Raw genomic sequence first — 138,444 nt, 5'->3', positions numbered from 1 at the left:
ACCTGTCAAGCAAAGGGGCAAAAATACAAAACAAAACAAAAGCAAAAGGCAAGCTTGAGAGTGATTTCTAGTGCAGTAATTTTGTTTGGAATTGCTGGTTGCACAAGCAAAGAAAGGAGGAAGGAGGGCGAAGAAGTGGTTGACAGACTTATTATGGACCCCATGGCTGAGATGATAGACATAAGACAATGATGTTTAAATTGGCAGAAGAAAATCACACATCAAAAGCACAAACATGCATTGCCCTTTTTTGGGGCAAAGTCAAGCTAGGCACTATCCCTCCCGCTCCCTTTGATTTGAGTCTCTTCTGTCCTTTTACCAAAAGGGAAAACTGTGGGGAAGATCATTTTCTGATAAGAATGATGATGAACAAGAAAAAGGGTGGAGGTGGGGGGAAAGAAAGGAAGAAAATGGGTGCTTTCCCTTTGTATCAATTTGTATACAGATTTCTGTTGATGCCAGAGATGAAACCGCGTAATGATAAATATGAGAAAATAAAGAAAAAATTACGTATTTGTATACCTCAAGATAAGAAGTGTTCGTTTATATTAAAAAAAAATCTATTATTATATTTTTATGAAGTATATTTATCTTGTCTCGTCACATATTTTTATGACTGATTAAACGTATAGCTAAAGCGGCTTTTTATTTTTATTTTTTTTTGTGGGGCCTATGAGTACTAAATTACATCTCTTAGACCCTACAGCTGCAAAATGTCAACTCCATCAATTTATCAACCATCATTAAGCATGCTATATTAATCTTTGGGTACTACCTTCTTTTTGTGTTCCTTCATGAAGAATTTAGCTTGTTATTGAAGTTGTTTGGTCTAGTAAAAACATGTTCTGTTGTATGCAAATGTGCTCCAAAAGTATGTAAACCTCATACACTTCCGTCAGACATGGTGGAAATGATGTAGATTCTGCCATAATATGCCTCCCTGGATGTGATTTTTGTCTCGAAAATCCCATTGAAAATTCATAAATTCCTTTAAAATTCACACACTACGTATACTTCTCTCTTCATTCTTTTACATTCGTTATTTCAACAAAGTTTTTTAAGGAAATAATGTATTTATAAAATTATATTAAAAAAATAAAAGATCAGTATTCCTTCTTATGGGGGACAGAAGTAGGAAGTTGGTATAAATTTAGAGAAAAGGTGGAAGCTTCGTTTGTTATCTTCTACCTTTTTTCCTCTTCAACTAAGAAAGTGGTCAAGATTCGATGCATGAAGGTCTCGATGGTCAAGGATTTTTTGGGATTTTTTTAATTCAGCTTTCTTTCAAGAGCCTAAAGAATACTTGGTATCCACTATAATTACTATTTTAATGTTTTGTTGGAGCCTCCAACCCTTTTCTTTATTTCTCTTTCTTTAGTGATGAAATTATCTTATTTTGACCATAAAAAGACTTAAAATCAAACAACTTATCATTTAATTTCATGATATTAATATCAAAATAATCCCAAGTACACATGAAAAATTAATTTGGTGTATATGTTATCTGTATCTATAGATTCATTCTGCACTTTAAATTATTGGATGGTTTAACTTGAGAGAAAGAGGTCAATAACTTAATGGCCTGATGGCATATGATCCGATTTTTCAAATAGATAACTTGAATTCGAAACCGTTCACTCTTTGTAAAAAAAAATAATAATTAAAAAAGAAAACCTTGAGAGATAGAAAGCAAAGTGTGACCATAGTTATGATGACATCTTTTTATGGTCTAAGATTAAAAAAATAAAAAATTCCCTCAAATGATTTCAGACAAACTCAACTCAGAGCTGTAATGCTAGTTAGTGCCTTTTCTTTTAGAGCATCCAAAAGCATACAACTAAGGACCATATCAAAATTAAAAATGTGAAAATATTATAAAACAAAAAGGTTTGGAATAAATTATAACATCATATAGAATATGATTCTATCTTTCTTTCTTATTTTTTCTACTTAAAATGCAAGCTCCAATAGCAACTGTTCACGTGTCAAATGTCACCCACAGGTGTTGCCTAGAAAGGGTGGGATTAGAGACAGAAATAAAACCCAACTTAAAGAACAGAAAGTAGATCAGGAGACTGAGTAAAGGGAAATGGAGATGACACTCAACTTTTGCACAACACCTCAGCTAGTTTGGAGCCTAAAGGGTGACTTTTAGCTCATAAATATTAGGTCCGGTTGTTATGGCAGGCATAGATATATTTTATTATTTATAATTTGGAATTAGATTAAATTATATTAATTTAGAAAATTAAATTTTTTATAATTTTTTTTATAAATAAGATATTTCTCTTGAAAAAATACGGTCTTCTCGCCAAATAAAGATAGAGAGCAGTATAAGTGAACAATGTTTATCTAAAATATTATTTGCTTTAAGAAAAATATTATTTATATTTATAATTTTACGTACATAACCATATATACTGACACGTTAGATTTTGAAATGATAGAAATTTTGAAATTCCTAATTCGAATAAAAATAAATTAAAAAACACTGTTAAAATATAACTACCACTCAATAGGCATAATATTTTAGGTAAAATTTTATGTACCACTATTTCTTCAAAATGCCTAACATTAGTACCTGTCTCCGCTACCATATGAATGGAAGGTATATACTATATAGCGGCTTCAGTTGAAGTCCAAAAGGCTGCAAATTTGTCGAGATTAGGCAAAGGTTGTGACTAGGTGAGGAATAGGCCATGACATTACTTTTTGTAGGGGGTGTGCAACCGATATCATAGCCGGATCCGAATACTAAAAATTGGGCAGTTATTTATCCGGATTGAATTTGGGCAGATAAGTGGATTCAGTTCAGATATTTAGATTATAGTTAGATATCTAGATTTTTGGCTTAAAATCTGGATATTTGAATTGTAACCCAGATTAAATTTAGATTTAATCTAGATTTTTAATATATATATATATATATATATATATTTTTAAAGACTTTAAAACTTTAAAAAAAATTATACCACTTTTTTTATATAAAAAAAATTCTGATATCATGTTTAAATTGTCCAGATTTAAAAAAAAAAAAATTAAACACTTTTAAAAATTTTTTTTAAAAGAATAAATTAAAGAACAAAATAAATCAAAATGCAAAATAAATAATATTGTTGTTTACATCATAACGTGAAACATAAATTTACAAAGAAGAAAATAAATTTATAGAAATAGTAGCTGTCCATGTTACATTCATCTTATAATGTATAGGTAACAATAAAAATCCATCTTGAATTTGGATAGGCAGAGAAAGGTTGTTACATTTTACTGCATAAATTTATAGTTGGAACAGTTACTTTCCCAGCACCCCACTAACAGCTAATATTGCTACCCACTCGTGTCCGGCGATATGCTGATTCATAAAGATCACAAAATCAAGTTCAGATCATAATGTGACAGAGACAAATGGATGAAAGAGCTTTTTCAAACATATGAATAAGGCTAGATTTATTACCTTGAGAACGAAAGAAGTTCCTGCTAGAAAGCAGCCTAGAAATGTCCCTGTTGCATGCAGAAATCTAAATGTGCAAAGCATTAGGCATGAAAATAATGTTTACTGTTTTAAATAGTAAATAAAAATTGCAAGAATTACAAGCTTAGACTTCTATACTTTTCGATGAACTAATATTCCGGATTTTGAATACTCCAAATACGATGAAAAGAAATTTTAAGTGAGATCATTCCATAAAGGTCGAAATGGCCTATCATTTCCATTGAAGATGATTGATTATGAATGGCAGTATCCTTTCTAAGTGAAAAGTAATGGGTGAAGCTGATTAACATGAGGATTATTCATATGAAAAGTCATGCATGTCTAAATGCTCTAAATGGATGATTATAATGAATGAAGAATGATTAGTGAATCTCATAAAAATAATCACGAACTCCCAGAGACAAGAAGTCCACCTAATAAGCAACTTCTTGGTGTCCAAGTGGGGACTCGACAATGGCCAAATCACCCATTACTGAGATATTTATTAGGTGGGGGTCATGAGCTTGTGAGTTTCACACTCTGTCTCAAGTAGATGACAAAGCCCTGATCAAATACGTTAATGGTGATTTAAAAGTAGAGATTGGGAAACCAGACTTTCAAGGAGTAGATGCTTTCCAAATCGTAAGCACTGAGCACGACTGCTTTGCCTAGGGCGTGGTTGTATATGAACAAATCGGTACTGTTATGAGCACTTGTATGAAGAAGAGAGGAAGACGTGAAGTCCGAAAGGAAGAGGCCATCGAGCGTAGGGGTCTTGATTCTTGAATGTGGTTGGGCAGGTGATGGCACGTGTTCATTAAAGTAGTGTGTAGTTACATTAGTAGCCTTAATTAGTTCTGTGAATGTACAAGATTACCCCTTCCCTTTATAACAGAACTAACGTCTGGATTGTGTATAAAAAGGAAATGAGCTCTTGATGTAAAGCATGCAAAAAGTGAATAAAGTCCTATTCTTGGAGGAACTGATCCCTCGAAGATTAGAGTTTTCAGTCAATTCTTGAGTTAGTTGTTACATAAACCCAAAAAATCAAACACAAATCCAAATAGACTCAAGCAAAAATCAAACATAAACCTAGAAAAAATGAATCCAACTAAATCGAGACAGAGACAGAGAGAGATTAACATACCATAGGTTTCGCAGTCGCAATCGCACAGCTAGGATTTTGGATTCGAGAAACTTGAGAGTTGAGAGATGAGAGTTGAGAGAAGACTGGAGAAGATTCGAGAAACTTGAAAGGAAATTAACTGTAAGAAAGAAACGGCATCATTTTCAAAAAAAAAAAAAATTAAAAGAGGACCCGGTTATAAATAACCGGGTTATAAAACCGGATCCAGGGTTTCCTCGATCACTCGAATACACCCGGATTCCCAGATCGAAAAAAAATGGGGTTCGATTGCACACCCTTAACTTTTTGTGCATTATTTAAGAAAATATTACAAAAAAATTAATAGTTTTTGGGTTCAAATCCTTTTAAAATTGAAATGCTACTTTTTATTCACGTACTATATTAATATATAGTTTGTCATTTTTATTCTTTTATTTAAAAATACATATTTACACATTAATATATATTTAAATAGAAGAATAAAAATAACAAATCACATAATTAATATATGGTGTAAGCCGAAATGATAAGTATAAGTATAATCCCTCTTTCTAAAATTAGTCACCAATCCCTAGAGTCTGATGTCGGGTACCAGCTAAAATCCCTAAACCGAGAAATTTATCCTCAAGACTCTGTGCCACATATACAAATGGACACATCACATGCCACATGTTAAAAAATTAGATAAAATATCATAATATGAGAAAAAAATGAAGTATAAGAACACACAAAATAAAAAAAAAAACAAAACAAATAAAAGAACAACAAAATTATCAAAAAAATGTATAAAAAAAAAACCAATATAAGAAAAATAATAATTGTATTTAAAAAAACTTATAAAAAATTTACTTCTTCACATTTTTATTATTAATATGCTGAAAATGATAAAATTCAAAATTCAAAATGTAAATTTTAAAAGAAAACTGATAAAATGAGTTTTATACGTGAGTGACCACAAAGAAGCAACCTCTCAACCTCATACAGAAGTAAAAACCAACAAGCCAAACCTATAGAGAAGCTCCAAAGCCTCAAGTCCCTCAAGTCTCTCATTCTCAAAGAAACCTTTAAGTGCATACAATAAATCAAGTCCTTAAAAAAAGACAATGAGTCCTTGGAGTCGTGAGAGAGAAGGGCAAGATTAATGAGTTGGTGAGAGAGAAGGGCTAGATTGTGTGGTATGTATTTTTTGGGAGACCCGAATGGGTGAAATGGGTGTTGGGGATGATGGGTTGGTGAGAGAGAGAGAGAATCTGAGATTGGGTTTTTGAAGAAAGTGGGCTTTTGGCAATGGGACTGGGAGACGGGGAATTGGCTAAGTCTCTGTCTGGAGGGCTTTGGGAAGGGGAGGGAAAGAGGGATGAGAACGAAAAAGAGAAAATAAAATTAACTGACATGGCATAATATAAATGTGCCACACGTTAATTTGTAGAATCTCTTTATGTTTTTAATGTTTTGCTTTTGTGTAGCATGCACGGAGTTTGACAACAATCTTAAAAAAGGTAAGCTGACATCATATGGCAAAATGCACCCAATATTTGTAAATAAATAATGATAATGATTGGTAATATATATTTATATATAAAAATAATAGTAGTACTATTAACAAATAAATTTTATCTATAATATTATGTGTATCAAAGTTTCAGCAAGATCTTTTGAACCAAAATTTTTTTATAAGAGTAGATTGTAAAAGTACAAAATTTGTCTTCAAAAAAGATATAAAAAATATAGCATCAAAACAAGTTTATGCAAGATGGCAATCTATTTTAAGTATTTTTTATTTTGATATAGAATATATAAATGGAGATTAGAACTCAATTCCTAACTTCCTAACTCATGACTTTTTATAGGCAAATGAGTGACAAAAAATCCTTATTCCTCCCAAAATAAGAGATAAACCAAAATTCCCAAGAAAGAAAAGTTTAAAAAACTAGTAGTCATCCCTAGACATGGTATCAAATACAGTCAAGTCTCACCAAGTTACCATTCAGCCAAAACAAAGAACATGTCCTTGGACCAATTGCAAGACCAACCCATGGACCTATTGCCAGACTCACCTATGTGTTTGTCTTGGCTTCCTCACAAAACATAAGTTTAAGAGCATCCACCTAGAAAGACCTGGTAGTGGATTTCGAAAGTCAACCAAATATTCAGAGGATGTTGTGTGTCCCAAAGAACTAGTCAGTATGCATTCTTAAATAGCATACAAGAAATCTATTCAAAATAGGACTTGATCAAAGTCATATAAAAGATCCAAGAGACTTAGCCAAAGATTCATCTAGCCAAGTCTATAAAGTATTACAAGTCAATCATTGAACAAACTAAGTTAGCTATTTTCAACCTCATCATGGATAAGTTTGACCCCACTAGTCGAAAAATAGCATTCCATAAGTTCTACATTTTGAGTATAATTTCCAAAAAAGAATGGGGAACTCACTCATCCATCCTCAAGAAACTAGAAGATCACAAACACCATTTAGATATTATGACTATATGTAAGCATGGTTCAAAGTCCTTCTCTACAAAAATAAGACCTAAAAGCATTCTTGGTTTATAAATTTTGACAACTCCTTCAAAAGTGAAATTCCAAGTTGGTTTTTAAGACGGTAGACTACCTATGGTCCCGTCATGTAAATATACCCAGACGAATTACTAGAAGTCATCAGACAATTTTCTATTGTTATCCAAGTTGATAAACATGATTCTCAGTTTCCTCTTTCCCTCACTTTCACAAGTAAATATAAAATCCCATGGATACTAAAACGGGATCATTTTAAGTTTCACAGAGTTATCCTACAAGTCCAGAAAGATTTCCATCACCAACAAACCAATCCAAGTTCCTTGCAAAAAAAGCAGGACTCCAAACAGTCATGGCTTTAGCAATGACCCAGGCCAAGACAAAAGAAGATCTTGCAAATCTCCTAAAAGAAGCCCTGCTACAAATTGATGGCGCGCAGAATGAGACATTGTAACATATAGGTCTTAAATTAGGATTTAGAATTAAAATTAAAATTATTATTATTATTATTATTATAACTAAATTAGCAATTTTAGTATTTATAGTATTTTAATAAAATATGTTTTTTTTCTCTGGTGGCGATTTTGATTGGGATTTTCCTTTATACACACCTATATATCCCTCCCCTTTGATTTCCCAGTTTGAATAGTTTCCTAATTGGAAACCAACTCTCACGTAAAAAGCCCTTCCATGAAATCCTATATTTTTCTTTTCATCAAACCCACGAAATCATGCAGCCAAAACCCCCAGCAACATCAAATTTCCCTACATAGAGAGTCATGGCATTGTTCTCATAAACCAAACACCCACTCGCCAGAAACAGCCACAGAAACTGCTGACCCAGCCACTCAAGGCAGACACACAACTTTTTCTCTCTCGATAAGCCCCTAAACCCCTCTCTACCACTCTCTCTATCAAACTAAGTGACTTCATTGAGCATTTACACAAATAGTAGGCATGCATTACGGGTGTCATAGCTGTAACATAGAAGCACAACAGAGTAGAGTCACACATTATACAACAATTCACATGTTTCTAGAATAGAACAACAGAGAATTTTGTTAATGTATTCTCTCAAGTTATTTGTAACAACCAGAATAATCTTTTCATTATTCTTTGCATATAAATATCACCAAAAGGGACTCAATGAGATTATGAAAGTTTTTCACAATTCCATTTCCATTCTCTTAACACGATATCAGAGCCTTGCGACAAACGTCACTCTTAAATCCATGGCTGCCTCATCTTCCTCCTCTACACTTTCTTCCTTCTCGCACATTGTCACAACCAAATTAACAAATGACAATTACCTTTTTTGAAAGGTACAAATCTCAGACTATCTTCTAGGGCAGGGTCTCTATGCTCACATTGATGGCTCCCTTCCTTCTCCCCCTGAGTTACTTCTTGTTTCTTCAGATAACATACCCGAAACCAACCCAGATTTTTCCTCTTGCCAGCTTACGAATCAGCTAGTTTTAAGTATTCTTTTCTCCTCTCTCTCTCTGACTCTATACTTGGCCATGTTCTTTCTTCAATAACCCTCGCTCTCTTTGGGCCTCACTTGCCTCAATGTTCGCATCTCACTCCCAAGTCAAGGAGTTTCAGATCCAATTTTAGCTCACCAGTCTGTCGAAAGGTAACCAATCAATTTTAGATTACTTTGGGAAGGTACATTCTCTTGTGGATTCTTTGGCTACTACTGGTCAATCACTTCCTAACAAGGAAGTTGTCACCTACCTTCTCAATGGGTTAGGTCCTTCTTATGCAGCGTTTATAACCTCTGTCACCACATGGGCTAATCCTTTTTCCTTTCATGAATTATTCCAACTATTGCTTATCCATGAAAGACGGGTTTCTCACCAAACAAGGAGTACCATCTCCTTTCTTGAGCCCTCTGTGAATTTCAATGTATTTGGAAATTGAGATCAACGTGGTCGTGGAAACTCTCATGGTGGAAGACAAGGACATGGCTGTGGACACTCCAACAACAATCTTGGGGGTTGCTCATTTTCTCCAAATAATTCACCTCAGCAAGCATACAACACCAAGCGTCCCACTTGTCAAGTTTGCAACAAGTCTGGTCATATTGCCTTACAATGTCATTATCGGTTTGATCATGCTTATAAGTTTGAAGCTCCTAGATCCTTCTCAGCTCACTATATGGCTCCAAATTCCTTATCTGATGCTACATGGTATCTTGATTCTACTACCACACACCATATCACTAATGAGCTCAGTAACTTGAATATTTCCTCATAACAATATAATGGTAGTGACTTGATACGAGTTGGAGATGGCCTGGGCATACCCATCCAAAACTTTGGAGACTTTTATGTGTCTGTTCTGAAATTTTTCAAAGATGACTCATGTTATTTTGAATTTCATTCAAATCACTTTTCTGTGAACAACAACCAGACAAGGAAAGTGCTCTTCACAATGCCCACGCATAATGGACTTATGTCTTTCTGACACTGTCTCTCTCAGCTTCAACTATGGCTTTAAGTCCCTCTACACATCTTGGTGAAAGAACAAATGAAGCCCAATGGCATAGAAGGCTTGGACACTCGTCTCTAAGCCTTGTTTCTCGCATTTGAAGTCAGCATAGTTTACCAACTTTCTCTCATGACTCTGCTTTTTATTGTACCAAGTGTCCAGTTGCAAAAGTTCATCAATTACCTTTTTGTAATAATTGGGTTACTTATACCAAGCCTCTTGAACTATATGTGCTAATGTTTGGGGCCCGGTTCCCCATATCTCTAGACTTGGTTTTAAATATTATGTTTTTTTTGTAGATCAATTTACTTGTTATATATGGTTATTCCCTCTCAAATTGAAGTCTGATGTTGCTCATATTTTTACTACCCTTTTACCTTATCTTGAACGCTTATTTAATACCAAACTTTTAAGTCTTCAAACCGATGGTGGTGAAGAGTTCAAATCTCTCACCCAATTTGGCATAAGTTTGGTATCATACATCGGTTTTCATGCCCTCATGCACATCAACAAAACAAGTTCGTTGAACGCAAACATCGACATATAGTCGACACTGGGCTAGCACTTTTAGCCCATTCCTCATTGCCTTTTTCTTACTGGCTGCTGCTTTTGAAATGGCTGTTTACTTAATTAATCTACTTCTGTCTGTTATTATTAACAATAAATCTCCTCATTTTCTTGTTTATCACAATGAGCATTATAATACATTTTTAAAGGTTTTTGGATGTGAATGTTAGCCCAATCTTAGACCCTATCTTTCACATAAATTAAATTTTAGATCTATCTCATGTTTGCTATTAGGTTACAGCTCATCTCATAAAGGCTACAAATGTTTGGACCTATATAAAAATAGACTTTACATTTCCAAGGAAGTAGTCTTTAAAGAGTCCTCTTTTCCCTTCTCAAAACCATGGCCCAATCTCTCTTGCATTCCATCCACTTCTAAAACAATTTCTTTACCTTTACCTTCTTCTTCCATTCTTGGGCCCGGCCCAAGTCCAGTGACTTCTATCCCAACTCAGATGTCTTCTTCAACCTCTGCAAAGAACTCCTCTATGATTAACCCATCTCCTTCCTCTGCACTCAACTCACCTATTTCATCCAACCCACCTCTATTACTTCTCTTATACCACATTGCTCCCTCATTATCACACGTGCCCACATAAATTCATCTCGGCCCCGAGTTTTCACGGATGGCACTATCCGTACACCTCTTGATATTGTTTAACTACCTCTATAAATATTCCTAATGAACCTTCTATTTTTTCTACAAATTCATAATTTCCAAAATGGTGTGAAGTAATGCAACGAGAATTTACAACTCTTCAGAAAAATACTACGAGGAGCTTCGTTCCCCCTCCTCCCATGGCAAATATTCTGGGTTGCTGATGGGTCTTCCGTACTAAAACCAGAGCTAATGGCTCATTTGAGAGGAGGAAAGCACGTCTGGTAGTTAAAGGCTACCACCAACTGCATGGTCTGGACTACAATGAGACATTTAGTCCAGTGGTGAAGCCCTCCATGATTCATTAAGTACTCTTCATTGCAGTAACCCGTGCATGGCCCTAAGGCAACTTGACATTCAAAATGCATTCTTGCATGGATCATTAACTAATGATGTGTATATGTAGTAACCTCAAGGCTTTGTTGATGCAGTCCCCCCGAATTACATCTACAAACTACACAAAGCTATTTAGGGTCTCAAGTAGGCCCTGAGAGCATGGTTTGTCCAACTTAGCTCATGGCTACCTGATTTTGATTTTACTTCATCCAAAGCTGACCCTTCCCTGTTTATTTTAAATCACTCTGATGTGCAAATTTATTTTTTAGTTTATATTAATGACATTGTCATCACATCTTTACATCAATCTGCTATTGATAGCCTTATCACAACCTTGGGTCGTGCATTTCCCGTAAAGGATCTTGGTGCTCTTTGTTTCTTTCTTGCTGTAGAAGTTGATCACACAAAGATTGGTTTGATTCTTTCTCAATGCAAATACATCAAGTAGCTGCTCACCAGAAGCAAAATGCTTCTTGCCAAGCCAATATCTTCTCCTATGGCTACAAATCTTAAACTGTCAAAATTTGATTCACCAGAATTTGAAGATGCCACTCTCTACCGAAGTATTTTCTGGGGTCTCCAATATTTATCTCTAACTCGATCGGACATCTCATTTGCAGTTAACAAGGTGTGTCAATTCATGCATTCACCAAAAAATCCTCTTCGGAGTGCAGTCAAGCGCATCCTACGGTACCTCAAATCAATCATAAACTATGGCTTGCTTTACAAACCTTGGACTGTTTTGAATCTTCAAGCATACTTTAATGCTGATTGGGGAGGTTGTCTGGATGATCAAAAATCGATTGGAAGGTTCTACATTTATATAGGAAATCACTTAATCTCATGGAGTTCAAGGAAATAAACATTGTAGCCCACTCCTCAATAGAAGCTAAATATAAGTCTCTCGCATCACCAGCAACAGAAATAATTTGACTCCTAAATGTGCTTCAAGAATTGGATATTTTCCTCTCTTCTGCCCCTATCTTATGGTGCGACAATATTAGGGCCATGTATGTTTCAGTGAATCTCGTCTATCATTCTAAAACAAAGCACATGGACATATATTTTCATTTTGTTAGGGATAGAGTTGCGGCTAACACATTGTAAGTAAAATTCTGCAGTTCACAAGATTAGCTAGCTGATCTTCTTACCAAACCGATTGTTGCTAATAGATTCCATCGCTTCAGGTCGAGCCTCAATGTGGTTGATACCCCATTGGACTTGAGGGGGTGTATCAAGCTAAGTGACTCCACTGAGCATTTACACAAACAACATGCATGCATTATGGGTACCACAGCTATAACATAGAAGCACAGTAGAGCAGAGTCACGCATTATACAACAATTCACAAATGTTTCTATAATCAAAAAGTAGAGAATTTTGTTAATGTATTCTCTCAAGTTATTTGTAACAACCAGAATATTCTTTTCATTATTCTTTGTATATAAATATCATCGAAAGGGACTCAATGAGATTACAGAAGTTTTTCGCAATTCCATTTCCATTCTCTTAACACTCTCCATTGTCAATCACCAAACATCCCATGTGAGCTTTTACTTAGTCCTCTGTGTGTGTGTGTGTGTGTGTGTGTGTGTGTGTGTGTGTGTGTGTGTGTGTGTGTGTGTGTTTTGGGGGGAGGGGGGTTTAAGTGGTAACAAACTCTCATCTTCATGGTCATTCGTAATCTCATCACTAGCATTTCTCATCGAGGGTGAGTAACCTCGTGTTTCTCGACGCTCCTCGTTTGGAACTTCTCAGTTTCATTTTTTTGTTATCATCGAGAATCTCTTCCCATTTTGTCTTTTTAGTTTTTAGCTTTAGTCTGTTGAGTTGGTGCAACAATGATGGGGATGAACAGAGAGGTACACATAGACCAGAAGGTTTTTATGTTTAAGAAGGAAGATGGATGGTGGTGGAGGATAACAGAAAGCAGCCGTCGTATGATGAACGACATCTCTGTGGATCATGAAGCTCTGGGGTGGTTGGGTTATACGTTGAAGGATTGCGTGGCTTCACAGCGATCGCCGAAGTTCCTAAGAACGCATAGAAAAGGACAACAAATGTTAGTAGTGCAGAGGGGTCGTAACCTCAAAGGGAGCTTCTTCTCCATTTCGGTGCTTGGCAATGAGAAGAGGAAAGATCTATTAATGGTGTGGGAAGGAAGAAAGGGGAGGGATGGAGAAACTTCAGGGATACTCCAAAGGAGCTCACTCCTTCTTCCCCTTTGCCTAACGAGAGAAACAGAGTGGTGTTGGGTGGTGGAGATGGTGGCTCATCTCAGGCTTTCCCTTCACGTCTTATGGTTGACGGCTCATGGACCTACGGTGAGGTGACCCAAGCTCAAAGGTTTCAGCCTTGAGCAGTGAAGCATGCCAGGGTGCCAAGCTCCATTTCGGAGGATGTTCAGAAAGAGGATGAAGATGGTAGAGCGTGGTTTGGTGCAAATGGGAAATCAACGCTTAACATGTTGGATTTTATGAAGGAAAGGGTAGGGGCATTATTGGAAGAAATAGAAGGCCTTAAACGCTGCGTTAAGGGGAAAGGAGTTATGCAAGTGGGCTGGGGCCATGATTTGGGCCTTCAAGGAAAACAGACTAGGCTTGACTTTCTTGGTTTGAGCTTAAGCAATAAAATCGATGGGCCTAAAGTGAAGGCCATGGGCCCAAAAGAAATACAAGCCTAGGTAAGCCATGCTCTGTCTGGAAGCAGCGTAGCCAGACAAAGGCTGGCCCATCGGGGATTGGCTAGGCCCCGACGGAGCTACCTGGGCTGCCGGCAGTGGCGATGACCAAGGAGGCTCCAACGTTGGGGAAAGACCTAACGCTGGTGGTGGTGGTCCCATTTTCAACCACCGTAGGAAAGGATAAAGAAGAAATAGGCCTAAAGTCTTTCAGCTTTGGCTTGACGAGGGTGCAAACTCCACAGATAGAGACGGCGATGCGCCAGAAGGCTCTGACGGCGAAGGAAAAGGTGGCACCAGTAGTGCAAGTGCAAAAACCATTTACCGTAGAGAAGGAATATGAAGATTTATGCCTCAACACTGTCAGCGTTGGCCTTACAGGGGTGCAACCTCCATAGACAACGACGGTGGTTGCTGGTGATGCTCCTCCAGAGGTGGCTGTAGTAGTTTTTGATAAGGAGATCCCAGGCCTTGCAGTGGCAGTAGCTCTGCCCCAGAGCGATGGAGAAATGGCTTCTGAAACAGTGTTGGCAAATTTATAGGAAGGGGAGATGGGTTAGATGGTGCCAAGGGTTGAGTTTAAGGAGGAGCAGAATGTGGAGGTACAAGTGGAAGCTTATGATGAAGCTAGTGTGCAGGAGAAAGGGGAGGAAAATGGGGAGTTCGATGGAGAAGAAGCTCTGTTCTTATGTGAGTCCCCCAGAGCAATAGAAGAAGGAGAGGAGTGTCCAGAAGATGATTCCACTCCTTTAAGGTGTATACTTCCTTGTACTCCACTGGATTGGATTCTAAAAAAAGTGGAGGAGTTTCAACATTGGATAGGGATATCTTGTAAAAGGTAAGAAGAACAGTTCAAGGCACTCCTTATTACCATTAAGACAGGACATCAAAATGAAGGAATAAGGATAAAGAAAACTAGGGAGTTAAAGAGGCTAACTTAGTCTCTTAATTATGAAGGTACAAAGGGGAGCGTGAGTTGGGGACGTCATAAAGGAAGGGCTGGAATAGTTGATTAATGTTGCCTAAAATCCTGACATGAAGCATAAGGGGGTTGAATGGCATCAATAAATGCCTTCGAATAAGATAGTTACTTAGGCATTAGAAGGTAGACATCATATGTTTGCATGAAACTAAATTGAAACAAATCACAAGAAGAACTATTCGGAGTATTTGGGGCTGCCAATATGTAGGTTGGGCATATTTACCTTCGGATGGGGCGTCGGGGAGAATACTGGTTATGTGGGACAAAAGGGTGGTAGAGAACACTGATGAGTTTGTGGGAGAATATTCTGTGGGTTGCTCGTTTAAAAATTCTGAAGATGGCTTTGAGTGGGCTTTTGCTAGGGAATATGATCCTAATATGGAGAGTGAACGGCGATTACTTTGGGATGAGCTTGCCGTTTTATGTTCATGGTGGCAAATTTCATGGTGTATAGGGGAGCTTTAATGTAACAAGATTTCCAAACGAAAGGTCAAGAGAGGGTTGGCAAAACCATACCATGGGGGAATTCTCAGATTTCATTTCAGAGTTGGGACTTATGGACATACCTCTCTTGGGAGGTGGTTATACTTGGTCTAACAATCACGCCTGGTCAAGACTAGACAAATTCCTCATATATTCTACATGGGAGATACAATATCCAAACTCTTGTTAGAAAAGGCTCTCTCGGTTGTGCTCGGACCATTTTCCTATTATGTTAGATTGTGGGGGAATACCGGGGGGCAGACGGCCTTTTAAGTTAGAGAATATGTGGTTAAAATCTGAGGGATTCATGGAGCTGGTCAGGCAATGGCCGGTGGAGTTATTATCAAATACAGGGCACTCCGAGCAAGGTATTAGCGAGAAAGTTGAAGGCCTTAAAGAGAGATTTGAAGATTTGGAATGAATAGGTATTTGGTAATGTAGAAACACAGAAGAATTTCTTGTTTCAAGAGCTACAAAGTTTGGAGGGGAAAAGGGCAAGTAGTTTCAGAATTAGAAAGGTTGATCTTAATAGAGGAAATTTCATGGAAGCAAAAGTCAAGGACCTTGTGGCTTAGGAAGGGAGACAGATCTACAAAGTTTTTTCACTGAGTGGCAAATTCCCATGGGAGGTTTAACACAATCGAGTCCATGAACATCGATGGCAATTTAGTTTTAGATCAAGCAGAAATTAAAGACTATGTAGCTAGATAGTTTGAACATTTGTTGGAAGAACCGTATGCATAGAGGCCTATAATAGATGGGTTAGCTTTTGAGGCCATTGATCGAAATAGTATGGCTTGGTTGGAGAGACCATTTGAAGAAGTAGAGGCACACCAAGTCATCAGAAAAATGAACAAAGACAAAGCTCCAGGGTCGGATGGTTTTACTATGACATTTTTTCATACTTGTTGGGAGGTGGTAAGAGAGGATATTATGCTGGTTTTCCAGGAGTTCTTTACTTTTGGTAAATTTGAGAAGAGTCTGAATATTACCTTCATTGCACTCATTCCCAAAAAGCTGGGTGCAAGAAAGACTCAAGATTTCAAGCCTATTAGTCTTGTGGGCAGTGTGCATAAGATCCTCACAAAAGTTGTGACCAACAGGATGAGCATGGTCTTGGATAAGATTATTTCGAAGTCCCAAAATGCATTTGAACAAGGTAGGCAAATACTGGATTCGGTTCTTGTAGCCAATGAATGTTTAGACAGTCGGTTTAAGTCAAAGATCCCAGGTATTTTATGTAAATTGAATATGGAGAAGGCCTATGATCATGTCAATTGGAACTTTTTACTCTATTTACTGGGTCAGTGTGGTTTTAGGAAAAAATGGAGGGGATGGATGAGTCATTGTATATTTATAGCTCGGTTTTCAGTCTTGGTAAATGGTGAACCTGTGGGTTTCTTTAATAGCTCGTAGGGGCTACGACAAGGTGATCCACTATCCCCTCTACTATTTGTAATTGTGATGGAGGCTCTAAGTCGGATGGTGTCGGCTGCTATAACAGGTGGTTTCTTTTCAGGATTCTCAATGGGGAATCTTCATAAGCCCATTATTATTTTCCATCTATTATTTGCAGACGATACACTGCTATTTTGTGATGATAATGCAGGGCATATTCAATCTTTGAAGGCCATTTTACGATGTTTTGAAGTGGCTTCCTATTTAAAGATAAATCTCGCGAAGACAGAAATGGTGGCAGTGGGGGATGTAAGTAACATTTGGGGGTTGGCCAACGTTTTGGGGTGTGGGGTTTCCTCGTTGCCAATGAAGTATCTTGGCCTCCCTTAGGGTGCATCTTTTAAAGCTAAGACAATATGGGTGGAGGTGCTAGAAAAATTAGAGCATAGGTTGGCTGGACGGAAAAGGTTATATTTATCCAAGTGGGGGAGGCTCACACTTATTAAAAGCACGTTATCTAACCTTCTCACTTATTTCTTGTCTCTATTCCCCCTTCCAGCTAGCATTGCCTCTAAAATTAAAAAATTACAACGTGACTTTTTGTGGAGTGGTCCAGGAGATGAATTTAAATTTCATTTAGTTGGATGGGATAAGGTGTGCACACCTTTGCGTGCAGGTGGTTTGGGGGTTCACAATGTGAGGCTTTTTAATCAGACCCTACTAGGGAAATGGTATTGGTGTTATAATTACAAGAAGGAGGCCCTACGGAAAGGATGTGAAGTATGGGAGTACAAGGGGAGGTTGGTACTCTAATGAGGGAACGGGGCATATGGTGTGGGGTTATGGAAGCATATAAGAAAAGGTTGGGGGCATTTTCTAGAAACACCAAGCTATATATGGGGAATGCCCAGAGAATTAGTTTTTGGCATGATGTGTGGGTGGGTGATACAGTTCTTAAGGTGGCTTGCCCTGCTATATTCAGCATTACAAGGGAAAAAGATGCGAAGGTGGCTGACTTGTGGGGTACTATACATGATGCCCAATCTTGGAAATTAAATCTCACTAGGGAGGCTCATGACTTGGAAGTGAGTATGCTGGTGGAGTTTTTTAACCTACTCCATAACATCTCCCCTGATGCTTCAATGGAAGATAAGTTGGTTTGGCGTCCATCTCGAAAAGGGAAATTCTCGGTTGGTTCTTATTATGAGATGGTTCTTATTATGAGACTATTACAGCCCAACCTTTGCCTTACTTTCCGTGGAAGAGCATATGGAGGAGTAAAGCACCTCTTAAGGCGGCATTCTTTGGCTGGACAACAGCCCTCAGGAAGATCCTAACCATTGATAATTTAAGAAGACGTGGTCTTATAATGATAAATTGGTGCTGTATGTGTAAAAAGAGTGGGGAAACAATGGATTATTTACTCCTATATTGTAATTTTGCCAGGGATACTTAGAATCATTTTTATGCCATGAAGGGTAGTTGAGTCATTGGCAAGTTAGAGAGGGATCTCAGGGATAGCACAGATTGTAGCATTGTGGAAAATGGCCCCTTCTGTATCTTATGGTGTATCTGGAGTGAAAGAAATAATAGACATTTTGAGGATCAGGAAAGATCTGTAGAAGAATTTAGGGGTTTTTTATGGAAGACTTTGTTTTTGTGGGCCATGGCTTTAAAGTTTAATAGTCTCAGCTTCCATGATTTTCTTGTAACAATTTCTAGCTTTTAAAATGGTGTATTCACATGTATACTTCTAGTGTACAAGGCTTACGCCTTCTTTACATCAATAAAATTTAATATTATTTATAAAAAAAAAAATTTAGTCCTCCATCGACCACTAGAAAAGTCGAGTCACCTCTCAGGCAACTCAAAAACTGTCGGCTAGTTGCTTCCAGTCAAACCCACACCGTCCCAATAAGCCTATGCCGAAATCTTCCTCCTCTCCTCATTACTTTCTCTATTTGACAGTCTCTCTCTCTCTCTCTCTCTCTCTCTCTCTCTCTCTCTCTCTCTCTCTCTCTCTCTCTCTCTCTCTCTCCACCATGTTTAGAGGGAGCCTCCAGTTTCTCCACCGTGAACCTTGACTAGCCACCCAAATATACTGTGTGTGTGTGTGTGTGTGTGTGTGTGTGTGTGTGGAGCATCGCACAACCCTCCTCTCCCATAAGCATGTTTTTCCTCTTTTATTTCTTTTGTTTCAACCTTTCCCAAAAAGCCCATCCATTAATAATGTAATTACATTTATAACCTTTATACCCTAGTTGTGTAACCTTCCGTATACACCTTGAAGAATATTTGGTTAAATTACATCTCTGCCCTTAAGTGTCTATGTCAGATTTGTGTCTTAACTTGTTCTGTACGTGGGCTGACTTCTCACATGGGCCTTGGGGCTTCCTATTTTCTTAGGGGGTTGATTTCATAAATTAGTATATTGTTTTAAATGGGCTGACTTCATATGGAGCTTAATGTTTAAATTCGCTTCTTGTATTTTACAAAATATATTCTAGGGATTTAAGGATATTTTAAAGTATACTATTGAGACTATTATTTTAGTTAATATTCCAAACGATTTTTAATAAAATTATTATGTTATCTTTTAAATAGAAAATCAAGAAATATGTTATGAGTTTTAAATAATATTACTATCTATTAATCTTAGTATAACTTAATATTTATTTAATTATCTCTATGGTATGGTTTTTAAGTAATTAGAATGCTACGATGCATTTTTTTAGAAAATTTTAGTAACGTCTAATACCTTGTATAGGTCACAAACTACAACGTGAGATTGTGAAAGTAGCGCTAAGAGGTAAGGAGTATGATCATAATTATATCTATATTGTAATTATTCTTATTGTGCATGAAAGATATGATGTTTACCTATGCTACGCTACAAGCCAAGTGAAGGTTAGACCCTTTTTCATGAATCTGGATGAATTATGATTATATGCTTGTGATGCAATGCTGGTATGGATTGTTAGATAGATGAGATGTTATAAAAATCACATGTATGCCATGTAATGTTCATGTAATATTTAGATCATGTATGTTATGTACTTTTCATGTAATGTTTAGATCATGTTATGCCATGCCTATGTTATGCTATGTGGTGTAAGACTCATATTAATATGCCATATATAATGTTATGTCATGCACAAGAGTATACCCTGCCATGTAAATTCATGAAGTCAAGCATGTTCTCATGCATTAGGAAAATTAGTGAGAAAACACATGAATGACGAGTAATTTTAAAATTAGTCTTATATTATGGGTGGATGTACAAGCCACAAACTCAAGTGTAGTCCACCACATGAAAGATATGATATTTTCAGATGACATGAACCCAAGCGTGCTTCACCACAGGACATGATATGCGATGCCACGGACTCAATCGTGGTTTACCATATGCTATATGATAGCACGAACTCAAGTGTGTTTCACTACATGTTATGATACGTTAGATGGTGTCATGGACTCAATCGTAGTTCAACATATGTTAAGTGATATCACATAACTAGGCGTATATCACTACATGATATGCTACGTTACACGGTACCGCAAACCCAATCGCAGTTCACCTCATGTCATGATGAGTATATGCGGTCAACAACAATTGTACCCATTCACACATGTAATGATGACCACTAATAAGTGAAAGATAAGATGAACACGTCATGTATGATTGATAGGAAATGCATGGAGTCAGTCCCTTATACATCATGTTACTTGAAATTCCATGATTTTTTTAATTCCACATGTTGCGATATTTTACAGTTTTATTAATCAAGCCTAATGTTAAGCCAAGTTTAGTTTAAATTATGATGTGCTATTACTGAGTCTTCTATTCATTTGTTTTCTGTTTTTATGTTTTAATGTCCAAGATGTTGATTGCAAGGATGCAAAGTTGGAGAGTCAAGAGTATATTAGTTCAGAACACTGGAATAAGTGTTATTTCTACAAGGATTTAGTTTATGATTAAAATATTTGAATTAGTGATCACCACATAGAACTAATTTATGCATTTTTTTTGTATGTTTTCAACTTTATGTTATCAAAGACTTTTATGTTAAGTTAGTTTGAACATTCAATAAATAAGCTATTTTCATGATTTCGAATCTCTTTACTAGACATTATGTTATGAATGCACGTAATATTTTTGACCTATGGGAAGGGGTGTTACAAGCATCCCCAACATTCTCAGCAAGTCCATATCAAGAAAATGAGTCAACAATTAAGCTTAGCCAAAGTCACACTCCTAAGACTAAGCTAAATTCACGACTAAGTGAAGTCTTCCAAGAAGCAAAACATCTATATTCTTAACTCAGTGAAGATTTTTTACCCCTAAAGAAGACAAAGTAAAAGAGAAAATGCAAAAGAAAATATAGTCACTCAGACTAGTCATGGAATAATGAAATTCGACAAAATACTATTCATGATCAGTGCGTCATCCCGTGATCAAATCCGCTCCCAATTTGTAGAAGATTTCAGTACCAGAGATTATTGCTACAATACAATAAACTCTCAACACTACAAGTCAAAATTGGTGAAATAACAAAGTGACTACTAGCACTACCATGTTGTTAAAATCAAACGCATAATAAGTTGAGAAGAAGAATGGCCAAAGGGCACTAGCATGTTAAAGTCAACAACAAAATAATTTGGCACAAGAATGGTAAAAGGCACTACAAGGGAAGGAATCCAACGAAACATTCCAAAAAAACCTCCAAGCCCTATAAAAGGGAGCATCAGTAAGTGAAGAAGATGGCAAGAAATATTAGTAATAAGAGAGCGAACTGTAAAGAGAGAAAATCAAAGAGAAACTACTCCCTTATTTTCTTGATGCATCCCTGTTCGTCAAAATCTAAGTTGATTTTTGAAGTAATGTGTTCAAGTAAAGCTTAGGTTGTAAGTAATCTTGCTATTTTAAATAAAAGTACAATTTCAAAGTATATTTATTTGTTTATTGTTTACCTGCTTTATGTATTATGTTGTTATTTATTACTTGCTTTGATTATTATGTTTACTGTTTTTAAAGTCATTAAATTGCTGAGAGCATGCATGCCTTACCTCCATTATAAACTAAAGTCTACTCCCACCAATTTCAGATTATCTTCCCTAACGTCCAAGTTACTCAATGTCATATGTGGAAAGTTATCCTCCCCTATGATAGAAAATGAACTCCAACACTTCCACCTCAATTATATAGTCTCCAAATATGGTATCTAATCCGCCCCCAGTCCGCAGAAGATTTCAGTACCTGAGATTATTCCTACAATACAATAAACTCTCAATACTACAAGTCAAGATTGGCGAAATAATAAAGCGACTACTAGCACTACCATGTTGTTAAAGTCAAAAGCATAATGAGTTAAGAAGAATAATAGCAAAAGAGAACTAGGATGTTAAAGTCAACAATAAAATAATTTGGCACATAAAATAGCAAAAGGTAGTACAAGTGAAGGAATCCAACTAAGCATTCCTAAAAAAACCTCCAAGCCCTATAAAAGGGACCATCAATAAGTGAAGAAGTCTAGTGAAAATATTAGTATTTGGAGACTATATAATTAAAATGGAATTGTTGGAGTTCGTCTTCTATCATAAGGGCAGATAATTGTATGTTTGCAAATGACATTGAGTAACTCGGAGGTTAGGAAAGATATTATGAAATTGGTAGAACTAGAATTTAGTTTATGATGGAGACGAGGCATGGATGCTCTTGGTAATTTAATGACTATGTAAATAGTAAACATAATAATTAAAGCAAGTAATAAATAGAAACTTAATATATAAAGCATGTGAACAATAATCAAATAAATATACTTTGAGTTGTACTCTTTTTAAAAATAACAATATTACTTACAAGTTACAACCTTAGGCTTTACTTGAATATATTACTTCGAAGATCAACTTTGGTTTTGATGAACAAGGATACATCAAGAAAATAAGGGAGTGGTTTCTTTATGAATTTCTCTATTTATAATTCGCTCTCTTAATATTTTTTGTTGTGCTTCTTCACAAACTGACGCTCCCTTTTATAGGTCTTGGAGGTTTTTTTGGAATGCTTGGTTGGAATCCTTCACTTGTAGTGCCTTTTGCTATTCTTGTGCCAAATTATTTTGTTGTTGACTTTAACATGCTAGTGCCCTTTTGCTATTCTTCTTCTTAACTCATTATGCTTTTCATTTTAACAACATGGTAGTGCTAGTAGCCGCTTTGTTATTTTGCCAATTTGGACTTGTAGTACTGAGAGTTTATTGTATTGTAGCAACAATTTCTGGTATTGAAATCTTCTATAGACTGGGGGCGAATTTGATTACAGGACGACGCACTGATTCATGAATAGTGATTTGTCAAATTTTACTATTCTATGAGTAGTGTCAGTGACATCGTTTTCTTCTACATTTTATTTTTTACTTCGTCATCCTTCGGGGTCAAAAAATTTTACCGAGGTAAGAATAGGGATCTTATGCTTCTTGGGAGACTTCACTAAGTCGTGAATCTAGCTTAGTCTTAGGAGTGTGACTTTGGCTAAGCTTAATTGTTGACATATTTTTTCATAATATTTAGTTGGTACCATTCCTTCATGGATTAAGCAATTACTTCAAATTCAAATTCCTTATTAATATAACTATTTTTACTTTAGCATGTCATTTTTGGTAATTCATTCTTGGGACTTTTCCTAGAAAGTTTTCTTCCTCCTCAGTGCGAGGCCGAAGAATAGATTCTGTTTATGGGATGTCATTTTTATCTTGGTGAAAGACTTCTTGTGATTTTTTATAAAATTCTTGGTTAATTTTTAAGATTGTTACTTCTTGTTGTAAACTTTTATTTTCATTTTTTAATTCTATTATTTCCTTTTTAATATAGGCTTATTTCTTGTTGAAGGTCCTAAAGGGTTAATGGTTTTTATGTTTTTTTGAATTTATCTAATATTTTATTCATATTTACTTGTGGTTAGTGGTGGTCTTTTTTGCTAAGTAGGTCCTTCAATGGTTTAAGGTATTGAGCTTTTAATTCGTTGTCATCTGTATTTTCTATTAAATCTATTAGTAATTATCATTGTTTTGATTTATTTTTGCAACAGGTATCTAAACATCCTAATTCAATCTCTGGACTGCTAGATTCTTCTACTTCTGTTGTTGGATTCGTAGAGCTAGTGTCTTCTTCCGATATTTCACTATCAGAAGTTCCTCTTATCTCTAGGATTTTATAGAGTTTTTCTTTTTCTTCACGAAGCATTTGTAATTGGTTTATTTTATCTTTAACTTTCATTCTATTTTGTAATGACCTGTTTTTCCATATTTATAACATTTTACTTTGCTTTTTATCTTTTATGTTATTTTTGTAATATTTTTGTAACTATAGAAGGCAATCCATATTGTTCACAGAAATTTCTCATTTCATATTTAGCTTTATTTTTCTTTATTAATTAGATTATTAATTTTCTTCTTTGTTTATTGTACTTATGATGTCTCCATATGTGAGATTATCATAATCTATTGTTTATGTTAGGTTAATTAAGACTTCTCTAATGTTATGGGCAAATAAATTGGGAAGGCCATTTATAAACTTTTCTTTCCAAAAAGGTTTTTTTACAATCTTTTCTTATCATTACTCTTGACATAAAGATATCTTTCTACTATCTAAAATCATAGGTGGGGAAGTATCCTCATTGGCTTGACCAAATGCATATTTAAAATTTAGCTAATATCACACTTTTTTACATTTGTCTATTTCATTTAAATTCAATATCCATATTAGATTATCCATTCACTCTCTATATAATAATAAAATATTATTAATTTAATAATTTTTTTATTTAATTTATTTTTATCACATTTTATAGTTCTACCAATTAAATGTTAATAATAGTTATATTCTAATTAAATTAATATTAAAAAATCATATTTCCAAATGTCATTTAACACTAATAATAAAAAATATTTGATTAAACTCATCTAAATTTCTTAATTACTAACCAAATAGTATTTTTGCTTGGAATGAAAAACTAGTATTTTAATGTTTGATGAACCAACTGTAATCTTCTATCTTTGGTTAAGCATTGTAACTGTAGTCTAAATTATTTTAGATATGCCCAATCTAATGTGGAGTCTTTTTGGCACATATTATCCAGATTTTGGTCATTCTTCTCATTTAGCCAGCCAATGAGGATGCTCGTGGTTAAATGGTCGTATTAATTCCATCTTGGATTCCCATTTCTGTGTGTGTGCGCATTGGGGTTGGGGGAGGATAGAATGAAGTAGACAGCTCCACTAAAGTTAGTGTCTTTCTTCTTAATTCCATTCCATTTCTTTCGTTTGGATAAGTAATTCCATGGTACCAAAACGATCATCAAAAGTCATTATCTCTTCAGTGATCGCTTGTGAATGGTACTGTGCCAACTCACCTCCATCTGAAGTAAATCCATCCAAACGTACTTGATCAGGTAGGTTGGTAGGTTCATGCAACATCTATGCCAAATCCATATCTGAGCCTGCCCTTGATGAATGATGAATCCCTACAGCTTTTTGTTCTAAACACCTTTCATGATTCGAAAAGAGACAAACTCAATATGTTGACTCAATAGCATAAACTTTCAGTGAATGGCGTGACCCCCCCAACTGTAGATATTGTGTTGTCCATATGTTGTGTTTCTCCAAATTGTTTGAAATGTTTGGGACAGAAAATTATTAAGAACTCATCCGGGCTTGATACTCGGAACATCATTGAAACATGGGCATACGCATGATCATTAGATGACCACATTTAAATCCACCGATAGCAAAAAATCAACAATCTAAAGCAATAAGGGAAGAAATACTAAAAGCAAGTTGATGAGTTTAATGTCAAACTGAAATCATAATATAATAGGTGTACAAAAATGGCAAATGTCAGACAATAAGGTCTAGCTAATTTTTTGGGTAATCAACAACTCATCAAAGCCTTGAGAAAATTTTTTTGGGATCAGATAAATTTAAAATCAATTCGTCTCCATAGAGACTTCTTTGATATCTACCTTTCTAGGAGCATCACCATTTCACAGTGCACAGTATGCGGGAAAAGATCAACCGCCATGGCTTTTACTGGTCGGAAAGGCTCTGAAATTGGCATAGACTTGACCCTGTGCCGTGCTAGACCAGCACTACTCATACTTCTCCATCCCCGGTTGTTTTTATTTCCTTTTTCAATTTTCTGAGGAGATGGTGTGCAAAGCTCAATAGCATTTGCCACCAAACTGTCAGGATTACAGGAAATGTAACTGCACCAAACAGATAAAAATTGAATACCAGTGAAGATGAGGGATGAAACAAAGTGGAGAGAGAGAGAGAGAGAGAGAGAGAATCAGTTGGGAACTAACACAAGCCTGTGCAGACGAGGATGAGTTCTCAGCGCTTTAATCACCTGCATCCCCAATAATACAAGAACATCAGAAGCATGGTTTGAAGGCAAAAGATATATAGTCTAAAATTCAGAAAATGGCTTCCATCCAAACTTTTTTTTTTTTTGGTAAGTAATAAGTTATTTCATTGATATAAAAATAGGCATAGCCCAGGTACACTGAAAGTATACATATGAATACACCTATTTAAGAGCTAGAAACAGTTACGCTTCCATCCAAAAATTCCAAGCCAGTAATGAGTTCTTATAACTGCAGCCTCATGGTACCATTTTCATGGCATCAATCACACCGAATGATGACAGGCAGCTTCCAAATCTATTTGCCTGTGCTGGTTTTCACCACTTTAGAGCTATAATTATTAGTCATATAAGGCAAAAGGAACACCTCCATCAAGCAAGTGCTGTATTTGAGTATTAGCAAAGACTGGTAGAAAGAGAAGTACCCAAGCTAAACATGGTGTTTGACCAAGCTGACTTGGTTTTAAGGGCTTAGATTCCAGATCCCTTGAGACTTCCTTAAACATCACACAAGATGGAAACATTGGATTTTTAGTTTTTTGGATATCTTTACATGGGCAACATTGGAAATTTCATGTCATATCTTTGACCTTGAGGTCAGAACCCAACCGCCATATCAACAAAGGCCAAAATTATTAATTTCTGATCTAAGAAACCTTGTGGTCCTATTTTGTTAGTATCCGAAGAAGGCGTGGGGGAATAGAAAATTGTATGTAGCCCATAAGAGTTGAAGTTTTATGGATGATCAAAATCATGATGATGACGATGATGATCAAATCATAATAAGGAGGAAACAATGTGGGCAGATGCACTAAATAGACCCATAGAACCTATGTCCAAGTCTCCAAGTCATTCAAACATCTTTTTATAAGAAAATCAAAAGAAAATGCTCATTCAAACTTTGGATGCCAAGATGTCTAGTTCTCTTTACAATGGCAGTTTCATCTCAACTAACTCCAGCCAAAATCCTACATGTTTAAAGGTGGTATCTCTGTCAAGTCAAGTTGATAAGCAGCAGGGGACTTACAACTTGGGGTTGTCTAAAATTATCCATTTGAAATAAAGGGAGCTCTAATTTCCAAAATAAAAATTTCCCAATTATAAATCAACCTAGGTATTTGTAACAATATACTGGGGTTGAGGATCCAAGAAGCATGTAACTTACAATGGGATGAAGTCCAACACGTGGAGGATCAACAATGGCAACAACATTCTTAAACTGTGGCACAGAAGTATTCCCACTTTCAGAAGTGCCATTCCCCTGCTGTTGGATCCCAGTTTCTTGTCCTCCATTTTCTAAACAATCAGATGCACTTTTATTATTTACATGATCATGGCCTGAGTTCTCTTCAGGCTCTAGTACATTGTCAATTGAGGTATCTTTCTCTCCAGGAGTAGCAATTTCTTTGTCACTACTTTCAGAAGTATTTGAAATCTCGTCTGACTTCTGAGGCAAATTTAGGTACTCTTTCAATAATGACCCCATTACATCCTCCGCCTGTTGCCTCAGTAATGAAAAACACAGTAAACAAATTAATCATTACATGCAATGATGTCAAGCCTATCCAAATGCAGAAATTATAATATGAATATTCAAAACTAAACTAATTTAATAAACTCCTAATTAGCTTTCCAAAACTACTTGGGCAATGGATTAATTCCCTATGATTTTTTTCTAGGGTTTGCTGTAAAACCAAACAAGTTAAAAGGGGCATACTTCAAACTCACCTTTGCACAAACAAATTTACAGTTTTTAATGCCATTGATTTCAGCATTCCTATAAGCGTCTGAAACTGCAGAAGCATTCATTTCAATGCCAATCACCTGGTAGAAAGTAAAAGCCAAAACAAATCCAGTCTTTTGAGGAAAGGAAAAGAAGGAATGTCATACGTTTCATATATGGATGCAAGTGGACACTAGGGACTATTTCTCTGTATTATCAATCTCATTCAGCAACTGCAACATAAATGCTCTACTTGTATAATTTATTTTTTGCTCCAAAAAAATGGGTGTAATTTGTAACTCAAGGCATTGAAAAATCAACACCCTAATCATACATGTTGGAAGATGAGAAATGATCAACGAATTGGGTTGGTATTATTACCATACCAACACGATGTGCTAAAGTCAGGCCAATTGTACCAGTCCCACAGCATACATCAAACAGCAAGGTATCAGGGCCCAAACCAGCCCAATCCCCAGCAAGCGAGTATAGCTTCTCAGCAGCAAGAGTATTAACCTGGAGCACAGTAACTACAGTTGGAGAAATATCCAGTACTAAAAGCAAAAACTATTTTCTTGACTATGAAATGAACAAAAATCTGAGTTTTAAACCTGGAAAAAAGCTGTGGGAGATATACAGAAACGAAGATTGCCTATAGAGTCATGAATTCTCGCCTCTACAGGATCAGTGGTAGCCTCTGGTTCAGGACCAGCGGCCTTAGGAATGGGCAATTGGCACAATGGAGCATCAGTTGGTGCAACATTTGATATTCCTGGGTGATCCTGCATCATAACCAACCATACACAATGTGTTTAGAAATTAAAGTGAGCATAATGCAACAACTCTCTCAACGAAGATTGCCTATAGAGTCATGAATTCTCGCCTCTACAGGATCAGCAGTAGCCTCTGGTTCAGGACCAGCGGCCTTAGGAATGGGCAATTGGCACAAGGGAGCATCAGTTGGTGCAACATTTGATATTCCTTGGTGATCCTGCATCATAACCAACCATACACAATGTGTTTAGAAATTAAAGTGAGCATAATGCAACAACTCTCTCTCTCTCTCTGTCTCTCTCTCTCTCTCTCTCTCACACACACACACACATCATCATGTGCTATAGAAAGGGCATGCTTTGCAAAATCAAATTGACATACACACGGGGTAATCAAAGTACATTTCTTTTCCGATTATGAAAACTCATGGCAAGAAGCTAGTACCTGAACAACCAAAGCTGTTAAAGGCAAAGACACAGAATTTTCTGCAGCCCCTTCAGTGAATACTTCAGCCAGCCTCTTAAATTCACCGGTAATTACAGCATCATCAAATCCCGCAGAGCAAACCTACATAATCAAGACAAAAAATGGCTATAAAAGAAAGTTCTACCCAAACAATTACCATGAATACTGTCTGTAAGCTACGGAATCTGATTCATTCCCATTTGGAAACAAAACTTTCATCTCCCACACAAGCAGCCAAATTGCACCAGCACAAGCCTGCTTGATTTCTCTTTCTTCTTTCCCAAAACTCTTGTGGACCTCTCAGACATGAATGGCTAATAGAATTTCGCTTATTGAAAATGGAAAAAGAAGGAAAAAGAGAAGTAAAAAACTGAAGCTTTTGAGACAAGTTCGTTGATGACTAACCTGAACAACGAGCATGACCTCTGAAATGCTGGCATCAGAATTTTCAACATCAATCTTCCCTGGGGCTCTTCCTTCTCGAACCTTAGAACATAATCTTTACATTAATTTCTAGGCATGTTTGAACAGAAGAATGAAGATTTACTCTTGATAACTCAAACTTAGAGCCCCATAAACAGCAATACATACTGTTAATTGACGCCAAAATCCAGTATTCTTAAATCTGTTCCAAATTGGTAATCCTGAGTTTTGCAAAAATTCCTGAAATATTGAAGCATATTTGCAAGCAATTCTTGAAACGTTTGGGCAGTCCACAGGTTCTTCAACTGCTGTCACACCCTCCCTGCAAAGATTCTTTAGTATATACTTCAGATGCCAATAAGTACTTCAAAAACTGAGCATATGAAAAGTACCTAAAGTTACCGAGCATGAATCCCACAGTTGGTTTGCCCTGTAGAGAATATCCAGCTGAAAACTCGCACTTGTTGCGGTATCCGTTTACAAGGGGTGATTCGATTATACCCTCTAGTTCACATGGAAGACCGCCTGCAGGATTCAAAAGAAGAGTAGAAGAAAGATTATGGTCAAATGGGCCACTAAATTTCCTTATCCTGCTTTGATAGAAAGAACTGAAAATGTGACAGGGCAGCATGACATATGGAGCAATTAAGGGCACTGTGATTTCATAAGCAGCCTCATCCTCCAACAAATAACCCCAAAAGTAAAAAATTAAATTAAAAAAAAATCTGTAAAAGGAAAGCACCTATTTCTCTAGATTTTAGAATCCATTCTGGAAGTGATACACCATTTGGGCAAGCTTTACGTGCATTTCTAGTCTGTCAAAAAAAAAAATTGTAATAGTTCAGTATGCTGAATCTTCAATGTATTTGAGACAATATAATGAGACAGAAAATATGATCATGAAAAGCCAAACAGAAAAAGTGTTTCTGACAAGTCTTTTGAGAATCTGCATGAGAGAGTTCTTTTTGTGCTCCAACTGATCACCATAAGACATATGAGCAAGAGGAGTCACAACATCACGGGCACTTCTTGCCCTGGAAACAGAACCATCCACTGTCAAACAGTTTTTATCGTCATTATTGGTATCACCATCCTCAATCCCATTTGAAGAAATAGGTACCCCTACATTCTCTCCATCCAATGTAGGTTCCCTAGTTTGCTGGTCCCTTATAGGGAGAGCCGCTGCTGATCTTATTCTCTTTTCAAATGATCGAGGAATGACATCAGCAACCTTTAGATTTTTGTTGCCAATAGACTTTCCTTTAAGTTCCTGTCACAATGAAATTTTAATGTGCCAGTCAATGTATTTATAGCGAGTTCATGCAGTACCTATTTGATATACAAGAAAAAGGAGATACCTCTTGGGCAGTTTTCAATTGTACTGCACTTTCAAAACTCACAAAACCCACAGTCATGCCTTTCTTTTTCTTCACAGATTTGAAATGAACTCCCTGGAGAAAAGAAAAAGGAAATTTTTCTAATTTCCAGTATGGCAGTCGTAAGTATCTTCTATCACACAGAAAAGATGGCAAGATTGATAGATGATTTTCAATTAACTAAGCAGTCAACGAAAGAGAAACAGAATGGTATGATTAAAGGGTTCTATAACACCCTAAACAATCTCAAACAAAATCATAAGCTATAATACACATACAATATGTTGTGTTAATAAACCGTATATCGGACATGCCAACATAGATTTCGTTTTATTGGTATGGTAGACATGCAACTTGTGGATCTCGAATCCATGACCTCCTCCGCCATGTTATTCTTGTGTAAGGAGGAAAAGCTATTTCAGCTAGAGCTAATTGTTCTAAAGATTCTAGTGGAACGTACAGGGTGAGTTTGTGGAAGTTCATTAGAAAAGGATGGGGTTTTTTTCAGATCATATTAGATTGAAGATGGGATATGGGAAGAGGACTCTTTTATGGCATGACTTGTGTGGGGATTCTCCTCTAAAGCAGGAATTTCCATCTCCTTTTAGAATTGCTAGGGATCAAAATGCAGCTGTAGAAAAGTCTTTCTGTGGCATTGACAATAACATTCAGTGGAATGTCTTCTTTAGCAGGGATGTTAATGACTGGGAAGTGGCTGATGTAAAGGCTTTTCTGGAAAGAATTTATAGTTCAAAGTTGATGCTTGGTAGGGAGGACAGCATGCTGTGGATTCCTGCAGGAAATGCTAAGTTCTCAGTTTCCCATTTTTTTCAGATTATTAACCTGTCACAGGAGATGTGAATTTCCCTGGAAAAAAACATTTGGAAAGTGAAAGTTCCTTCTAAGGTTGCTTTTTCCTGTTGGGTGGTTTCCTTAGGCAAAGTGTTGACTACTGAAAATCTTAGAAGGAGAGATATGTTCATTGCTTGTTGGTGTGTTATGTGTAAGATGGATAGGGAATCTGTAAATCACCTCTTTCTTCATTGTGAAGTGGCTAGGTTCTTGTGGAATGAGGTTTTGAATCGGGCTGGTTTTCTTTGGGTAATGCCCAAGGAAGTGGTGGATTTATTGGTAGGGTGGAAAGGTTTGAAGGGTAGTAAGAATGTTGTTCATGTTTGGAAGATGATTCCTTCTTGTCTCATGTGGTGTCTATGGCTTGAAAGGAATGGGAGATGCTTCGAAGACAAAGAAAGATCATTGGGAGATCTTAGGGATTTCTTCTTTAGTACTTTGAGAATGTGGGCTAAATTTTTTGTAACGGAAGACAGTTTCCAGTTTCTGTTTTAATGTTTTCAGAGATGAGATGAGATGAGTTGAGATAAGTTAAATAAAATATTATTAGAATATATTATTTTTATATTAGAATTTGAAAAGGTTGTATTGGGATTTGGGATTTGAAAAAGTTATATTGGGATTTGAAAAAGTTGTTATGATTAAGATGAGATGAAATGAGATGAGATGAAAGTTTTGTGAAAACAAACTAGTAGTTTTCCTTTTGTTCTTGGAAAGAAGTAGGTATTTCCTTTGTATATGTCCTGTGTACTTGGGCTTATGCCTATTTCTTGGGAATAAAATCTTTTATTACTTATCAAAAAAAAATTGGCAACACACCAAACTATCATATCTATGCCAGTTTTGCTTTTACATTGATATGCATGAAATTGGTTTTTTAGGCAGGAAAATCTAACTAGCCTACTCTATTGAAGTACACACCTAGCGTAGGATAAATCCACGAAGGATAATGAAGCCTCGGATCAAATATCCTATTGTTAAAACCAATCATTATAGACACGCCATCATACCCACATGCCTGAATCTTAATATAATTTCTGCTCGGCCAACACATTAAAAAATATAATCTATATTGGTAAACAATCACACTATGGAAGCTGGAGGCTCTTTTACTTTTTCTTCTATGTTTTTTTATCTTTTTCCAATCTTTTTTAGCCCAAGATAAAACTACACATACCCAAACCAAGTTCTGCCAAAAGCACATCAACTCTTCGACTGAAAGAGCATGCTGGACGAGCAATTTCACAAAAGACATTCGGAGAAGGATACCACAAAGTTCAGGACAAGAGTGGTTAAGTCAAAATACCAAGTCAAGAAATGAATTTACAATCAACCAAGACTTATTTCAATCAATACCTCAATTTATCAATAAAATCCGAACTTTTGATTCACATCCAAGTATACATTCACTAAGCATGCTCAGTTTGTACATTTCCAGCCTTTTTTTCTTAGCAACCATACAGGCAACAAGATAGAGTTTTAAAAAGAAAAATAAAAATTGAACACAATTTAGCATGGAACAAAACCTGAAGTAACAAGCCAATCCAAAAACGCACTTGCCTGTTCACCAAGAAACTCCATCAAATCCTCAGAGTTCCACTTCATCGGCAAATGCACCAAGCACTTGCTAAGCCCAGAGTCCGAGCAACCATCATTATCCTTATCGCCATCATCCTCGTCGACAACCGCCTCAGTCATCATTACATCCTCCTCCGGGCGCTCTTGCCTCTCGCTCTCCTCGGACCTCAACGCATTCTTGGCGCGCCACGAGGTCGGGTCCCAGGTGTTATCAGGCCGCGGGCGGAGCTCCTCCTCGCTGTGAGCGTACCTGCACGAATCGCCGTGGCTGCAGGACCCGGAGTTGCGCCTGAAGTAGGAGCAGAGGCTGGTCTTCCACAGTGGGTGAAGGGACGACTGGTCCGAGGGTGGTGGGTCCTCTCGCTTTCGCTTCTCGCCAACGGAAACGGTGTCGTCCGCCGATGCTGATTGGGGATTAGAGGGACCTTGGTCGAGGTCCTGTTGGGATGGCTGAGAGGGTTGGGGGACTGAATCTTCGCCGTTCATTGAGGGGTGTTGAGGTTCCAGGGTTTGGGTAGCAGAGGTTTCGTTATTTGGAGATGCCGCCATTGGAGTTACAAAGTAACAGTAATGTGGTATGGTTTATGGAGACAGTCCATTTGGGTTCTGTCTCATCCGAACCGGATTCGAACTAAAATGTAGATGTGGTCTAGCATTCTTAAAAGAGTTATAACCTACGCATAATCCCTATTTGGAGACTGTTTACACAAGTCTATACAGTTATTCTTAAAAAAAATTAAAATTATAATAATATATTTTTTAAAATGATATTTTTTTTTCTTTTGCTTCCATATATCAATAGGTCTGCACACGCAATCTTCTATCTCTTCTCAAAATACAAATTCAAATTTTAGCTAATATCACGTGATTTTGTATTTACTTATTCCATTCAAATCTAATCCTCACGTTTGATTATTCATTTACTCTCTATAATATAATAAAATATTATTAATTTAATAATTTTTTATTTAATTTATTTTTTTCACATTTTGTAATTCTACCAATTAAATATTAATAATAATTATATTCTAATTAAATTAATAATAAATATTCTAATTGATATTAACTAATTAATTTATTTTTATCACATTTTATATTTAATAATAATAAATCAAACCAAATTTCTTAATTACAAAAAACACATACATATTTGGTGAGAGGAGTGAGAAATGAATATTAGTATTTGTCTAAGTTACTACTGTGCACCCGCATATTTGGTGAGTTATTGTAGTTAATGTCTAAATTTATATAGACATGCATAATTCAATGTGAGGTGTTTTAAGTGTCTTGTTAGTTAAATTTAGTCAAAGTTGGATTTTAGCCAAGTCAATGAGATGCTCTCAGGATAGCTTTTCTATCTCAACTCAATAGTAGTACAAAAGAAAGTGATTTAAAGAACAAAACATAAAAAATGAAAACGATAATGAATCAAGTGTCTTGAAGAGGATTTTTTAGGAATTGGCAAACCTCCAACATAATCATTCACAGTCTAGAAGATGATCAACACTGAACATTTCCCGCTTATATACATACGAGATACATTCTTACAAGAAGCATAAAACTCATCGTTTCTCACTCAAGTACAAAATGCTGCTATCAACACATTAAACGCACTACTCCTATGAACTTTATTAAAATGAAACGCATTGTTTCATTAAACCAAAACGCATCGCTTCTTCCCTTCTCTTCTTTCTTTTCTTCTAATTGTTGATACCATTATTCCTTCCAATGACAATCTCTTCCTTTGGAAGACCTTGACCCTAAGGCAGCTAACTTGTACAAGCCTCCCCATTAAAGAACATGGCCCACAAGGTGGGGGGTAGAGGCTACACAACTTCCATAGAGACTCCCAAGAACTGTCTTTCAATGGTACCCCAAGCCATTTGATTAGAACCTCAATAGATGCATGGTTGCCAACCTTTCTCATTCTCCTTTCAATGATGGCCTAGAGTTTAGTGATCTAGTGGTGGTAATGTAGACTAAGAAGAAATGTTTTCACACAATTTCCTCATTAAGTAGGAAATATGAATAACTATGTATATTTTAGAATTAGATAGTAGATTCAGTTTATATGCCAAAGTTCCTATCCTTGCAACCACTTGGAAAGGCCCATAATATCTTGGAGCTAATTTAAAGTTTTGGCGCATAGCCACTTTTTTTGTCTGTAAGTCTACAGTCTCAAGAACACTTATTCACCCACTTCAAAAGATCTCTCAGCCCTCTTTTTATCTACATACATCTTCATTCTATGTTAGGCCTTCTACAAATCTACAAATACTCCTTTAAGAGAGAAAACAACTGCTCTCTAGATTTTAACTGTTGGTCCACTACAGCATTAGTGATGGTTCCAAGAATGCAAGTCAGTAACTTGGGAGGAAGATATCCATATAAAGCCTCAAATGAGAAGACTCTGATGAAAGAATGACTAATGGAGTTATAACACCATTCTGCCAAAGGGATTCCAGTTGCTCCATTCTCTCGCTTATTGCAAATATAACACCTCAATTAGCCCTCCAAACACTTGTTTAATGCCTCACTTTGGCCATAAGATTGAGGATGATAGGTTGAGCTAAATGCCAATGAAGTTCCATTAAGGTAGAACAATTCATTGCTTGTTGTATTGGGGTGAAAGATGGGAAAGAAATTAGCAAACTTTGCCAATCTGTCCATAGTTGAGAAGATCACACTCATTCCACTTTGACAATGGAAGACCCTTAATGAAGTCCATTGAGACATCTAACCAAGGAGAATTAAGCATAGGTAGGGGCTAAAGTAGCCCTGCTGGATGGAGAGTCTCATACTTATTGGCCTGCATATATCACACTCATTCACCATTTTCTTAATGTCCTTGCACATTCCCTCCTGGTAGAAGTCCGTTTTAGCCCTTTGTAGTGCTTTATGGTACCTCAGATGCCCTGCTTGTAGGTTATGATGGATGTACTGCAATATCTTACTTTAAAAGGGCGATAAGTGTACCACTACTAACTTTCTTTTTCTGAGTAGTAACCCTTGTTGTACTAAGTAATTCTTAGGGTCTTCCTCTCCTTGCTAAAGCTGAGATAAAATGTCATGTATTTTATTGGACAATACATAATTTTGTTTAGCTCCTCTATCTAGACTAGTGTAGATAATGATATCAAAGCTAATGTGGTTGCTTCTTCCTCCATCTTCCTGGACAAGGCATTTGTAATTTGTTATCTATTCCTCTCTTAGATTCTATTCTAAAATCATAGCCCATTAACTTTGAAATTCACTTCTGCTATTTTTCAGTGCCTACCTTCTGCTTAAGCAAGTATTTAAGTGCCTACTGGCCAGTTTTCTCCTTGAAAGTTTGACCAAACAAATAGGGCCTCCACTTGTTCACTAAAGATACAATTTCCAACAACTCCTTCTCATGTGTAGACAGAAGCAATGCCTTCCCTCTTAGAGTCTTCCTAAAAAAGGCTATGAGCTGGCCCTTTTGCATAAGAATAGCCCCTAATCACACCATCTGTTCAATTATGAACCCCTTAGAGAAATTAGGTAACCTCAATACAAGAGGCTAAGTGACAACCTGCTTCAATTGGAGGAAAGCCTTAGTAGTTTCTTCAGACCACACAAGGAATTCTTCTTCAATAACATTGTCAATGAGGCTGCTATTGACCTATAATATCTTATGAATTTCCTGTAGTAACCTGTGAGGCCCAAGGAGCCTCTCAAGGAGTTTAATGTATTAGGAATGTGCCATTCCATCATTAAAGAAATATTATTAAAGAAATAATATGGCCCAAGTAATCAACCTTAGTCACCCCAAACCTATATTTGGACCTCTTAGCATATAAACTATGATGTTTTAAGATTGTTACCACTTATCTCTAGTGTTTCATATGGTCAGCAAAATTTTGGTTTTAAACCAAAATGTCATAAAAAAATAAAACAAATAAATAAACAAATTTTCTGAGAAAGGGTTTGAATACCTCATTAATCAACTCTTGAAGTATAGCAAGTGCATTTGTGAGTCCAAATGGCATCACCAAGAACTCATAATGGCCATCATGAATTCCAAATGCTATTTTGGATGTCTTCGTCCCTCACTCTGATTTGATGATAGTTTAACCTCAAGTCATGCTTAGAAAACACCTTAGCACCAAAGAGCTCATCAAATAACTCATCAATGACTCAATGACAGATATGAGAAATTTGTCCTTGATGGGTTCTCGATTTAAGGTTAAGTAGTCCACACTCATTCTCTTGCTTCCATCGGCCTTCTTAACTAATAGAACTGGTGAGGAGAATGGACTTTGACTTGGCCTTATAACCCCATTCTTCAACAAATCTTGCACGATCTTCTCAATCTCAGTTTTATGATAATAGGGGTATCTATAAGGTTTGATTGACACAGGAGAGGTCTCTTCCTTTAGTACAATTTGGTGATCAAATGATCTCGGGGGTTGCCACCCCCATTGGCTCCTAAAACTTAAAAGTCATGAAGCACCTCCACTACCTCAGTCTACACCTAATTAGCTTCTTTAATACCTTCCACTACTACTAACTGCAACAACCATTCTTGTATCCTCACAAAGGAGGACTTTAAAAGCTTCCCACCTGGTTCCACTATTGTGTTCAGAATAAAGGCCTTGCAAAACTAGATTTCTCCATTGCACAACAAACTTCATGAACATACTTCTAAAGTCCCAATTTATGGGACCTAATGTCTTAAGCCATTGTACAACAAAGACTATGTCACATCCCCCAAGAGTTAGCACATGAAAAGGAACTAAAAACTTAGTGCCTTGAATTCTAATGACTTCCTCACACCTCCCTTGACTTAAGATCTTATCCCCCTTTGCCACTTTAACTTGTAAGCTAGAATTTTTCTGAATTTTCAACTTAGCTGCCTCAACCACTAATGGATCCAAGAAGTTATGAGTACTTCCTAAATCCACTAAGATCTCTACTAAGAAAGATCCAATCTTTCCAAGCAATCTCATGGCATTTTTGCTAGGACAGGCAAAGATGGCATGAATGGGTATCTCTAGATCCTCATCTCCATGCTTCTGCCTTTCATCACATCCCTGCACTTACTTAACATCATCATCCTGTTCCCCTTCCTCTTCCAAAAAATCCTCAAGTTGTGAAAGGTAAACCGTAGGATTTTTATAGGTGTGGGCTGGATTTCATTTCTTTTCATAATGATATCAAAGACCATTTCTCCTTTTTTCACCCATTTGTGAAGAAAAAATTCTTTTAGTTAGCACATTACTTTTTTGTATTCTACTTCCCCCTTATGTTATTTCAAAAGATCTCTTCTCAACACTAGCCCCATTCTATCTCCATACCTTCCTTGATGTTAAAATACATTCTTCTTGGATTTTGGCTAATCCAAAAGTTGCACTAAGGTTGATAGGATTGAGCATTCTAATAGGAAGCCGAATCTCATCTCTTAAGGCACTCAAGAAATAACTAAATTTGTGCCTCTCAGACAATCCTTTCAACCTATTTGACAATCCTTCAAATTGTGTCTTGTAAGAAGCCACGGAAGAAATCTATTTAAGGCGAGTCACTGCCTCCATAGAGTCATGATATACTATTGGCCCGAATCTAATCTACAGAACCTTCACAAATGAATCTCACCCTATAAACTAGTCACAATCTAATACATCTTGATACCAAACCAAAGCCTCCCTTTCTATATGATAAGAAGCCATTAAAAGCTATGTTTGATGGAATTTAAAATACTAAGAGGCTTGAAAAATCCACCCAGCAAGATTGTTCCCATTGAAATGGAGAAAATCTAGGTGCACCCCTCTTGGTAAAAAACCCATCTCCTCATATCCCACTACTCTAGGTTCCCGAGACTCATCTTGAACATAATTAACTTATCTACATTCAACTAAAGATTGGATCATATCTGTTAGTTGATCTAACCTTTCAATTATACCATGGATGACCTGCTGGTAGTCTTCCAACTGCTTTTGCACAACTTCTTGTTGCCTCTGTGACCATTTTTTATGCAACGTTAGAGCGGCTGAATGTATAACTTCTGCCATGAGAAAATCGACTCTCTAATACCAATTGTTAGGGACAGCCTTCTATCTCAAGCAACTTAATAGTAGAAAAGAAAGAAACCAGCTTTAAAGAATAAAAGATAACAAGAATGAATCAAGAATCAAATGTGTATTCTTGAAAAGAATTTTCAAGGAATTTCCAAACCTCCAACATAATAATTCACAATCCAGAAAATGATCAACACTAAACATTTCCTGCTGCTTATATACATATGAGATCTGTTCTTACAAGAAGCATAAAACCCACCGTTTCTCACTCAAGTGCAAAGGGCTCAACACATTAAATGCACTACTCCTATCAACTCTCTTAACATGAAATGCATTGTTTCATTCAACCAAAACACACCGCTTCTTTCCTTCTCTTTTTCTTTCCTTCCAACTCTCAAAATCCAAGTATTTTTCGAGGTTAGTTTTTACATATTAGGAGAAAAAAATGAATTCAATCAAAACAAAATTGAAAACAAAACTCTTTGAGGATATAGAGAATTTTCACTCACCATGCCCGACGACGAGATTTTTCCTTCATGCACAGTAAAGTTTAAAACTTTAAAGGTATGTATTGGTGACCCCTCTAATGTATAAAACATCAATATTATGATCTTAAAAATTAAAAGTTCATCCATTTCCCTTTTTTAGAAGAAGCATAAGCTGAATTAGTTGAGAGATTATCTTATCTTGATTACTTTTTACTTTTGTAGTTCAACAAATCAAAGTATGAAATGAAGTATAAAAAAATTTTCTTTAAATGAATATCTTATATTTCAACATAGTTCATTTACATGAAACCCCTCTATTTATATGTTGGATAACGATATATCTACGACTCTTTTACAGCTATTCTTACACTTATTTTAAATCAACAAATAAATATGTGACACTTCATTAAAAAATAATTTCAATTTTACATAGCTAACGTTCATTTTAAGTAGAGTAGTAAAATAGTTGTAAACTAATTATAATTTTCCTTGTATATTTATATCAAAAATGCTAAAGCCACACATTGGTTTCTTAACCGAAATCCCGATAATAGTTTTTTTACTTAATGATTAAAGAAGTATTTTTTAATAATGTTGTAAATTTTTTAAAATATTTAAAAGCATTAAAAATACATTGAAAAAAGCAACCAAAAAAAAAAATTGCACTGTCGGGATCTCAGTATGGATCCCTTATGTGTGTATGTAGAGTCACTATTTATATACCCAGAAAAGCAAAGTACTACGGCTTAATCAAATATCTCATTAGCCCAATTCTAGGTCTAACTACTTCTCCTTTGGTCCTAATTTCATTAAGCCCTCTCTCTCTTAAGCCTAGGCCTGCCTTTACAATGTTGCCTAAACTCTCTTTCGCTTTCTCTCATTTTCATCATAAATCTCAGGTGATTGATTTTGATTTCTCAGTCTGCTTTCCTTTCCCTCTCAGCTTCCAGCTTTACCCTCCACTACCTCTTGTCGTTGTCGTTCAACTCTTCTTATAAATAATTGCTAATGCATCAACTACATACCATTTCATTTTTGATCAATCATTACACCCTCAGGTGGGATTTTTAGCACTTTTTCTTACTTTCCTTTTTTGTGTTTGTTATTACTACCCTTGTCTAGTAGCTTTCATCATTATGATCACATAATTGGGAGGTTATATGGTTGATTAAAGTGTTAATTACACTTTTCAACCTTAAACTCCTACATTTTTAACATTTTAAGCTCTAAAGTATCAAAATTGACCTTCACTAACTGCCATCGACAGTCAAGATTGTTTCATGACACCTCTTTTTCACTAGTATTTGAGGTACTAGATTATTCGGAGAGTACCTCATTATTTTCATTATTTTATCATTATTTTTAATCAATTTTTTATTATTATTAACTACTATTTAATATTTTATTATTACTTTTCACAACTATTTATTAAATATCTGAGATCGCCTCACTACTCAAAGATAACCTAAGTCTTCAGGGATCTAATGTGGTGGTTTTAATGGTATGTAAAGTGATTGCTTATAGGTGAAAATTACATTGGGAAAATGCACAACACTAACAATATCTTATATTATTTGAACTATGAGAAATGATATTATCACAAAAAGTTCTCACAAAATGAATTCATAGACTGATATGATTTCATATCATATATTATGTATACTTACAATAAAAATAGTTTTATAATAATAAGACACTTACAACTATTTTTACAATCTTTCATACAACCACGTTTTAAAATGAGAGTATTTATGTAAAGTGATATTACTTTGCAAGTTATTTTATAAAAATGCCCCTCATTTAAAACATAGTTGTATAAAATATTGTAAAAGAGGTTTAATTCCCCTTAGGTACTTGGGTACAAATAATCTTTAGGAGCCATCGATTAGGAGATTTTTGCCTTAAATTATCCGAGGTACACTTACAAAAATTTCCTTACCGAGGACTTGTACACTTCTAAAATTAATCGGGACGTTATTCCTTAACAATAAGTGCCAAAAAAAAAAAAAATTGCAAAAAGAAGTGTATATTTATTATTTTCTATCTAATATATCACATCAAACTACACTAATTCGTAAATTTAATTTTATAAAAAAACTTTGTGACTAAAACATTTCTCCGAAGAACTACATGTAACAAACAAAAAAGATTTTGGTGAATTATTTCGAATATAAATACATCGGGTTCAGAACCCCCACAGAAATTGAGTGGACTCCACCGATTGGATAGGTTCTTACCCATCTGTTGTACATCAGACCCATTCATAATTTATGTTGGGCTATATAACATAAATCTGCAACCACGAGCTTCATTAATTTTTCCAGAAATTTAGCTTGTTATAGAAAAGAACTTAAATAAAATATAAAATAATAAAAGAGATGCGATATCAAAGTTAGAAACCAGGAGAAAAAAGGACAAGCCCTGCAGGAACCATAGAAAGAAAAAAAGGTATTTTTCCCCATTTAGAATCGTATTTGGATAGAGGGGGGAAACACACAAAACCCGGAAAAAAAATAATAATAATAAAATAAAATACAAAGACATGTTTAAACCATACACCCTCAACCATAATGTGGCTGCTACATCATACTAATTATCCAACCCATTTAAATAGTAAAGTAAAATGGAAAAAATGATAAGCATGGAAAGAAGCAACTCATGTTAATCACATCCTACAACTTCATTGGAAAATCATCCTGCATGTCCACAATTGCAGGATGCATCAAACTAGAAAAAAACCTCAACTGAGCTAAAATCTCAAAGCAACTATACCCCAATAAGCTGGTGTTCATAAATTTGAACATTTCAGCCAAAGTGAATTTCCACTTTGCTACTGTTACATACTTTTTAGTTCACTCCATATGAGCCCGAGTCCCCAACCTTTAAAAGTTCACCAGATGTATTGACTTCTTGAATTATAGCATTAAGTATAAAGCTCTTTCTTAAGTGCTTTGCCTCAGAACTCTGTTCATGAATGATTATCCTATATTTTATACACGCTGACAACAAGACAATGAAGCTAAACCTAACTGCTGACAACTGCACCAAAATACACTCGTTAATTTCTTTTTGGTGCAGAAATCTTATTTCTAAGGAGATTCAATTTGGAACTATCATAAGTCCAAGGTCCAATATTGAAATAATTTCAGAGGTTTGCCTTGACTTTGTCCTTGTCAACAAAGATTTTGATATGCCCTGACTTTGTCCTTGTCAACAAACAATTCGAAATGCCTTGACTTTGCAGTAAAATTGGGAAAGAACGTGAAGCATTACAGAATCAAGCATATAATAACATTGAACATCAGCTAATTCTGTCAAAAGGGTTTTCAATTTATTGGTATAAATAAGTGGGCTGTGGATGAACTTTGAAAATTAAAACAGGGAACAAAGCATTACAAAGTGACTCTACTTAGTGCCTCTCAAAAGCAAATAAAAGGCAGAAACATGAAAGCAGACACATTCAAATACCGGCATGTTAAGAAATGAAAACCAAATTTTTTAGCTAGACAAAGCTATCTCAATGAAGATTAATTCTAGTCAATAAGATAAATGCCCAGAGAAGCACCCTGTAGGGCCAAGTTGAATCACATATCTTCCTTTCAGTCGAGCATATAAATCCTCAACAACCCACAACAGCACAGTTGTACACAAACACACCAACATGCTCCTTCACACCAAGAACCTTCCAGTCCAAGGTTCCATTATTGACCCCAGACTTTGGACACCAAGAGTTCAGTACAATCCCTTCACCTTCTGGGCCTCTTTGGCCACCCACAACCAGCAGTTCCTCTCCACAAGCCTTGAAAGCCAGGCCCCAGCCATTTGCCAAATCAGCCCTCACTGGAAGCCTTCCCAACACATCCCAGGTGTTCTTCACTTTGTCATATTTCTTCACCATGTTGGTCAAATGCTCGATTGCATATAACTGGTTGTTAACAACTGCCACAAGAGGAGGAGCCTGGGTGGCCCTATTGGCAAATGGATACATATCCTCTATTTTCCTCCATTTCTTTGTCTGAAGATCATACTCCTCTCCACAGGTCAATGGTACCAAGGGATTTAACATCCCACCAATCACGTAGAATTTTTCATCCATAAAAAAACCCGAGCACAATCTACGTGGTGTGTGCATGCTGGGTAACATTTCCCAAGTACCTGATGAAGAGTCATACAATTCAGCAGATTGCAAAACATTCCCAGATTTATCACTCCCTCCTGCAACAATAGCAATCGAACCAAGGCTACTCGAACTGGACAAACACCGAGGGCGGTGACCAAGGCTACTTGACCCAAACAAACACCGAGGACGGTTCATCCCCTGACACTTAACCCAACTACGATGAATCAAACTATACTTCCAAATGGCAAAATCCAACAACTCACGACCAAAAACCAACAATTCACTGCCCACAGCCAAGGACTCCTTATCAGCATGATTAAAACACTCATCACAAGGCATTCTTGGCAACGTCATCCATTTCTTTCTAATGGGGTCAAATGCTTCCCACCCCCTGGGATCACAAACTAAATACACCCAATGCTCCAATTTTTTTCTCAACCCATATAAACACCCACTTTTAATTAAACCATTAAAACTTGTATTAACACAAGATAAAGAGGCGTAGTCCGATCTACTCACCCAAGCAAGGCAATCCAAAGCGAGGTCGTTGATAAGACCCGGGAGAAGCGAATCACTTGGTCCATATCGAGGCCGACCATCATTCACTCCTCCCTCTGGATTCATTTTTGAAATAGCCGTCACCTCCTCCCCTCCACCTCCACAGAAATAATCCTAGCAAGCTTTGTTTGTTATGTTAAAAACAAATCTCTACTATACCCCAACAAAACCAAACAAATTTCTCATACAAAATTCATTGTTGACAAAGGGTTCCAAAACTCCTTCTATACCGCAAATCCTATATCTTGTCCCAATACCCGGAACAAATACCGAGCTTTGCACGCAATTGGTCTCCATGTGTTTATTCTTTCCATCAGTTTAACACGAAAACGTATATCCAGAAAAAGGAAAAGTGCACCGATGCAACTAAGAAGATGGCAAAATATTTTCACATTTGCCGAAACTGATGCAATAGCTCAAACGAATCGAGAATGGAAACACATGCATCCTCCATATAAGATTGAGACTTCTAGTGATACCACCGAGTTATAATGATTTTCCAGAAAATTTATCGGCTGATTTCCAGCAATCAAAACAGAATTACCTGAATTCCAAGAAAAATAAGAAGTTAAAAAAAGAATTGAAAAAATAACATTCGACTGAACAGTGAAATGAGCAAAATATCTCTTCGTTACTATTGGACAGGTTCGCTCGGATCTGGATTGAACGATAAAATTGTTCTTTGGATCCAAATAGGATGATTTTTCGGATCTCGCTCTATTTGGAGGAAACAGAAATGAATCATAGGTTCAGTAGCGATAAAATGAACGTTAAAAAAAGGATGTCCATACCGGAAAGTGTGGCATCCGTTTCGGATCTCAGGACTCAGTTCTCTGTATAATGCGCCGGAAACCATTACCGCCAAACACATCGCCGGAGCCCGGCGAGTTGGAGAGAAAGGAGAGAGAGAGGAGGAGGGGGGGGGGGGGGTCTGAGATAACTTGGAATAGAGAGAGAGAGAGAGAGAGAGAGAGAGAGAGAGAGAGAGGAGCGAGCGAGCTGGGTTCGTCGAAAAGTGGGGTGGGTTATAAAACTCAAAAATATTGGCGAGGTTTGCTGTAATGACCCGACTTTTGTACATATTATGTTTTTGTACCTCACTTGAGCCAATTTATCTGTTAATCACTCGTTAGTTCCTTCCCCACCTATTCTTGTAATTAAATATGGAAAATAATTTCTCCAATAAAATAATACTATTATAAATTTAATTTTTTTCCTCAATTAGAGTTGCTTTTATATCTTTTGGAACATATTTAAAATTCTTTCTGTTCACTTCCATAAGCGAAGACCGAAACATTAACAGTTAGTTCGTTAATTCTAATTTTTTATGATCCATTTTCATAGTGTATATAAATCTATGTGTTGCCGCACCTTCGCTACTCCAATAGCCACATGACCACTCACGTTTTTCTTAATGAAAAACGATTTGTACAAGTCTTAATAGATAAATTTTGCGTAAACCTTTTATAAAAAAGTGGACCCCATTATGTAAATTTTTTTCTCTTTTAGTAGGATCTATATTTTTACAAAAGATCTGTATGAGACTCGTTCTCATCTAAGAGTGGTGTGATGACACTTCAAAACCTAATCCTTTTTATATGTTTTATCCCACAACGCTAGTAGTTTTTTTATTTTATTTTAATGAAAAGGTTTCATATTCTCATGATCAAAGAAAATTTGGGATCAATGCCAATCACCTTAACAATGGTCATTTTGTTTCCACCTGATTAATTGAGAAAATTTGGGATCATTAACTTGGCTCTACTTTTTCTTAATGCATTATTATGGGATTATAATAGGAACTTTGTCAACCTTTCGTACCCTTCCCTTATAATAAGAATTTTCCTATAAAACATTATGTTTGAAAGGTCTTTAGCCTTTTCTAATTATCTAAAATATAGCTTGATCTTCATTAATTTCTTTTATTTTCTTGCTTGCAAATTAGTTACATGAAGCATAAAACAACTTGTCTTTTAATATAAAAATTAAAGTAATGTTAGATACAGTTCTAAGTTGCGTAAGCTTTGCAAACTGATTTGAAAAAAAGTATAATCTACCATTAAAAAAATTAATTTTCATGTGCATCCTAAATTTAATTATTTGTTTCAAATGAGTATGCAATGTTTGCATTTTCTTAAACTGTAAATATTATTTCTATAGAAATCAAGGGTCCGTGGCTCTTTTTTTCATAGCCAGTTATTCATAATATGAATGTTATTGATTGAAATGTATTGGCTTTAATTTACATTCACGTAAACATAAATTTATACATAATCATGAGTTTCAACTTCCATTGTTCTTCCTAATTTTGTTGGTGCCAAACCACAAATTTCTTCATTAATGTATAAGGAGAAATATTTATAATTTTAAAGTGTGTAAATTTTATATACTCATTTTTAAAATTTTGGAACACATGACAAAAATTATATATTTAATAGTAAATTTCATTTTTTTCAAATGAAATAGACGGGTCATGCATACTCTAACACTATATTTAACATTATTAAGAGAGTAGTACTAATATATAAGTAATGCTAAATATAAATTTTAGGTACGTGCACAATAAAAAATTAATTTTTTATGTATTTTGACAATGAGATCCAATTTTTAAGACCACAAGAAATTTATATATTAAGTTAGAAAATGCAACTTATTTTTTAATTAACGATTAAGTAAATATTTTATAAAAAGTTTAAAAAAAATACAAAATTAACTAGTTATAGCTTCTAGCTGTGTGGTTGTAGAAGCATCCTATTCAATTTGAAGCTTGTAAAAAAGGGTTTTGCTAGACGCAATCGGTAAATACAGTCGGCATACAATCGGCTGTATGGAATAAATAAAAAAAATTATAAAATATTTTTTTTTCATGGTTGTATAGAATGAATAAAAAAAAATTATAAAAATAATTTTTTTTTCATATAGGTCTCATATTAATTTATTTTTTTCAAAGCGACTGCACGCCGACTGCATTGTCTACTGCACAAATCATTTTTCTGTTAAAAAAAAAAAATCATTAATCTCAAAGTACAACCGTACAAGGACACTAATAAATGCACACGTTATGGCACAAAACACAAATAACTAGAAAAGTACCGCAAAACATGTTTAATGATTTAAAAAGCGACATAATATATATAGAATTTAAGGAAAAAAAATGTTTGGTCAATTAAGTTGGTAATGTATTTGTAAATGTCATAACGAGTATAAAGAAGGAAAAATGTTCTGTGAGTCAAAGCAATACATGAAAAATTATATTAAAATGTAAACTTAAAATTAATATGTTGGAAATATGCATTCATTGTTAACAAAATATAAATACAACAAATGGCACGAATTAATTATTTCTTAAAAAAAAATCTATCCATCCTCTTAATTTTCATTATTTCATAATATGGTATTGGATGATAGGCTCATAAGTGAAATATAATAAATAATCTTCAATTATTTAATGTCACATCATGGAATGATAAGAAAATGATGAGAATTAAGATGATGAATAGTATTACTCATTTTTTAATATATTGTGGTTTTTCAACTTATGCGATTTGGACAGTAAGATGAGACGATATTATTTTAGATTAAAGTTAAAAATTAAATAAAATATTATTTTTTAATATTATTATTATTTTGAGATTTAAAAAAATTAAATTATTTATTATATTTTATGTAAAAGTTTGAAAAAATTGTAACTGAACTAATAAATAAATAAATTTGTTTATATTTGTATTGGCGATTTATACTTGTCAAAATAGGGATTATTTTTTATTATTTTGAAAGGAAATATTAATAGAAAATTCTAAAACGTTAAAGAAAAACTATTTAATTTCTCAAGCGAATTGAGATATTATGGGCTCTCTATCAAGACATTATTCTAGATTCATAATGAACATAAAGGAATACCTTAATTCCAATAAAACCAAACAAAAACAACTTCAAACATCATATCCTTCTTAATAATTTTTCCAATGTTCAGTATTTAAATAGAATCTCACCCACCTAGATTTGACTTGCCCGCCCATTACTCTTATATAAACATGAAAACCCTAAATTTTCTTTGATTGGAGAAATTTTTCTTTTTATTTCCTTATCTATCTTCTTTCTTCATTTATTTTTCTTTCTTCTTCTGTACAAGTTGACCCATATCACTATGTTGCAGTTAGGTTTGGTTTGGGTGGTAGAGTATTCGAGAATAATTCGTTACTATTCATTATTTTATCATTATTTTTTATATATTTTTTATTATTTTACACTACTTTTTACTGTTATCTAATATTTTATTATTATTTTTTATTACTATCTATAGAATATATAAAATCACCTCACTATTCAAATGCAACCTAGGTCACGGTCCTGATTTGTAGAATCAAAGATGCACAAATCTTCTGTCTTTGTGTATGATGCTAATGGCCTTTGTTATGTTTGATGTGTAAGACTTCTTGCAAGAACGTGACCAAAGCTTCGACAGGTTCATATGATCCATGTCGCACCTAGCTTATGTGCCTAGGTAGCTTGTTGGTCTCACCCCCTATGTTTTAAGTTTTTAATTTTTTTTCTTTCAACCTTTCTTACAAAATACTCATTTTACATGTGTTACTCATTGGTAATTTGATATGGACAACGTTTATTTAATGTAGTATTAACGGTTGACTTACAAGATATTTAACCTTGTCAGTTAATACAAAATACTTCACCTCCTAAGCATAAAATGCTTGACATTAAACGTTACAAAAAGTCATATTTGAATACCACTTGATCATGATTAACCCAAAAAAAAAAAAAAAAGACATACAACTCATTCAAAAATTGTTGGTGGAAGCTGCTTAAAGCCATATAAACATAAAGAAAAGAGGCTAAAGTGGAAGAAAAAGAATCTATAAGATTGGCCATTAACCTAAATCAACATAGTTTGTCTATTTATTTTAAGAGCCTCGGAGGGTGTAGCACGATGACGGCTACCGACAAGTTATAATATTTTTTTATAAATATTTTTTGTTTTAAAATTTTTTATAATATTATTTAAAAATATTTTTTTAATCATTAAATTAAAAAAAAAAATCATCGGGGGCCATCTCGGGATGGATCCTCGGTGAGTTTAGAATTATTGTTATTTTAATAGATTGGAAAATGTGCATGGTCTTGCATCATGGGGTTCAAATACGATTGGATAAGTTCAAAGAAAAAATTGAGCAAAACGATAAAATTGACCTCACCACGCCGCAACAAAAGGCTTCGGCAGTTCATGCCAAACTTCTTTACCTCGCTCCACGCCATTATGCACATGAAACACGTGATTTTGAATTAATGCTAAGGGGAAGAGAATCTTAAAAGTAATTAAATATTGCTCGCAACTTGACTTGGTCCGCCCTTATAAATTCTTATGTTCTCCTATATAAAGTGAGCATTTAAGTTCGAGATAATGATTTGTATAGATTTACGATGACCAAGTCCCTTTTAACTAAACTTTCAATGTTCAAATGGTTTCTTTACGTGACACTTACGTAATTTATTAAAAAAATATAAAAAAACCATATATATATACAAACCAAAAGGATGTCAAAAAATACAAAAAAATAATAATAATAATTGAATTTTTTTTTTTGATTGACATCAAGAACAACGTTCCGACTAATCTCGAGAGATACACAAGTTTTCAATAAAGAGTTTTTCACAAATACACCTCGTGTAATTCAAAGAGAAAATCCCACAATCCAATTGTTTATAAAGATTGTTTGCATTTAATGAATTTGAACCTTAGATCTGGAGGAGCATATCTTCAAATATAAAGTATTTACCACTTGAACCAACTCTTAGTGATTATGAAAATTGAACTTTTAGATTTCTTCTACACTTCTATTTTGTGTTTGTGTTTTAAATTTTTTAATAAATCAAGTAACATCACACGGTAATGTCACGTCAAAATGATCATCTAAACTGTAAATTCTAAATAATCAAATAGCATTATTCTTAAAAGAAGGCAAAACCTGCATAAGAAAAAATTAAAAAATTTATTTATTTATAATAAAAGTGGAAAGATAAATTATTACATAGACATAAAATGATAAATTTAATTATTTGTTTAATATTCTATCATCATTTATTTTTTCCTAAAAAAAAAAAAAAGTCTCACGTAACTATGGATGGTGGGAGACTTTTAAGATACCTTTATTACAAATTAGTCATGTCAAATGTGCCATCCTAGCTACGTAGGATTTTCTTTAATACGTTGAAGGACAACATCCACACTCCTACGGAAATGAATGTTTGTCTTTTCTTAGATTATTCCACTTCAACGACAGCTTTTAGGTTGCTTCTCAAACTTTATACGCTACGGTCGTATCCTAATCGCATAGTTCAAGAAAACTTTGAACCATTTGTCAAGTTTTAGAACATATTTGAAACGTCTAGCTGAACAGAGTTCTACTTCGAATTGGGTTGGTATAACCATTAAATACGACAAATTTTGAACTTACACTTATAGAAAAACATGTGTATCATATATTTAACAAATACTTGTCATGAACTTATTATTGAAAGTGATTTACTGTTTATAATAAATGAATTGCTTGATGCAGATGAATCGAGATCTTTATGAAAAAATCTTGTTTATGAGATAAAGAATATGATGAAGATGTTCTCAAAATATTCTATTTAACGTAAATGACGGATGGTTAATGGAGCAGCTCACATTTTAGTAAAATATGACTAGCATTTAGATGGTTTGATAATTTAGTGTGATTCATTTATAGAGTATATTTCATAGATTATTTGATCGGAATCTTTGATATAATTGTGATTCTTCATGGATATAAAATTTTATCTTCTTATCAAAACAATTATTAAAGAAAAATTCAGTTTGATACTAATAATTATTATACGATCGAGTCATTTAATTTATGACAACGTGTGGTACTATAGCAATCTTCGATAAAAGACTTTCTGCTTGCAAAGAAAACCATAAAAAAGATGTAGTAATTATATATATATTCTCTCGATTGATTTTTATATTAGGTAACGTTATATGCAGTCTTAAACTATATAAATTTTGGGTATTTTATTTAAAAGTGGAAAAATAATATTTGTAATTTTTTAAGTGTATAAATACTATACAATTTATTTAAAATAAATAAATAAATATGAAATCGATATTAAAAAATTAATTTTTTAATAATAAATCTTTTTTTTTTTAAATTATTATGCGTCGATACTTACATACTTTATCACTATATGATATATCTAATATTACTCTTTAAATATTATATATATATATATATTCTCACTCTTTGTTTATATCTTTAGAATCTTATTATTGGAATATTATCATGTGTACAGTGTTTTACTGCCAAAAACAAAATCTGGACTCGGTCAAACCCTCTTTTGAGGGGTAACCATGCATTAATAAATACACGTAAAAAATATATGGTATTGTGATCTTAGTTAGTCAAATCACGTAGTTGACTCACACGTTTTGCTCGGTCAAATATTCAGCGTTCATAAAGGCGGCGTGTAATCATTAATTTTCATGACAAAAATTGAAGTCTTAAGGAAATTTCCTTCCATCTACGATCTATCTATAGAAATGGATCGTGTCCTTTTGAATTATGGCTTATGAAATTTATCATTAGCGTGGTTTTACTTTTCTTTTCATTTTATTTTTTAAATATTCTTTAAACATTTATTATTATAAGAAAAATAGTTTTTTATCATGTGTTTAAAAGACATATGACCATTTTTTAAACGTGTTAGAGGGATATTTTAACATAACCAACATTAAAAAAACTTTTTTTTTCATTAATATTTATTTTACATTGTTGATTGTAAATCATTTGTTTAAATTAAATTGAAAATTTTTGTTTTTTTAATATTAATTCCATTAAAGTTGTGAATGGATAATAACTCTATCATTTTTCTCTTTACGAGATATATTTTCTACGTGTATTTTTTAAATGATAAAAATATAATTTTTGTGCAAAAATTGATACCTATCTCATTTGTTTTCAATTGTTTAAAGTGGAGCATAAAGACATATAATACCTTTCTTATAATATCTATTACTTTTTGAATTACTTTTTATATTTGTTAAATATTATAAAATTTATTTTATATATCTATTTCTCTTACATTTTAAGATCTTACAATTTGAACAGAAATTTTAAAATATTGAAATCTATTTGTTGAGGTCATAGTTGTGCCCGACTCGAAAATGTATTATTTGAACTATTTTCTAATTGTATATTTACTTTAAAACGGGTCATGTCGGATCAAAATAAATGACTTTAGGTCACACAAACTTGACCCGGATTGGAACTTAATAGCCAATAATAGTATAAGCTCATCAAACAAAACTTCTTTAAAAAAAAAAAGAAATTATATCTATTTATATTTTAAGTCTTCCAATAATTTTTTTAAAATTGAAATAATTTACAAATAATAATGAAATTATTGAATTGATATAAGACAAAATAATTTTAAATTAAAAATTAATTTTAAAATAAAAGAATGTCGGACCCTTGGAGTTGAGAGAGGAAACCAAAGAGCTCCTTAGTCAGAGAAATTGTGGGAAGTACATGAATTAGGCAGCGGAAGGCAATGATGGGAGAAAACTCATCAAACGCCAAAGCCAATGAAGTACTAAAGTTCACTTTCTTTTTCAGTGAAAGTTCCAAATTGGGTGTCACATAAAAGTACTCAGCTATCTCCAAACAAAGTACTGCTACTTAATTAAAAGCATTTACGGTACGGCCACATGGGGGGAGAGTCTTGAAGCTCGAATTTCTTGTTTTTATTTTTGTAAATAAACAAAAAAAAAAAAAAAACAAACAAGACAAAAGTACCACTAAATTCCCCCCTTTTGTTTTTTGTTTTCTGGTCGGAAAAGTGTGACTAAAACCATCGGTACGGCCTTCACTGTCTCCTCGATTGGACCTCAAAATTTGCGCCTTACAATTGTTGGACTTGGGAGTGCCAAATTTGGTTAGATGCTTTTCTTTTTCTTTTTTCCCCTTTTTTAATCTTTCCATCCATGCATAATTGATATTTCACCTTAGCTTAGCTAAGATTAAGGTTGAACTTTGATTGCAATGATGACTAAGCTAGATAATGGTTTTATTTTAATATCTTTTATACTAGTTTATTTGTTTAGGTTTCAAAATCAATCAAGTTAGCTTGCACAAAAAGTAAGAGGTTTCAATCGTGTTAAGAATCGAAAGAGATGTGAGTTGGGTCTCGTCGGAATTTGAGTCCAATAATGATAAATGCATTACTAACGTGTCAGACAAGATAGCGATGACACCAAAATTTGGAGAGGTGTTGGATGCATTTATTATGTCTTATGTCAACATTCATGATACGTAAAAGATTTAACAAGATAGATATAGTGACTGCATTAAATATTTTGTTTAAAATTAAGGTTTGATTATGTCTATCTTGTATCCATCAACTAAATGGTTATTTCGGAACTAAGTGGAACTTGAATTCAACTACCTTGATTTTCAACCTATTATTCTATTTGAAATGGGGTCATGGTACTATGTTTGCACAAAGGTTTGCCAAGAAGGCTGAGTTTCCACCATTGTCATCACAATCTGACTCATTTGCTGACTCATAAACCATTTGAGACGGCAAAAAACCATATATATATATATATATATATTGAAAGCCATCATGAAATTATGTTTTGCTGGATTCTTCACATGCAATGGCTCATGACTCATGAGAGTAAGATATGCCACCTAGAATGAGGAGATTTTTTTGCATAGTAGTGAGTGCATCACATTATAAAGATTATTAAATATTATGTTTTCTTTTTGTTTAATCTTAAAAGAAAATTCCAAGATCAATATGGTGGGTAGGGAATTAAAAAAGAGGTGTCATAATATAATTCCTCACGTATATTTGTAAGCCTAATATTGAAAATATTCTATGAATATAAATAGACTAGTTCATTTCTCAATGCCAAGAGTTTGATAGTCTAATGACATATAATCTGGTTCTCTAAATGAAAAATTTGGATTTGAAACCTTTCACCAATTTATTTAAAAAGAAAAGGTTTATTTCCCAATGCACCACTCCAAATTAATTATATATATATATATATATATATATTATATTCTCAAGGCAAATATAATATGATCAAATCTATCTCTTCAAGTCGGTTTAAGTTTTTATTTTAAGACAAGTGATAATTTTACGTAATGTATATCAAAATAGAGGTTATGAGTTTGAACTCTGACTCTACACTATATTCTCTTTAGTTTAATTATTCCACTTGTTTAACCCATTTATTGATGGAGAGTCTAGTGAGGTAGGGTTAAGACAAATATATATGATTAAATCTATATTTTTCTATTAATTTAAACTTTTGAGACACATATTGATTTTAAACAAATAAGTTTAAGAAAAGACTTAAAAATAATTAGAAATTACAAAGAGTAATGCTAGGCTGTTGCTCAGCAAAGACCCCTGGACGTGCCGTCTAAGAAAAACTCAACTTTTTAATTTTTTTCATATTTTTTATTCATAATCTTTTTGACATTTTTGTATATTTTTTAAAAAATATAAAAAAATATCAATACACTACTAATTAAGGAATTAAGTAAAAGAAAAAATTAAAAAAATTAAATACATAAACAGTCAAAATGAGATAATAAAATAAAAAGAAAAAAATATTATTATTCAATTACTAAATATAAAAAAGAGACAATTTTGATAAAGAGGTATTACAAACTTTTGTTAGGTCTAGTTGTCACCTAACAAATATTCTGTGCTTTTATATATATATATATATATATATATATATTAAAGAATTAGGAACATAAACATGAAAAGATGGGAAGGAATCTAATACTTTTCTTTATTCCAAAAATAGGGGCATGTGAGGAGCAAGCAAGTACTCCAGCTCAGCCCCAATATGTCACTTGTGTCAACTCCTCCAGCCTTCAAACCTTTCTGTCATCTTCCTTTTCTCGTCTCTTTCTTTACTTTGAATTTAAATACATAGACTTTTGCTATATTTTTAAAAGAGTAAACCATAGATGTTGGTATCAATTTTCTCTTACCATTTAATTAAATTTAGATATTGCTAAAGCTGCATAGATAAGATCATAAGATATTATGCAATAAAATTATAAATATTATATAGAAAAAAACATCTTACACTCTCAAATTACTAAATTTTTTATATTTTAAAAATATGATAAAAATAATTAAATTGATCTCTTCTCATCAATTTAATTTTTTGGAATAAGAATATAATATAAATAATTAATTAAAATTTCTTTTTATCAATTTAATTTTTTGAAATAAATGATTAATTGAAATTTTAATCGTAAATATTAATTTGTTTTATAGAGATGTTAAACAAGAAAAAAAAGGCATAAAATCTTCTTGAATGGACTGAACTGAAACTTCAATGTAATCGGAGGCAGAGAGGGAGAGTGTGTGTATGTGTCAGAAAATCCAAGTGGGTTGGGTTGGATTTCACAAGGGATCTGACATAAAGCCACAAGGAAGGGCAAGCAACAATAATCTCCTGCTAATTTCTATGGCCATCACCTCACAGGCCCCAGGCGGTCCCTTTTCTTTCTTATGTGGAAGCCACTCCACCTGATTATATTTCTCATTATTAAGAGCTAATATTTTCTTTTTCTTTTTTGAAAATATAAAAACAATTGAAAATCAATATTCTTTAGAAAATGTTGGGATGTTCAAAGTTTATTTGTTAAAGTATGTTTTATTTATGAGTTTGAGTAATGTTCAATATCATACTTCCATTTCAATATTCTAAAATGTGTCACTTTGTTATTATTAGATAATCTTATTTTTTATTTTTTTTAAAGAAAAACTTGAATATTTATGGACAATTCCACTTTATCATAAGAAAATGAAAGTGAGATTAGAATATGTTATGTAGAATTTTTCATTTTCTAAAGTTTCGAATTCAATCATCTCTCACTATAATAATGCGATGTTGTTAAAGACCTAACTATTGATCCAAAAATTTTAAGACTGTTGGATACTAATTTGGTTAAACTTTTAACCATCAGAATCATAATGTTCCACCACGCTTATGAATTCGACGTCCATGGGCCTACTCTATCGATATTGATCCGATGGTAATCCTTTTTCTTTTGGCTACTTTACTCATCTATCAGTATTCAATGACTTAATACCATACCCATAAATAATACCAAGTCATCTTAATTCAGCCTATAGGTTACCTTTTTTGTAACTTGTACTTGTGATGTGATATTGTTATGATACCAATTGTTAAAAACCTAACCATTGATCCAAAAGCTGAATACTAATTTTTTAAAGCATTTAACTCTCATAATCATAATATATAGAAAAAAAAAAAGAAAATATAAGACGTGCACCATTTCACTATCAAATATAAAAATTAACACGTTACACTACCGTATTAATTAATTCGACACGTGATATGTCAATTATTTTTCATCCATCTTAACAGTCAAGATTAGACGCTAAGTATTATTTGTTAGTACAGCTAAAAGATGAAATATATTAATTTTTATATAAAGTAAATATAAAGTCTCTGAATTTTGCATGCGCATCAAACCCCTTTTGTCACCAAATGCACGCGTTGCTTTAATTCCAATATGGACTTAGGAGACAAAGATGGAGACAGATTGACACGTTTTTAGCCAAATTAGCCAAGAGAAATTAGAAAAAGTAGAGGGCTAAAAGTAGGCTATTCTTCTCATCAGGTTGATCTTCAGGGGGTTGCTAGATCCACCGAGGATTCTCACAGAGAATTTTCACCGATTAGGTAATTGTTTATTTATTTTTTTTATAAATTATTTAAAAATTATTTAAAAATAAAAATAAAATTAAAAATTTATTAAAATATAATTTCTTAATCATTAAGTAACAAAATAAAAAAGACAATCGGTGAGAATCTAGAGCCGCTCTCATTGAGAGTGGCATTTTCCTTATCCTTATCTCTCCACACAAACAAGTTGTTAGGACGGTTCATGTTGCTTTCAAGACTTGTGGTTTTTGATGAAAACTGCCTACAAAAACACTGCACATTGACAGGTAATTTCTTCCTCTCTTGCTTTTTCTTTTGGGATATAGAGGAGTTGACCCTAAAGGGTTTGTTAGATGGTGTGTACCACACGGATTTGGTGACTACTACTTGTTGAGTTTGACATGTTGCTTGTTGGATCAGCCCAAATTGATGAGACCCAGTCTAGAAGCCCATTTTACTTTCTAAAACAGCCATTTACAGTTACAAAATTTTTTTTTTATAAAAATAAATTTATAAATTGATATGATTTTATAATAAAAATAATTTTATAATCTAATTTACTAAATAAAGACAAATCATTTTGGGAGTTTACTTCTTATAGATTATTTCTCTTTTAGCAAGTTGTGATTCTCATAATTTTTGTATCCACATATAGCAAATCAATTCAAGATTAAAGTGAATACAATTATTAGAGCCACCACTAACAAATCAAGACCTTTCATTATATAATGAATGTTATTTTAATCACAAAAGAAAAGGATAGAAACCTAAAACAGAATTGGAAACAACTCCTACTAAAAGAATAAGGGGTTGTTTGGAAGATAAGATGATTTTATCACATCTCATTTTCTTTTCTTTTCAGATATCATTTAAATATAAATACTTTTCAATTTTAAATTTTAAACTTTTTTATTTAATAGTTACCTAATTATTACAACTTTTTCAAATTTCTAACTAAAATATAAAAAACAATTCAACTTTTTTACTTTTCAAATTTCAAAATAAAAATTACAAAATTATATCTTAACAATATTTTAAATTTATAATATTTTTATTCAAATAGTTGTATAGATTTAGAGTTGATTTCAACTTATCTCATCTATTTCCCCAAACTTTCAAATAAAATATAATAAAAAATTTAACTTTTTTAAATTTTAAAATAAAAATAATATTCTAATAATATTTTATTCAACTTTTAACTCTCATCTCATCTTAACTCAGCTTATATCCAAAATTTCAAACCTATCCTTATTCTTTCTATTTTTTCAAAATTCCATAAAATATAATAATTCAAATCCTTTTATTATTATTCAAACATAATTTTATTATTATTAATAAAATTTTCATTTCATCTTACAATTATCACTAATTCTTTACATCAGACATGCTTTATATTTATTTTATTATATTATATCACCTAATATTCTTGGATTCAATTCAAGACATCTAATCAAATAATGGCCAACCGACCTGTCCATCACCTCCGTTGGACAAACTTTGCTAGACTTAAATAATTAGTTAATTCCCTTCCAATATCTCGCAAACTGTCATCTCATTCTTAAATATTATATTATTAATTAATAAAATAATAATATATAAGTCTAAGTAAGGCATTATCTTCTCCCTATCCTTTATCTTATCCTTCTTTAACTCCAAAACCGCACATAGTATTAGAGACGTTACCATAACATATTAGACTATCTTACAATTCATTCTTAACACTAACTTTTTTAAAATTATCCGTAAAAATCATTGGAGGAGTGTTCTAATCTCTTGTAATTGGTCAAAACGGAAGAACTACGATGACGTAAATTTTTATTTTGTTTCAAAAATATTTTTGTTTTTACTTATTGGTAGTCATAATAATCATTATACGGCAGACTGTAAGATTGATAAAATGTCATTGTCAAATAAAACCTAAATAAGAAGATTTAGATTTCACTCTTGACTTTAAGGATGACATAATTTTCCTTGTAAGATTTCTCGAGATAGAAAATCAGAAAGAGATAAATTCTCTTTTAATATACTCAATATCAAATTTAAAAGTACTTAATATAACTTACCATCTAACAAATATTTATTTTGTAGCTAGGTTAGATATAGCATTAAAAAGTAAGTCTTATTTAAAAAAAATGAAAAATTTAATTTGATTTTTACTAAAATTACTCTTTTTAAAGATTGTTATTCCATTTATGATTCCCTTAATCCAGGACATCATTTGCCCTAGGAAGCATAAAGGTGGTCATGAAAAATGGTACATATGCAACGTTTGATCTTAACATACACAATTCCTGCATACTTCTTTTGAAAAAAAAAGAAAAAAGAGAATACACGAATTGTATAATATACTTATTTTGGCGGATTAAGAACTTTTTTTTTTTAACTTTTTGGAGACAAATTAGTATTAAAATAATTAAAATTCTATATGTTTTTCCTTCATATATATTGTACTATGTGCAATAAGAGTAAATTAAATTGTTTCGAGATACAAAATATTATTAACAGGTTTATGGATTATGGGTGATTGGCATTTTTAATAATAAAAAATAGATAAAAGTTTATTTTTTTCTTTAAGAAAAAGATTATGTGACGAACGTTTGTATATTTACAAAGAAAGATGTCAAAACAATTTTGAGAAAAAATGAAGAAATCTCATGCATAGAAACGATAAAATATAACAATAAAGAAAAATCTTGAAAATGACTCCCCACCAAGAATGCAGAAAGATTACAGACTATAAGTTTTTAATTGAGAAATTATAATCACAGCCGTGAATACGCAAACGCTATACAGTCAATTTAAAAAATACGAATAAATTTTTTTGACTTCTCTTTAGAGAGAGGGTCCATAATCTCATGAATAAAAATGTATATGAACAGCCGCTACGACTCAATATACAAATAAAGAAATCATATATATAGAAAAATGAATCAAATATTGATTTATATTAGATCTAATACTAGGGTAGAACCTAAGGAGATTATGTTCTAGCTCAGTTTCCCATCCCGCCTTTTAGATTTTTCCCATCTGCAGGCTCTTTTGCTTGCACCAACATAAATACTGAGGAATTTGCCCAGCGTCCCCAATAACCCAGCTATGCTTTGCAACAGCCTCCAATGTCATTCTCATGTTTGGGTCTGCAGAATAGAATGATTTAGTTCAAATGCAGAGGCCCCAAGAGCACAACAGACCATGCACATAGACACAGCTGCTCAAAACAAGATAACAAACAGATGGGGAAATATTCCAGGGAATCCAGCACCTATAAAAGTATGGCTGGAAAATAGAGAATGTTGAGGAACATATTCCACTGACCTTTGCAAAGAAGTCCCTCGAGCAAGTTCTTCAGCCCCCGGTTCATATCATCTGGGAGAACCAAGGGGCTATTAACAATCTAGAGAAGAAAATAACCCTTAGAAATTTTTTAAATAACACAAGGACTAGGGAACGGAAATTTAGATGCAGATTTTTGCACCTTCTCATATGTATCCTGCAGTGTCTCCCCCAGAAATGGATATTGACCCAGAATCATACAATACAAAGTAACTCCCACAGCCCACGTGTCTGCGGCTTTGCCACGATAGGTTAGGCCTGTTGATTGGTGTTTTTTTTTTTTGGGGGGGGGTGGTTAAGACATGGTAAATAATGCTGTTTATTAATTCGTTTGTCAGTTAAAGCACATTTCTAGCTTGAGAGAGACTAACCAAGACAGCACTCAGGAGCAGTGAATACAGGAGTACCAGGGGAACGACAAAGCTCATCATTGTCATCCTGAAAATGAAACCGTGACAGAGAAGTTGAGAAATATTTTTTTTTTGATAAGTAAGAAGAAATATATTAGAATAGGAAAGGGCAAGGCCCAAGTACACGGGGTATACAAAGAGCCTTGCTACAGGATAAGAGCTGCGAAGAGCAGCGTAAAGTTCAGTAAAAGAAGTGCCATTCAGTACAATAGAGGATGCCCATAAGACTAAAGTATGGTAAAAGAAATCCCTAAAGCTTTCCGGAGATCGCTCCTTATTCTCAAAACAGTGACTGTTCCTCTCGGTCCATGTGCACCACATTAGGCAAAGTGGCACCATTTTCCAGAGAAGTTGAGAAATATAGTCACTGTTATTGATGTAACCAAGAACATAGATACATATGTATGTACATACACGTATAGATTATTTCCAAATAAGAGAAGTTGATCTTCAGCATTTTGCTAGATAATAAGACGATAATTCGACCATACCTCTAAAACTTCACGTGTCAGTCTTAAAATTGAATCAATCTTTCAACATATATCTTAAAAATCATATGTTACTTCATCATATTAGTTAAACAAGTGAAAGGGGTCTAAATTGATCTTATCCTTTAATAATTGATTTGTTGATTAATGACTTATTAGTCTCCAATAAAAAGGATTTCTTTATGATCCTAGAAATATTGCAGATGCCAGATGCTAAACCTATATCCACATGTATAACATAACGAAGTAAGAAAATGTTTAAGAATCAACACTGATTCTAAAGGAAGAAAGCTATTTTTTGGATAACAATACTTTTGTTACTTTTCTCACAAATGAGCACAAGCATTTCACCCAAAGTTCATAAGGAACAATGCCCTTAACACCACCATGGTACCTTCAGAACATTTATCACTTCTGTATTTATACACATACAAGATTTCTCCTGCAGAAGAGCTCAACCAGGGATGGGAGAGGGATGATATACTTTTCATAAAATTTTCTCATCTTGCATATCATCAACCAAAAAAATCAGAGAAAATTTTCATTTTCATGCCATTCAATAAGTGATCTTAAAGAAACTAAGGGCCGTTTCATTACCTCAAATACCTGGCTGACGCTGAAATCCCCTATTTTTACTGTACCATCACGAGTAACTAACAAATTATCTGGTTTAATATCACCGTGCACAATATTCTGCATTTATAAATAGCACACGATTAGATTCATCATATAATGAAAGCCAGTCCACTTCATCAAAGGGATGAAACCCATATAATAAATGTATATAATGTTTCTTGGATGCTCCAATTCCCTTTTCTGTTCTTAAGCTCTTTTCCCACTTCCCAGTTCCGCCCTCTTGTTTTTGCTGAAGTACTCCCCAGAGCAAATACTGCCATGTATTCAATTGCTCATAACTATAATCAAAGTTTCAAGAGGTCCATATTCGCCAGAATACATAGGTAAAATATAGTTTTTTTTTTTTTTCAAACTAATAAGTTTTACCATATAATTGCGTTTATATTTAAACTAATTGACAACCCATGAAGAACTGCTACAACCCCAGAAGACCCAGACCATTTTATTTTATTTTATTTTATTTTTGATAATCATAAAATTAGTAAGAATGCTTGTTCTTATAATTCAAAGAGTGATTTTCAGATTTAAAAAAATAGAGCATAACAATTAAAGATAGAAACAACTTGCTCCGGTCTACAGAACAACGAAAAAGAAAAGGGTTATAGGAATAAGAATACAAAATTTTAGAAAGAACTGGAAGATTCTGGCAGAAAATTTTTGGCATTGAAATAAATTATCCGACTCCATACCCATGTGCGCTATTAGGAGACCAAATGAAATAACAAGCACAGTTGACATATAACCCAACTCTCAAAACCAAGTTCGAAAAGCAGAATTCCGAGATCATACATGAGCATGAAGGTACATAAGCCCAGAAACTATATCCTGCAGGTACATTCTTGCTGTGGTTTCTCCCAAGCCACCTTGTGGCCCCGAACCCTCACAAACCCATTTGCCTTCCACATATTCAAGAACTGAACACAAAAAAGGAATAAAAACACAATCAAGCAAAATGCCAACCAAGCTTTTACAAAAATAAACATCACAAAATAGAGCACATTAGTTTGAAACAAAAACAGAGACATTGCAAAAAAGAAGCGGCACGATATACCCATGTAAAAGTGATCGGTGTTTGGGTCATCAATCACCTCGATGAGATTGACTATATTAGGGTGATCCAATGTTTTCATGATTAGAACCTGCAAGGAAAAATAATTTATTTTTTCTATGATAATACTAATGTGAAACATGATGAAATAGGCTTATGCATTTGATCATTCATTTACATGATGAAAAGCAAAATCAACCAATGATAAAAAAATGACAAGTGAAATATATGTTTGTGCAAGAAAATAATTCATGGTGTGGAAGATATCATATAACTAGAAGAAACATGAACTATAAGCATTCTAAGGTAAAGAATAATAGCTATGAGGATATTGATTATTCTCAAAACATGAAGAAGTAGCCGGATTTTATCACCACTGTTTGCAACAAAACTGTAATATGAGTCATATGACAGTCGTAAGGAACAACCTACAGCATCGGCCAAGAAGAAGGAAAACACTGGAGATTTTCCAATACAGAATAGAATAAATTACAAAATAAAACAAAGTGTGCAGATACCTCTCGAAGCACATCAGTCATGGCAGTCTCTGAAGGTGCAACTCGTAGCTTTAATAAATGAGATTTATGAAATGCCTGTTATTCAACAATTAAGCTCATAAAATTATGAAGTGAAACCACTATTTTGGTATGAATTTCTGAGTTATCTGCAAAATACCCAAATTGTATGTTATTCATAACACAGGAAGCATCCCAATCTAGCCTCAATCATAATTGTTCCAATATTTTTCCAAATAGGGAGAAAAATACAGCAATATTATGGACCACTAGATTAACCCAAATAAATCAAAATTAGCCAGAATACATCAATCAGTACTACCCTTTTTATAACAAGATGCAAAGTACCCCACTGAGACAAAAGAAGAAGCCGTCACTTTAAGCAGGAAAAAAATACCTTAATTGCGAAATGCTTCCTGTCTATGCTGCTTCGATATAAAACCTGTCGCAAATGGCAAGGAAAAATGCTAAAGAAGAAACTCCTTCAATCAAAGAGATGCAAACCAACTTCATCAAGATTTGTCTCACCACTTTCCCATAGCTACCAGCACCAATTTTACACTCCCGAACATACTCATTGACCATCTTATTGCCATTTTCATCCTGAAAATGCAATTTTTATCACAAAAGAAATTGATAAAAGTAAGAAGTTCCAAATTGAAGTGTGGCTAAGTCTGCATGTAAAGTTAAATGGAATATACACAAGCACATCTATGAGTCCATTCCTACATCCCTAAGCTAACCAATATCAGAATTACTTAGCTTCTCAATCTCATTTTGAACCAGATATATATATATATATAATAGAGAGAGAGAGAGAGAGAGAGAGAGAGAGAGAGAGAGAGAGAGAGAGAGAGAGAGAGAGAGAGAGAGAGAGAGAGAGAGAGAGAGAGAGAGAGAGAGAGAGAGAGAGCTTCTATCGTACATGGAAGTGACAATTGATGCCATGAGAAGAAAAATATTAAAAGCCTTCAATATACTGCTAAAAGATTCTTATTTAAAACCCTTTTTTTATAAGTATTCTAGATGATACACAGTTACACATATGAATCTTTAAGAACTCTCACTTCAATGAAAGCACATAGCCCATACGTAATAAGCACATTAACAATATCACTGCTGATTCTAATAACTTCCATCTCTATATGAAAATCTATCATCATCTCGAAGCATGCACACTTGTATGATTTCTTGATAAGTAATAGGTTAAAGATTTTCATCATTCAAATAAGACTAAAATTTATACCTCTAATCGAACAACTTTATTGGTTTCCTGGACAGGATATTGCCTGCAAATCATTCCTTTCTCTTCTCGGAGCCTTAAAATCTCTTCAGAGCATTTTGGGGGACTGTGCAACTCGGCATCATCTCCTTGAGGGGTATCAGTAACATCACCATTGTATGAACAGTCGCCATCATCTTCCATTTCTTCATCCAACAACAACTCCAGGGAATGGTGCTTATTGAAGCCATAAGTTGGGCTCAGTTGTCGTTTGTGCCTTGTACTAGAACCAAAACCAAAACCAAAGCCAAAGCAACCGCAGCATCCTATGATTCTCGCAACAATCTTACTCAACATGAGAAACTTGAATCAGAGTTATTTTAATTATCAGCAACGGAAGAAAAAAATTTATTCCAACACCTGTAAAAAAATGCCTACCATAAGGTTAACAAATCTCAAATTCCCTAACCCAATAAAAACCTTGGGCTAAATTTTTTGATCTTGAAATAGTTTTCACAGCAAAAAATATTGTTAAATTAAGCAACACTGACTTGGATCTAGCGTAAGTTTCTTCCCGTTAAAATAATAGACAAGCCTATATCAGATGACCATACATTATGCCACTTAGAAGAAAGAAAGCAGACCTGATTAACAGGAGGAGAGGGCTTCAAGCCCAAATCGGCTTGGCTATTCTAACGGATGCCATTCAGCCAAATGAAAGAAACGGCTCAAATTGTTGAATCCTTTTTTATTTAGAGGCAGCATCTTGACATTCCAGATTATAACAACGAATGCAGGCTCAGGCCAAACCACCCTCCATCCACAACACTTTTGACCTTTATCCGTAATCCCATTATCAAAAAAAGAAAATAGAATCAGAAATCCAAACTAAAATTAAAATAATTTAAAATAATAAAACTACCGACAGTAGACTAATAAAATAACGCGTCAAGCTAAATAGCAGTGGAAAAAACAAAAAAGAAACTTGCTGAGTATCAAACCCAAACGCTCTGAATACAATTATTAACATGTTCAACAGTACATTATCAAAAATCTTAAACCCTACCCTCTCTTCGGCGTCAAAAAAAGAACCGTGTTGATGGATGTTGATCAATTTGAAAACCCTATACTCCAAACTTGCCAAAGACAAATTTTTCGACCCAAGGAACGACTTTCTGGAATAAATCTTAAATGGAGCACGGTTCCCCCAAACGTATCAAGGAGGTTAGTTTGGGGGAGAGGTCAGGAATTTCGGATAACAATTGGGTATATTCTGCATAGAAGGTGACAAAAATAGGAAATCCAGAAGCGCGTCCGAAGAAGCAGCAGCAATTGGGAAGGTTTGTCAGGTGCTAAGAGTGGGTTGCACACCAACTTCGTCTGCATCCGAAAACCGATCCGTCATGAACGACAAATAAGTACTTTTCATATATTGTTCCGTGTCTGCATCACGGATTCACAACTCCAGATGAAAAGAGTCCAGAAAATTTGATGTGAAATATGATGGTACTTTGTAATATTTGTATTAGTCAGGTGCTTTGGGTTAGCTCCCTGGTATAGGTACCATCCTTTTAGCTCTACTGACTGTCGCACTTTAGTAGAAGGCACTCCTGAATATTAATCCCTCGTGCTTTGGGTTAGCTCCCTGGGATATGGGTGATTCTGTTCATGAAAGTTTCATTCTATCACTTTTTTTCGTGAAGAAAAATATTAAATATATTTAAAAAAAAATTTACAGAATTTTTTTTATACGTTAATTATTGATATGTTAAAAATTATAAAATTATAAATTTTATATTTAAAATTTTTAAAAATATTAATAAAATAAAATTATAAATAAAAGTGTAATAAATATACCACTACTCTTTCGTGAAAGGTTTTATCAATTCCTGACACACCAAAGGTCTGCAACTCTGCATCACTAGAGGATTTGACGCCACTCTCGTCTCTCGCTCTATAAATAGAAAGTCACGCCCAGACTCCCAGTATACAGTTTGAGATCGATGTGTTGACTACTTTGATTAGAAAATCTTCTATTTATTTTTACTTCTCTGCAGCATTTTCAGTGGATTAATTAAAGTTAAAACATACTTTATTTTTAATGAATATACGATGAATTTAATTTTTAATTATTTTATTTACATAAGTTTTTATATTAAATTATTCATTTTCTTTTTAAATAATAATAAAATTATAATAATTTAATATATTATTTAATATATTTATTTTTATCATATTTTACTATTTTATTAATTATATGTTAATTAGTAATCATATTCTAATTCAATTATTGGTTAAAAAAATCATATTTTTAATGGTTATTTAATATTAATAACCACAAACATCTAATTAAATTCATCTAAAATTCAATATAAATGTCAAAGAATAAATTCAATATAATGCTAATAACCATTGTCAACATTAATTACCGTAGAAAAGTAAAAGAAATCGGATAATTTTTTGAAAAAATGTTGAGGGAAGAGAGTGATTGTTACAAAAAACAATAAATTAAATATTTGATCATTGAATAGTTTACATTAAATTTGACTTTATTTTTACAAATACTGTAACTAAAAGCTGAAGTTTTTGACTTTGCATAATCCATTACAATAAAATTTTGCTCCGTAATAGCTAAATGAGACTTTTTTTTTTTTTTCCCATATGCATATTCCATTAAGAGTGCTCTTATTTCACTTGGCATCTTTTTCTATAAATGTCTATTTTTTTTTTCTAAGCAAGTGAGTAAATTTTATTAAAAAAAGTAAAGATGATACATGAGAATGGGGTGGGGTTTCCCAACAAACATTCCAGATTAATAACAACAGTGCAAAGAAATAGATAAAAAAAAAGTGAGTTTTAGTGATCAATTTCTTGGTTTTCACCCAAGTCCTACCAAGATGATGCCGTTTTAAAAGACGGTAATAAGACATTCACAAAAAGTTGCGAACAGCTCTGTTAGAAGCGGTGAGAGTGGTGTGTGCACTGTTGTTTATTGTCTTGAGATGATTTTTGGAGAGATTAGCAGTCCTATCTTTGAGATCACCATTTAGGGAAAGCAAAAACATAGTAAAAAACATGGTATCGGGTGGACTGATCTACGACTAGTGATCATCTGCGTTCCTGTGCACTTGTGATGGCGCGAGGCAGCCACGCGCCAGTGGGAAGGAGGAGGGGTGGCCTAGATCTGGAAGATCTTGGCGAGACGAATCTACTGGTAAAACGCATGTAGCCGTCGGAGGTTTCGGAGCATGAAGGCCACGCGCGGAAACAAGCCACACATGAGGATAATGCGCTGAGCATTTTGGTGTGGTTCCGCACCGTCCCAGTAGATCGGCGGCTGCAGGAAGGAGTGGTACGACGCTTGTAGCCGTATGGTGGTCGGAGAGCAGCAGATCTGACCAAAACTGAACTGTTGCAGGAGGAGGGGAAAAACATTACATTAAAAGTGTATACACAGTGCAGAAATAGAAAAGAGAAGGATAGGAAGGTGAAAGCCACAGCTCCACCCTCATCTCAGCTATCATTGAAATGGAGTTTTCTAGAGAAAATGAAGAGAATCTCATTCTAAAGGAAAGGTAGCTCAACTTAGCCCTATAAATGGCTATCTTATTATATATAACATTTTTTCATTCAATTATAAAAGTCTATTTTAATTTATTTTCTACATGGCATTAGAGACTGAAGTTCCCTATGGACTCTGTGTAATTCTTCCAGCATTTTTTCTTGGCAAGCTTGTCGTCGCTCGGTGTTTTCCAACCTTCAACATAGCTAGTTTTAAAATCAAATTTCAAAATCAAGTTTGTAAGGTACAGATCGTCTTATCTGTGAAAGACCCAGTCCTATCTGGCTCAAGAAGCATCGCCGTATCCCACCACAAGATCTAGCTATATTTTCTTTTTCATATTTTTATCAACTTCACTTAATAGGAAATTTTCTGCCAAGCTAAAAAAGCTGAAGACTGTTGTTATCTGACAATGCACGTGCCACGCATTTATTTACTCTACTGTCTACGTGCCAGAAATATTCCCCACTCGCAAGGCAATAGTGTGTGACACATGTCACCTTCATAATGTGCCCAGTAGCTGTAGATCCACGTCAGCCACAGTTGTTGCATTAGAGCCATGTCATTTGTTGACTGTTGAGGTTGTTGCATTAGTGCCATGTCATCTGTTGATTGTTGACTTTTACTGTGGTGCTTTCTACTTGGTTTTTAGCATTGGTTTCATATTTTTAGTTTGTTTTTGCATTGGACTTCTTGCAATGACCAAAGGTTCTTTTAATCTTGATAATATTGTTTGTCCGGTTGATCCTATTTTGAATGGGCCTAACTACAATATGTTGGCTCAACATATGGAAGTTTTTTCACGAAGACTACGATTGTGAGATTATGTATTTGGAAAAATTTCTCCACCTAAGCCTAAAGATAGTGAGACTGAAGATGATTTTACTTCACGTCTTGAGGGTTGGGATGTTATGCATTGTAAGATACTTTCTTAATTTGTCAACACTTCAATTCTTTCTATTTATGGCCTGATTCCAAAGTTTGAGAATGCAAAAGTTGCCTAGTACTTTCTGGCACATTGATACAACTGCACTCATGACGCTCCTTGGAATTCCAACTTCCAACTGCACTCATGACGATTCTTGATGCAAGCTTTCATCTAGCCGCCCACCTTCACAGTTGCCTTCCAAGTCAGTTTTCTATGAGTATTGCAAAAAGACTAGCCACTCCATCAATAAATGCTGTAAGCTACAATACAAAAAACAATGGACTTCCACTCATTAGGTTGCTGCGGTTGCTTCATCTGCATATAAGTCTACTCTTAAGACTCCATCTTACCCTCTAGCTCTCACAGTAGTTGATGTTGAGGCACCAACTCATCAAGTTTTGTCTTGATTCTCTACTACACTGTTTGTCACCTTAGGAAAGTCTTCTTGGTTCATTTACCATGTATGTTGTAACCATATGAATTCTAACCCTGCCTTGTTTTTCCAGAAAACTACCATTTCTCCTAATCCTGTCATTTGTGCTGCTAATGTTTCTCACATGCCTGTCACTCATATTGGATCTATTTCACCCTCATGCTTATTTGCTGATGATGCATACTTAGTTTCAAAACTATCCTTAAATCTTCTTTCCATCGATTAGTTTTGGGAATTAGGCTTGAGATTAATTTTTGACAATGATGGTATTGTTGTGTAGGATCATCAGATGGGTTAGACTTGCGAGACAGGCTATAAAATTGGACGTCTTTTTGAGCTTACGCCTCTACAAATCCTAGCTCACACAAAGATTTTTCATTGGGGGTCTTTCCCCCTTCCTTACTGGGGGGTCTCGTTATTTCATTATCTTTGTAGATGATTATTTTCATTATACTTGAATATATCTTTTGCAATATCGATATGAACTTACAAATATTTATCAAACATTTCACAACATGATCTAAACTCAATTTTCTTGTTCCACCAAAATATTCTGTCTAGACAATGCCATAGAGTTTAATGAAAAATCTTTTTTTAACTTTTTATCCTAATATGAGACCCTTTTTCCAATGCTCCTATCCCTATGCTTCTTAGCAGAATGGATGTGCAGAAACAACACATATACACATCTTAGACACTGTATGTACTCTTCTTGTCTCTCCCTCTATTCCTAAAAGATTTTGAGGTAAATTTGCTCTCACTGTTGTGTACACTATCAATCAGATTTTCTTACAAACTAGTCACAACAAAACACATTTTGAGCTTTTCTATGGTAAAATCTCCGATTACTCTTTACTCCATGTTTTTGGGTGTGCTTGTTTTGTTACTTTGCCTACACATGAACACAACAAACTTGAACCATGCTCTAGGTTATGTTGTTTTATTGGTTAGACATTTCACAAAAAAGCTATCGTTGTTATGATCCCATAACTAGACATCTTCATGCTTCTTGTCATGTGATGTTCTTAGAACATATAATAATGTTTACCAGTCTTTCTCATTTATCTTCTTCACCTTCGCAGTATTCCCCTATTTTCACTAATATTTCTATCAATTCAACCCTTGACTTCATTGAAGTGCATTCTAGCTCCAATTGCATAATCTCTCTATGGCCCCTCTTGATACTCCTGATGAGACTGATGATTCTCCAACTGCATCATATGTCCTAGAATCTTCCCAAGTATTTGATCCTAGTCACTCTAGTTGGGTAAGAGTACCTCCTATAGATCTCCAAGATTATCATTGTTTTTATGCTCTTGTTGTTCTTCATGAACCTTGCACACTTATTATAAAGCTAGTTCTGATCCTCTTTGGAAAAAAGCTGTGTATGATGAATTAGATGCACTCACTAGAACTCATACTTGGGACCTATTAGATTTGCCTCTTGGAAAATCAGTTGGATGCAAGTGAGTATACAGAACATGTAGATGGATAAGTGGAGCGATACAAGGTTTGCATTGTTGCCAAAGGTTTCGCCCAAGAATACTATATTGACTATGAGGAACTTTTGCACATGTTGCATGACTTACTTTTATTAGATTTGCTTGCAGTTATTATAGTTTGTCAATGATAGCTATTTCATATGGATGTCCAAATTTATTTTTGAATGATGATTTTGTTGAAGAAGTATATATGCAACCTTCACCTGGATATCAACATCCTCCTCACAAAGGCTACCATCTACTTTGTGCTCTTTATGGTCTTAAGCCTGTACATCATGCATGGTTTGCTAAATTCAGTTTTGTGGTCGCTCAATAAGGTTTTGTTCCCAATGCATATAACTCTACAATGTTTTTGCGAACCACTAATATAGGTATTATTATCATCATTCTATATGTTGACGTTATGATTTTCACTGAGAATGACATTTATGGGATACAAAGTTTTCAAACATTTCCAAGTCAGAATTTTGAAATGAAAGACTTAGACAAACTCAACTACTTTATTGGATTTGAAGTTACTTCTGGCATAGACAGTTATTACCTCTATCAATCTAATTATGCTTTTAATTTGCTTTCCCAAGGTGATTTGATTGACAACAAGACTGTTAACACTCCTCTTGAGATCAATGTCAAGCTTCTTGCCACCAATGGTGAATCTATTTCTGATGCTACTCTCTATAGGCAGCTAATCAGTGGTTTTACTTATCTTATTATCACGTGACCAATATTTCTTATGAGGTATATTTGGTTAGCCAATTTATGAGTACTCCTTAATGAAACCACTATGCTGTCGTTCTTTGTACCTTGCATTACATCAGGGGAATTCTATTTCATGGACTTCATTTTCCTTACACTCATCTCTTAGTCTTGGTTTGGATAATCAGATGAGATACAAACTGTCTCATTTGAGTTGGTCCGGCTGGTTTGTCTATGTAAACAAACGATACGTTTGAAGTTTTGTTCATTCATCTCTCAAATTTCAACACTGTGCATTGATGCTACAGTAATGCCTACAGTACTTCTATAGTAACACCTATACTGTACCCTTTCAACACTAGGAGATTTGGAATAGATATAATTATATATTACAATAATAAATTTTATTTTTATACATAATTACAATAAAAATATTTCAATTTTCCTAATATATAGCATTGAAGGTGGCTGCAGCCTGCAGTTGGGGTTTTATTTTAAAACTTGAAACTAATAAATTGGGAAAAAAATAAGTACCACGTTTTTAAGATATAAATTTATCTATTAGAATTTTTTATTTATTGTAATATATAAATTTATAATTAGAAAAATATATTTCAAATTTCATAAAATATAGTATAATAAATAGGTCATAATTAGAATAATTTTGTTTAACAAAGAAATGCTTTCATATTTGGAAATATTGAAATAATTATAGCCAACTACAAAAATATATTTTGAGAAAGTCAAAATATTTATGGGTTTTTAAATTAATAATATACATTACTTATTTTTAATATATTCATAATATTTTCTGCCCAATAATTAAAAATATTTTTCAATAATTGGTGGGACCCACCACTCTATCAAATTTCCAAAACTTAAAACCATTTCATCTCATCTCATTATCCAAACATATATATATTTTTTTACAAACCATTTCATCTCACCTGAATTGTGTAACCAAACGAGGCATTAAGCTTCAGGCTTATTTTGATGCTACTGACTGGGCTGGAGATCCCACTAATCATTGATCTACCACCAATTATTACTTTTTACCAGGGACTTCTTTGATTTCTTGGTGTAGTAAGAAGTAGGTTGTTATTGCTCGTTCTAGTACAGAATCTGAGTATCTTGCTCTTGCTAACATTACGTCTGTGCTTTTATGGTTACATTAGCTTTTGGTAGATATGGGTGCCCGACTTGTTCTCCTATTTATTGTGACAACCAAAGTGCCATATGGATTGTTCATAATGATGTTTTCCATGAGTATACCAAACATATTGAAATTGATTATCACTTCATTAGACATCATCTTCAGGAAGGCACCTTGCTTCTTTGCTCCATTTCCTTTGAAGATTAACTAATTGATATTTTCACGAAATCTCATTCACCTAGTCAACTTCATATCTTGTTTCCAAATTCAAGTTAGTTCCAACATCTAGAATTTGAGGGGGATATTGATATATACTACTTTGATTAGGAGATTTAGTATTTATATTCCTTCTTATTTCACTTAGCCTCTTTTCCTATAAATAGGTACACTTACTATATATATATATATATAACATTCATTCATTTAATTATAGAGGTCTATTTTTATTCATTTTCTACATGGACAACATCTTTCTCTCTTGGCCTCTTTTTTGTGCTTTTCCTTCAAAGATCACTTATAGTCTATCACTATCATCTCAGCTGTTCCTTTTTTGTCTTTCTATCTATTTTTTTGTTTCTTTTTTCTTTTTTTTTACTTTAGTTTGACCTTTGGATTAGCTGACATTTGCAACACATTTTGGTAGAAAACATGTCCCATCAAAGCAATATCCTCACAGAGCTCTAACATACCAAACAACTTTTATGTTTCCTTTTGTTTTTTGTTTTTTGTTTTTTTGCCTTAGGCCTCGTATGGATGGTAAGATGGCTCCATCTCATCTCATTACATTTCAACTCAACATCCAAATATCATAATCTTCTTGTTCTATCCTCATTTCTTAATCTTCTTACCATCCCCCCATGTCTTATTAGTCCTTCTCTCAAAATCTCTTTTAGCTTCCCACACACTCCTCCATATAAATGATGGAGAACTTCCCACTTTTGCTGAAAATGAAATTTTCCCTTAAACACTTTTGTATTTGTAAATCTCATTACAAGTGATTTAGGTTCATTCAACAACTTCCAACTATGTTTACCTAATGTTTGCTAAATTAAAATCGTCAATGTGATAAACCCCAACCCACCACTATTTTTATCCTCCCCCAATCTGATATGTAACTTTCAATGGAATGCCCTGTTTGTTATTGGACTTCCCCCACCAAATTTTTGCTAACATATTAGACATCTCCTGGGACAATCTATTGGCATTTTGTGAACATTCATCATATATATAACATCACCCGCAAATCTGCTTTAAAACACAATTTCTTATTCTGCCTTAGACCATAAAATTCTTTTGCCATCCATTAATTTTCCTCCACAGCCTATCTTTAATATTTCTGAATGTGTTCTACTTAGATTTACCTAGAAAATAATTAACCCATTGTGATTGACTCCATGCACACTACAACAACAAAGGTTCCACATGCACCAGGATCTTTCTGTGTCATTGTCATAGTTATTGCTAACAAAACTCCTAAAAAATAATTCATGTAAATTCCCTATATACGTCACTATCCATGACAACATATAATGTTTGACATTCCCCTAGAGTTCATATGTAACTTAACAATAATTAGAACGAAAATCCTACCATAGAAATATTGGTTTCTATATACATGTTTCTGGTATTAATATTAGATTCTAGAAAACATATCATGGCATATTTCATTATGCAGTCTTTTTTATTTCTTACGAATAGCTGTTTCCTAAATATATGCTAATGTGTGTATAATTAGGAACAATTGTACAGATGAGTTAAAGAAGTTGAAGTTTTCCATGCAAGCATCTTCAAATTATATTGGTAGGGGCCCCTTTTGAGGTAATTACTGTTGACATAAAAGCCATGATTGTTTATATTGCCTAGTTAAACTGTTTATATTTGATCCTACAGTAGGCATTTGTTTGAAAAATTGTGCTATGCTCTTCTTGGCCACGCCTAGTTCTTGTAGCGTATGGCTTCTTTTACACATATACGTTACTTTTATGTAAAGACTTAATTTTAAAACGTAGTTTTCTTAATTTCTGGAAAGGTGTATACCGAGAACTAATAAGGTCTTACTTTGTATAACTAAGTTGTAATACACAAGGGGAACACATAATGCAACAATGAGTCATAATTTTTATCGAATATTGATAACTTTTGTTGTAATTGTGGTGCAATTCAAGTTAATACATTCTGTAGTGGCATTATGGTGTGTAAATCTGTTCATGAAGATTTGTTTTAGAGTTTGCATCATGGATGTTTCAGTTTATAAGGTTTTCAAGTATGGTTTCAGGCATAATTCTCATATAGTGAAATGTGCAAGTTAGAAATTTCAAATGCATTTTGGGTTTTCTAAAATTGGTTCTGTGATACTCATATCTTAATTCCAGCACTATTTAGAGTATAATTACTTAATAGTTTGTGAGTCAAGGTAACTTCTGTGGGTCAAAATGCAACTTTTCAAACATGTATGCTGTATTGTAATTTCTAGAAATTGAAGTATATGAGTATATTGTTGTTTTTAGAAGTTTAGTAGCGGATGATGAGTAACAAAAGAAGTGTATTAAGGCTTCCTAACCTTGTTGTACACTTGCATGTCATATTATAGACTAACATGGGTTTAGAGTCATGATTAACTATCTTCGATCAAGCATGGATATCTGTCATGCTTGATTGAAGGAGGAAGGCATTTCCTAATAATCTAATACTTGTGACAATTTAGTTTCCATACCCAAAGTATATGTGTCTTGTTTATGTTTATATTTAAACCAATTGTTCCTGCCAATAACATGTATTACTTTCACATCATGTAATCTCAAAGTTTAGTTGAGATTAAATTTTTACAATGTTAAATGAACTTCCTTTATGAACCATATATCCACACTCAAAATCATTCCCCCTTCCACATTGAGCATGAGGTCGACATAAAAGCACCTGATGCCATGAAATGATGCCATGAAAGGATGATCATTCAAAAACACTAATAATGGTCAAAGCTGTAAAGCAATACAAAATATATATGGTTATTAGAGAAAAACCCTCCCCCCACTATCACATCACGCTTTGGTAACTCCTCCAAAATTAAAGCTGTTGTCCAGATGACTAACATAAGAAGGGGGTGAATTGAGTTATATTTAAAAAATTAACAATTATAAATTAAATACACAATATAAAATATAAATAAAATATAAAGCAACAATAAATATAAAGAGTAAGGGTAAGAGAGAAGTAAACTCAGTATATTAACGAAGTTCAACCCCACTACCCAATTCATCACCTCAAGCTACCCTTTGAGGATCTCCAAATTTACTATTCAATCTCGTTCAGGTGGAGATAAAAACATGGTATACATTTGAACAATACCGCCACAAAGAATCCATGTAGAACACCATCTACACTCGCAATCACCTTACACATAGTGATTCAACTATTCCCTATGTAGAACACTTTTTACACGCACAAGGATTATACACACCTTTTTACTGATACAAGAGTTAATAGTGGGTAGGTTATCAGAAAACACTTTTCAATGGGTGAAATAAGAATAATACAACGCAAACTATATATCTTTCAAAATGAACAAGGTTTAAGGTTCAATGCTTAGAGAAAAGAGAATGAAAGTTTTGAATGAATGTTAATTGCTCTTAGTGTTGTAAATTTGAAACTCTCAAATGATCTATTTATAGGCATATGAGACTTCATATTCAAATTTAAAAAGATTCACATGTCAAAAACAACATCATTCACTTTTCAAAAAATTCAAATAAAAGTTTATTCATTTTCATTTGTCAAAAACAACATTATTCACTTTTTAAAAATTTCAAACCTAATCTTTTTACTTTTCGCATATGAAAAAATGAATATACTTTACTTCTCAAAATTTTCAAACAAAATCATCTACCTTTTGTATAAATCAAAAAGAGCATCAATCATTTTTGAAAATATTCAAATAAAGCATGCACATATGAAAGATGATAATCAATTATCTTTAATATTTTCAAAATTTTCAAACAAAATCATCTATCTTTTGCATAAGTTAAAAAAAAGTATCAATCACTTTTGAAAATATTCAAATAAAGCATACACATGTGAAAGATGACAATCAATTATCTTTCAAAATTTTCAAAATATTTTGCCTATGTGGAAAATGTATTTTAATGCTTTATGATAAAATATTAATTTTGAGCCTTAATTCTAATTTCAAATTTTTAAGAGATTTACAACATTACTCTATGACTTTAATGTGAATTTGTTCCCTTCTTGCTCATGCTTGATTCCTTGATGTGCTTGACTCCATTGTATAGACGATTTGAGTTTGAGACTCATTTATTCTTTAAATTCATTTGTTTTCATCAAAATCAATGTGTAGATATATAATTATACAAAACTTAAAACCTTGGTTCAACAATTTCCCCCTTTTTGATAATGACAAATACTTGGTAGAACCTGAAACTTGTATTAATATTTAACCTTCATCTGAGAATGTGCGTTTGTTTTTTAAACAAAAGTATAAATATACTTCCAAGCATATATAACAAGTTTAGCAATTTTAACAATGTTAATGTTCTAGTATAAAACTTCTCTCCCTTTTGGTATCATTAAAAATGATCCACAGCAAGTAAATGGACTGAAAAAATTGGTGTGTTAGTAGAAACTGTAGATAGTTAAAAAATTAGAGCTGTTCGTGACCCGATAAGTGTGGCTGGAGATTTTAAAAATCGCCTGATATTGTTGAAAAAATGATCATTTTCATCCATTGGATACCAAAAAGAAATCACATTACTCATTGAATTGGATGATGGCTTGTCTTGTTCTTTATGCTATCTCTATAAAATGAGTCTTAAAGTTTATCTAATCCACATCAAATATTCTTCTCATCTCTATAACTCATCTACATTCTTTCAACATTCTTACTTTATACTTTCAATTCTTTTCTTAATGGCTCATTCTTCTAACATTCATTTGGATTCATCCATGAGATATTCTACACCTTAACCTCTTGTCCTTTCTGCAGCTGCCATTGGTGCCATGTTGCAGCAAGAAAATAATAATTTGACTAATAATTCAGACTCCGATGTTATCTACAACTTGGTGAGACTCGGGACTCGCTACTCATCCTCTATTGCTACTTTTTTCCAGCGGCTACAAGTTAGAAATCATGAGATTGAAAAGCTTAAAGAATAAATTGTTTACTTTAGTGAATTGTTCAAGAGTCTCATACAAGGGAATGAATCATTCGGCAGAAGAATAAACAGTTGAAATCTCTATTAGATTCTTGATTCCACTTGCCAGTTCCCATGGAGATGGATGACATGATATTGTATGAAGAGAATGAGTATATCAAATATGAGGCTAAGAACCTCAAGTTTACGTAAAAGTATTTATAAAAATTCTCTCTATTTTTATTGATTTTGATCTATATTTTAAGAGATATTTATAGCATGCATCATATATATTTCTCTTCTAATCATACATAATCTATCTTCTGGCAAAAGTTTTGTAAAAATATTTGCTAACTGATCGTGTTTGTTTGTTAACTCTAATACTATATCGTCTTTCTGCACATGATCTTGAAGAAAATGATATCTTATTTCAATATGCTTAGTTTTAGGATGTTATATTGGGTTCTTTAAAAGATTTATAGCACTTGTATTATCATATTTGATTGGAATGTGATTATACATGAGTTTAAAATTTTCAAGTTGTTGTTTCATGTAAAGAACTTGAGTACAAAAACTACCCGCATTAATATATTTTGCCTCAGCAGTAGATAATGTAACATAATTTTACTTTTTACTAAACTAGGAAACTAGTGCATAACCTAAGAAATGACATGCTCCACTAGTGTTTTTTTGATCAATTTTGCAACCAGCATAATCTGCATCTGTGTAGCTGATTAGATCGAAAGATGTGTGCTTAAGGTATCATAACCCTAAGTCAATTATACCTCTAAGATATCTTAAAATGTGCTTAACTGCAATCAAATAAGATTCTTTTGGGGATGATTGAAAGCGTGCACATAAGCACACACTGAACATAATATCTGGTCTACTGGCTGTCAAAATATAATAAGCTACCAATCATACCTCGATATACCTTCGAGTCAACTGGTTTACCGATTTCATCTTTATCAAGTTTAGTAGATGAGCTCATTGATGTTCTAATTTCTTTAGCATATTCCATCCCAAACTTCTTAAGTAATTTGTTAATATAGTTTGACTGATTGATGAATGTTCTATTTTTTACTTGCTTAATTTGCAATCCGAGAAAAAATGTAAGTTTTCCCATTATGCTCGTTTCAAAATTTTCCTGCATAGTCTTAGTAAAAACTTGGCACATATTTTCATTAATAGTACCGAATATTATATTATCAACATAAATCTGAATAAAAAGAATATCATCATTTTCGTGTTTAATGAAAAGAGTTGTGTCGATTTTTCCTCTTGAAAAACTTTTTTCAATCAAGAAACCACTGAGCCTCTCGTACCAAACTCTAGGAGCTTGTTTGAACTCATATAGTGCTTTTGTGAGTTTGAAAACATGATTTGGAGAAATATGATTTTCAAAACCTAGAGGTTGCTCAACATATACATATTCATTTATAAAAATATTTAAGAAAGCATTTTTAACATCCATTTGAAAAAGATTGAAATCTTTATAACAAGTATATGCAAGTAGAATTCGAATAGCTTGTAATCTTGCTACTGGTGCATATGCCTCATCATAATCGATTAATTCTTCTTGATTGAAACCTTGGACTACAAGTCGAACCTTATTTCTAGTAATGACTCCAGACTCATCTTTCTTGTTTCCAAAAACCCATTTTGTTCCAATAATAGTATGATTTTTGGGTCTAGGAACAAGTGTCCAAATATCATTTCTTTTAAATTGATTCAGCTCTTCTTGCATAGCTAAAATCTAATATTCATCAAGAAATACTTCATCAATATTTTTAGGTTTAATCTGAGATAGAAAGCAGTATGATTGTAAATATTTCTAAAAGATGACCGAGTACTTACACCTCGTGAAGGTTCTCCTAGAATTTGTTCTATTGGATGATTTTTCACAAATTTTCACTGTTTGGTTGCATCTTGTATTAAATTTTGATGATCTTTCTGGATATATCCATGTTGGACTTCCTCTATTGTGTTCTCTTTGTTGAGATTAAGATTTTCCGTATTATTTATACCTCCTGTTTCTTCATCGACGGATTTCTTGGAGAGTAGAGAATTAGATTCATTCACTTTTCAAAAATTTCAAATCTAATTTTTTTACTTTTTGCATATGACAAAAGGAGTATACTTTACTTTTCAAAATTTTCAAATAAAATCATCTACTTTTTGCATAAGTTAAAAAGAGTATCAATCACTTTTGAAAATAGTCAAATAAAGCATGCATATGTGAAATATGATAATCAGTCATCTTTAATATTTTCAAAATTTTCAAATAAAATTATCTACTTTTTGCATAAGTGAAAAAGAGCATCAATCACTTTTAAAAATATTCAAATAAAGCATGCACATGTGAAAGATGACAATCAATCATCTTTCAAAATGTTCAAATTTAATTTTCAAAATATTCATGTATATGTGAAAAATGTATTTTAATGCTTTATGATAAAATATTAATTTTGAGCCTTAATTATAATTTCAAAATTTTAAGAGATTTACAATATTATTTTATGACTTTAATGTGAACTTGTTCCCTTCTTCCTCATGCTTGGTTCCTTGATGTGCTTGACTTTATTGTATAGATGATTTGAGTTTGAGACTCATTTATTCTTTAAATTCATTTATTATCATCATCCAAATCAACGTGTAGATATATAATTACACGAATCTTGAAATCTTGGATTCAACAAAAGCTTAGTCTGATGTTATGGTTACCTGCTGACATTATAAATTCATGATCAAGGCGGGGAAAATGCGTCCATGGAAACGTTTATTTAAAAATTAGATCTACAAGAGTCATTAAACAACACATCATTAAACATGCATCTAGGTCGAGAAATTGGTCCTTCCTTTTCACAACCTCCCTATTTTCGCCCAAGTACTGTGTTCACAAGTGCAGTTCATATAAGCATTACGCAATTCTAATACAAGACTTATCATAAGCAATAACAGGAAGGACCACATCTGGTCCCTTCTCCATCTAAACTGACTCACTAAGTAGAGACATAACAAACTTTGCAACAACATGAGTAGCTTTGTTTCCTTCCCTTCGAAGGAATGAAAGTTTCCAAGTTGGATGCCAAGTCATAATATGCCTTCTGTCTTCAATTATTTGGCCTGACCATGCCATGTCTGAGATATATGCATTGACAGCATCCACAACAACCTTAGCATTACTTTCATATTCCACAGATTTTAGTCGCAATTCATGACACAAAGTTACAGCCCTTAATAATGCATAGCACTCAGCTAAGTATGTAGAGGAAACACAGGATCTAGGAGCGGCTAGCACCACTTGTACATCACCACCTGAGGAATCTCTAATGACTATATCAATGCCTATATCTGCTGTAACTTATCAAATCCAGCATCTAAATTCACTTTCATCCAACCTAGAGCAGGAGCCTTCCATACCAGTCTTGCAGACCTGGCAGCAGGACTAGTAGTAGAACTTACAGCAGAGCTTGATATAACATTCTCATCCAGTATAATTGCAGCAGAGCTTGCAGTTTTCAGCATTTCTAGATTAGAAACAATTAAATTTCACACCAGTAATGGGCTGATGAACTAGTTATCAAAGATGAATTGATTCCTTCTAGTCCAGAGTCTGTAACAGATTTCAGATATCAAGTCCAAATTGTCACTATCTAACCTGTCAAGAAAATCAAACCACAAACTTGCAAAATCAGCATAACTCCCACTCCATTTCTTGACAGGACTTTCTCCATCCCCCCACACATCTCCTGCTACTGGACATTGTCACAGTGCATGTAAAACAGTCTCTTCCTTCAGATTACATAGAGGACACTGAGAAGAATCTATAATCTATTTCTTAACAAGGTTTACTGTGGTGGGTAATAGATCATTCAAAACTTTCCACATAAACTGTTTCATCTTGCCAGTAACTCCAAGTTTCTAGATTTTATGCCACTGAAACTGATCTTGTTTTGCATCAGAAGACTCTCCATCTCACGGTTGGCTTTTTAATACCTAAATCAGGAAAATAGGCACTCTTAACAGAGAAAACACCCTTGTTAGATAATCCCCAAATACGTTTGTCCTCTACATTTCTTGAACTGATAGGAATACTACAAATTAGTCTTGCTTCATCTTGATTAAACACATCACCAATCAACTCCTTCTTCCATATCTGTTTCTCTTCATCTATGAGAATAGAAACCGTGGCCTCAGAGCCAATCCTATTAGGCACAGTCTGGACTTGAGAAGTAGAAGGACTTGGTAGCCATTTATCTTTCCAAACCTTAATACTTTTCCCATTTCCCACTCTCCAAACCATACCTCTCTTAACTAGGTCCAAAAATGACCATAGGCCACTCCAAATTTGGGAAGGATAAACCCCCAATTTAGCATCAACAAGCTGACCATCCTTAAAGTATTTTAGCTTTATAAATTCGAGCCACTAATGACGAAGGGTCCTTAATAATCCTACAAACCAGTTTAGCAAGCATAGCTCTATTAAAACAATGGAGGTCATGAAAACCTAACCCACCATTAGATTTAGAATCCCCAAGTCTGGTCCAGCTTCTCCAATGAATTCCTGTTCCTTCTTTCTTGTGATTCCACCAAAATTTAGCAAGCATAGATTCAATCTCCTTTAACAATTTCCCTGGAAGTCTAAAAACACTCATTGCTTGCAAAACACTTTTAATTAAGGTCTCCTTGCTGCAGATAGAAAAGAAGTCTTCCAACTATGTATCCTCCTCCAAAATTTCTCATTTAAGCACCTAATGGTATTATATTTTGACCTTCCCACCATAGTAGGAAGACCCAAATATTTGTTGTAATTGTCACAAGGAACACCATGAGCATGTTGAATGATGAAATCCTTAGCTGCAGCACCAGTATTGCAATGATCAGGTACTTTTTCTTAGGATCCTAGAATACAAGTGTATCTATGTATTTGTTATTTGTTTGTATTTCTCAATCTATAAAGTTGGTCCTATTTACTATGAAGTGTGTATTTAGTTTTTTCGTGTTTTCAATCATTTGATGACTCTGGATTAGTAACCTTTTTTTTTTTTTCGTATCCCTACTGATGCTCAAGGGACTTAAGTTATTTGAATTATGCTATCCTCCTGTCAAGTAATTCTAGTTCTTGTGAGGCATATTTTAGTCATCCAAATTTAAATATGATTTACTAAGATTTTGCCCCCGTTTGGCACATTTTACTTCTTGCAGTTTATAAAAAAGATGGGAAAAGAAGGAACTCTTAATTTATAGCAAACTCTCTGATCTCATTTTGCTATTAAGAGTCCTAGTTGTTGCTCTCTTCCCCTCCCTCCCTCCCCCCCCCCCCTTTCATATTTCCTGCAACTTCCAAGGGAACAAAATGCTAGTTTTTTTTTTCTTCCTTTTGCTTTTTCCTCAATTTTCTGAGGGAGCAAAATGGAATACTTAGTTTAAAGAAAATACTTCATTTAGGACAATCATCTAAAAGCTTTTGTGACCTCTTCTCTATCATCCATTCCTGTTTCATGCACTATGAATGCAGCAATATTACATAAGAATTTAGCTTGGAACATATTAGAGTTCAAACTGAAACACACAGAGAACTTTTTGGCAGCAGATGGAAGATTTAGATTGAATTACATAGGAATTTAGCTTGGTGCTAGTCGACCTGAATGCCTAATGTTATGGGCTATAGTACAAACCTGATCGATTTACAATTGTTAGAATTCATCCAATCCCGATGGAATTACATTGTTAGAATGCATCCAATCCTGATGGATTTTTGGATACTAATATCAAAACTCACCAAATAATGAATCCAACTCCAGGGCATGCAGAAAAAGGATTGTTCAAATATGGGTTTTAACCCTTTTCTGAGAAATATTTTTCGCAGCTCTGATGGCTCTGAATGCAAAGGGATTAGTTTAATCTTCTTAATAACACAAAGTATTTCTGATTATGATAATGTAAAAGGGTGGGGTATAATTTGATCTCAGCCTCCATATGATGTTCAAAATTTTCTGCTTGTGAAAAGTTAAGATCATTGCGCTGAAATATTTTTATAAGAATACATAGTAGTAACGTTTATTTTGTTGTAACGGTTTTTTTTTTATGTATCACTGCCAGATTGGAGTTGGAGAGATCGAAATATCAAATATGCTTTAATGAAAGTATAAGGGAATTGATGCAGTCATGTTGAAACTGTTCTACCCACCCCTTATGCCCAGTGCATATTGTTATAGCTGATTAGATATAATTTTTAAAGATAGAGGAGCAGGACAGTTGGCAAATTTGAATGAATGTGAACATTTTTAGATAATGTTTAGAAGCATTATGTGTTCTCAATATTTAGTAAGATATTTTCATGTATTTTTAGAATACTTCACTACAATTCATTATTTTGTTATTATTTTTTACCTACTTTTTACTACTATTAATTACTTTTCATTACTATTAAATATTTTATTATTATTTTTTCACTATTATTCATAGAGTATCTGAGATCACCTTACTATCCAAATGCAACCTTAAATTGTAGGTTATGGGTTCCAATTGGTCCACCCCAGTGTATATTGATTAACCCATTGGTTAAGTCCAATTTTAAACAAATTTTGAAACCGAAACTTAATAAATTATTTTAAAAAATTCTATAAGCTGTCACTTTTGTATAATCTTTTGTACACTTTATTAATGTGATTGATTTGTATTAAAAGAAATTGATACAGCTAATCACATCAGTTGAGTGCACAAAAAGTATGTAAAAGTGATCGTATTTAGTATTACTCAATTAGTTTTGATAATTTAAGAATTGATATTAATCGATTCATTATCAAAATCAAAACTTTTGATTTTATCAGTCTGGTCTAATTTGGTCCAATTTTTCTATTTACCATTTACAAGTGTGACTATATAAATTTAATATTATAATTTTTTCAATACTAAACTTAATTGTCAGAATTTAGTATTTATTATTAATAATTAATAATTTATTAATGTTAAATTATATTAGTATAATATAAATAGTGTCTAACTTATTAGTGAGAGTAATAAATTTGAATAATAAATAAAAATAAACTTGAATAATAAGATTAAAATAGTATAATTAATGTCTAATTATACTGTGACGCCTTCAACTCCCACGTACAGACGCGTGAAAATTGAGGCGTCGGGATGATGACAATATGGGTCACACATCCTACCGCTAAGTGCTAAGTGTGTGTACATGCAACAAGTATACAATAAAATCACGCGGCGGATAATAACAGTCTTATAACTAAGTACCAGAATTTTTGTTTAAATACAAACTCGTTTAAAGTACACATAATAAAATATTACAAGTCTCAAATATTGTTTCAAACCAAATTACAAGATATACAAACTAGTAGAGATAACTTATAACATAAAGGATTCCAAGTCAATAATCTGGCGGAGCCGCCTCCTCGGGCTCAGCCTTATCTTCCTCAACCTCTACATTAAAATCTACGGTACCAAAAATGGTGCCGCAGGTAAGTAATAATCCAAACGCTACAAGATAAAATATATTAAACTCAACAATATGCATGGAAGATGCTGAATGCACATGTTTCCAAAATCCACATTTTTTTACGTACGCCAACAGTCTCATTTGGCCCAAAATATTTCCTTTAACCAAACCTCGCAATTTTTTTAGAAAATGGCCCAAAATCCGAGTCTCAAATCCCTTTCCATTTTCATTAACCGAATGCACCATGACCTCCCCTAAGGGTCATCCGCACATCCTGGCTACTCTCGTCCCACCACAGGTAACGACCATGCGTGTGATTTCATAACGAGCGATACCTAGTTTCGCGCCCAGCGCATACGTAGCCCAGCATCCTCTAGCCCCCGCCAGTAGAGGGGTCACGGAATCAGTACGAGAGCGTTACCATCCCGCCCGTTCTCGTTGTTGCCCAGCGACAACTCAGGAGACGTCACTCAGTATATTACTCTCCCAAGTGATTAGAGGACCTCCACTGAGATAATGCCCCATCTAGGCTTGGGGTCGTGATATACACGCACCCAAAAATCCATTTACACTGATAAAACTAATTTTTCTCAATTTAACATGTGCACATGTATGCGCCTTGCAATGCACACCTCAAGACACAATTTATCCAACAAAACTCAACAACAACAATAACCAAACAACTCCGTCCTCAATCCATCCGACCCCCGACTCTTCGGACTCAGCTTGGAATAATCAACCAGTCAATGAATTTATTGTAAAAGCAATAATATATTTAAATCTAAAATAGATTTTGAAAAATACTTACAACGTTATATAACAATTTTCGAAGGATCAACGAGCTGAAAAGCACGAAGAGAAAGCAACGTAACAGTGTAAAAACACTGTGGTCGTGGGTTGTAAAATATCTACTTTTGAATGGGGACAATTCAAGACTTGAGATTAATAGGGAATGACTTAGAGGTATTTATGAAACTAGTGGGAGTGAGGTTTGGCCGTGGGTGGCGGCAAAATGGTGATGGAAGTGAAAAATGGCCAAAAAGAAGTTGAGCTCGTGGGGCTGCTCCGGCAACGGATCGGAGCCGAAAATGGGTGGTTTAGGACGGTAAGAGGTCGATAATGATGTGGTAAAGATATGGTGGCAGGAGGTGGAACGACGGCGGGGGAACGGCTCAAAAACCGTACGGATTGGTAAGGCTCACGGCGGCGTGGGAGGGGCTGGAAATTTGTGGGGTTGTGCGCCGGCCGGTGGGGGACTGAATGGTGGGGGTGGTGATGGCCACACTTGCGAGCGGCGGCGGCCTGGGCAGCTGAAGCAAGCGGCGGGAGGGAAAAGAGAGAGAGCGTACGCGGGAAGAGAGAAAACCGGAAGGAAAGAAAAAGAACGAAAAAGAGGAAAGAAAAAAAAAAGGAGAAAAAGAAAAAGAGAAAAAGAAAAGATATGGAAAAGAAATGAGGTACAGTTCTCACCTCTGGAATTCAGAAACTGATCCGATGAAAATAACTTTAAAAGCTATATAAAACGAATAAAATAATTTAAACACCATATCAAACTAAAATACAATAAATAACTAGTAAATACTAACAACATAATTTTAAATCTAAAAACAAACTAAAATAAATTAAACAGCAATTTAAATACAAGACAATAATTAATATTAAGAAAGCTTTACAAATTAATTTTCACAGCTAAATAAATCTAATTAAAATACGATAATTTAAAATAAAAGAAATAATATTTTAATTAAATTAAAATACTCATTTAGTGAAAATACACGTAAAAACGAAATATCACATCCTCATTCCTTTAAAATAAATTTCATCCTTGAAATTTGCGAGGTCAAACATCAGGGTGAAGTAGGATACAAGATACAATTTAGAATATACTTGAGAAAATCATACCATCAACCATTCACAAACAAGCATGAGTAATGCTCTCCCAAATCTACTTCTATAGGTAATTCTATCATAGTCGCACTAATCTCCCAGCGACGCATCATGTCTAAAACTCCTAAAGCGGCCATGCAAACCAAAATCACCCTATCTACATGAACCTCAATACCACACCCAAGTAAATTCTAATAATTATTACTTCTTAGAATGAATTGTATTAACCTCAATCAACTCTTATGCTATATCATTGAAACCTTTATTGTATACTATATCTTGGTAACTTAATAATCACTTCCAAAATGAACCATCAATAAACATAATTTGTACAATCAAATGATTAATTTCTTACTAAAACTTCAAGTCACCACTAATTCCTCAAAATCAACACAAAATCGAATACCTAATTATCTAAAAAAAATCATGCTTTCGCATGCACTCTAATAACTCGCCAAAATGCAAAAAGATTATGTCCTCATAAATTAACAATACAAGCTAACTTAACATCTGAAAACAAGAAAATCTACCACACTTCAATAGAAAATAATATATCTCTAAAAACCACGAATTATCACTCACTCCTCATTTGGCTCTTGCTGCCTTAATCAAAATCAACATTCCACAAAAATACATCCATCGATTGATATGGAAATCCATACTAATCAATCTTAACGCCCCAAATTGAAAATACATAACATCATCCCAAAATATACCTGTCTCTTTTAGAGATAAGAAAATTATACAAAAAGGCTCAAGTCCTTCCCGGCCAACCAACAAGAGCGAATATAAACTTTTAACTGACGATCTATATTTAAAAGCTCATCACCTAAATTCTGAATATCATCTAACCTGATAATGACTAATCTTAATACGAACTACCATAAAACTCACCAAAACATTATTGAAACCTTCTTGGTAACTTGCCCACCTATATCTACTTCCTTAAGCCAATATCTACATGACTAGTTTCTTCAATTGTACATCCCAATTAAACCTCAAGGTAGGCCACACTACTCAAATCTTCAATCCTCCTAAATTATTGCACAATACTCTTGGATCCTAAAACCATATTACCTTCTAAATCTATTTATGCTATCCACCGTTGATGCCTAAGTTTCAACTTCCAAGATTTTATCATACCCCACACATGATGACCCAATAAACTCTCTCTTCAAATTAAATAAAAATGTCTATAATTCTTCCGACTGGACACTTAATCTCTAGGGAACAATATAGCTTCCAAATTTGAGTTCTTAGGTGAACTCAAGTCACAATTAATTCTTGAGAATAATCACAACAATCATTGCCTACCATCATTCTATTGGGTAACCTGCTTCGACTGTACACTTCGATCATCTTACCAAAAACTCAAAGCCAAAATATCTCTTGAATTTAATATTCTTACACAGATTCCTCTTCAAGTCCCACCAAACCAAAAATAGTAAGACTAGAACCAACACTCTTTGAAATCCATACACACTCACAACTACTACGCATCGATTTCATGTACTCTTAGCTAAAACCAATAATCATTCAACGTACAAGTGATCCACTGCTACCATTTCCATCATCTAGACTTATTATCCTCAAATCAACAAAACTCATTCTTGAATCTGCTCAACTTATATCCTAAAATATGCAAAATCAATTCTTAAAAGTCGGTCGAACATACAGCCTCAAATCCAAAAATACTAAAATACCAACACTCAAATTAACGTACTCATTTAATACCAACACATAAACTACCATCTCCAACACCCCGGATGGACCTATATTTTTAAGATCGACAAAATTATTTCCTAACACCACCTTAGTCCTGAAACCTGAAAAGAATCATTCCTAAAATCTACTAACCCTATAACTCCCAACTCAAGAATAAGTATATTCTAAACCATAAATTTTCCAAATTTTTTTTAAAAAAGAACAACCCTCTTCATGAGTCAGCAAAAACATTACCTTCAAGTCTCATAGAGAAAATCTCTTCTTCAAAATCTACATATCGATTACTTAAATTAGACGAATTGACGTCTTAATGGCTGTAGACAAATTAGCTCACAAAATGTCGTCAAATTGTTTTAGGCAAAATCTAAAACTTCCAATTTAATCAACTCCTCAAACGCTCGTTGAACCTACCATCTCAGGTTTCATCAACTCATTCTGTAAATCCTATAGAATTTTAATCTTAGATTTCTTGCTCTCTTATTAGTTGTTACCTCTGTTCATTCACGACTCCTGCCTTCATCCTTATGGATTCAACTAAACCACAACATTTCCCCGCCCAAGTTTAAATCAGAAAAATAGCCATTTAACCCAAGTACGCGCACTCTATCTAGGACTATCATTGCACTCTAAAAGGTTTGAAACCTCCATCTACGCGAAGGAATACTATAACTTCTAGATAATAATAATAACCATTTTTGAACTAGAGCAATATTCCTAAACCTCAGAAAATACGTTCCTAAAAAATTTCCATATCAATAACTTTACTCTGATCACTCCTATGGTAATGGTTACAGACTTATCAAACTCTAGGGTAGATCGAGTTAGCATACCAAATCTGCGTATCTAAAACTCAAGTCTTACTATAAAGCAATCCATCAAGTCATTCTAAAACCTTAGATCATTTAAAGATCATTCTCCGAAATCAACAAGATTGAAGACCTTAGATCCGATAATAAAACAATCGCCTCTCAAAACTTTCAAAATCTAAAACATTAATTGATAACAAATCATTTCCTAGAGTCCACAAAACCTTAATCCTTAAATGAAATTCTCATAAATTTATTCTTGATGTTAGTTGAACTTACAATCTCCTACTCTAAAGACTCATTACATAAATTCTACAAAACCTAAGACCTCAATCATTATAGGCGACTTAAAGCTAATTCCCCGTCCTATTATGACTTGAGTTCCTACTCCACAAAGATCGCCTAAACCATATAATTCCCTTCAAGCCTCGATATTATAAAAGCAAACCACATCGATAAAAATTCCAGCTTACTATGCTAAATATTCATACCTAACAGTATTGTCGATCGTACCATCTTCCTGCCATAGCGTAACCCTTAACCCACTTTCCAACTCTGGACTAGATAAAACAAAGCAAAATAAAATAAAACAAATTAAAATAAAATAAAAATAAAATTCACAATAGAATAACATAATTTCAATTCAAATCAATAAAATCAAATGGAATTAAATAAAATAAATTCAAATTTAATAAAATAATTTCAAATAAAATAAAATCGAATCAAGTTAAATAAAAACCATTCAAATTAGATAAACAAAATAATTTCAACTCAAGCTTTTAAAACTTTCTGGTACTCCACCTATGGGACATATGGTTTTACCCAGAGCTGAACTGCTCTAATACCACCTGTGATGTCCCCAACTCCTACGTATGGACACGTGAAAATCGAGGCATCGAGATGATGACAACACGGGTCATACATCCCATCGCCAAGTGCCAAGTGTGTGTACATGCAATAAGTGTACAATAAAATCACACAACGGATAATAACAGTCTTATAACTAAGTATCAGAATTTTTGTTTAAATACAAACTCGTTTAAAGTACACATAATAAAATATTACAAGTCTCAAATATTGTTTCAAACCAAATTACAAGACATACAAACTAGTAGAGATAACTTATAACATAAAGAACTCCAAGTCAATAATCTGGCGGAGCCGCCTCCTCGGGCTCAACCTCCTCCTCCTCAACCTCTGCATCAAAATCTACGGTATCAAAAATGGTACCGTAGGTAAGTAATAATCCAAACGCCACAAGATAAAATATATTAAATTCAACAATATGCATGGAAGATGCCGAATTCACATGTCTCCAAAATTCACATTTTTCCACGCACGCCAAAAGTTTCATTTGGCTCAAAATATTTCCTTTAACCAAAAAATCCGAGTCTCAAATCCATTTCCATTTTCATTAACTGAATGCTCCATGATCTCCCTTAAGGGTCATCCGCACACCCTGGTTACGCTTGTCACACCATAGGTAACGATCATGCGTGTGACTTCGTAACGAGCAATGCCCAGTTCCGTGCCCAGCACGTACGTAGCCAAGCATCCTCTAGCCCCCGCAAGTAGAGGGGCCACGGAGTCGGTACGAGAGCGTTACCATCTCGCTCGCTCCCGTTGTCGCCCAGTGACAACTCAGGGGACGTCACTCAGTATATTACGCTCCCGAGTGACCAAAAGAGCTCAACCGAAATAATGTCCCATTTCGGCTTGGGGTCGTAATATACACGTACTCGAAAATCCATTTACACTGATAAAACTAATTTTTCTCAATTTAACGCGTGCACATGTATGCACCATGCAATGCACACCTCAAGACACAATTTATCCAACAAAACTCAACAACAACAATAACCAAACAACTCCGTCCTCAATCCATCCGACTCTCGATTCCTCGGACTCAGTCCAGAATAACCAACCAGTCAAAGAATTTATTGTAAAAGAAATAATATATTTAAATCTAAAATAGAGTTTGAAAAATACTTACAATGCTATATAACAATTTCCGAAGGATCAACGAGTTGAAAAGAGTAAAGAGAAAGCAACGTAACAGTGTAAAAACACTGTGGTCGTGGGTTGTAAAATATCAACTTTTGAATTGGGATGATTCAAGGCTTGAGATTGATATGAAATAACTTAGAGGTGTTTATGAAGCTAGTGGGAGTGAGGGTTGGCCGTGGGTGGCAGCGAAAATGGAGGTGGAAGTGAAAAATGGCCAAAACGGAGTTGAGCTCGTGGGGGCTGCTTCGGCAACGGATCGGAGCCAAAAATGGGTGGTTTAGGACGGTAAGAGGTCGATGATGATATGGTGAAGAGATGGTGGCCGGAGGTGAAACAACGGTGGGGGAATGGCTCAAAAACTGTGTGGATTGGTGAGACTCACGGTGGCGCAGGAGGGGCTGGAAATTTGTGGGAATGTGCACTGGCTGGTGGAGACTGAATGGTGGGGGTGGTGATGGCCACATCGGCGAGCGGCGGCGGCCTGGGCAATTGAAGCAAACGACGGGAGGGAAGAGAGAGAGAGCATACGCGGGAAGAGAGAAAACTGGAAGGAAGAAAAAGAAAGAAAAAGAAAGAAAAAGAGAAGAAAAAGAAAGGAGAAAAAGAAAAAGAGAAAAAGAAAAGATGGGTAAAAGAAATGAGGTCCAGTCCCCACCTCTGGAGTCCAGAAACTGATTCGACGAAAACAACTTTAAAAGCTATATAAAACGAATAAAATAATTTAAACACCACATCAAGCTAAAATATAATAAATAATTAGTAAATACTAACAACATAATTTTAAATCTAAAAATAAACTAAAATAAATTAAGCAGCAATTTAAATACAAGACAATAATTAATATTAAGAAAGCTCTATAAATTAATTTTCACAGCTAAATAAATCTAATTAAAATACGATAATTTAAAATAAAAGAACTAATATTTTAATTAAATTAAAATGCCCTTTTAGTGAAAATATACGTAAAAACGAAATATCACATATACTAGTATAAATACTGTCTAACTTACACAAGATGTTATATTAATTTTACTTTATAAGATTAATAGATTTGAATAATAAAATTAGAACTGTATATCATATTAATTAACAATTTAACATATAATATATATAAGATAATATAAAAAATTATAAATACATATACCAATCTGGTTCAGTTTAAACCGATAATCAAAATATAAAAATTGTTACTGTAACCATTTTGGTTCTTAAGAATTAATACCTTACCAGATTGGTTACAAATGAGTTCGGTCCGGTCGAATTTGATTCAACCGGTTTTTGGATTTTTTATTTTTTACACCTGTATGTGTTAGTGTATCCTTCAAAAAATGAACAAGGGCCTTTCAGGCCAGTTAATCATCTCGGCCAGCAGGCCAAAATATGTGGGCTGGGCTTAGTTTGGGCTTTGAGCCGGAGGCCTTGCTTCCGGTGGGTTGTGTTCTAAATTTCAGCGTGTTTTTAAATGGGCTTTTGTAGTGGGTTGGGTTTATTTTTACATTATGTATTTTAAATGGGTTTGATTTTTATTTGGACTTGTGTTTTAAAAATCGGATCGGACATTATATTATTTTATGTGGGCTTAGTTTATTTTCAAAAACAGTATTGCTATTTTAAATTGAGCTGGGCTTATTATATTTTTATATTCGGTTCAATTTATTTAAAATAATTATATTAGCCATAAAAGTTTATATTTTTACAGCAAAAACTTAAGGGCTTATAATTATATTACCATGTTTGTAATTTATGATTTTATTATGGAATTAAATTAGTATTAAATTACAAGGATTTTAATACTAATTATTTTAATTCTATTTTATAGAACGAAACTTCCACAATTATTTTTATTTAATCTAACCATCTTTAAAGCTCTGATGCCAATAACGTGTTCCAAGTAATACATAATTAATTTATAATATAATAATAGGAAATATATAATTAATTTTTAATATAATCATAGGTGGTATAACCAACCATATACATGAAATTATATATACAGGCGGTATAACTGACCATATGCATGAATTATTAATAATATAAATATAAAAGATAAAAATCATAGCTGATAAGTTTGACTTCATTAAAAACATAATACTTACAAAGAGATTAAAGCCCTGTTTGGATTTGGAAAATAATTAATCTCATTTTATCATTACAACTTTTCTAAATTTATCTGTTAGAGGCTTGGCCATTGGGTTGGGAATTACCGGGTTCTTGCTACTTGTGCTTAGTGGCTTATGGGTTTATAGAGAGTATGGGTTGAAGAACAACAAAGGAGAGTGGGCGAGATTTGGAGAAGCAGAGGCAGCTTTTGGGTAAGGAAGGGAAGGGGTTGATGGGAATGGAGAACTTGATGGCAGATGTTTCAGATTGCTTGGACAAGTACAAAGTGTTTAAGATTGAAGATTTGATAGAAGCCACTAATGGATTTAGCGAGAGTTGCTTGATTCAGGGGTCTGTGTACAAGGGGAGCATTGATGGGGAAGTCTATTTCATCAAGACGATGAAGTCGAATGCCTATGATTAGCTCAAGATCTTACAGAAGGTATCAAAATTCTCTTCCCAAAGTTTAGTTTCTATCATTCTGATGCTAAACGCTTTTGTGACTAACATTGAAGTATCATTGCTAAATTACAAAAATACAATGCACATGATTCGTATAGGGAAAGAAAGCAGAACAAAACCCTCCCACACACTGTAATGGAAAAATGTTACGTTGAAAGTGTTTGATGATGAATTGTGTTAACTAATGTCAAAACTTGAAGTACATCTATTTGTTTTAACAAATAGATGACATTATGTGGTTTTTAACGTATTAGAATATAAATTTGATGATTTAATTCAATTCATTCCATTAGTTTTAATTTTTATCTGAAGAAGAGATCTAGAGTTTAACTCCCAGCATTACACTTCACCTTAAGCACCTTTCTATAATAACAAAATGTGCAGGTCTTATTCAGCATTATTTTAGACTTATGTCAGAATGGTCCACACCTTTTGGTTGTAATATTCTTTAGATGCCCATGGAAATGCCATTATCTATCGTTCATCTGGCATATACGTCCTTTTAGAAAGGCTACCGAATATATTATAGTAATGATGAAAGGGGTTCTATAAAGTGAACCATCACCAAGAATGAAATATAAGTACTGTCATGGACTTTGAAAGAGACACAGTTCAATACAAAATTTTATTCCATTAACTTCCAACTTTACCTTACTACTTGTATTTTAGCTACGGGTCTAGGAAGCTTTTCAATTCCAGTCTTATTGTTTAGATTGTTCTTAATTGCATTATGATTTCCTTTTCATGGTATTCTTTTAAAAAAAATTGAAAGTGAAAAGGAGAAAAGACCAAACAACAAGTTGATTGCTAGAACTTGAAGTCCTCCTTAATGGGTTTGCTTATCACCTCACCTCCTGTAAATCCTCCTCTAGCTTATTTTGGTTTTTTCTTTGTAATGTATTCGCTGGTTCTAAGTGCTTGATTTTGCTCAACTTATCAAAAAAAAAAAAAAAAAAAGTGCTCGGTTTTGCTCAAGTTGGTAGAACTTGGAGTGGGTTGATGATAATTAATCCTTATAGTAAAGCTTAATTTTTTTGTGGGGTTTATTAATCCAATAGAAGGGTTATTTGTGGGGAGAAGGGGAGGAATCTAAAGCTCCCATTTAGGCTCCCAAATAGAGAGAAGTGTTCCTCTAGGAGTCTGACCAATATTTTCTTACTTAGGTGAACTTGACTTTGGCTTGGGCTTCTTATTTTCATTGGTGCACTGCTTCTTTAAAGCTTTTGTTCTCTCTCCTTATAACAAAAGATTTCACAACCTCCAAGAGGTTGGCCCAAGTGGTAAAGGCCTTGGTCTTGGGATATCACTTTGTTTAAGGTCCAAGGTTCAACACCTCATGGGTGTAAATAATCCTTTGTGGCTACACTCTCTGGTGAAAATCCAGCAATTTAACCAGTTTCGTATATGGAAACTTTTGAGGATGCGGTACACATGACCAGGATTTACTCTGTAGGGGTGGGTCCGAAGGGCCATGCTTTGGAGAGGTTCCTCGACATAAAAAAAAAGAAAATTTCACAATATTAAGACCATATCTAACTTCATTAATCTTGTCACCAACGTCAATTTGTTTAAGATGCATAAAAATTGAGGTCTGGCTTGTTATCTAAAGAGATTAAGATAATATAATTCTGGCCTATGGCATTTGGTCCTTGGCAAGTGCCATTTGAGGGGTAATGAATTCCCTTAAAAAGGAGCTACTGAGGCTAGTCCAAGTAGGCAAGGATATTGCAGAATGGCAACAACTGTAGGAAGGGCCTATTTGTAGAGAGATAATCTATTATAACAATGATGATATAATTTATTGCACTTTGAACAGATAGAGAGATTAAAAATTGCGTTTGATGAGAGTAGTTAGTAAGTCTTAATGAGAGTGTGTACAAATTTATAGATGTTATGAACTTGGAAACTATTCATATAATTATTGTTTTTTTATTGGGATTTTTTTGTGTAATGTTTGTTTGTTGAAGTATGTTGCTTCAGTTTAGCGATAAAAAAAAAATGGTATGTTGCTGCAGTTAAAAATAGATTGATGTTTTCATATTGCTGCAGTTTTACAGATAAGAGACAATTCACAGGATCTCATGTTTTTTGCATTATATAACGAAGTCCATATCTCTGATTTTGGCTCCCACCTTTCACTTTGCTGGTGGCTTTAGAGAAATTTAGTCATTTTGAGAGGAAGCTGTCATTAGTAGATTTCATGTGGGGTAGTATTTTGATTTGCTTTTGCTTGATAATAAATATGATCAGTTCAAACTGATAGTTTGATTTTGAACGTTTCTCACTTCTAGCTGCTTTTTCTATTGAATTTAGATGTGTTGCCAATTATGGTGCAGTTTTTGCTTGCTTCTTATTTATGTTTTAGTATACTTATAATTTGTTAAAGTTCAACATGTGTTTTCAGGCCAACTCCTCTCCTTCACAGGTTGTAATGGCAGTGAATTATACATTTGACCTAACTAATATTACCTTTGAAAGTTGTCAAAGTTGTGTACATTTGACCTAACTGTTTAGGCTATGACAGCCTTACAGTTTCACTAGCAATTTTTTTTATTTTGTAAAAGACTATTTTTGACGAATTTTAGTCACCGGAAATGAGCACTTCCAACCATTTTAGAAATCATCGCAAACAGGCAACATGATTTTTGTGGCAAAATTGTATACACTTTTGGCAAAACATATTAGCTGGAAATAATTTTTCCCAACGATAATATCACCAACCGTAGGGATTTTTGCTGGCATTTGTATTCACTATTTGTGGCAATTTAAACTAGCTGAAAATAATTTGATTTTCGATAATTATTGCAAATCGTTGGTAAAAAGCAGTTGTCTCATAGTTTTTGGCATCCAATGTGCGTAGGCTTGAAATCGATGGAAAAGCTTATTTGCCACGATTTTTGGATTTTTTCGACAAATTCTAGTGCTGGAAAAGACTGATTTTCTTGTAGATATATAAGACATGAAGAAAGTTTTACAAAGAGAGTATTTTGGAAGTGAGGATTGAGAGAAAGGAAGGACTTTAGATAAGATTTTTTTGAATGCCTTCACTTGGTTACAAACTTTCTTTTATCAACACTAAAACAACAATTTTTATACAGAAATCAATAATGCATGTCTAAAGTTTTGTCTTCATGCGTCGGTGGATAATGGACGAGTGGAACCAATAATGCTACTGAGTGGAGTTGAATAGTAATATGATAATGCTTGAAGTTGATTGTCTTTATGCATTGGTGGATCTGAAGAGATAATGCTCTTGACAATAATCCATAATATTTCAGCTTTTGTCTGTCATGTTGAATAATTAAGAAAGCAATAATCTTCTGGATCATAATCTGTAAATTCCAGATCAAATGGATTTTGAGAGTCCATTAGATGTACTAGATGGTAAGATGAGTTGTTATGAGAATGAGAGGTCTGTTTAACTGGTGATGAGTTGGTTTGTTGTGATGGAGATAATTTGACTTGCTGCAGTGGGTCTTCTTCATCATTGTTGTTTGAGATTCATGACATTGCCTTATCTAATTTCTTCAAGTCTTTCTTGCTAGTAATGGATGCTAATTGGACCTGAAATCTATTCCGCTAGACTATAATTTCAGGGGCTTTGGTAATTTTTGAAAACATTTTTACGATGTGATCATAATTATATTTTTCCCACCATTTGATAGAGACTTGGTGGGCTAGGAACACGATGGTATTGAAAGAAGGATGAGGTTTGATAACATATTCTCTGTGATGACCCGCTTTTACGCGTATTTCTACTGAAGGGTTGTTTTTAATTTAATTAATATATTGGTTTATTTATTTTAAATTAATATATTTTAATTGGTTTTTAATTTATTTGATGTTTTGTTTAATTTATTTTGTCGTTTTACAATTTTTAATATCATTTTCGGCGGATCTGTTTTTGGTTTCCAGAGTGAGCATTGGACCTCATTTCTTTTCTTTTCTCTTTTTCTTTTTCCCTTTTCCTTTTCTTTTTCTTCTTTTCTTTCTTTTTCTTTCTTTTTCTTCTTCTTTTCTTCCTCGTTTTCTCTCTCCCCGAGCAGCTCTTCTTCCTTTTCTCCTTACCGTCGTCGCCCCTTTGACCACCCGGTGCGCCGTCTTCCGGCATCCGTGTGGTGCACCACCCCCACCATACTCTTCCCCTCCCACCAGAGATCATCCCCACCAATTTTCAGAGCCATCGGACCAGCCGTTAGCTGCCACGAGCCCCTGGAAGTCACGGCACCTGCTTTGTTTTTTCCCCCTGTCGCCCGTTACTTTCGCAGCCCAGAACCACAGCTCACCGGCGGTGTGGCCTACACCACCCACCCAGTTTTCTTCCCTTCTCACCGGTGAACATCCCCACCAAGTTTCACCTCCATCCGAGCCATCGTTAGCCACCACGAGCTCCTCCAAGCCACACGGTTTTTCACCGATTTCGGCGCTGTCGCACCACCTCCGGCCACCATCTTTTCACAACTTCTTCCCCTACCTCTTGCCGACCTAAACCACCCAATTCTGGCCTCGATCCGTTGCCGGAGCAGCTCCCACGAGCTCGACTCCGATTTGAACTTTTTCCGCTTCCACCGCCACCCACGACCAAAACTCGTTTCCTTTAAGTTTATAAATATCTCAAGGCATTTTCTTATCAATTTCGTGCCTTGGTTTGTCCCCGTTTGAAAGTGGGTAATTTATTACCCACGGCCACAGTGTAAATTACATTGTTACGTTGCTTTTCCTCCGTCGTTTGCAACGCCACGAACTTTTGAAAAATACCATATAGCGCTGTAAGTATTTTCCAAACTCTACTTTTAGATTTAAATATATTTTGCTCTTATAATAAATATTTGCTGTTGGTTGGTTGATTCCGGACTGAGTCCGAGGAGTTCGGAGGTCGGATGAATTGAGGATGGAGTTGCTTGGTTTGGCTATTTGTGATTGGTTGGTTGTTTTATGCATTGAGATTGTATTTACATGGTGTATGCGCGTGCGTTTTATTTTAATTGAGAAAATCGTGTTTTATTGGCGTAAATGGATTTCAGGTGCGTGTCTCACGAGCCCAAGTTGGGATGGGTTATTATCTCTGTGGAGCTCCTCTGGTCACTCGGGAGTGGATAATACTAAGTGACATCCCCTGGGTTGTCGTAGGGCGACGACCGGATCGCACGATACGGTAACGCTGTCGTGTCGACTCCGTGGTCCCTAGAGTGGCGGGGACTAGAGGATGGCCTGGCCAGGTACGCGCTGGGCATGAGTCTGGGCATCGCTCGTTTAGGTGTCACACGCGTAGTTGTTACATGCGGTGTGACACAGAGCCAGGGTGTGCAGATGATCCCTAGGGGAGATCATGGTGCATGCATAATTGGATCGGTTTTATGGTTTTTAGATGCGGGCCATTTTCTGGGAAAATGGCGAAATTTGATTTTGAGGTTTTGTGATCCATTTTCTGGGAAAATGGTAGTTTGGGCCATTATATGAGATAATGGTGAGATTTAGTTTTGAGACTTTGTGATCCATTTTTTGGAAAAATGGTAGTTTGGGCCATTATCTGGGATAATGGCGAGGCTTGGTTTTAAGCGATATGTTTTTGTGGGCCAAATGGGTTTTTGGCGTGCGTGGAAAAATATAGTTTTACGGGACATGTGCATTGGCTTTTCTTTCATGCATATTGTTTGAATTCTATATGTTTTTTATCAAGTGGTGTGTGGATTTTACTTACCTGCGGCACCATTTTTGGTATCGTAGATTTTGGTGCAAAGATCGAAGAGGAGAAGGAGGCTGAACCCGAGGATGCAGCTCCACCGGAGTATTGAGTGGAAGTTATGTCTTGCTGTTGGCTTTGATTAAGATTTGTAGTTTGTAATATTTTAATATATATGTTTTGAATAGCTTTGTATTAAATTAAAAAAAGTTCTGGTACTTAGTTGTGACATTCGTTATCTGCTGCGTGTTTCTTCGTCCACATTCGTTGCTTATATACACACTTAGCACTCGTCGATAGGGTAGTGACCCGTGTTGTTATCATCCGGACGTCTCGATTTTCCCGTGTCTGTATATGGGGATTTGGGGGCATCACATTCTCACTTCATAATCCAATTTAATTTTGTTTTGAGGAAGAAAAGAAGAAGTGGCAGATAATGCTTTAATGCGGGTGGATAATCATTTTGTGATGAGAAAATATTAAAACTTTCTTGGAGAGGGATAGGAAGAAGAAGAGGCTTAGGTTCATAATAATCCCACTATAGTAAAAACCATTACGCGAGTGTCTTGATCTCTTATAATTTGTCAAAGTGGAGGAATCAAGAATGACGCAAATTTTTATTTTGTTTTAAAAGTATTTTTGTTCATGCCTGTTGATAATCGTAATAATCATAATGTGGCTAGTCATAAGGATGAGAAAATTTCTTTGTCAAATAGGGTTTTTTTCCTCATTGTTCCAAGGTGAAACAATTAATTGTTCTCTTCCAAGTTCTTCTCATTTTGCGAAGCAAAAATAAAGATCGACATCCCCATTTAGAACAAAGTGACAAGCATGAAGGAGGATCTTTCAGATTTTGGTACTGCTAAAATTTTAGAGCTAGATTCATCCAAGTGGACTTCCATTGCAGGCACATTTGGATATATAGCACCAGGTAATTTATTTCATTATCATTTTGTTCTAAGATTAACATTGAAGTAGTGCATAAGAGTTCAAGTTTGTTCTCTTTTTATTTTTATTTTTTTCTTCTCAGAACTATCTTATACAATGAAGATAACCGAGAAATGTGATGTATATATATGGCTTTGGTGTGTTGTGACTCACTCAAAAATGAGTAGCATAAAGTCTATCCCAAGTGCAGAAAGATGTCGTGTAATAATTAGGAATAAAATTCCTAAATCGTCTCCTCGGAAACAGTTATTTAGATCCAAACTCATATAAAATGGTGAAAGGTTTCACAAACAAAAGTGGTGGTATGTACAATGAATGGAAGAGTGCACAGAAATAAAAAAAGCACTAGTTATAGACTAGATTCATATTTTCAGATTTTTGAGTGTTGAAATAGAATAAAAAATAGTAACAAATTGAAATTAACAATTAGGGACTCAACTACGCTAAATAATTTTAATTAATCTGACAATTAAATAATAAAATTGAATTTATTTAAGTCCTAATTACCTTTTAATTAATCTAAAATGTAATTGTAATGCATATTTAATGGAAGCTTAAAGAAACAAGAAAAACAACTAACATAAAATAAAATAAACAGCAAATTAAAAGCCCAAACTTTTAAGGCAAAAATATCAAGAATACACTATAAACTTCAAATTGAAATTTAATAAAAAGTAGGGAATAAAAAGAGCAAGCCAGATAAATGGTGATGGAGATAGAAAGCAGTGGATGAGGCTAGACAGCAGTAGACGTTGGACCCCTCAATTGGAGCTCTTCAATGGCACTGCAGTGTAGACCTAAAATGAATCTGTCCCCGTGTGCGTGAATTGCATCTAGAGAAAAGAATGTATGCGGCGTGAATAAATTAATGCCCAAGAGATAAAATTTTGTGCGGCGCTGAAATGAATTAATGCATAAAATGTGTTGCCATCCCCCTAGGTCAAAGTCATATATATCCCTTCCGTGCGGTGTGCAAAAGCTAAATGAAAAGCCCTTCTTTCTAATTCAATCCGTGCGGTCAAGCCCAAAATGAAATGAATTCTTCTTTTTTTGGTTTCGTCTCTCAGTTGAAGTTCCAATACCAATATATATCCTTTGTGGCGCGAAATGCCCAATACAAAAAAGAATTCCTTCTGTGTCTCAGCGTGTAACTTTTAATAACTCCAAACTTCCATTTCTTTTGACCACTGCATATAAAGATAAATAAAATAAGAAGAATAAAATATATAAAAAAAATTTATATTGTGCATATAAAGAAAAATTGCTCAATTAAATCACTAATTCTAAAATTAAGTATAAACCATATTATTAACCAATTTAAATCACAACTCAGATTTATTCATCTTAACATTTTTTTCATATAAAACTAATAATAATGTAATAAAATAAATAAAATATATTAGTCATAAATGTATAAAATATACAATATTTCAGTTCAATCATGTTGGCATTAGAAGTGATAATGGAAAGTATCGAATGATTTCATCTCCTCAGTTAAGTCATCTGATCAATCAATTAAGATGAGCATTCAACTAAAAGATGTGTTGGACCAACGCCTTCCATTTCCAACACCCCAAGTTGAGGCCGAGCTCATAAGGGTTATAGAGATTGCTACTAAATGCTTAAATGGCATTCTAGAATTCAGGCCGACTATGCACATGATTTCTAAAGTATTAGCAGTGGCCCAAGTCCCAAACTGCAGTCTCGAGTTAGAGCCATCTTTTGAATAAAGTTGCACCAAGAAAGTCATGTTTAAGAAGACTTGCCAATTATATTTTGTGTACTGGTTCAATATATATATATTTTTTCTAGCATCTTTTTTTGGAGTGTTGCTTTTCCTACCAAGAAATGCAGTTTCACTTGTTTTTAAATCTCAGCCCAATCATTTTGAGTGTCCATTTTTGCATTTTCTTCTTCTTCTTCTTCTAACTCGAATCCAGAGCCATGGAGGTACAGGACAACCGATGGAAAAAAATGGCGGTGCTCCAGAGACGTAACTCCTGATCAAAAGTACTATGAATGACATTGTCACAAAAGCCATCTATGTTCAAGAAAACCTGTGGAATCACAAAAGCCGCCACCACCACTACTACTTTTTTGGGAAATCTTCATTCAAATTCCTGGTTTTCTGATTTTGATGACGTTGGTGAACAAGCTAGCCAGCTTCTCTTATTCCCAAATCCTTTGGAAGCAAGATATGTTTATGAGGAATTGCTTGAGCTTTACAAGCCTTTCTTCCACAAACCTCAACCTCTCTCTCCCCAAATGCCTCACCCATCTTGCCCTTCTCTTCCATTTCCTCTCTCACTACATCATCTAAAGCCCAAGCACAACAGCTGTATCTGCAGCATCAGCAAGAATTGCCTAAGTAGTCTCAAGCCGCTTTTGGGACCAGCCAGAGGTAAAAAAGAAGGTAATTATTTCAGTTTTAATTTCTATCTTAATTGTTTACTAAAAAACAGAGATTTGTAAAGAAAAAAAAAATCATACTTTTCAATATTTACTCTTTGATTGAGACTAATATATTATTTCCTATTTTGTGAAAATATGATCTCTGGTTGATAATTCCTAGATTTTTTTTTGTTTTTGTTTCAGGAAGAACTTGCTAAAAACCCAACTCAACCAAGCCCTCGTCACCTACAACTTCCATGGAGGATGAGTTTGGGGGTATGGACGGGCATGTGAAACCATTTTATGTAATTCATAAGACGCTTATATCGCGTGACTACTTTTTGCCAGAAATAAAATTTTAAATCGTTGCATATTGTATATAATTTTTTTGCAGTAGACTAACGTCACCATAAAATCACTACAAAGTGTCGTAATAAGTTGTTCCATACAACTGATTGCATTGATAATTGTTTCAGCGAATAAAATTGCCAAAAGTTATTTTTCCAACGACTTTCTTTGTCGTTGACAGTCTTTCACTCCAACAGTGCTAAATGCATTGTTTTTGCTTCAATATTATTTCCGGCAAGACCCATGACCCATCCTCGTCTGCCTCTCTCCCTCTCTCTTATTTCCTGTATGTCTATGTGGAAACCCTAGTGTGGCTCGAGCTATGTAGGGGTAGCTGGGCAACTTCGATCATAGCAATTGGATTTTGTGGTTACTGACTAAGAAGAAGAAACAGATGCATGTGAAAATAGCATCATGGAAAAGGCTTAAGAGAAATTAGACAATCAGAACAATGAAGAGTAGAATCCAGCTTCCACTCTTCCTACAGCTCCATTAAGGCTTAGCAAGTTCAATTTTCTAACTTTTTTGTTGGCTAATGATGTTCACATGCAATTTAATAGATTTTTAAATAATAAATTTATGTGCCAGACTGGTGCTTCCACTTTCATTTTCTTCAAATTGCAAATCGCCAAGATCTTTATTTCTTACTGTGGGGTCTTCTTCTAGATTATATTCTAGCCAAAAATTTGGAAAGCCAAATATTCTCCATCTCTACCCAAGTTTGAGAGGCATTCCCAAATGGTCCTTGAAGATGAAATGCCAGAGATTTTGCATGGCAACACCTCTCCTAATACTGGCATCGGGTCTGCTTCTCCTAATAGAAATAGGGTCTCTCCTCCTCATAGTGGTTTTGGGTCATCTCCTAGTCGCTAGAGTGCTCGGAAGCAATTATTACAATCAATTCCTTCATTTCCTTTTTTCATTTGATTAATTATTGCAGGTTGCTTCGAATGAAAATAATCATATTGGAGTTTCACTCAAACAACCCTAAGGAGGTGAAATGGGAAGGCTAGGACAATTCCTTTGTAATCAAACAACTTAGAAATGGTAGGCTCCTCGATCATCTGGATTTTGTCAAACAACTTAAAACATGTTTTCAAGTTGTATTCTATATGTACGTTTACAAATCGAAGGAGAAGTTTTTTTTTTCATTGAGTTATATCTTTTGTATAAAGGAAAAAACATGGGTATAATTTGAAACCCAAATTTTCGGGTTATAAAAATTCAGATTTATCTAGGTTCTAGTCCAAGTTTGAAATCCTGGTTCCGAGTCGGATATACTCAAATATCTAATCTTGAACCTGAATGAACATTATTATGTGCTTATATCGTTCCCTTAAAATACAAGGGCATTCTCAATGGTAGAGAGAGATGTTTTTTATTCAATTCTAAAACAAAAAAGTAACGATGCTTGAATGTACCTTTTTAAACATTTCAAAATTACTGCTACATCAACAAAATTACTGCTACACCCCACATCACAAAAAAAGCTAGAGCCACCAAAGTTCAAACCCTAGTAGCCACTCATCTCCATCCCTCTTGTTTGTCACGTGCCCCACCAGTTGTGACTTTCTACTTGCAAATATCAAAGTTGGTGGCTTGGTGTGCCTAATGCACTTCCAATATCTAAGTCAGTGATGTATATTAATATAGGGGCGCTTTAGACTGGTCGGACTATTAATCACACAAAAACAGCCCGCCAATCATCTTATGCCACGTAGGAAAAAACACTGGAAGACAAATGGACCGAGTCATAGAGAATCGCAACGTAAAGCCCTCATTCCGTCCGCTCTTCTCTCATTCGCGCATAGACCTTCTCCCTTCTGCCATTCATCTAAGCCCGACGCCGACGGACACAAGCATCTCAGTCCAACGTCGACACAAGCATCTCAGCCCGATGTCGACTCAACCATCTTAGTCTGAAACCGACGCCGACATAAATCGGAGATCGCACCATTCTCTCTTCCTTGCTACTTTAATCTCTTCCGAATTGTATGCACTGCCCTTCTCTGTCTAAGTTCCTTGCTGCCGTTGTTCGCACCGCCACAATATCAATCCAATGCTGACGTAGCTTAGGAAATCCAACGCCGACACAACTGGTTGCCTAGAAGGAGTTACGACACGGTATGTGTTTGATTAAATGTCACAAAGGGCTCTGTTATCTTATATTCACATATTCTGGTTGGATTTTTGTATAAATATGTATATGTGCATATGCATTTGGCTAAATGTGAATTGGAAAGTGAATTAGATTGGAAGTGAACACAACATAAATGATCTTGCATAAGTCCAAGAAAGAAAATTAAAGTTTAATTTCTCTTAAATTAAATCTTGCGTGGTTTTTCATTTTTTTCACGTTTCTATATATTAATGTATCTTTTGAAAGTAATTATATGTGGTTCAGTCATGGAAGATACAATTCAAAAATTTTTTAAGGAATTGTGTGCACTTTGGTTGAAATATATAGTGAATATTCATTGCACTTAAAAAAACAACTATTTGTTGATGAACATATATACAACGAATAATTTCTTGAAAAATTGTTGGAACTGATTTATTGTAGTAAAGTCAAAACACCAACTCCTACTAGTCCTACACTAACTAGCTTGAAACTGAAAGAGCAGTAACTGTTAAAGTTTGTTAGGTTGGAGTTCTCTATCGATCATACGTAGTTGATGCAAACTGTTAAATTTTATTGTTGCTCATGTCACGTAGCATATATATTATATAAGCAACAATCATTTGCATATATCTTCAACCTATTATTAATCACAAAAATTTATTCAACTTTTTGTTAGTTATTGGATCATATTTTACTTTCCACTCTTTTTAAATATTTTTGTTTTCTCAAACATGGTGGTGTTGACCCATGTTAGATAGATTTATAATTTCAATGTTTAATGTGGTTGTTTTTTAATAACTATTGAATTTATGATGTGGTGGTTTTTTTATGAAAGGAACAAATTTATTGGGTTGATAGTGATGAAGTTGAGGCTGAAAGTGTAAATGGACAATGTGATGTCAATGTTGAAGATGTGGTGAATTTTGAATGTTATGTGAATCTTGAAGATTGTGTGAATGCCGAAGATGAGTTGAATGTTGAAGATGGAGTCAATTTCGAAAAATGAGTGAATGTGGAAGATTCGAGTAGTGGTCCTTTGGAGCCATTGATTGGTATGATATTTGACGATATGGAAGACGCCCAAGCATTTTACAAGGCATATACAAGACAGAAAGGTTTTGCAATTCGGACAAATCATACTCGATTGTCGAAAGATGACAAAAAACTCTATGCAGTAGACTATATTTGCGCAAGGGAAGGATTTCGACGGGTAAGTCAAAAACAAAAAGAACGAACAGTTCCTGAGATTGCCGAGACAAAGATTGGATGTAAAGCAATTATGGGAGTAAAAAAACTTGGTGAAAAGTGGATAGTGAATAAGTTTGTGGTTAGACATAACCATGTTCTACTTAAACTGAGGAGTGCTAGTTTGCACCGTGGAAATATGAAGGTTACTAAAGTCCAAAAAAAACTTATCATGACTTTGAATGAGTTCGGTGTATCGACAAGAAAGATTATGTCAGTGTTGAATAAAGAATCAGGTGGTGACTTCAATGTTGGTTGTATTGGCAAGGATGTTGAAAATTACTTGAGAAACAAAAAGAGAAAAGTATTTGAAGAGGGGGATGCACAAATGTTATATTCTTACTTTCTTGAGCGACAACTAACAGAACTTAGGTTTGTGTACTCCATGCAAGTTGATAAGGATGGGTGTATGGGAAGTTATTTTTTGGCTGATACGCGATCAAGAGCTACATATCAGTATTTTGAAGATGTTGTTATATTTGATGCCACATACCTAACCAATGTGTATAAGACGCCATTTGTGCCATTTTCTGGAGTTAACCATCATCATCAGATCATAATGTTTGGTTGTGCCTTATTAGTTAATGAAATAGATGAATTATATACATAGTTATTGAGAATATGGCAAGAGGCAATGCTTGGTAAAGCCCCTTCAACTATTATTACCGATAATGACAAGGCAATGGCGAAGACAATTGCAGAGGCACTCCCAAATACAACTCATAGGTTGTGCTTGTGGCATATTTTACAAAAGTTTCCTGAACACTTGGCCTAAGTTTATAACAAATTTCTGGACTCTGGCAAATATTTCCATCATTGCATGCATGAGACAATTATAACTGATGAGTTCGAGCAAGAATGAGGCTGTATATTATCCAAGTATGAACTAGAAGAAAACAATTGATTGCAAAATCTTTACAGTCGACGGGATAAATGGGTTCTGGCTTACTTGCGTTCGACATTTTGTGCCGACATGTCAACGGCGAGCCTAGCAATAATAGACAATACACATAATTTATACACTCTTAAGACAATATCTAAAATGGCTTTACCTATTATATATTTTACCATCAACATGAGAGAAGGATAATGTGATTATGTGAATTTTATCAATAACCAATTGCACTGGATTGCTTCATTGATTATTTGCCATGCTGGCTGCTTAATTTCCTCCCATACCCACTTGTGGCACGTGGGACCTAGTGGGAGGCGGAAAGTAAGAAAATGGAAAATGAAAAACTGGCAGGCCACGAAGAATCAAAACCATCTAAAATCAGATGAAACACATTCCACTTAATTCTAATTAGGAAAATTAACATATATTTGCAGTAATGTGTGAGATCTTTTACAAAATTATAGACTTTTCTTCAAGTCATTGCATCCATTCTGGAAGTGAAAGGATGGAAAATATATGTGACATGCCATGGTTCTTTTGACATATGAACCTCATGAAGTATGACAGCATAATTGATGCATGATGCATAAATGAGTATGACAGAAGAGGTACCGCTTTCTTTTCTCTCTAGTTTACTTCAACTAGTTTTTTCCCTTTATGTATATTGATGGCGTATCAATCTTTTAAAATATGGGTTTTGTATACCAACTCACTGAATTTACTTTAGGCAGATAGGGTTTTGTTGTATATATGATCCAATGGCTCTGGAGCCTAATGGTGATTCTCCTCCATCGAAAGAATGAAATGATCCAATCTTCATTTCAAGTTATTACATGAAAATTACATATGTGAAGTAGACAAGCTGAAAATGTCAAATAAATCTACATTCAACCTCTTTTAGTCATATACACAAACAGTTGGCAAGCAAGTGGACATCAAACAAAACCTATATATATATATATATACTAGTTACTTTTACCCTTAATTACAACAATTATTGCTATGAATACCATCAAACAAATCCATATCAATAAGTTAGCCTATATTTCAAAATAAGAGTCTTCCTGGTGCTCCGGAATACCATCTCTATGTATTTTGTTTGAAACCAAAAGAATAGAAAATCATTGCTATGAATCTAAAGTTAAAATCATTTAAGTAAATAATATCAACCATATAGTTTTGTGCTTCACACCAGATTCTCACAAACGTGCGCTTCACAACAGATTCTCACAAACGGCAGTACACAATCGATAGATAAATAAATGAAACAATAACCTTATGAAATCGTGAGACTGCTGCTTGGAGAAACGGTCGGGCTTGCAACGGTAGGGAGAAATCGGAGAGGTCGTGAGAACGTGAGGGCAGCTTCATGGAGAAATCGTGAGGCTTGGAGAAATCTTAGCCCGAAATCGTGAGCCACGGGCTGGGGGAAATTGGAGATGAATATTGGTGGAGAAATCGTTAGGGCTTGAAGAGAGCTTGGAGATGAATATTGCTCCGCAATGTTTCTGATTTGTGAATGCCCAAATCAGTTTCACATGTAATGCTGGTCCATGAATGTCTCGGTAGAAGTCTTACGTGTTGGGATGTGATTGGTGGGTTGTTATTTGAGAATAATCAGCCCGGCTGGTCCTAAGGATTTCTCATATTAGTAAACCACTCAGATGATAATTTGGTGATTAGTCCCTTAGCTTATTACCTCGCCACAATATATATAGGTGTAATGAATTACTGATAAATACCAATGATCATCATCGCGCTTGGGCCTTATCCCTTCATTAATGCTTATCCTAAAAATGTTGGATTCATCCTAACTGCTCTGAACTAGCAACCCATTTCGCCTTATGAGTTGGCTACGAAGTGGAATCACATAGGTCTCTAAGGCCTGCCAACTTTTTTTGGGCTGGGCTCTCCGTGTGTGCCCATTCCTTGTAAGGGATTATTTATGTCCTTCAGTTATTCTGTTAATTCTTTATGCGTGATTGTGAAGGAAATTATTTATTTCTCAAAGTCAAGGGTTATGTCTGACATGGCATCCAATGAGTGGGTGGTCGACTGAATCCCCTTTTGGACGGGAGTATGATTGGATACCGCATTTGGAAGTTCACCTCCCTGTCTCAGAAATTTCAAACGTCAATCATCCTCCTCATGACGTGTCCCTAGCAGAGCACCTCCTCATTTTCTCCCAAATTTCAAACCTAGCAGCTCTGCCGAAAGTTATGCAAAACCATTTTGCAATGACAGGAAATCTGGGACAGGTAGCAGCAAAGGTATTCTTTTATTACTTTCGTGACCATTCATTTTAAAAGTAATCTTATATATAATCGTAAAATATATAAATATTATATAATTATTTTAAAAAATAATAAAATTTACGATTAAAAAATTAGTTATTTTTATTTTTATAAATCTTATACTAATTTATTTTTTTTAAAAGACTGCACGATATTTGTATAATTTATAATTACAAATATCAGTTTTCTTCATTTTATCATATTTATTAGCTATAAACTATGTAGTTTTGCTACGAACAGCGTTGAAGATGAGGCTTTCGCTGCTGTTGATATTATTATTTAAATAATGTAGCTCAGCTTTATTATCCAAAGTTATAAAGTAATATTGCCTGGTCCCTGATTAATCCAGGATCATTATTTAAAGAATATATATGTTTCTCTTTCCGCCAAATCCTTCCTCTGGTCCCTGATATTCCCTTTGACTGAACATATATAGAATAAGCAATTCCTACCATTTAGGAAACTACTTCCTGTTAGTTGACATATGTAGGCACGCAATGGACCATCAATATTTATAATGGGGCATGCAACGCAGAGCTGTAATCATTTTCTAAACTACCCCAGTCACGTTCTTGAACCACAAAGTGTTTTATTCGTATATCAGGAAATAGGAATATGGAAACGTACATTAGCATCAGCTCTTGTTGTGTGGGAAGTGAGGTTTTGAAAACTGCAATTTATTATGACGACATTAGTAAACATCAACCTTTGATTTTTTTTTTTTGAAGAAAATTGATAAAAACTGGAATGGAATCACGTTTAATTATGAGGACAGATCCCCTAATTTTATGCAATAAAGTATATTCTTGTGTCTTTTCATTACCATAAAATATTTATTCATTTAATCATGCAAAATTATTACTTTATCTCAAAATTTTAAACTCATGGAAAAGGTAAAATTTAATTATTTGTATTACATTTTTAACAGTACCTCTCTTTATGTAGGGGCCATACTCTCCGGTCCTCATGAAGTAATTCAACATGTGAAATATTTAATTAAATAGTTGAAGTGTAAAATGAGAGTTCGAACTCAAGATTACTTCTACTCTAATATCATGTGAATTAATCACCACTTATTTCAAAATCTTAGCTTTTGAGAACTTATAAGATTTCACAAAGGCAAAAGATACAAGGCTAAGACTTTGACAATGACAGTTAAGTGATCATAGACGTTGATGGTTGACGAATAAAGCCATAAACAGTAGCAAAGAATGTAGATGGTTAACAAATAAAGCCATTAACGATAGCTAGCAAGATGTGATTAGAATCTAAAAACTTTTCAAACTTGAGTCACGGTTATGGAAGTAGAAGTATATATAGAATGGGCACATACAACAGAGTGAGTAATATAATACGTTAATAACGAGTGAGATCTAGCATGAGAATCCAAAAGACTTTTAAAGCTCAGTTGCATAAAGTCCCATGGAAAATAGAACAAGGGAAAGTGATTGGCTGGGCGCAGGATGTTGGTTACATATTATACTGTTCGTAGAAACATAATTGATCAAACAACGCTGAGCTCTTTCTTCTCCAATCGAACACCTTATACTACGTACAAACTTTGGGATTAACAATCTTTTCGAAAAGCAAAAACGCACACGTGACACACAGTACATATATATATACGAACGAGACATTTTTGAGTCCCCGGCCTCAATTGTCATTACTTAGCAAGAAGGATGCTAGCTGCATTCAGTGTTGCCATCCTTTATTCACTTAATTACTCCGATCTAATTAACATTTAAACTTAATACTGATTGAGAGCATTGACTCAGCTAGCTTCAAGGTATGAGAGGTGGTTCAGCTGGTGGCGTTGCATCCTAATTTCCCGGAGGTGCGCCTGGCCTGTGTCCTGGGGAAGGAGGTGGTCTAATCTGCTGCGGGAAGGCTCGTTTTCTAGGCGTGATATCTAGAGAGGTCCAAAAACAATTACGTGTAAGTGGAAAACTGTAATTTGGGAAAAGCCTAGCTTTATATGCATGCAGTCTTTAAGCATTTATGAAGGGGTACTTGAATTAGAAATAGCTAGAGCCAAAGTTCGGGGATTCAAATTTCAAGCATAATCTTCTTTCAATTAAAAATCAAACTTCTTCGGCTCGTTTCTGTCGAAAATATAGAAGTAATTTATAATTCTTTACAAGAGAAGAAAAATAATCGATGATCTAATTAAGGCCAAAATGAGAGTACTTTCACTATCTCTAGTAATATATTACATGTATATGTCGTTTTCAAATCATATGGGCACAATTATATGATATTTTTATTAAACTTCTAGCTAATATATAAGGAATTCACACCTGATCATGCAAAAACAGGAAAAAATTACTGATACCAACTGCATGCATGCACTGTAAATTAAATCTGGATATATACGAACCTGCAGCTTGAACCCGAGTTGGCTGCACAGTGAAGATCATGGAGAGGATCAAAATAATTAAAATCATGAGAGGACGGAAGACTAAAGAGAAACCCATTGATCTTTCAAAGAAAGGCAATGCAAACCTATTCACCCATGCACCATATATATACACACGTGTGTGCTAATTTCAGCTGTTTTTATTTTCTTCCTTTCTTTGGTATTAATTAATTAATAAACAGTACCTAACCCAAGAAGGTCGATGCAAGGAAACTACGTACTCATGAAGCTGTCAAACCCCATAAGTTCTATACAAGACAAAGTCGCTTGACGTAATTAATTTGGAGCCAAGACCTTTTGTAATACTAGTGAACGCATTCAAGTAATGCTATATACAGTTTTTGAGTGCATAAATGTTGTGTAATCATTTTGAAAAAGAGCGGGGTCCACGATTAAAAAGTTAATTTTTTTTTTCATGTGGGACCCGTATTAATTCACTTTTTTCTTTTTTCAAAAAGACTACGCGGCACTTGCACAATCTACAACTGTAAATATTATTTCTCAATCTTCTTCATAAATGCATTTGGATGTTTAGGATACGTGGGATGAGCTCTCCTTCAAAGCATTTCTGTGTATTTTAATTAAATAATTAGTTTATTTATCATTATTATAGGCTTTCTTGTTCTAAATTTTATATGATTTTAGTGGTATTATTTTATTATTTCTAACTGTGAAATTTAAATTCAATGTGTTTCTTGTTATTAATTATTTTTCATTATTTAAAATGCTCTTTATTGTAAATTGCTGTTTTGAAATTCTTTTTATTGGACCAGTTTTGAGACCCAAGATGAAAATGTTGGATCTCATTTCTTTCCATTCCTTTTTTTTTTTCTCTCTTTCTCTTTTTCCACTTTCCTTTTTTTCCTTCTTCTCTTTTCTCCCCTGCTTCCTTCCCGTGCAACCCCCTCCCCTTTCTCTCCTTTGTGTTTCAATTTTCTCCTCCCCGTCCTTCCTCACCGCCTAGCCTAATCTCTTCCCCTCACGCCGGCGACCTCCCCCAACCCAACCACCATCCTCCACACTCTTTCTCTCTCTTCCCTGGTTGTGTGAAACCCATTCGGGTTCTACAATTTCTGCGTTGCCCAACTGCGCCACCACCACCACAGTAGCTTCACCTCTTGCCAACCATCATCTTGCTGCCGTTCTCTCCCATGAAACACACCTAAGACCCACGGTTTTCTCCCCTTTCTGCGTTCGCTGGCCACTGTAGCACCACCAATAGGTTCCCCTTCCACCGGTGACCACTCCTAGCCAACCTTGTGGCCCACCGTGACCCCACCTTCCCTCACTCTCCCTCACTCTCCTGCAGCCTCTCTTCCTCTTAGTTGGCTGATTTCCACCGTACATAGCCACCTCCGGCCACCAATCACCACCATAAACTCCAACGACCGCCATAGGAGCTCCAAGCCCATCCTAAGCCTCCCATAGCTACCCTTCGATTTTTTCCACTTTTTGACCCACGACCATCACTTGAAAACAACACTCCACTGCTGTTCCGCCACTTTTGGCGTCACCTTTAATCTTCCAGAGTTGCCTTTCATCTTTGTAAGTAATTTTCCAAAGAAATTTTTCACACTAACATATTTTTTGCAGTCTGGTTAGTTATGCCTAGCCTTGTGTTCGAGGAGTGTTGGGTCAGATAGGAGGATGAGATTGTTTGTGAAATTGGATTATGTTTGGGGGTTTATATGTTGTGATTGGTGTATTTTATTCTGATGTGTGTTTTGCCATGTTGTTCAAAATATAATGTTTGCATGCATTTTCATGTGTCGTGTTTGAAACTAGATTTTGTGTGTTAGGAAAGGATTTTGGGTATATGTATAAGAATGGATTGAAAGAAAGAAAGGAAAGGAACTGTCGGGATGATGGTAAGCATGGATGGTGGTAGAGTTCCACCTACGACTCCTGCCTATAGTGCAAGTTGTAAGGATGATGGTTAGTCCAGCCTGTGATTCCCGCCTACAATGACTAATAAATGGATATGTTGGGTCATTTTCTAAAAAAATGATGGTTTATGATTAAATGGATACGAGGACCATTTTATGAGAAAATGATGAATTTATGTCTAGGCTATTTTCTGAGAAAATGGTGGATGATATTTAATGGCGTGTTTGGGTCAAATGAGATTTTTGGCACGCGTTGAAAAAATTTTCATTTTCAGGGAAAATGATGGTTTTAGTTTCATGCATGTTTCATCTATCCATGCATATATGTTGGTTGCATTAAGGTATTTTTATCTCTTGTGGTGTTTGGTGGGTTAATTATTGAGACTCACAATCTCACGTGGTATTCTTTCCTATGGTTCTGTTTTATAGAATCATAGAATTTGATACAGATGATGATGTTGAGCCTGAAGGATCGACTCCGTCGAAGGAGTGACATGGTCACTTTTGGAACATGGGATATGTTTTCCCTTTTGGCTATGTAATTTTGGCTTGTATATTATATTTTTTTTGGATAACAGTAAACCTATTCAGGGATATTTTGTTTTTGTGGTTCTGTATTTCAAAATTATAGTACTTAGTTGACTATTCTTTATTTATCTACTCCGATTTTTGTGTATACTTTTTATTTGTGCACACATTTAACACTTATCATTTAGGGTGTGTGACCCGTGTTGTCATTATATTGATGTCACGGTTCCCTTGTTTCTATACATGGGAGTCGGGACGTCATAGGTGGTCTAGATTAACACCTAGCTAATACTTTAGAGCTTTAACCATTACATAAAATTCCAACTCATAAAAAGTGTAAATGAGTCCAAGATGGAATAAGATTCCCTCAAATTTTTATAAAGTGGCCATACAATATTTATTATCGTTCAATAAATATTTTGGGCAACAAATAAATAATAAATGATGTAAGATTTACTTTCTGGGGAGCTTTTTGGATAGAGAAGACCTTTATTTGTGTCCAGCTATAACCATGTAACCAACTTGGACGGTGCTTGTGCTTTTCCCTTAAACAAATATGGGCATTCTCAATGGCAGATAGATGTTTTTTCTCAATTAAAAAGGAAAAGGAGAAATTAAAGCATTAATTCTAAATTAAAAATATAAGGATGCTTAAAGGATACATTTTTAAACTTTCCAGAAACTAGGGGTGCTACCCGCATATGCGGGGGCGGGGGCACCCCTTCCCCGATATGCGGGGGATGGAAATTCCATCCCACATTCACCCCGCCCCCTGCCCACTTCAAGAACACTATGTTCCTTTGGGCTTAAAAAAATTTTTGGGTCTAAAAAAATATTTTTTAGACCCAAATTATTATATAATTAAATCGTAAATTAAAATTTATATGTATAATAATTTTAAAACTATTAACATAAAAATTATGTTATTAATTTTTAAATTTGTTAGACTTGTTTACAAGAGTCACAAGAGAGTGAGACTTGTTCACAAGCTGTTAAGTCCCACATTGCTCAAGTAAGATTCTTGTATGGCATTGGAGTTCTATATAATGTGGCCAGGGTGCCCATGCCATTTGGAATCTTGTGAACAAGTCTAACAAATTATAATATATATTTATATATATATACAATTTGTAAAATATAAATATATATTTATAAATATAAAATAAAGTGCGGGGCAGGGGGCGGGCAGTGCGGGGCGGGGTCCATGTGCGGTGCGGGGTACCCCGTCCGCCCATGCGGAGGCGGGGCGGACGAGGGTGGGGTAACGGGGGGTGGGCCCCCGCTGCCCGCCCCTACCGGAAACCCCACATCACACTAACTTTTACATTCATTCCCCTTTTTCATTCCTTTTTCCAAGATTGACGGCGGGTAAGAGAGGAAAAAAGAAATAAAAAAAAGGTGTCAGTCTTTGAACCATTAGCTAGTAGCTTCCCCCTTATCAATTCTCACCTCTTCATTGTGCAAAGCATATTGTTTTTTCACTTCAGGTGCGAACTTAAAATCATTTCTACACTAATATCATGTTAATTAGACATTGTTTGTATTACAAGACTATTTATTTTTATTTTATTTCATCCTAATATCAAAACATCATAAATAGGAGTGGGCAGTGAGGTCCAGCCAGATACAGGGGCCGAGTGTGGCCGCTAGCATCTGGTGCCCCCAATGGGGGCGGGTGTGGGATGGCCTCAACCCCCGCCCCGCAAATACCCCGCCTTGACCCCCACGTAATATATATTATATATATAAGTATATAAAAAATACCCCATTCATCAAAATGACATTGTTTTGCCATTGAATAACAACATTGTTTTGATGTATGGGGTTTTATTTAAAACAACCAATCGATGCTATTTTGTCAATGGCGAAACAACGTCGTTTGGATATTAGTTTTAAGCCCTGCCCCCCCCTCCCCGCACACCGCCCGGGCAATCCCCCATTCCTTATCTCTCTCTCTCTCTCTCTCTCTCTCTCTCTCTCTCTCTCTCTCATCTCTGATTCTCGAATCTCTCTAACCCAATAACCACTGCTAGTACCCTCAGTGCTACTCTAGCCCCACCCCTTTCAGCCATGATCTATCGCCATTTAGCTGTGATCCATCGATGTCCTTGTCTGTCGCTGAAGGTAAGTTCCCCTTCCCCGATTCACTTTTTTTTTTAGTTATGGATTATGGAGGATGGAATTAAATTGAGGAGTTGGAGGATGTGATTGTGAATCCCGCGCGGATTTCATGGCACGTGTGGGGAAGCAATGTCCATGACCAATGGGTGAGCAATAAATGGCTAACTGTTTGAAATCTTTCCAAATCCTCAGGAGGGATGTTAGTCATTAACCCATTCTCTCGAGAAGGTTAAAGGACAGGTATGGTAGTAACGTTAGAAGCAAAACTCGAAGCGTTCCCTCAAAAAAGAGAACACCTCGAGCAAACAGCGAAACAATGCGGAATGAGAAGTCAGAGCATGGAAAGATATTCAAGGCATGTATATATATTGATTGGTTAAATCTACAATTTATGAAGGGACACGTGGCATACTTTAATATACCTAACATGGTCCAACACAAAAAAAAAAGGAAAAATAGCAAAGCTGAAGGCCCCTCGATTGATTTATGGCTCCTCCTCCGACTCTGTGAGGTCCCCCACCGGAGGCGTTGGGACCGCTGTGGGTGCCGACTGCACAAGGGAGCCATCGCAACTGTAACAGCCCGCTAGAAATTCAATTGTGAAATTTCTATTAACTTTAGGAATCTCGTGAAAAACCCATAAGTTTTCATGAATCCATTAATCGTATAGGTTTTTGTCTAACTACATAGTTAGTGTTATTATTTACTATGGTATTAGAAGTGTATTTTTGATTATTGGAGATAGTTAGAAGTGTCAAAATGTATTATGGTTTGTGCCATTAGACTCAGAGGGTTATTTAAAGTCTTATGGCGCAATAACTTTTTTTCTTTTTTTCGGACAAAACGTCTGTTCAAAACTGTAAATATTATTGGATAAAAAGAAATATCTTGAGGTAATTTTCGTGAATATTATTGGGTAAAAATATTTTGAGTTGATTTTTATAGATATTATTAGATAAAAATATCTTAAGTTGATTTTTGTAGATATTATTGGATAGAATATTATGAGATAATCTTTTATAGATATTTTGGGTAGGAGAAAACCACACTTAACTCTCAACTCCAGCCTTATCACCTCCCTTATCTCGTCCATAAATGTGTCCAGCCAGCACCCATGAACTTATCTTCAATTACTCCTTCTAATAAAAGATTATCAAACTCTCTCTCTCGGACGGATTTTAGGAGATCTTTTGCATGCCCATTTTGAAGCTGTTGTAAGTGTTTTATCATAAAGTCTCCTTCATATAAGTTGTTCCTTTTTGAGTCTAGTTTACATGGATATCTTATTTGCCCCATTTGAAGATCATTTGGTCAGTCAAATATTATATAAACTATAGAAAGGTCATTCTGGGAGATAAACTGGAGAATATGTTATATTTTGGAGTTTTTGACCAAGCTAATGGATAGATATTGGTCCGAAATATTTATGGAGTATTTTTAACATGTATATGTGACTATTGGTTGAGGATTTTTGCATGATTAAAGGTTTTGATGAAAGATGTTCTTAGATTTAGAAACTTAGAAACTGGAAGAGGAAAAACAGTTTCTGTTTTGAGAAAGTTTAACTCTTTGGTGGTCTAAACCTATTCTAATGACTTTGATAATTTTATTGGAGGATCCTAAACATCTTATATACATGTTATATTATTATTTTGAAGATATTTGATGTTAGTTTCAAATATATGAAATTTTATGCAAAGAGATATTCAAATAAGTCAAAGTGTGGATATTCTTGGCTAAATTTATGTTTTAGTTAATTTCTAACCATATGATCTTGAATTAGAAGCTTATATATATTTTAGGACATCTTTTTAAACCATGTGATGGTTTGGTTTGAAGATCATATATTTATAAGTCATAGATCAAGAGATTTATCAAAACTAGTTGAGGGAAAAGTTTATGTTTTTGGACTAAGTGTAAAACCAAAAACTCCAAATGTTATTTTGTGATTTTGGTGACTTTAGTTTGATGATTTAAAGTATGGTTGATGTTAGGATGATATTATGAATATGTTAGAAGTAAGATTTGATTTTTTGAAATTCTTGGAGATGTTTTGATTTAAGGTCAAAACTTGTGATTCAAGTGCTTGGATATTTTTACAAAAAAGTTTGGTGTTGATTATTAGTTTTTTTTAAATGGATGTTTTAAGTATGGTTTTGAACTTAGGATTGGAAGATGTTTGTTGCAAAATTTTGGTTTAAGCATGAGTTTTGAAGTTGGAAGGAATTGCAACAAAAATAAAGGGAAATGGCCTATGGATGTTTCGACCATAGTGTGTTCTTCATAGTTGTGTTTTGTTTTAAATTTTTCTGAGTTGATATTTAAGTTTAGGACAAGATTTACATGAGGAATGTAAATTTTGGAAACTTTTGGAGTTAGTATGCAAAATCCTTAAGTTATGGGTAAAACGGTCATTTTCCCACATGTAGAGAGTAAAATGAAAATTTTACTCTTTAAGTTAGTATTTTCCATATTTCAAATTATTAGTGATTTAGTTCTAACTTTTAGAATCACTAATTACAGTTCATCGTGATCGCACTTGAAGTTTTATAAGAAACGCGGAGATCGAGGTAAGTTAGCTTTTAACTTACTAGCAGTCTACTGTGTATGTGTGCTAAGTAAAAGAATTACAGTGTATGTATGTATGTTATCATATATGTCATGCCATGCCAAGTTATCATGTAATTGTCTATTATACAGAATTTATTCTGTCATTAATTTTTATCTGTTACACAATATATTCTGTCATGTATTACTATACATTACAAATATGTCATGCTAAATATGTTGTTTGTTATATGTTATGCCATGTTACGAAATGTTACTATCTCAAGTTGGTTATGTATTTCAAATTATGTTCAAGTCACGTTATGTTACGTCAGGGCTTCAGTCCTTTCATATTCCAGTCACGTTTCATCTTGAGTATATTCAGTTTATGTAGAATACATGGGGCCACAACAACTGTGGAGTATGTATTTAACTGCATAGTGATGTATAGAATACATGGGGCCACAACAACTGTGGAGTATGTATTTACACATAGAATACATGGGGCCACAACAACTGTGGAGTATGTATTTTTAATGTTAAGTCAAGTTTGTGTAGAATACATGGGGCCACAACAACTGTGGAGTATGTATTTACACGTAGAATACATGGGGCCACAACAACTGTGGAGTATGTATTTTTCATGTTAATTCAAGTTTCAGAGCAAGTTCATGCTAAGTCAAGTTTCAGATCAAGTTCATGTCAAGTCAAGTTCAGTTCATGATTCAATTTAAGCTTGTCAATTATGCTATGTTGTACGCTAAGTTATGCTTTAATTACTTATAAATTTGATTATGCATTTATACTTTTACTGTCATACATGCATCATTAGTCTATATGGAAGTTTTTTGTTAACTTGCTGAGATTTGTAATCAAATCTCACTGTGGTAGTCCCAACTACCATTCCCCCTGAATGGTAGATCTTGTTACAGGACCTGAAGGAGGATCAGGAGCTGACCAACTAGACACAGTCGACTGAACGACGGTGCGTCGTTAATGTTAATATAGTAGTTAAATTACTACTTGTACGATGGAGTTGCATCTCCAGTACTTTTGGATCATAACTATTTTGGAATAGTGCTGTGATCTTAGTTATTCAATGGATCTTTATGTATGAAGTATGTTTTAAGTATTGGGATATTTTCAGTTTGGTGCATAGTATTGCTAAAGAAAAAAATTATCCGCTGCGAATATTGCATAATGTTAGATGCATGTTAGGATTATTGCATCTTATATGTCATGAACGGGGGCAGGTAACCTTGTGTTGCATGTCTCGACGCTTCAAATGTCCGTCCGATCCCAAACGGAATTTGGGGGCGTCACAGCAACTAATCTCAGGTATGCAACAGTTGGAAGAAGAATCAGTTCCGGCTGAGTTGTATTAGAAGCTGGGACTGGCGGGGTAGCTGTTTAAGGGGGATTTACCCAAGAAGATCAGCCTGGCCCAAGGCTAGGCCAAGGCTTGTTCGGCTTTTGGCAACCCATCCGCGGATCCCCTAGCCCCAGGAGAATGAGAGTCAAGCTGCAGGGCCAAGTGGGCCATGGTCCGGAATGCACCCAACTCCCCTTTCACTAGGGAAGGAGCGGCACGACACCTTGATGGGACTTCATGACCTAACACCCTCACTAGACCATGCTGCATTAAATAGGCTCTAGCAAGGGCCACTCTAGGGGTAGAAAGGCAGGGCATGGAGCTCCCTGCCCCTGAGACAGGTATAAGTGTCACCCTAAGGCACCAAATAGAGGTAATTCGAGGATCCCAACTCAAGGCATCTCTCTCTCCCTCTCTCTCTCTCTCTCTCTCTCTCTCTCTCTCTCTCTCTCTCTCTCTCTCTCCATAATCTAACTTAGGTATCGGAAGCTTCGTCCAGCAGTTGACTCGGCCGCTGGAGCTTGGGGTAAGTTTGTGTGATGACCCGCTTTCGCGTGTATTTTCGCTGAAATTGTTGTTTTTATTTTAATTAATATATTAGTTTATTTATTTTAATTTATTGAAGTCGGGGAGAGTAGGATAATTGGACCCGAAATAATTCAAGAAATGCAAAGCCAAGTCCGGATCATCAGAGATAAAATGGCAGCAGCTCAGAGTCGCCAGAAAAGTTACGCTGATACCAGGAGGAGAGAGTTATCTTTTGAAGTTGGTGATTGGGTTTACCTTAAAGTCTCTCCCATGAGAGGTGTTAAGCGTTTTGGTAAGAAGAGGAAGTTGGATCCGAGGTATGTCGGCCCTTTTCAGATTCTGGAGAAGGTAGGGTCCGTCGCCTATAGAGTTGCTTTGTCAGAATACTTTGGGGATGTTCATGATGTCTTCCACGTATTATCCCTGAAGAAGAGCTTTGGACAGCAAGAGCCACGCTTCGTCGACCCAGAGGGTATTCAGTTGCAACCAAATCTCACTTATGAAGTTCTTCCGTCACAGATCATGGATTGGAAGGAGCAACAGTTGAGGTCCAAGACGATACCTTTGGTTAAAGTGGCTTGGGGAGATCCGTTAGCACAAGACTTCTCTTGGGAGCGAGCAGCGGACATGAGGGAGCAGTACCCGTACTTGTTTGAAGGATGAAGGTATATATCTTAATCTTGGTCACCGATGGTTTGTGTGTTTTATGTGGCTTCTTTAAGTTGGTGGTTGATCTTGCAAATTTCGAGGATGAAATTTGTTTTAAAGGGGGGAGGATGTGATGACCCGCTTTCGCGTATATTTTCGCTGAAATGATTGTTTTTATTTTAATTAATATATTAGTTCATTTATTTTAATTTATTACGTTTTAAAATTTGATTTTTAATTTAGTTGATGATGTGTTTGATTTCTTTTAGTCGTTTACGGTTTTTAATCTCGTTTCGGCGGTTTAGTTTTGTTTTCCCGGAATGAGGATTAGACCTCATCTTCTTTTCCCTTTTTCCTTTTTCTTTTTCTTTTTCTCTTTTTTCTTCTTTCTTTTTCTTTTTTTTTTCTTTTTCTTCTCCTCTCCCGCGTCGACCCAGTCCCTCTCTCTCTCTCTCTCCTCCTCTCTCACGCCGGAGCTCTTCCCGCCCTCGACCCACCGCCGTCCGGCCACCGTGCGGCACACTGCCCCCACCGGTTGACTCCCTTCCCTCCGGTGCACCTCCCCACCAATTCCCACCCCCATCCGGCCGGCCGTTTGGCCGGAAAACCTCATTAAAGCCTACACGGTTTTTAGCTCGATCCGCCGCCGTCGCTCCACCTCCGGCCACCATTTCTTCACCACTTCATCACCGGTCCCTTGCCGTCCTAACCCACCTATTTCCGGCCTCCAACGACCACCGGAACAGCTCCCACGAGCTAGCTTTCCTTTTTGGAAAATCCGGCCTCTCTCCAGCGTTTTTGCCGCCACCCACGGCCAACCACCACTTCCAATAGTTTCACAATCATCCCTAGACCATTCCCTATCGATCCCAAGCCCTGGTTTGTCCCCGTTCAAAAGTGGGTATTTCACAACCCACGACCACAGTGATTTTTCACTGTAACGTTGCTTTTTCTTCGCCGTTTGCAACGCCGGGTGTTTTCTAAAATTACCGTATAGCGCTGTAAGTATTTTTCAAACCCTATTTTCAGATTTAAATATATATTGCTCATTCAATTTATTTTATCTGCTAGTTGGTTGATTCCGGACTGAGTCCGAGGAGTTCGGGGGTCGGATGGATGGAGGACGGAGTTGCTTGATTTATTGATTTATGATTGGTTATTTGTTTTGTGCATTGAAATTGCATTTACATGGTGCATGCACGTGTATTTTATTTTATTTGAGAAATCCTGTTCTGTTGGCGTGAATGGGTTTTCGGGTGCGTGTGTCTCACGAGCCCAAGCCGGGATGGGTTATTATCTCGGTGGAGCTCCTCTGGTCACTCGGGAGTGGATAATACTGAGTGACGTCCCCTGAGTTGTCGCTGGGCGACGACGAGAGCGGGGCTAGAGGATGGCCTGGCCAGGTACGCGCTGGGCGCGAGTCTGGGCATCGCTCTACTCACCGACTCCGTGGCCCTTCGCTGGCGAGGGCTAGAGGATGGCCTGGCCAGGTACGCGCTGGGCGTGAGTCTAGGCATCGCTCGTTTAGGTGTCACATGCGTAGTCGTTACCTGCGGTGTGGCACAGAGCCAGGGTGTGCGGATGATCCCTAGGGGAGATCATGGTGCATGCATAATTGGATCGTTTTTATGGTTTTCGGATGCGGGCCATTTTCTGGAAAAATGACAAGATTTGATTTAGAGACTTTTGATCCATTTTCTGGGAAAATGGTGGTTTGGGCCATTATCTAGGATAATGGCGAGACTTGGTTTTAAGGATATATTTTTATGGGCCAAATGGGTTTTTGGCGTGCGTGGTAAAAAATGTGGTTTTGCGGGACATGTGCATTGGTTTTTCTTGCATCCATGTTGTTTGAGTTCTATGTGTTTTTATCTGGTGATGTTTGGGTTTTACTTACCTGTGGTACCATTTTTGGTTCCGTAGCTTTTGGTGCAGAGTTCGAGGATGAGGAGGAGGAGGAGGAGGCTGAGCCCGAGGATGCGGCTCTGCCGGATTGCTGATGTTATGCTTGTATTTGATATTATATTATATTCGTGTTTTGTAATATTTATTTATGTATGTTTTGAATAGCTTTGTATTAAACAAGAAAAATTCTGGTACTTAGTTATTGACTTGCTTTTCGCTGCGTATTTCTCGTGCACATTCGTTGCTTATACACACACTTGGCACACATCGATAGGGTGATGACCCGTGATGTCATCATCCGGACGTCTCGATTTTCCCGTGTCCGCGCATGGGGATTTGGAGGCGTCACAGTTTGTGTGCGTGTAGGTACCAGAGAAGGCCCGAGCCCTCGAGGAGTCTGGCCTAAAGGCGTACAAAACACGACGTTAAAACAATCAATAGTAGCATAGAATGTTGATGGTCAACAAATAAAGCTATTGGCCCATTAACAATAGCAAGATGTGATGAGAATCCAATTACTTTTCAAACTTTATGACAATTAAGTGATATATGTTGATGGTCGGCAAATGAGGACATCAACAGTAGCAAAGAAAGTCGATGGTGAACAAATAAAGCCATTAACGATAGCAAGATGTGATGAGAATCCAAATATTTTTCAAACTTGAATCACTTTTATGGAGTAGAAGTGCAGAACAGGAACATACGACTTCGATGATGACGATTAAGTGATAGATGTTGATGGTCAACAAATAAGGACATCAACAGTAGCAAAGAACGTCGATTGTGAACAAATAAAGCCATTAACGATAGAAAGATGTGATGAAAATCCAAATATTTTTCAAACTTGAGTCACCATTATGGAACTAGAAGTGTAGAATGGGAACATACTACTTTGATGATGACAATTAAGTGATAGATGTTGATGGTCGACAAATAAGGACATCAACAGTAGCAACGAACCTCAATGGTCAACAAATAAAGCCATTAACGATAGCAAGATGTAATGAGAATCTAAATATTTTTCAAACTTGAATCATTGTTATGGAGTAGAAATGTAGAACAGGAACATACGACTTCTATGATGACAATTAAGTGATAGATGTTTGTTGTTGACAAATAAGGACATCAATAATAGCAAAGAATATCGATGGTGAACAAATAAAGCCATTAACAATAGCAAGATGTGATGAGAATCTAAATATTTTTCGAACTTGAGTCACTGTTATGGAAATAAAAGTGTAGAATGGGAACATACGATATGATGACAATTAAGTGATAGATGTTGATGGTTGACAAATAAGGACATCAACAGTAGCAAAGAATATCGATGGTGAACAAATAAAACCATTAATGATAGCAAGATGTGATGAGAATCCAAATACTTTTCAAACTTGAGTCACCATTATGGAACTAGAAGCGTAGAATGGAAACATAAGACTTTGATGATGACAATTAAGAGATAGATGTTGATGGTCGACAAATAAGGACATCAACAGTAGCAATGAACCTCAATGGTCAACAAATAAAACTATTAACGATTGCAAGATATGATGAGAATCCAAATATTTTTCAAACTTGAGCCACCATTATGGAACTAGAAGTGTAAAACGGGCATATATGTCAAAATGAGTAATACATATGCTAATAAAGTCCATTTCTTTAATTATAACGCGTGAGATATAAAAGACTTTTTGAACTTGACTTTGTTGCATAAAGTGCTATGGAAAATAGAACAAGGGAAAGCGATTGGTTGGGCAAGCAGATTAGTGCGCACGCAGAAGAAAATAATATCAATTCGGGTTGGAATATAACAATAAATTCCCACCTTTCTATAAATATATAAGCCACTGGAAAGTGAATGTTTTTCTCTTGATTGATCAATTAATTAGGAAGAAGTTTGGTACGTAACAGCTCAGCTTCTTGGTCTTGATTTGGGCATACTGTTCCTTGGAAGCAATTTCAATTTACCATAAGCTAACGTACTTGGTTTTTTTTTTTTTTTTAATAGAAAAGATAATATCATTCATCAACCTGAAAGACAATTACAGACAATTATCGAGCCATAAATATTGAGAAGTAAAGTCTAGAATACAATCCCACCAAACATTAATACTTTCAACCTTGAAAGCATTCTTAGCCAAACTATGATCTACCGTATTTCCTTCCCCATGTCTAGACATGTGAAAACTGACAATTCTCAAAACAGGCAATAAGCTTCTTTATCTCATGATATAACACCCCTAACAAAGAGTTAGACATACTATCATGATTAAGAGCTTCAATACATAACAGACTATCACTTTCCACAATAATTTTGGAAATGCCCATAGTAGCACCTTGTTGCAAACCTCTGAAAATAGCAAGAAGCTCTACACCTTCCGAATCTTCCATCTGGAAATCAGCTTTACTTATTGCCATGAGAACTTTACCCGACGCATCCCTCAACACTACCCCAATCCCTGCCTTATTCCACTCAGAAAAACTTGCAGCATCAACATTTAACTTGAGCCAATCCGACGGGGGAGGTTGCCATTTATACAGATTCATAAGCTGTACCCTTGTCTTCTGCCCAACTTGATCATAACTTCTCAACATAAAAAAGCATTCTCAGCTACATTTTAGGACTAAGTAGCTCTTTATCATGTACATATTTATTTCTTCTAAACCAGAAACTCCAAGCCAAATTAAAGAAAACAGCCAACTTTTGATGCATATTACCTTCACAGATTTGCAATGCCCTTTCAAACAAAGACACACTGGTTAAGCTAACGTACTTGTTGATTTGATGCATTTAATTGATTTTAGAATTCTGAATGCAGAGGATGCACCTGGAGTTTTCAGATCATATCCTGTGTTGGCATTGACATGGACGAGCATGCGGCTTCTGCACCTTTGGCTACGTTATCAATCGCTTTCAGTTCTACTATTTAACACAGTAAGAATGTTCTATATTTGTTTCCTAATCTTCTAAAAATAAAACTTAACTTGGATTTTCTCGTTCATTTTTTTAATTTTTTTGGGTGTGTTGACAAGTAATAAAACTTTATTAAGAAGCATTAAAGTGCAACTCTAGTACACATGAAATAGACAAGAGACACTTATCTAGGAGGAGGAACAAATACAAGAAAAATCACGAAGAGAGTATTGTAAAAGAAAGTTTTGAGCTCCTCCAATGTCTGTTAACGTTCTTCAAAGTTTCAATTGTTCCCTTTCATCTAATGCACCAAATGAGACAAGTAGGAACCATCTTCCATAATGTTGCAACTTGTGGGATGCCACTTAACCCGCTCCAAGAGTAGAAAAGATCCACTTGTCTTCCCACTATGGCCCATGCCAAACCAACCCAAATGAAAAATTCACTCCACAGCACTGGCAATCTTGCAGTAAAGTAAAGTGGCTCCAAATGAAGGCCGAGTCATTTCATAAGTAAAAAGGACACTCGGCAAGATACATTGGAACCAAATCAAATTTTGCCAAATTAACCTTCGAATTGGAAAGCAGAAGATCCGATTGATTATGTTACAGTCGCTATTTTTAATTAAATTCGATTTTAAATTTTTTTATTTTATTAATATCATCATTATTACTAATTTTGTTTTCTAAATTATATTTTAAAACCGTCAGATTTTCCGCCGCCCCTTACGTTTCATTCCCTTGGACGTTCTCTAAGATTTTGGGACGTTAAATTGTAAGTGAGAGTTGAATCCCTCAATTTATATTTTCAATCCTCAGTGATTTTCAGCTAGTGTAAGAAATCCCCGTCACTCTCTCCTTGATTCTCTGTTCTCGATCGGTTCAATAGCACCAAGTAATTCTCCTTGTCAATTAGCAGCTTCCCCCTTGTCAATTCTCAGCACTTCATTGTATAAAGCATGTTGTGTTTTCACTTCAGGTTCAAACTCAAAATCATTTCTACTCTAATACCAGGTGAATTAGGCACTGTGTGTATTGCATGCTTATTTCTTTTCATTCTATCTCATCTTAATATCAAAACATCATAAATACAAATATTCTTTAATTCCAATTTTTTTCAATTTTTTTTATTTAATCATTATCTAATTATTAAAACTTTCTCAACCTTCCAAATAAAAATAACATTAACAAATTTATATTCTATCAATATTTTAACTTTAGAAATATTTTTATTCAACTTTTTTTATTCTCTCTATTTTCAAAATTTCATAAAATATTTTAATTCAGACTATTTTCCTACTATTCAAAATGTTAAGGGTAAAAATATCAAGGCCGAAGACCGGGCTTAGCCCACTAGACCACCACTAGGGGACAAGAGGGGAAGCATGGAGATAAGGGAGAAGGAGGTGTCAGAAGGCAAGAAGAGGGTGTCAGAAAATAAGGGAGTAGTGTCAGAATAAAGTGGGAAATGGAGAGATGTTTAGAAATGCAAAGTAGACCATGCCTCACCACTACAGGGGTCACACAGAAAGAGGTATCAGATAAAAGGGGATGTCTAGACAACTTAAAACAGGTTCTTCTTCAGCTACAACTTCAACCTCCTGAAAGGGAGCTCCAGCTTCTCTAGCAAACATATTCGAGATCACCATTATACAGTAAGAAATGAGAGTCTATGAGAGATTGTAAACAAGAATATTATAGTGGATTTCTTCTCTTCAAATGTCCAAGAACGTAGGCATTATATTGAACTACATAAATCTGTATGTTCATTTTTCTTTATTTTCTTTGCCCTTATTTTCTTTTTATTGCAGTGGATGTACACACCAACACCGTGCAGCCGCATCGTACCATTGCCAGGGGTATCAGACCACACTAATCGAGGCCTGAATCGTCATAGCAGGTTGTGAATGACTCTTTCTTCTATTCTGGCCTGTTGTGCGATTTTTTGAGCATCAACACAAAAATTTATCATCTGATCTCAACATCCTAACAACACCTTAATCGCCGCTTGTTTCAAATGCTAAGCTTTTGAGAACAAGCGGTATTTCACAAACCCAAAAGATATAAGGCGAAGACTTCGATGATGACAATTAAGTGATAGATGTTTATCGTTGACAAATAAGGACATCAATAATAGCAAAGAATATCGATGGTGAACAAATAAAGCCATTAACGATAGCAAGATGTGATGAAAATCCAAATATTTTTCAAACTTGAGTAAATGTTATGGAAGTAAAAGTGTAGAATGGGAACATACGACTTTGATGATGACAATTAAGTGATAGATGTTGATGGTCAACAAATAAGGACATCAACAGTAGCAATGAATCTCAATGGTCAACAAATAAAGCCATTAACGATAGCAAGATGTGATGAGAATCCAAATATTTTTCAAACTTGAATCACTGTTATGGAGTAGAAATGCAGAACAGGAACATACGACTTCAATAATGACAATTAAGTGATAGATGTTTATTGTTGACAAATAAGGACATCAATAATAGCAAAGAATATCGATGGCGAACAAATAAAGCCATTAACGATAACAAGATGTGATGAGAATCCAAATACTTTTCAAACTTGAGTCACTATTATGGAATTAGAAGTGTAGAATAGGATGAGTAATACATGATATGCTAATAAAGGCCGTTGCTTAATTATAACGAGTGAGATTTAAAAGACTTCTTAAACATGACTCAGTTGCATAAAGTCCTATGGAAAATAGAACAAAGGAAAGTTATTGGTTGGGCGCAGGATAGTGGTTATATGTGCTTAATGTCAAAGCCAAAATGGGAACATTTTTGGACAGAAAAGACCTTTTATCTGTGTCCGGCTGTAACCTTGTAACCAAATTGGACGGTGCTTATGCTCTTCCCTTAAACAATTACACATTGCAATTGCATCAAAATGGATGTTTTTTCCAAATAAAAAATAATGAAATTCAAGAATAAATTCTAAAATAAAAATATAAGGAATTGGATGCTTGAAGGATATATACGGGAATCAAGCAACACGACGGAAATAAATCCCTACTTAAAAAAAGAAATTGCCATAATCCTTTTGGTTTCTCAGATATTTGACGAGTTAAGTAAGAAATAATCATGATAAATTAATGCCAAATTAAACTTGTCGTCGTATATATTTCCTAGCTAGTATCTGCTCTTTCACACCTTAACATTGATTATATATACAGTGCATGTTCTCCTTTGGGTTTACGTTTCAAAACATTGATTATCATGTTAGAATTGTGGAGTGTTTCACAAGTCATATAATTTTTTTTATACGGTACCTTTAATTTCTTATATTTTATAAATGGACGACTCAACATGGGTACAAAAGACTTTTCAAGCTTGACTCGGTTGCATAAAGTCTTACGAAAAATAAAAATAGAACAACGAAAATTAGCGATTGACTGGACGCAAGGGGTTGTTATAAATAATGCCATTAACTAACAGACGCTACAGACGAGATGAAAAGATTGGTAGCATCAAACTTCAAGAAAGCATGCACCATACTCTCTTTTTGCTTGTTTGTTCATTATTTGGTTTTATCATCAAATGCTGCTTCTGCTACAGAAGCTACTGCTCTTCTCAAATGGAAATATACCCTTTCAAACAAAACCCAATCTCACCTACATTCATGGACTTCTCTTCCCAATGCTTCTTCTAATTCAATCCATAGTACAAACCCTTGTACTTGGTTTGGTATTACTTGCAATCCTGCTGGAAGGATTGTCAAAATGAACCTTACTAGCTTTAGCTTACAAGGTACGCTTCATGGATTTTCTTTTTTGTCTTTTCCAAATCTCGTGTATCTTGATCTCTCTATGAACGCTTTATCTGGGAACATTCCGCCCCAAATTAGCGGCCTGTCTAAAATCAACTATCTTGATTTGTCCTTTAACCTATTGTCAGGAAAAATCCCACCGGAAATAGGCTGCCTAAACTCTTTAGCCCAGCTTGGTCTTTCGCAAAACCGTTTAGAAGGACATATCCCTACTTCTTTAGGAAATTTAAGAAATCTTACCCTTCTGTACCTCTATCAAAATCAACTTTCTGGCTCTATTCCTAAAGAACTAGGTCGCCTAAATTCTCTAACCAACCTTTCTCTTTTCCAAAACCGTTTAGAAGGTCTCATCCCCACTTCTTTAGGAAATTTGAGAAATCTTATCTTTCTAGACCTTGCTCAAAACAGTTTAGAAGGTCTCATCCCACAAGGAATCGGTTCCATGAACATGACAAGTTTGCAACTTAGTGGAAACCAATTTACCGGCTCCTTGCCCGAAGGCATTTGTCATGATGGTTCACTTCAATATTTTGCAATCTCCAACAATGGTTTTAGAGGTCAAGTTCCACAAAGCCTAAAAAATTGCACGAGTTTAAAGAGAGTCTTCTTGAATGGAAACCAACTCACTGGAGATATATCTCAAGTCTTTGGCTCTTATCCAAACTTGATCTACATAGATCTAAGCCGCAATAACTTTTATGGCAAGATCTCAAGTAATTGGGGGCAAAGTCTAAAATTAGGGACTCTAAAAATGAGTGGGAACAACATTAGTGGTAGCATACCACCGGAGATTGGAAACTGCATTAAACTACATGTGGTTGATCTTTCTTTAAATCATATTGTTGGGGCAATTCCAAAGGAACTTGGAAAGTTGAATTCTCTAGAGAAGTTGTGGTTAAATGGAAATCATCTCTCTGGTGCTATACCTATAGAATTCGAGTCTTTGACCAATCTCGAATTCCTAGACATATCCTCGAACAAAATGTGCAAGTCACTCCCATGTAATATTGGGAAGTGCTTCTCAAAATTGATTCACTTCAATTTAAGCCATAACAATTTCAGTGAAGAGCTTCCCATCTTGCTTATGAGCTTAGTTCATCTCTCCAAACTAGATTTAAGCTACAACTCTTTGACTGGAGAGATACCTTTAGAAATCAACATAATGCAAAGCTTGGAGGTGCTCAATCTCTCTCACAATCATCTTTCCGGCGTTATTCCGACTACCATTCGAGAAATGTATGGTTTGTCGTATGTCGATGTATCCTACAATGAGTTACATGGCCCAATTCCCAACAGCAAAGCATTTTTAGATGCTCCATTGGGAGCCTTGCAAGGTAACAAGGGATTGTGCGGTAACGTTAAAGGGCTGCCCCCATGCAAACATTTATCAAAAAAGGGCCACAAAACTATGTTCGTAATCATTTTCCCTCTTTTGGGATCACTTTTGGCTTTATTTGTTTTCTTCCAAGTTCTTCGAATTTTGCAAAGAGGAAAGAAAGATCGATATCCCCAATTAGAACAAAGCGACAAGCACAAAGAAGGATTTCTTTTTGTGTCAAGTAGTACTTTCGATGGAAGAAAAATGTATGAAGAGATCATAAGAGCAACTGAAGCGTTTAATGAGATATATTGCATTGGGGAGGGAGCATATGGAAGAACATACAAAGCAATATTGTCATCAGGTGTTATGGTAGCTGTGAAGAAACTCCACCAACTACTCGATGATGAGCAAAGATTCCAAAAGGCATTCTTAAATGAGATTAAGGCATTAATAGAAGTACGACATCGAAATATCGTCAAACTTCATGGCTTCTGTTCACATATTCGACATTCGTTTCTGGTATACGAGTGTTTAGAAATGGGTAGTTTGGCAAGAATCTTGAAAATTGAAGAAGATGCTAAAGAATTAGACTGGAGTAAGAGATTGAATATTGTCAAAGGCGTGGCTTATGCGTTGTCTTACATGCACCATGATTGCTCACCACCAATAATTCATCGGGATATTAAAAGTAGTAACATCTTGTTGGATTCTCAATATGAGGCTCATGTTTCAGATTTTGGCACTGCTAAAATTCTAGAGCTAGATTCATCCAATTGGACTTCCCTTGCAGGCACATACGGATATATAGCACCGGGTAATTTATTTCATTGTCCTTTTGTTCTTAGATTAACATTGAAGTAGTGCATAAGATCAATTTTGTTTTTTTTTTTAATATTATTTTTTCTTGGCAGAACTTGCTTATACAATGAAGATAACCGATAAATGTGATGTATATAGCTTTGGTGTGTTGGCATTAGAAGTGATAATGGGAAAGTATCCGGGTGATTTCATCTGCTCAGTTAAGTCATCTCCATCAGTTGAGATGAGCATTCAACTGAAAGATGTGTTGGACCAACGCCTTCCATTTCCAACGCCCCAAGTTGAGGCTGAGCTCATAAGGGTTGCAAAGATTGCTACTGAATGCTTAAATGAACTTGCAGAATCCAGGCCAACTATGCACATGATTTCTAAAGTATTAGCAGTGGCCCGAGCCCCAAACTATGGCAGTCTCCAGCTTGAACCATCTTTTGAATGAAGTTCCACCAAGAAAGTCATGTTCAAGAAGACTTACTAATTATATTTTGTGTACAACTGGTTCAATATTTTCTTTTTTCCTAGCATTTTTTTTGGAGTGTCGTTTTTCCTACTAATAAATGTAGTTTCACTCGATTTTAATATCTTAGCCCTTTCTCTTTTAGTGTTGTTTTTAAGTGAAATGTGGTGTACTTCTCAAGTGTTCCATCAAAAAGATAAAATAATTAAAAAAAGGAAAAAAAAAAAAGGAAAAAGGAAGATCAGATCTGCCCAATAGCTTGTGCTTGCCACCAAAGCCAAAGTGGCCAAGTTTTTGGACAGAGGGGAGAAAGCGATTCTTCCCTTCGCTTATATAGTGTTCTGCTCTTTGGTCTATGGTTTCAAAACATTGATCCTCATATTAGAATGGTGGAGAATCCCACAAGTTATATAATTATTTTAAAAAATACTCTAACTACAAAGAGATTATGTACGTAAAAGTAATCTTACAAACTGATATAATTAGATGTAGTTATTCATATTATAAAATTATTTTTATTATAAAGTAGATCTAACGAATCACATTAAGCCTAATCAATTTGTTAGATTACTTTTATGTAATCTTTTTGTGTAATCTCTTAGTGGTTATACCATTTCTTTAATTATTTTTACTGATGGACTCTGGGGACCTCAAATAGGATTTGGCAAGTAAATTTTTTATTACTTTGTTAATTGTATTCAGTTTTTGGGCGAAATAAATCTTTCTTTCCAACTGTTGATGTATCGATTCATCAAATGTTTTCATTACTTGATGACATTAGAAAACATCAACATTTGTTTAGGTGCATCGATACAATATTGTTATATTTTTAAAGACAAAGCTTGACTTACTATTGTGAAAGTAGAAGTGTAGAAGGGGCACACACGGTAGAGTGAGTAACACGTGTAAAGGTCCTTGCTTATAACGAGTGCGATCCTTACCTAAAGTGAGAATCAAAAAACTTTTCAAGTTTGATTTAGTTGCATAAAGTCCTATAGAAAATAGAATAAAGAGAAAGAGATGACAAGCAAAGTGCAGGTGGTGGTTATAAATAACACTATTAACTAATAAACGCTACATGACATATGAATGGCAACATCAACCTTCAAGAAAGTATGCACCCTACTCTCCTTGTTCCTGTTTGTTCATCATGTAGTTTTATCATCAAATGCTGATTCTCCAGAAGCTACTGATCTTCTCAAATGGAAAAATACCCTTTCAAACAAAACCCAATCTCACCTACATTCATGGACTTCTCTTCCCAATGCTTCTCTAAATTCAAATTGCAGTACAGACCCTTGTACATGGTTTGGTATTTCTTGCAATCCTACTTGAAGTGTTGTCAGAATGAAGGTTACTAGCTCTAGCTTACAAGGTACACTTCATGGATTTTCTTTTTTGTCTTTTTCAAATCTCACGTATCTTGATCTCTTTGTGAATGTTTTTTTTTGGGAACATTTCGTGTCGAATTAGACACCTGTCTAAACTCATCTATCTTGATTTGTTCATTAACCTATTGTTAGGAAAAATCCCACTGAAAATAGTTTGCTTAAATTCTATAGCCTGGCTTCAACTTTCCCAAAATCGTTTAGAAAGTCTCATTCCTACGTCTTTGGGAAATTTGAGAAATCCTACCATTTTATGTTTTTGAAAAAATAAACTTTTTGGCTCCATTCCTGAAGAAATAGGTCGCCTAAATTCTCTAACCATCCTTTCTCTTACCCAAAATAGTTTTGAAGGTTCCATCCCTAATTTTTTAGGAAATTTGATAAATCTTACACTTTTGTATCTTTGGAAAAATAAACTTTTTGGCTCCATTCCCAAAAAAATAGGTCACCTAAATTTTCTGGCTTTGCTTGATCTTTTCCAAAACCTTTTAGAAGGTCTCATTTCTACTTCTTTAAAAAATTTGAGAAATTTTACCCTTTTGTATCTTTGGGAAAATAAACTTTCAGACTCAATTCTTGAAAAAATAGGTAGTCTAAATTCTTTAACCAACCTTTCTCTTTGCCAAAACCATTTAGAAGGTCTCATCCCTACTTCTTTGGAAAATTTGAGACATCTTAGTCATTTGAATCTTGAGGGAAATAAACTTTTTGGCTCCATTCCAGAAGAAATAGGTTGCCTAAATTCTCTAGTTTTGCTTGATCTTTCCCCAAAACCATTTAGAAGGTCCCATCCCAACTTCTTTAGGAAATTTGAGAAATCTTACTATTCTGTACCTCTCTCACAATCAACTCTCTGGCTCAATTCTTGAAGAACTAGGTCGCTTGAATTCTATAACCATCATTTCTCTTTCCCAAAACTGTTTAGAAGGTCTCATTCCTATTTCTTTAGGAAATTTGAGACATCTTACCCATCTGAATCTTTGAGGAAATAAACTTTTTGGCTCATTTTCTAAAGAAATAGGTCGTCTAAATTCTTTAACTAGTCTTTCTCTTTTCCAAAACTATTTAGGAGGTCTCATCCCTATTTCTTTAGAAAATTTGAGAAATCTTACATTTCTGTATCTCTCTCAAAATCAATTTTCTTGTTCCATTCTTGAAGTAATAGGTCACCTAAATTCTTAGCCTTATTTGATCCTTTGCAAAACCATTAAGAAGGTCCCATATCTACGTAATTAGGAAATTTGAGAAATCTTACATTTCTGTACATCTCTCAAAATCAGCTCTTTGGCTCCATTCTTGAAGAGCTAGGTCACCTAAATTCTTTTACCCTCCTATATCTTTGGGAAAATAAGCTTTCTGGCTCCATTCCTAAAGAAATAAGTTGCCTAAGTTCTCTAGCTGTGCTTGATCTTTTCCAAAACCGTTTAGAAGGTCTCATTCCTACTGCTTTAGGAAATTTGAGATATCTTACCCTTATGCATCTTTGTAGAAATAAAATTTCTAGCTCTATTCCTAAAGAAACATGTCACATAAATTTTCTAACCAATCTTTCTCGTTGCCAAAACCATTAAGAAGGTCGCATCCCAACTTATTTAAGAAGTTTGAGAAATCTTACTATTATGTACCTATCTCGCAATCAACTTTTTAGCTCAATTCCTAAAAAACTAGGTTGCCTAAATTTTCTAATCAACCTTTCTATTTCCCAAAATTGTTTAGAATCTCTCATCCCTCTTTGTTTAGAAAATTTGAGAAATCTTAGCCGTCTATACCCTCTTTCAAAATCAATTTTTTGGCTCCATTTCTAAACAAATAAGCCACCTAAATTCTCTAACAGATCTTGGGCTTGACCAAAACCAACTTCGAGGTCATATTCCCTGATTTTTTGCTAATTTGAGCAATTTACAAAAATTATATTTTTGTGATAATCGACTTTCTGGTCCCATCCCACTAGGAATAGAAGGTTTAATGAACATGGCAACTTTACAACTTAGCAAAAACCAATTTCCCAGCTCCTTGCCCAAAAGTATTTGTCAATGTGGTTCACTTCAAAGTTTTTCAATATTCAACAATGGTTTCAGAGGTCGAGTTCCACAAAGCCTAAAAAATTGCACGAGCTTAAAGATAGTCACGAGCTTAAAGATAGTCTTGTTGAAAGGAAACTAGCTCACTGGAGATATATCTCAAGTCTTTAGTACCTATCCCTTGATCATTATAGATATTAGCCACGATAATTTTTATAGCAAGATCTCAAGTAATTGGGGATAGTGTCTAAAATTAGGGACCCTAAAAATGAGTGGGACCACCGGAGATAAAAACAAATAATTTATGAATTTCATATAATTTAATTAATTTTCGTAAGTTGTATTAGCTGTATTATCAGAGAAAATTTTATAGCCGCTCTGATCTATTAGAATGAGATGACATTAGCTTGCAAACATCAACATTTGTTTAAGTGCACCGACAGATCACCACCTAAATTATCTGCTAACTTTCTTTAGTACCTGGTGAGGATAAAACTAGATTCGAAATTGAAAACAAACTACTATACTTATCATGCTCATCTGAGGCCTGGAATGCCAACTTTATTCACCATTTATATATCGCAACCGGCCCATAATAACTATTTAATATAATTAGCTCATTTATATCTTATTTATTTTATTTTATTTTTTAATATAATTTTCACATTTAAGACATCTGATTCAATAAGAATCGAATCCAAACCAACCCTTACATATATTATGTTACATTCATTAATAAATAATTGAGTGATCCATTCTCATGTCAAAAAATTTTTAATTCCCAGATTATTCATTTGTAGAAGCCAAAATGTCTCGCCTAGCACTGTCCAGTCTGGTCCGGGTGATGGACCGAAATTTTGGTCCATCATTTTCCTAGACTGGACATCCCTAGGGACTGGACCAGACTGCACCAATAGTTATTGGTCCGATCTTATCCGGTTGGTCTAAAACCTTTTTTTTTAATAAATCGATTAATAAAAAAAATTATTTAAAATATTAAATTAAAATTAAGTGACTTATTAAATGAGAATTACATAATAAATTATACAATTATT

The 138,444-nt window shown here is 34.8% G+C and overlaps 6 protein-coding genes and 2 long non-coding RNA genes across 12 annotated transcripts; 4 read left to right on the top strand and 4 right to left on the bottom strand.

Moving 5' to 3' along the window:
- Nucleotides 1–25,551: 25,551 nt before the first annotated feature.
- Nucleotides 25,552–33,972, bottom strand: LOC122294500 (zinc finger CCCH domain-containing protein 24). Of its 2 annotated transcripts, none has more exons than XM_043103286.1 (15): nt 33,307–33,972; nt 30,877–30,969; nt 30,450–30,788; nt 30,261–30,333; nt 29,911–30,043; nt 29,687–29,840; nt 29,501–29,581; nt 29,075–29,197; nt 28,718–28,847; nt 28,468–28,508; nt 28,238–28,372; nt 27,862–27,957; nt 27,299–27,631; nt 26,075–26,118; nt 25,552–25,975 (listed from the first exon to the last, which is right to left on the bottom strand). In XM_043103286.1, the coding sequence occupies exons 1-15, from the start codon at nt 33,871–33,873 to the stop codon at nt 25,729–25,731; spliced, it is 2,589 nt and encodes an 862-aa protein (XP_042959220.1). In that variant the 5' UTR covers nt 33,874–33,972; the 3' UTR covers nt 25,552–25,728. The 2 variants fall into 2 exon arrangements, with proteins under 2 accessions (XP_042959220.1, XP_042959219.1); XM_043103285.1 differs by having other exon boundaries at nt 28,468–28,638; nt 28,740–28,847.
- A 9,184-nt stretch (nt 33,973–43,156) lies between these two features.
- Nucleotides 43,157–45,497, bottom strand: LOC122294503 (F-box/kelch-repeat protein At5g60570-like). Its single transcript, XM_043103289.1, has 2 exons — nt 45,317–45,497; nt 43,157–45,069 (listed from the first exon to the last, which is right to left on the bottom strand). Exon 2 carries the CDS (start codon nt 44,589–44,591, stop codon nt 43,467–43,469), a length of 1,125 nt encoding a protein of 374 aa, XP_042959223.1. The 5' UTR covers nt 44,592–45,069; nt 45,317–45,497; the 3' UTR covers nt 43,157–43,466.
- Nucleotides 45,498–60,006: 14,509 nt separating this feature from the next.
- Nucleotides 60,007–66,588, bottom strand: LOC122295155 (serine/threonine-protein kinase GRIK2-like). Of its 4 annotated transcripts, none has more exons than XM_043104223.1 (13): nt 66,010–66,585; nt 65,588–65,779; nt 64,968–65,363; nt 64,250–64,324; nt 64,119–64,163; nt 63,725–63,799; nt 63,210–63,297; nt 62,948–63,072; nt 62,120–62,215; nt 60,996–61,062; nt 60,767–60,882; nt 60,607–60,685; nt 60,007–60,428 (listed from the first exon to the last, which is right to left on the bottom strand). In XM_043104223.1, the coding sequence occupies exons 3-13, from the start codon at nt 65,298–65,300 to the stop codon at nt 60,304–60,306; spliced, it is 1,224 nt and encodes a 407-aa protein (XP_042960157.1). In that variant the 5' UTR covers nt 65,301–65,363; nt 65,588–65,779; nt 66,010–66,585; the 3' UTR covers nt 60,007–60,303. The 4 variants fall into 4 exon arrangements, with proteins under 4 accessions (XP_042960157.1, XP_042960159.1, XP_042960158.1 ...); XM_043104225.1 differs by having other exon boundaries at nt 64,968–65,269; XM_043104224.1 differs by having other exon boundaries at nt 64,968–65,288; nt 66,010–66,584.
- A 27,790-nt stretch (nt 66,589–94,378) lies between these two features.
- Nucleotides 94,379–100,754, top strand: LOC122294026. The gene is made up of 2 exons (XR_006237445.1): nt 94,379–94,790; nt 100,538–100,754. It is a non-coding gene; the product is annotated as an uncharacterized LOC122294026 (long non-coding RNA).
- Nucleotides 100,755–107,371: 6,617 nt separating this feature from the next.
- LOC122293588 (protein FAR1-RELATED SEQUENCE 5-like) lies at nt 107,372–108,157 on the top strand. The gene has a single exon (XM_043102132.1). It carries the CDS (start codon nt 107,372–107,374, stop codon nt 108,155–108,157), a length of 786 nt encoding a protein of 261 aa, XP_042958066.1.
- Nucleotides 108,158–112,032: 3,875 nt separating this feature from the next.
- Nucleotides 112,033–113,379, bottom strand: LOC122294813. Its single transcript, XR_006237744.1, has 2 exons — nt 113,114–113,379; nt 112,033–112,645 (listed from the first exon to the last, which is right to left on the bottom strand). It is a non-coding gene; the product is annotated as an uncharacterized LOC122294813 (long non-coding RNA).
- Nucleotides 113,380–126,889: 13,510 nt separating this feature from the next.
- LOC122294829 lies at nt 126,890–129,489 on the top strand. Its single transcript, XM_043103813.1, has 3 exons — nt 126,890–127,212; nt 127,507–127,622; nt 128,917–129,489. The coding sequence occupies exons 1-3, from the start codon at nt 127,008–127,010 to the stop codon at nt 128,947–128,949; spliced, it is 354 nt and encodes a 117-aa protein (XP_042959747.1). The 5' UTR covers nt 126,890–127,007; the 3' UTR covers nt 128,950–129,489.
- A 1,580-nt stretch (nt 129,490–131,069) lies between these two features.
- LOC122293411 (MDIS1-interacting receptor like kinase 2-like) lies at nt 131,070–134,109 on the top strand. Its single transcript, XM_043101976.1, has 2 exons — nt 131,070–133,521; nt 133,619–134,109. Exons 1-2 carry the CDS (start codon nt 131,070–131,072, stop codon nt 133,960–133,962), a joined length of 2,796 nt encoding a protein of 931 aa, XP_042957910.1. The 3' UTR covers nt 133,963–134,109.
- Nucleotides 134,110–138,444: the final 4,335 nt, after the last annotated feature.

Source organism: Carya illinoinensis, chromosome 14, assembly GCF_018687715.1.
Source record: "Carya illinoinensis cultivar Pawnee chromosome 14, C.illinoinensisPawnee_v1, whole genome shotgun sequence".
Lineage (NCBI taxonomy): Eukaryota > Viridiplantae > Streptophyta > Magnoliopsida > Fagales > Juglandaceae > Carya > Carya illinoinensis.
The sequence above is the reverse complement of the archived record's forward strand: the minus strand, read 5'-3'. Positions and strand labels throughout refer to the sequence as shown.

What these genes read in the sequence shown, in the direction of transcription:
- LOC122293588 (XM_043102132.1), top strand. Translation starts at nt 107,372, where the DNA reads ATGGAAGACGCCCAAGCATTTTACAAGGCATATACAAGACAGAAAGGT.
- LOC122294500 (XM_043103285.1), bottom strand. Translation starts at nt 33,873, where the DNA reads ATGGCGGCATCTCCAAATAACGAAACCTCTGCTACCCAAACCCTGGAA. An exon ending in GATTTTGGCGTCAATTAACA is followed by an intron (nt 29,582 to 29,686) that starts GTATGTATTGCT and finishes TTATGTTCTAAG; the next exon opens with GTTCGAGAAGGAAGAGCCCC. An exon ending in TAACAGCTTTGGTTGTTCAG is followed by an intron (nt 28,848 to 29,074) that starts GTACTAGCTTCT and finishes GTTATGATGCAG; the next exon opens with GATCACCAAGGAATATCAAA.
- LOC122294829 (XM_043103813.1), top strand. Translation starts at nt 127,008, where the DNA reads ATGCCCATAGTAGCACCTTGTTGCAAACCTCTGAAAATAGCAAGAAGC. An exon ending in GAGCCAATCCGACGGGGGAG is followed by an intron (nt 127,213 to 127,506) that starts GTTGCCATTTAT and finishes TTCTGAATGCAG; the next exon opens with AGGATGCACCTGGAGTTTTC. An exon ending in CAGTTCTACTATTTAACACA is followed by an intron (nt 127,623 to 128,916) that starts GTAAGAATGTTC and finishes CAAAATGTTAAG; the next exon opens with GGTAAAAATATCAAGGCCGA.
- LOC122295155 (XM_043104223.1), bottom strand. Translation starts at nt 65,300, where the DNA reads ATGTTGAGTAAGATTGTTGCGAGAATCATAGGATGCTGCGGTTGCTTT. An exon ending in GGAAGCATTTCGCAATTAAG is followed by an intron (nt 63,800 to 64,118) that starts GTATTTTTTTCC and finishes GTTGAATAACAG; the next exon opens with GCATTTCATAAATCTCATTT. An exon ending in CACCGATCACTTTTACATGG is followed by an intron (nt 63,073 to 63,209) that starts GTATATCGTGCC and finishes TTTTGTGTTCAG; the next exon opens with TTCTTGAATATGTGGAAGGC.
- LOC122293411 (XM_043101976.1), top strand. Translation starts at nt 131,070, where the DNA reads ATGAAAAGATTGGTAGCATCAAACTTCAAGAAAGCATGCACCATACTC. An exon ending in ATACGGATATATAGCACCGG is followed by an intron (nt 133,522 to 133,618) that starts GTAATTTATTTC and finishes TTTTCTTGGCAG; the next exon opens with AACTTGCTTATACAATGAAG.
- LOC122294503 (XM_043103289.1), bottom strand. Translation starts at nt 44,591, where the DNA reads ATGAATCCAGAGGGAGGAGTGAATGATGGTCGGCCTCGATATGGACCA.